Source organism: Anas platyrhynchos, chromosome 15, assembly GCF_047663525.1.
Source record: "Anas platyrhynchos isolate ZD024472 breed Pekin duck chromosome 15, IASCAAS_PekinDuck_T2T, whole genome shotgun sequence".
Lineage (NCBI taxonomy): Eukaryota > Metazoa > Chordata > Aves > Anseriformes > Anatidae > Anas > Anas platyrhynchos.
In genome coordinates, this window is record NC_092601.1 from 16,678,114 (window position 1) to 16,808,577 (window position 130,464).

General features: G+C 54.6%; 5 protein-coding genes across 15 annotated transcripts; 2 read left to right on the top strand and 3 right to left on the bottom strand.

The window, feature by feature from the left end:
• Window positions 1-235: 235 nt before the first annotated feature.
• On the bottom strand, window positions 236-28,320 carry LOC101803171 (ATP-sensitive inward rectifier potassium channel 12). Of its 4 annotated transcripts, none has more exons than XM_013098325.5 (2): window positions 27,237-28,320; window positions 236-2,758 (listed from the first exon to the last, which is right to left on the bottom strand). In XM_013098325.5, the coding sequence occupies exon 2, from the start codon at window positions 2,598-2,600 to the stop codon at window positions 1,311-1,313; it is 1,290 nt and encodes a 429-aa protein (XP_012953779.1). In that variant the 5' UTR covers window positions 2,601-2,758; window positions 27,237-28,320; the 3' UTR covers window positions 236-1,310. The 4 variants fall into 4 exon arrangements, with proteins under 4 accessions (XP_012953779.1, XP_071879806.1, XP_071879807.1 ...); XM_072023705.1 differs by lacking the exon at window positions 27,237-28,320 and adding an exon at window positions 9,868-10,587; XM_072023706.1 differs by lacking the exon at window positions 27,237-28,320 and adding an exon at window positions 7,739-8,014.
• Window positions 28,321-53,293: 24,973 nt separating this feature from the next.
• Window positions 53,294-80,459, bottom strand: MAP2K3 (mitogen-activated protein kinase kinase 3). Of its 5 annotated transcripts, none has more exons than XM_072023846.1 (13): window positions 80,381-80,459; window positions 65,639-65,671; window positions 65,316-65,385; window positions 64,043-64,091; window positions 61,768-61,881; window positions 61,328-61,447; window positions 60,785-60,901; window positions 60,501-60,552; window positions 59,606-59,733; window positions 58,924-59,001; window positions 56,969-57,108; window positions 56,174-56,219; window positions 53,294-55,734 (listed from the first exon to the last, which is right to left on the bottom strand). In XM_072023846.1, the coding sequence occupies exons 1-13, from the start codon at window positions 80,442-80,444 to the stop codon at window positions 55,651-55,653; spliced, it is 1,095 nt and encodes a 364-aa protein (XP_071879947.1). In that variant the 5' UTR covers window positions 80,445-80,459; the 3' UTR covers window positions 53,294-55,650. The 5 variants fall into 5 exon arrangements, with proteins under 5 accessions (XP_071879947.1, XP_071879948.1, XP_071879949.1 ...); XM_072023847.1 differs by lacking the exon at window positions 80,381-80,459 and adding an exon at window positions 79,588-79,711; XM_072023848.1 differs by lacking the exon at window positions 80,381-80,459 and adding an exon at window positions 78,289-78,460.
• Window positions 80,460-82,907: 2,448 nt separating this feature from the next.
• On the top strand, window positions 82,908-90,616 carry NATD1 (N-acetyltransferase domain containing 1). The gene is made up of 3 exons (XM_038186833.2): window positions 82,908-83,163; window positions 86,721-86,839; window positions 87,549-90,616. Exons 1-3 carry the CDS (start codon window positions 83,067-83,069, stop codon window positions 87,663-87,665), a joined length of 333 nt encoding a protein of 110 aa, XP_038042761.1. The 5' UTR covers window positions 82,908-83,066; the 3' UTR covers window positions 87,666-90,616.
• Window positions 90,617-92,798: 2,182 nt separating this feature from the next.
• Window positions 92,799-101,170, top strand: TMEM11 (transmembrane protein 11). The gene is made up of 2 exons (XM_027469154.3): window positions 92,799-92,957; window positions 100,255-101,170. Exons 1-2 carry the CDS (start codon window positions 92,890-92,892, stop codon window positions 100,769-100,771), a joined length of 585 nt encoding a protein of 194 aa, XP_027324955.1. The 5' UTR covers window positions 92,799-92,889; the 3' UTR covers window positions 100,772-101,170.
• Window positions 101,171-103,543: 2,373 nt separating this feature from the next.
• On the bottom strand, window positions 103,544-115,697 carry DHRS7B (dehydrogenase/reductase 7B). Of its 4 annotated transcripts, none has more exons than XM_027469151.3 (7): window positions 115,549-115,697; window positions 109,374-109,549; window positions 108,560-108,675; window positions 107,682-107,892; window positions 107,041-107,133; window positions 105,526-105,678; window positions 103,544-105,085 (listed from the first exon to the last, which is right to left on the bottom strand). In XM_027469151.3, the coding sequence occupies exons 1-7, from the start codon at window positions 115,566-115,568 to the stop codon at window positions 104,880-104,882; spliced, it is 975 nt and encodes a 324-aa protein (XP_027324952.3). In that variant the 5' UTR covers window positions 115,569-115,697; the 3' UTR covers window positions 103,544-104,879. The 4 variants fall into 4 exon arrangements, with proteins under 4 accessions (XP_027324952.3, XP_038042760.2, XP_071879951.1 ...); XM_038186832.2 differs by lacking the exon at window positions 115,549-115,697 and adding an exon at window positions 114,646-114,696; XM_072023850.1 differs by lacking the exon at window positions 115,549-115,697 and adding an exon at window positions 113,845-114,155.
• Between the last annotated feature and the right edge of the window lie 14,767 nt (window positions 115,698-130,464).

Here is a 130,464-nt window from a genome sequence, read left to right on the forward strand (position 1 = left end):
TTGGGAAAGCATCTGCCTCCGAACCAGGACTCTCCAGCGAATGGGGAATTCATAAATCCCAGCCCAGCAGAGGCGGCACAGGCGCTGCTGTGCCCGGACAGGGCAGAGTTCTCCTCCTGCTTCTGGGCTCGAAGAAATGCAGCCCAGCAAGACGAATTTCACCTGGATTTCCACATTTCAAATGAGTTTTCTAAGGAGAAGATACCAATTTATTTTTATTTTTTTTTGGGTGAAGTGGGGAAATACCTGAATTTGAGAGCTTTCGAGTCTGCCCTTTGTGCTTTTCATTATTTCATCCCAGTTATGGTGAAAGTTATGAATTCCCCGCCAGAGACACAGCACTTCAGCAGCTGATGCCCCAGACCCAATTTCCACCCTGAAGATCAATATTTCCAGAAATTGGCTAATTATTGTGTTTACAAAGATCCTTTCTATAGCAGTCTGGCTTTTCCCTATTAGCTACTTTGCCAGTAATTATGCTACTCGCTTTCGCTGCCACGGACCTGCAGCCACTTACGTCTATTTTCTGTCTAGGAAGCCGTGCCAGTGGAAAAAAAGCACACCCGAAAATCGGATGCCATCTTGGCTTCAAGCTCCTGCATCTGCCCAGCAAGTCACCCCTCAAAAGACCTCGGTGACTTATTCGTTCCCTTGCTCACTTTTAAAAAATACCGAATCACTCCTTTCAGATTTATTCATATTATTATTATTATTATTGTTATTGTCATTATTATTTTGGTAAACAGTCTCCCAAATGTTACGTTGAAAAAATTAAAAACCCTCTCACCTCCCTCCCCTCCCTTTTCCCCAAATTAAAAAGAAGTACGTTAACGTTGCATGTTATTTCAAGTGTTGATCTTGTGCAACTGAATCATACTGCCTGCCGGAAGGAGCAATTTTTTTGTTGTTGCTGCTCAGTTTAAAAAAAATTAAAAAAAAAAAAAAAAGGAAAAGGAAAAGAAAGAAAGACAGATTTGTTTCCTGATATTTCCTCTTTTTGGATCTCGGCTCCAAGAAAACGCTCGCGCTTTCCCCGCGGGGAGAGCCCAGCCCTGCAGCTGGTGCGGGGCACGCACACGCCCGGGGCCCCTCCGCGTCCCCAGGGTGCGGGGAGCGCCCGTGCCCGCCCCGTCCCCTCCTGCAGACCGCTCAGTGGTTATTGCGATGAAACTGAAAACTAGGAACAATACTAATTTCTCAAGCATTCCTATGGCACTTGCATTGTTCTGCATAATTTGAGCGGGTTGTAGGGGAAGAGATTAGAGGAGGAAAAAAAATACCCTCGGAAAAGTCAGTGAGAGGACCAAGAGTCATATTTCCGACTCCCTCCGGTACGACCTCTGATCCAGCGCTATCGTCGCTTGAAGCCGGTCGAACTCGTGCCTGTTGTCCGGGCTCAGGTCATCCAAACCCCTGCTGTCATCGTCCTCCTCATCCTCGTCGCGGCTCATGAAGGCCAGCTCGTTCTCGTAGCAGAAGGAGTTGGTGCTCGGCAGGAGGAACTTGTTCTCCACCAAGTCCTTGGCGCTGCAGCGGGGGGTGGACGGGACCTCGTAGGTTTTGTGGAAGTGGGAATAGTCTACTTTGTACTGGTTTTTCTCCTCGAACAAGACGGGCTCGAAGCGGTGGCCCCACAGGATCTCGCTGGCCAGGTAGGAGCTCCGAGCTTGCGTCGTCATCGCGGTGGCTTCCACCATGCCTTCCAGGATGACCACGATCTCAAAGTCGTCCGTCTCTAAGTCCTGGCGGCTGATCCCAAACAGGGGGCTGTCTTCGTTGATCTCGTGGAGAATGGTGATGGGGGACACCAAGAAGATACGGTCCAAGCCTTTATCAAAGCCCACGTCGATGTCTATTTGGTCGAGGGGTATGTACTCCCCTTCTTCCGTGATCCTGGGCTTAATTAACTGAGCTCGTACGTGGGCTTCTACTATGTGGCTTTTACGGAGGTTCCCAACTCTCCACATCAGGCAGAGTTTCCCATCTCTCATCGCCACTACCGCGTTATGGCTGAAAAGTAATGTCTGGGCCCGTTTTTTGGGCCTGGCCATCTTTGCCATTATTGCACCAATCATGAAAGAGTCGATTATACACCCCACGATGGACTGAACCACCACCATGAAGACGGCAAGCGGGCACTCCTCCGTCACGCAGCGGAAGCCGTAACCAATAGTCGTTTGGGTCTCGATGGAGAACAGAAAAGCAGCCACAAAGCCATTGACCTGCAGAACGCAAGGCTTGAAGGTATCGTCTCCACCTGGGTTTTCTAGGTCTCCATGAATGAGTGCAATTAGCCAGAAAATCAGCCCAAACAACAACCAGGACACCAGAAAGGCCAGGGAGAAGAGCAAGAGCATATACCTCCAACGGATGTCGACGCACGTGGTGAACATGTCAGCGATGTACCTCTGCGGCTTGTCATCCATGTTGGTGAACTCCACGTTGCACTGGCCGTTCTTCTTTACGAACCTGTTCCTGCATTTCCTCCGGGTGTGGATTTTCCCATTGCCAAAGCCGTTGATTCCTGGCATGGTGGTCAACCTCAGCCCGTCTTCCTCGGAGGACACGATGCTGTAGGGGTTGACTCTGCCCGCAGTCATCCCTGAGCCAAGCCCACAGTGAAGGTGAAGGGTCTCGCGACTCCTGGCGTCCCCCTGGCCCACCCCTGCCCACCCCCCAAATTCTGTTGCGGTGGAAGAGAAGTCCCAAGCTTCCACGTCTTGGCGGCCACGTCACCACGCGGATCCCGTGAGAGGCTCTGAAATGAAAAAACAAAGACAGGGCCGTTACCTCCCTGGGCAAAGGGACTGGAGGGCACCCCCTGAGTGCTGGCTGCAGGACCTCCCTGATCCCATTTCTCTTGCCTCTGTGGCAAGGCTGTTCCCAAAAACCACACAGGGGGAAGGAAGAGGCCTCAAAGTTTGTTCTTTCATGCTGCAAACCTTGCTGGGGAGACGTTGGCATTTCTGGGAACCCCAAAGAAACCAGCGGATGAAAAACCTTGGATTGCACCGGAGTCTTTTAAGACGTCTCTGCTTCTCATTCCTCACGAGCTCTCCTGTTGGAGCGGGGTCAGGTTGCTGGAGGGGAGAGCAGAGAGGCCAAGCTGCTCTCCTTCCTCATGCAGAGATATTAATAAAGGTACGCCTGAAAGCAGCTCCGGCAGTTCACATTGCCCGTGCCAGATGGATGGCTGCCCAGCAGCGGTCACCCGACCTCCCGAGCACCAGCTCTTTTGGGGTCGAGGGAAACCACAGGGAGATGTGGATTTAACCTCCCTTCCCTTGCCCGGGGGTGGGAGAGGACACGGCCAACGTGCAGCTGGTTGGAGACGGCCCCGGGAAGGCACTCGCTCTGGGCAGATGTCCTGAGGAGCAGCGTTCCCAACAGGTCCACTGGGACACGGAGCCATCTACGGTCACGGGTGGGTTACGGTGGCCAAGTCTCATGGAGGAACAAGTGCTGCTGGGGAAGGGGGGGCTGTTTTGATCCCATTTGTTTGGCTCAGCTCATCCCATGGTGAGGGGCACCCAAACACATCCTGCTGCCCCTTCCCCAGCACGCCAGGCTGTAGGAGGGATTGCAGAGAAGCCAAATCCCAAGCACCCCAAACAGATTGCGCTCCCCAACCCCTCTGCCACAGCTCGCGCTGTTATTTAACAACACGGGATGTGTCTGGGGATGAAACCCCCGTCCCCCCCAGCCCAGAGGTGCCCGGCTCATGGCTGCACACCCTGCTCCGTACCCGCGGTGCCGATCGATGCGCTCGATCCCTGCAATCAGCGCGAGCCCTGGGGACACGCAGGGACAAGCACACCCTTTCCATTGCACGCAGCCCGGGCTGGGCGGCCGGCCCAGCGTCATCGCCAGCACCGGGGAGCATTGCCAGGCACTGCCTGCCTCAGGCTGCATCATCCCGGCTTGCAGAGATCTGCTAGATTTCCTTTTACATAAATTCTCCCCAAATCCAGCCTGGGTCTTGGGGATCCCTGCAGAAGCCTTATATTTGAAGCAGAAGCACTAAGAAACTGCCCAAACCTCCCAGATGCTGGAAGAAGACCACGTGTGCCACCATCTGATGCACCAAATCTCATATTTCCACCTGCTGCTATCCAGACTCCAGCATTTTTATCCCCAAAGCTGATTTTTCAAGCACCGCAGTCACTCTTTGGGGTGTCAGCACAGCGAGAAATTGCTTCTGGGGGCACTCAGCATGACTGCTGCTGGAGATGCTCTCCTTCCTTACAGCCACGAGAAGAGAAAAATAGGCGCTGACAGTTACTAGTGAGGTTACTACTAGCAATTACCACTGACACTTAATATTTACCACCTGGTGCTCGCTGTAAGCCTGAAGGACCCAGCAGGTTGCTCACGGAGCTGATGTTTAGGACTGGCTGCAGGCTCAGCCAGCCAAACCCAGCCTGGTCACCCAGTCCACGTCCTCCTCCCCACCACGCTGCCTACATCCATTTAGGCTTTCTCTCCTCCTTTTTAATGAAAGATGAGCATTTGGAGACACAATAGGCTGCCTGTCCCTCCATCACGCCCTCTGGCCCGCCCCAGAGGAGCACCCAGAGGACCGCACCACATGCTTTTGCCACGGGATGAATTCACTGTGGCTGGTTTTTAATTAATTCTAGATGCATTTGGGAAGTGGACGAAACGCAATGAGCTCCCAGTGACCTGTGGGAGGATTAGCTGAGGCTGGATTAGTGGTGCTGGGAGGGAGAAGTGCCCAGGTGGCTGCAGGGGCAGCGGCGCTGCCCTCGCCTCGGTGACGTTCAGGGGACCCTGGGGCTCCCCATCTCTGCCACCGCCCCCTGCCTTTCCCCTTTCTTGCTTCGTCTTGCTGTTCCTTCCCTTCAGCTTTCCTTCATGTCCTCACTTTTCCTTTTTCTTTTTCTTTTCCTTTTTCTTTTTCTTTTTCTTTTTCTTTTTCTTTTTCTTTTTCTTTTTCTTTTTCTTTTTCTTTTTCTTTTTCTTTTTCTTTTTCTTTTCCTATTCCTATTCCTATTCCTATTCCTATTCCTATTCCTATTCCTATTCCTATTCCTATTCCTATTCCTATTCCTATTCTTTCTTTCTTTCTTTCTTTCTTTCTTTCTTTCTTTCTTTCTTTCTTTTTCTTCTTTCTCTTCTTCTTTCTTGTTCTCTATCTCTTTTTCTTACTTTCCTTTTTGCTCTTTTCCTTCCTTCCTTCCTTCCTTCCTTCCTTCCTTCCTTCCTTCCTTCCTTCCCTCCTTCCTTCCTTCCTTCCTTCCTTCCTTCCTTCCTTCCTTCCTTCCTTCCTTCCTTCCTTCCTTCCTTCCTTCCTTCCTTCCTTCCTTCCTTCCTTCCTTCCTTCCTTTTCCTCTCTTTCTCTTTTTTCTCTCTTTCTCCCTCTTCTTCTCCCTTTCTCTCTCTCCCCACCCTTCCTCCCTTCCTTCCCTCTCCTCCACCCCACCATGTCCCACAAGGTTTCACCCCAGGGATGCAATGGGGATCCCCCTGCTGCCATGACATCCATCTGTTTTGGGGCCCTGCTCCTTCCCCCTTCCCTCCCCTGGGACCTGCCTTCACCGTGGCCAGAGATCAGAGCCCTGTGGGGCACAAAACCCACTGTCGGGAGCAGCTCCAGCCGGGGACAGCAGCGGCAGCCCTGGGAGACCGCAGCTGAATAAAGGAGCGTGGTGGGGCTGTGCCGGAGCACGCGCCCGCCTGCAGCTCTCTCTTTATTTAGCACGGCTTTGTTTTGAAACACAGCCTCTTGAATTCGCTGAAAGCTGAGTTTGGTTTTAATTTCAGCACTGGAGCCCCACGCTGCCGCCACGGGAGGCTCGGGCTGGGAGAGAGCTGGTGCGACCGTGCCGAAATCCAGCCCTGGAGCATCCCAGCTCTGGACCAAAGCACAAAAAACGTAACCGGTGCCCACCAGCCCCACCGCCATCCCCGGCACGTGCTGCTCATTGCACAGCATAACAGCATTAACGAACAGCATTAAGGAACCCAAACAGTAAGAAAGGGGCAGCCCCCAGCTCCCTGGAGGGCTCTGAGGCCAGCTCGTGGCTGCCTTCAGAGGCAACGACGCCTGCCCCGAAACTGCAGCAGCCGCAGAGCAGCTTCCCGCTGAGAACCCGAGCGTCTCAAGCAATCTGCTGACTGCTCTGCTGATTTTATTTATTATATTTTTTAAAGGGGCTTAAATGTTACGACAATATTCGGAACAGCTCGTCGGGCGCAGGGAAGGGCGTTAGTTACAGGCGGCCGGGCACGCCGACGTGATTTAGCATCACACCTTGCTCCTGAGGAGAGGAGCCGGGGCACGTGGGTCCCCTTGGCACAGGAGAGGTGACAATGTGAGAGGGGACGGCACGAGGAGGTCACGCCGGGCGGCCCTGCAGCAGGAGATAACGTCCCTATCTCCCGCAGCGATGCCCTTCATGCCCCGGCAGCGGGACGGCAATGTCAGCGCCGAGCGGGGAGCAGGGGGGCTGTGCCCACACCCCGTCCCGATGGAGAGGGACCCAGCCCCGGGCTGAAATGGGCACCCACAGAACTAGGGAGGGGGGTGACGGAGCCGGGGGCTCCCCCTCGGTGTTTAGGGGGGAGCAGCAGAATTATTCTGCCTGGAGTTTTTGTGCCGCCACCGCCCCGTCTCTGCGCACTTCCAGTCAATTAAGGGCCGACACGAGGCGGGCCAGGCCCTGACAAAATCCAGCAGATAAATGGCCCCCCGCTTCCTCCCCGCTGCCAGGGAGGATGGGCGAGTCTCCCACGACAGTATGAGAAAAAAACTGCTCGGTTTTTGGGAGAAAAACCGGTGCAAAAACCGGTGCACGGGTGAAAAAGCACCATGGGCAGGCACCTCGCCACGCGGCTCCTGCGCACCCCGCTAGTGACAGTGAGCAGCCGAGATGTCACTGTCTGTGAGCCTCGGTGGGGCACATCAGAGGGAAACTGAGGCACGGGAACAAGGTGGATTCAGAGCAGAGAGGCTCTGGCTCATCCCTGACCAGCCTGGGCTGTGCACGGTGCCACCACAGGCACTGGAAGAGAAAAGGGGACACGCGCGGTGCAGGGTCCGGGTGGCCTCTGCGGGTGATGGGTTTGCATTTAAGCACCCTCAAAGCCCTGCTAAATGTGCTCTGAGTTAGTGGGGACCCTGGGGAAGGTCCCCCCACCTCCACCGTGTGATGGGGGCACCGAGCATCCCTGTTCAGCCACCTTGGTCCCAGCACTGGCAGCACCGATACCTACAGCGTGGGGTCCTGGGGGTGCACGTCCACCCCACTGCCCCCCTGGCTGGTCCTAGGGCTGTTCCCCCTGCCCCACTGCAGCACGAGGGGGGGGTCAGGAAGCACCACAGCACCTGCGGTTCCCCCTCAGCTTGCAGCCACCCCGCTGGGTCTGGAATCCCATGGCCCTGGATACTCCGGCTGTTTGTCTGTCTGCTCACATCCGCACAGCCGGACGGGGAGGGACACGGCGGGGGGGTGAGGAAGAGGGCAAGGGGGGGGCCCAAGGCTTTGGCAGGGTCAGCCTGCACTGAGGGACACCCAAAACCCCGTAGGATGCAGCCAGCCAGCCCTTAACCCCGCAGCACCCACGCCCAAATCCTTGGGGTCCCACAGCCCCGTCCCACAGCCCCCCGCCCCCAAACCCTGGGGTTAATCCCCACGGCAAATCCCCCAGGGAGGGGCAGAGCCGTGGGCAGGGGGGGGGCCACAACCAGGCCATGGGATGAGGGGTCAGCCCTTACCTGGCTCGAGCCCGGGGGGGTCTCCCCAGCGCTCCCCGGCCATGGCTGCGGGGCGCAGGGTGCCCCGTGGCCCTGCTGCAGCCCAGGAGAGAGACAGAGAGTTTTAATTGAATTTCTAGATTATCCTGGGGGAGAAGTTGTAATCTCCTTAAATCCAACCTCTGCTCGAGTCCCGTAACCTACTGTCCTGTGCTGGGGAAGGGATTTAGCCAGGGGGAGGGGAGGTTTCCCAGCCTGCTCATGCCCGCCAAGCACCCGGTCCCACTCCTCTCCCTTATCCCGCAGGATTTGTCCTGAAAAATGGGCTCAGCCATGTCAGACATCCGATCCTGGCAGCGAGGAGCCAGGCAGGGCAATGTGTCCCCTTCCCTGTCCCCATGTCCTGCAGTGGTGGCACTCCAGGGGTGTCCCCAGAGCCCCCAGAGCTGGGATGGTGGTGGCGGAGGAAGGCAGCTGGCTACGGGTTCAGTAGGGTTTAGGGGGGAAAATAGGAGCCCCTTTGGGTGGGTCATGGCTGGAAGGACCCTGGGGCTTTGAAATGCTTTAGCATCCAGCCGGGGGGCTTGGGCAACCAGTGGGATGTGCAGGGCCCCAAGCACGCCAGGTTCCAGCTTCCCAAAAAGCCCCTGGGCACCAGAGGGTGTTTTCGGATGGGTGACCTTGGGGTGTCTCCATGCCCGCCCCATCCACTCCCCTCCACGGTCCCTCCCACGTGCCCGGCGCGTGCCCCTGTCCCCAAATCCCGATACGTGTCCGGCTCCTTGCCACGGCCCCGCGTGAGCCAGCCCCTGCCCCAAACCCATGGCGCTGGGACCGGGGGCAGATGGTGGCGGAGCTGAAATCATCCGGCCACGTTCCTGTCCCTGCCTGGGGACACGACGGTGACGTGGGTTCCATCAGGGGATGGCGTGTTCCCATCCAGCCCATGCCAAGGGGCTCAGGGGGACAGCAGTGACCCCAGCCCTGCCCCGACCCCGGGCGGGGGGGTGGGGGTTGGATGGCCCGGCTGCTAAAAAGCACCGTGGGAAGGCAGGGAAAAGAGGGACCAAAAGGGCAAATGTCTTCCAGAGGATTTTATCACCGAGCAGGAGGAGATGGGCTGCAGTGCTGGTGGCTCCTGCACCACGGGGAAAGCCCGGCCAGCACTCTGCAGCATCCCAGGGTGGCACAGGAGCCTCTGGCACCATCAACCCAGGCTAACATGGGCACGAATTATTTTAAAACCCATCACACGGAGCGATGCTGCCCGTGCCTTGGGGTTAGAGGCAGAGAGGGGCTGGTCTGGAGCCCCTTCAGCCCCAGCTTGCAGCACCTGCACCTCCCACCACCTTCACCCATCCTGCCTTGTCCTGCGCCCGGCTCACCCAGCCCAGGCTCCCATTGAGGTCTCGTTCCCAAATCCCATTAATGGGAAGCCCAAAGTGGGTTTTCCCATGTCTCACCCAACGCAACCCTCCCCAGGAGCCGTGTCTCCAGCTCAAGGGAAATCTCATGTGTGGGCAGAGCTGGCGCCCAGGAAATGTTTATCCTGGGCAGAGAGTGTCGGGGAAGGTGGCACGGGAAGGTGGCACGGGAAGGTGACACGGTGCCAGGCTGTGCGCAACGGGGCTCCCAGCTGGAGCAGGTGGAGCTGCTGCCACCACAAAGGGAGCACTGCTGAGCTGCTCAGCACCAGCTTCCCGTTGGGAAATCCGCACCTTTCCGTGCTGGAGAAGAGCAGGATGAGCGCAAGAGGCAGCTGGGGACATTCGGGTCCCTCCAGCAAGAGGACAGAGGACGCGAGCAAGGCTGCACCACGAACCACCACAGACCAGGCACTGCCACTCTCCTGTAAGCATCCTGTTTTTTTTTTGAGCTTTCCAAACCCAACCATTCACGCTCCAGCCAAGCACCAGCAAATCCTCAACACTTGGTTAGAGGCACAGTCCATCCCCACTCTCCCAAATCATTTCCCAGCTCCTTCACCTTTGCCATGCCAGGACAAAACCACCACTTCCACCCTAGAAGCAGCTGCGTTTCCAGCTCCCTTTGGCATCAGAGCCCAAACCACATTCCTCAAGCCCAGGAGGATGGGGACAGGGGACAGACAAGCCACGCTCAGGCAGAGCCACCCTCTGAGCCCTACTTACCCCGCGTTGGAGGCAGCGCGAGCGGCCGAGCCGGGGACGAGGCAGATGCTGAGCCCGACGCCGCGGCCGGCGGGGACTTCGCCGCGCTCCCGGCTAATTGCTGCAGGCTCAGATTTCAGCCACTCCTTTTCCCTACATGTCCAGGATCTGGCACCTCGGCTGCGGCCGTGGGGAGCCAGCAGCAGCGAGGGGGGACGCTCGCCCCCGGTGCGATCGCTAAAGGCAGGGAGCGAAGCGGCGGCGGTGGTGGAAAGGCTGAGATAGTTCAGTGGGAACGTGCTCAGGATATGGCCGGTCTCAGGGGAATGGAAGAGGAGCAGCTTGAAAGGGATTGCAGAGGGTTTCAGGAGGCGAAGGAGCAGCCTGGAGGATGCAACAGATTCAAACACAGGGGATCGGACACCAGGCAGGGGCAAGGCAAGCGGTGGCCCAAGGCAGGACTTTGGTTCTTTGAACTTGCAATTTAATGCCGGCCATGATCCAAAAGACATCTTCAAGCCTTGCCCAGGGGAAGAAGAAAAACCACCTTCCTTTCCTGCTGGGGCTGATAAACATGCACAATGCCTGGCATCTCCAAGACGAAAGGGGCCTTGGCACAGCTTTGCTGCTCCCGTCCTTCCCCCAGCTCAGGGCTCTGCCCACAAGAATTTCCCTGCCCTTCACATCCTCCCAGGGCTCCCTGTCAGGGTGCCATTCCCCATCGGAGGAGTTTCCTTCCCGGGGACACCCATCACGATGCTGGGCTGGGGAGCACTGGGTTTCTGCCCTCCCCACCCCGCTGTACCATCACTGGGCAGCCAGGCACCCCCAAACTACAAAAACCACCCCAAAACCCCAATATCCGCGCAGGACAGGGTATTTGGGGCACAAGACGACATCTTTATCTGATGCAGGGAAGATTTAGTGCAGGAGTTGTGTAACGCCGGGGGGGGCTCGCTGCTCCCCGGCCCCCCGCGCCATCAGGGATCAGCAGCTCCATTAATCCCCCTCGTTCCCTGCCCGCGGGTACCAGCCCCAGGGACCCGATGGGGAGACATCAAATCCTGCCCAATTTGGGCATCTGCCAGGCTGGGAGCGCGCAAGCCCAGGCACCCACCTCGTTTGGGAAGCCCTGCTCTAAAAGGGATCGCCACAAAGGCAGATGTAGGAGTCCCTAAAACAACCCAGTTCTCGTTATTTCTGTGCCCCAGCCTCGGATGCTTCCATGCATCATTTGGTTAAGGGGCCTTGCAGCTGCAGAAGGGTGAGCAGAGAGATTGGGGTATTAAAAATGTCAATTTTAAGCCAGCGAGGGTCAGTGCACACCCAGCTGCTTCGCTCCTCCACCCGTTTGCACAACCCGGGTCAGTATTCGGGTGGCTCGCACAGGTGCACTCTGCAGGATCAGAAAAGCACTGAAGTATTTGCCAGGAATACCTTCTTTTTGGCCAGCCCTACAAAAAAAACAACTTCCATGTGTGCTCCTGGGTGACCCCACAACAAAACAGGGCAAGCGCAAAGCTCGGTGTTGTGAGCCCACGCACCACTGTGCGCGCGCACACGGCACTGCGAGACACGAGGCATCCTTCCCCCAGCAGCCAAAAACCAGAACGGGAAGATTTGGGGGACAAAGACAACAGCACGCTGCTGGCTATCAAACCCCAAAGGTCCTGGACATGATTCCCATCACCTTTTGGAGATGCAGAGCTGGATGTTGGGCAGCTCCCCGGCACGGCCGGGTGGCCACGGTGGCATCGGGTGGCCACGGAGCGCAGGAGCCTGGTGCTGGGGCTGGGGGCAGCCTGGTGGGATGGGGTGAGGTGCCCCCAGCGAGCAGCCACGTGCAGTTACACAACGCTGCCCTGTGCTGCGTGCATGGGCTCGTATCGATGTGGCCCCGGCCGCCCTCCAACACCCCCTGGGGAGGTAATTTGGGAGCGGTGTAAATGCAGGCGCCTGGGAGCAGGGGGCCCTGACCTCCCGTGGTGGGTGCCAGTGATATTCGGGGCTCAGTGTGCCCTGGTTGGGCACAGGACATGGGGGGGCTGAGTTAATTCTGGTCAATATGCAGCACGGACCCAGCCCAGGGGGTTGGGGGATGTGTAGGGGCAGCCTGGGGGGTGCAACAAATTCAGGTCCGGGGGATGTGGCACGGCACAAGGCAGGTGGTGGCAGCAGGCAGGACCTTGGATCTCTGAGCCTGCGGTTTGCTGATGCCCAAAAAGCATCTTCAAGCTTTTCCCCAGGGATGGAAGAAAAATCAACCTGCTGGGGGTGAGAAACAGCGCTCCCCCCTGCGCTCACACCAGCAACAAGGAGTCCTCCGCTGGCACCCAGCAGGGGGGAGCAGGGATGCTCCTGTCCATAGGCAAGGGGAAACTGAGGCATAGCCTGGGACCGGCTGCAGCCCGTGCCACCGCCTCCCCCCAGCCTGGCCGGGCCGAGCTGGAGGTATTTATAAAGCTGATAAGGGAGCAGAGAGAATTTTCCAAACGCCGAAGTTACGTAACCCCCCCCTTGCCCTCCGCTTCTGTCATTTATAATTAGAGGCTTGGCAGGGTGGGGGGGACTCTGGCATGGGTACCGGGACCGGTATCACCCCAAAAGCCTTCATCCTCCTCTCCCTTGCTGCAGCAGGTCCCCAGGGTCGTGCCACCACCGTGACCCTGCTGGTCCCCCAGTGCTCATGGCATTGTGGTTTGTTGGGACTGGGGGAGCCCGGATTTTTGGTTGGGATCAGGGTGGCCAAATCCTGCATGTGCACGGCTTCTGGGGTGCGCACACCCCTCCTGTCCCATCCCAGCACACGTCGGGTATCGGGACTGGTGACAGCCCAAGCACAGGTGACATTGCCCCGGTGACTTGAACGCTGCTGTTTGGAGGACTCAGGGGGAGATGCTGCACCAGGACGTGCCCCAAAAACACTCTACCCCCCCACAACACCTATGGGTACCCCCAGCCCTCCACCATCCCCATTTCCACCGTTTCTTCCCCCATTTCAGCCCATAGGCAGCTTCCAAAAACCTCCTCCATCACCTCGCCGCCTCCCCCGGCCGTGCCTCAGTTTCCCCAGCCCCGCTGCCGGCGGGGTCCCCATCCCAGGGGTGTTTTTCTCTCGCCCAACTTGGGCCAAGCCGGCGGAGTCGGAGGGATGCTGAGCCAAGGCTCCGTCGCTGTGGCAACCCGCCGCGCTGTCTCCAGGCGACCGCCCGAGCGCAGGGATGCTGCAGAGCTGCTCCCAAGGCACAGCAAGAAGGACCGGGGCGGGGGAGGTTGCCACGGGGCTGCACCCCGCTAACACCCTTTTATCCAAGCTGGATTTTTGGTTAAAAAAAAAAAAATGTATGGAGAGGTCAGATTTCCACCGTTTCCTCTCCGGGTGGCCAAGCTGAGCACCGACAAGCTCGCAGCACCCCGGGCTGGCTGGCAGCAGGATGCTGCGGCCGTGGGGCCCTGCTGTTCTCAGGGACACCTGCAGGGCTATGGAAATAATTGCTGGTAATAAGCCCGTTAGCCTCTTAACCCTCATTAAGCTGCTTAGGGGGGACACGCAGCGTTCTACGCAAACCCGCCGGCGGAGGAGGCCCTTGGCAGGGCAAAGGGGCGTTAGGGCTGGGGACGGGATTGAGGAGGGTGCCATGGGGTGGTGCAGGGGGATCCGGCCCCCTCACCCCCCCCAGTGAGCTCCCATCCCATCTCCAGCCCCCCTCCCCAGTGCTTTTTATCAGCCGGGAGAGCGGGCAGGGGTGGTGAGGATGGGTGGCACGTGGGTGTGATGAGCAGGGTAGGGCTCAGCCCCAGTCCTGGCCAGGGGCGCCGCGCAGCCAGCACCGTGCACCACGGGTGGGAGAGGAGCAGGACTCTTCTAATCACGCCGGTTGGAAAAGGTCCCATTTTTGCATTTGCTAAATTAAAGGATGTCATCATCTGATGCCGAGCACAGGCTCCCTTGGAAATTCAAGCTAATGACAGCAAAGAAAATGAGTTGAAACCAGAGCACAGGCGTTCCCACGTTACCCAGCCACGCCAGCGCTGCCCAGCCAGGACCGGGGCAGGGTTTGGATGACAGCTTGCACAGCGCCAGCCAGCAGAAATATCTCCGTGTTCTGCCCCAAAATGCCACCTTGCCCACTCACTCTCCATCAGAAAGCGCATTGCTGGCACCCGCCAGGCTGGCGAGACCCCCACAGGGTGCAGATGTCCCTTGTGCACAGATGCAGTGCCCCGGGCAGGGGGTTTGGAGCAGCCCAGGGGGACAGGGGATGCCCCACGGTGCCTTCAGAGCGGGATAATGAGTGAAACGTCGGGATTTCTGCAGCTTTGAGGATGGCCACGGGCAGCTCCTCGGCACCCAGCACCCTGCAGGTGGGCAGCGGGTCCCAGCAGGAGTGGGGACACCACTGGCACACCGGGCACCCCGTTCCCCGACAGAAATACCTGCGTCAGGCGAGGGCCTCGGTCCCCGCCGCTCTCCAGGATCCGCTGGGGCGTTTCGTGCTGCAGCTGAGCAAAACCACAGGGTGGTTGGTTGGTTGTTTCTTTTTTTTTTTTTTTCCTTTTATAATTTTCTCTGCGAGATAAAATTAAACAAACAAGCCCTTCTGGGAGCACTGCAAGGAAGGGAGCCTGCTTTCCTACAGATGTGCGTGTCCTCAGCAATTACAACCACCGAATTAATCTCTGCTCGTGGCTGGGACATTTGCAAGATCTCCCCCCGCTGCCTCCTGCGGTTTCGCTGCTCGCAGTGGCTCGCTCTGCAGCCTCCTCTCCATGAGGTCATCACCCAAACACCGATTTTTCACAAAAGCAGGGAGAATTGGCTTCTCCCTGACCTCACCGCCTCTCTGTCACAGCCGAGCGGCCTCAAGCTCCGGGCTTTCTCCCGGGGGACAGGGCTGCAGAGCGAGGGGTGCAGGGGATGCTGCGGGCCAAAAGTGGGGAGCGGGCCCACGGCTGCCCCCTGGACCCCCAACCAAAGAGGAACGGCCACGGCACGAGACTTGCAAACACCCTCCAACTTCGCGGCTCGGCACGATTCAGGAGCCACCGCAGCGCCGTTGCCATAGCTTTGCCGACCACCGGTGGGTTTGGCAGCGCAATCTGGACCACGGATCTATGCAAATCCCCAAGGCAGAAGTCTTTATGGAGGCATATGACAACCGAAAAAGAATAGCGCTCAGTGCTCTACTCCCACACGCCACCCCCCAACTTCACCATCATTTAAATCAGGCTTAAGTTGGAAGAATTCAAATCAACACTGTCGTCACAGAGCCAAGCGGAGAGGTGACACAACTTGGATGCTGCCAGGGAGATTGCCCCCCTGAGACTCAAAACCATCAGCCCATCATTTTTTGAAGCCCCACCAGGGAAAACAAACCAACTGGCATCCTGCTGCCCCCAGCCCTCCGTCCCCTCCGGCCAGGGCTGCGGGGCAGATTCCCGACCAACCTCTCCCCACCGGGACCAGCGGGAGGGGGGGACCGCGGGGAGAAAAATATCCAAGACACGCTTCTAGGGCTGGAGAGCCACAGTTGGAAAAGAAATCAAAGCTTCCAAAGAAAGAGATGCCCGGCAGATACGGCGTTCCCAGGAGAAGCAGGACATTCCTCCCCGAGGATGAGCAAGGGGGGAGGAAGGCTCGTGGCACCCATTTTAGCTCTCCGCCGAGGTGCTCGGAGGGCTGTGAGCACGGCAGCCTGCTCGGGCTGCTCCCCCCGCTGTGCGATGCTGCAGACACAGATGGCATCACAGCAACTGACTTTTGTTGTTGTTTTTACTTTCTTTCTCTAAAAACACGCTTCCAGTTTTGGGGGAAAGGTTGCTGGGTCCTGCCGGCAGCTGAGCAGCTGCAAAGCCGTGCTCCAGGCTCCCGGACACCTCCCTGGCTTCATGCGCCATGCGCCCAGACCCTCGGGGGCTCTCATCAGTCATCTGGGGAAGGAGCTGGTGGAAAACGATACTTGGCTACTGCCAGAAAGTCCAAAATCAGGTCCCAGTCCAGTCCAGGGAATAAAGGATCAGCAGTTTAGGTTCTCCTCATGAATCGTTTTTGGGTTGCTCAAGCATCTGGGAGCAAGCAGGGTGGATCTTCACGGTGCTCTCACTGTTGCTCCCCCAAAACCAAGCAATTCGTCCAGCTCAGCGATATTTCCACGGCAAGCTGCTCCTTCAGGAAGTTTTCTGCCTGTGCTCGGGAGGTTTGAACGCCCTCGGGCAAAGTGCTGACAGCTTCCTTCGCTGGGAGCGAGCTATCTGCCTCCCCAAAACACAGGGAGGAGGCTCCTGGGGAGGCTGGAGGGAGAGGAGGACGGGGAGCCACAGCCATAAATTACCCCAAAGTAAGGAAAAACAGCAAACAGACACCAGGACATGAGAAAAAAATGGGATCCTTCAAGGTGCAAGCAAGCAGAATCCAGCCCAGCCATCACCTTGCTGTGAGCAGCACAGACCCAGAGCCCTGGGCAGGGTGGGCAGCGTGTAAGGTGTGGTGCACGGCAAAACCTCAGCCACTCTGCTTGGATAAAAAGGCAAAAAGAAGGGGAAGAGTTAAATGAATGTGCCCGATGGACCGTGCCAACGCAGGGCTGGCCTGGCTCATGGTGTCACAGCCCCAAACGCGCAGCGATCCCATCCCAAAGCACCAGCAGGCTGTGAAATAGCCCGTGTTTAAGGCTGTCATTATTTGCAATCTGCAGTCCTGGAGAAAAAAAAAAAAAAAAAAAAAAGGCCGAAAAAGCAACTTCTCATTTTTCCCAATAAACGGGGAATTGCAGACGCTCAGCAAGCAGAGTGGCCAGCAGGTCACAACCGGCTGTGCTGGAGTGATTCATCCTAAACAAGCTCGATTTAGTCAAACCAGCCTGGAATAGCTCAGGAGAGGCAGCCCAGAGCTTTCCCTGCTGCTGCCCCAAGCGCCGGGGCCAGCAGAGAGACGAGCAAGCGGGACTGGCCCCGCAGCCACTTTTTCCCCTCCATCTCTAGAAAAATGAATGAAAAGCTTCAACCCCAGCTCCTGCATCCGCTCTGTTTCAGGTTACCATATTTGAGCAGCCAAAACACATTGAAGAGGATTTATTTCCTCCTCTCTCCCCAGCTCATCCTCCCTGGAGCGCACCGGTCCCCGTCCCCAAAGGCTCTCAGCGGAGCTGGGTACCGCTCTGCAGCATCCCCTTGGCAGGTTTTCCTCCAGCAAGTCAGCGAGAGCCGCCTCAGCTTTGCTGGTGTGTAACTTATTATTAAAGCTGAGCAAATAATTCAGGGCGAAAACTCCAGGAACGCTGTTTCGCCTTTTCATTTTCTGCTCTCGAGCTGTCTGCGATTTCCCCGGTGCTTGCGGATGATTTAAAGACCTGTCTCCAGACGGGAGCGCCGTGCTGCGACGGTGCCTGCGAGTGGTTGATGGCCCAAATTTCACGTGGGCAGATGAGGACAAGCTGGACACCTCAGGATGGATGAGTCTTTCCTGGCACCCTAATTAGACGGGCAGGATTTGCAAGTGGGCTGCTGGGTGTCTTTCTGCGTCCGAGCCCTGCTTTATGTGAGCAGCGGTGCTCGAGCCCGTGACAAATCCTTCCTTAGAGGGTTTGGTGGGGGTGTAACCCGAAAAGATGCTAAAGCCAGAGAAAACAAGGCAGCGAAATGCAAGCACTGGGGCAGGCGCTAACGATTGCTGGTTCATTAGTCAACGAGTGCTCTGCTCTGCGTTAGGGCTGATCGATTTCCAGCCGAAGCTCTGCTCCCGAGCACAAGATTTCCAGGCAGCACCTTGCTGCCCGCGGACACAGCGCCCAGCCCCTGGCCTCTTTGCCCCCTCTCGGCACCACTAAGGGCAGGGGAAGGACGTGAGCAGGATGCAACCACGGGTGGCTCCAAGCTCCCAGCGCCGCAGCCAGCCCAGGCGCTCGCTTCCTCGTTAGCGGAAAGGTTGGGGAGAAAGGAGCCGCTCTCTGCAAGCTCCCCATGGGGCTCGCATGATGCAGGCTGGCAAGGGCAGCCCCTGCAGATGCTCAGGCAAGCACCAGCCAAAGTAAAGTAAAATAAAATAAGCGCAGAGAGCCTGGCTGCTGATGGCAGGTGTGCTCTCCAGGCACTTGGGGCTGGGGGCAGGATGCAGCCCCTCGAGGAGCCCTTAAAGCACACCGTCCCCAGATCCCTGCTGCCATCCGGTTTGTGTGTTTTTGGGATGGAGCAGAAGGATCTTTTCCCCTCCTGCTGAAAAGAGCCCACCAGAGCAGCTCATGGGTGGGATGGAGAGGGGATATTTCATGCCCCACAGCATCCGACAGGGGACAGGGACATTTTGGGGCCATTCCAGGTGGCTGAGCCCGGGGCTCCATTAGTCCCTGCTGCAAACTCCCCAAAGTCTCCGCTGAGCCGGACGGCTTTCTCCTCCCGTTGTGTAATTGCACTTTGTCAAGCGAACCCAGCCGATGGCGATGCATTTTCTCCAGCCTCGCTGCTGCTCTGCCACGTTTGCCTTATTCCTTTGCCTCCACCCGGCCAGCTGCCGAAGCACCCAGGAAGGGAAAGGAGAGGAAAACACAGTTCTTGTCCCACCCGTAGAGCAAAACCCGGGATTAAAAAAGGGGGAAGAAAAGCCCAGGCTGGTGTCAGGTGCCTCTCCCCAACCCGTCCCCTCCCGGTTTGCCTGTGGGGGTTTGACAAAAGTGCTTTTCGGCTGACAAAATGATTACAGGGTGCCGAGACAGTAAGTTGCACATGGATTTCTTCCTGCATTTCAAGCAGGGCAAGGACACGGCTGCGAAAACAGCTGCACTTCTGGAGGGGTCGCAGTAGTAGGGGAGAGAGGGGGTGGCAGAAAGGGGGGATTTGGGGAGAAGAGGAAGGAGGGATGATTTCTGCTTGGGGAAAGGCAAGGAGTGAGCAGGTGGGAGCGCGCACGAATGTGCAAAGGCAAAGAGAAATGGAGACGCGTGTCCCTGTTGGAGCAGGGACATGTCTGGGGGGTGCTGGCGCTGCTGCCTGGGCCAGCCCGAAGTGGGAAGGGGGCAAGCAGGAGCTGCTGCCCCCAGCAGGGTCAGATCCATCATCCTTGCTGCAATTCTTGGGCAGCAGCAGCGCTAGGAGAGCTCCTGGCAGGAACAACGAGCAAATGGCCCGTAGCGGGGTGCCCGGCACGCACTTGGACTCCCCGTGCCTGCAGGCAGTGGGTGCTGGGCAGGGGGGAGGAGGAGAGGAGGATTTCAGATCCAAACTCAATCTGTTGGAGAACTTGGCCTGCTCCCCGTCAAGCTGAAAATAGCACATATGTAAGTACGTGCATGCAGTGCTGGCTGTGTCCTCGCCGAGCGCTTCCTTCCTGCTGTGCTCCGCTGCCGCGTCCTAGCCCCCGGCCCCGCTCACGGGCACCAGCTTTTGGCTCGAGGCGAAGAGCATCCTCCTTTTGGTGGAGCATGAGGTGTTTTGGCACAGCCAAGGGGTGCTGGGCACCCTTTGCAGTCCCATTTCTCCGGTGATGCTCAGAGCTGCGGCTCGGTCCTTTCACCTCTGCAAGCCCCCAGCAGTGCCGGGATGTTGGTCACGGTGCAGAGCAGAGCTTGGGCAAAGCCTCTCCTTGCCCGGCTTTGAATCCCCCCCACTATTAAATATCCAGGACAAGCAGCCCCGGCTGGAGGAAATAGAGAATTTCTATCAGCAAGGCTTATGGGGCGATTCCTGGGGATCTCAACACCACCAGGGGCTGGGGAGGGACAGAAAGGCAACCCACACGGACACTGAATGTATGGCACAAGACAATTTGCTTTCAGTTTTATAAGCACATCTTTTGGGATCAGCGCATTGGGGTACTTTATGGCCACTGCATGATCATCTCCTAGTTAAACAGAGGGAGGGCAGCCCCCAGCATTTCAGGCATGGCCCTCTTGCCAAAGCAGCGCCCAGCAGGAGGGGAATGGCTGTGCAGAAGTGCATTTATCCCCCCAAAATCTCCACTCCTCTGGGACACTGCGTTGCGGCAGTGGTTGATGCGCTGCGGCGCGGCAGAGCCTGGCTGGGACCTGCAGCCGGGTGCAGGGGGTGGCACCGGCTGGGGCAGAAACCAAGCAGAGCTCTAAAATGCGCTCATATCCACCAAAAATGCTCCTGAGCATCGCCCAAACCCCACTTCTTTCCGAAGGCCTCTGAGGACTGGCATTAGAGAGCGTGTGGTATCAGCTCTCCTGAAACAAAGCCATTGTGGTTGAGCCAGGATCCTTATTAATTCTTTCCTCTCTTTAATTTCCAATCTTTCTTGGTTCCCTTTGCAATTGCTCAGGCAGGCGTTGGGTGGGGGCCCCGCCACCGCCAGCCCGTGTCCCTGTGGCACGGGGCCACCCGTGGGATCGCTCGGTGACACCGGGATGTGGCAGCGCCAGCCCCAAAACGACATCCTGGGGCTCAGGTGGCCTGGCAGCACGGCCACCCCCCAGCCGGGACAGGACGCAATTTGCTAAAAACATCCATTTTTTCCCCAAACAGTGCCCTCAGGGACAGACCACGGGGCTGGGACAGGAGCTGCAAGACCTGCGGGTGCCACAAAGCCCACCCCAGCCGTCACCTTGTCCCCCTCCGCCTGCAGCACCCACCTCACCCGACACATTTCCCTCTCCACCTTTGGGTACCCCATCTCCCCTCTCCCCCAGGCCCCCAAAAATCACCGATTTCCCCATTTCATCCTGCACAAGGTGCCCCTGCCATCCCCTCCAGCACCAGCCCAGCAGCGCCCATGCCACCAACGTGTCCCCAAATCCTGGGGGGCGCCCGGGGTGCCCACCCAGCAGCAATTACATAACCCAGAGCCCGGGGCTGTTTTCATTCGTGCTGCCTCCAGCGCCGCGCTCTTCAACTTTATTTGCATAACAAATAATTAATAATAATTAATGGCTGGGAGAGCGGTGCGCCTCGCCAGATTGTGCTAATTAGCGAAGAGGCGCAATTGCAAGAGCGAAGGCAGGAGTCCCACGGCCCTGCCAGGGAGGAGGAGGAGGAGGATGGTGGTGATGGTGGGTGGGATGGGCAGCGATGCTCGCAGCGTTTTGGGGGGATTTGGGTGCCTCAAGGTGGGTGCGTGGAGCCCCCCCCTGCCCCGATACGTCCCCTTTCCTTGCCGCATGCGTGCCACCGTGCTGCGTCCTGCTCCTGGCTTTCTCCCTGCCCTTATTAGAGCCCGGGACAACACTGCCTGCTTGTCCGGTGGTGGCACCGCTCCATGCAATTAACGAGAAGAAAGACAACAGCTCCTCGCTCAAAAGCCTTTGCTCCAGCCGCAGCGAGGGGAAGAAGGGGGCAGAGGGCACGGGGCTCGTGCCTCCCCATGCGTGAGGCATGGGACGCTCTGGGGACAGGGGATTTGGGGGGTGAGGGATTTTTGGGGCTCGTGGATGAGCCTCTGTGGGGCACCAGCAGTCTCTCATCCCCTCAATCCCCATCTGCCCCCCCTGTCCCAGGAAGGGGTTGTCACCTCTGATGTCATTTCAGCTGCTCATGGGTCTGCGCCGCTGTATTTTGAGGTGTTGGTGACATGGTGGTGGCTCCCTCTGCTCTGTGTCCCCTGGGGAGGGGAAGCTCTGGCAATTGGGGTGAGGAAGGGAAAGGAAAGGAAAGGAAAGGAAAGGAAAGGAAAGGAAAGGAAAGGAAAGGAAAGGAAAGGAAAGGAAAGGAAAGGAAAGGAAAGGAAAGGAAAGGAAAGGAAAGGAAAGGAAAGGAAAGGAAAGGAAAGGAAAGGAAAGGAAAGGAAAGGAAAGGAAAGGAAAGGAAAGGAAAGGAAAGGAAAGGAAAGGAAAGGAAAGGAAAGGAAAGGAAAGGAAAGGAAAGGAAAGGAAAGGAAAGGAAAGGAAAGGAAAGGAAAGGAAAGGAAAGGAAAGGAAAGGAAAGGAAAGGAAAGGAAAGGAAAGGAAAGGGGGACTCAGAGTCTCATCTTTCAGCTGCTCAAGCACTGGCTGCTGACTGCTGTACCACACAGGAGCATCGATGTGCATGCACAGAGCAGTGGGGTGCCAGGACAAGCAGCCCCCAGCCCCTTGCTGACCTGTGCCAGCCCGTGGGCAGCGGGGTCTCCTCCTCCTGGGGCGAAAAGGAGAAGAGGGGACGGAGCCCAGCCCAGCACGATCCCCTCCAGCCCTTTTTTGGCTCCCTGGGGCCAGCCTGCCTCCCTTAACCCTGCAGCTGGGACAAGCCCTCGGTGCCGGCACTCGCCCCGCAGCAGCCCTGGCGGCACAGCACCAGGAGAGCGGAGCTGCACCCAGTTCACCCAGTTCCCCTCCAGTGCCTCTCCCCTCTGACTGCAATTCCTTCTCCTCACCGAACTGCTTCCCCTCCAGCACCGCACATAATCCATCGCGCTGTAATTATACGGGAATCTGATGCGTTCATAAGATGCACTTAATTCATCAGCCCCTTTAAGCGCGTTGTCACTGCAGCCTGCGGCGCGGTGGGCAGGATGACTCGCTGTCAGATGGAGATTAGCTGGCCCCCGGGTGTGATGAGTTGGAGGGCGTTCTCAGCCCGGCACGCTGAGCACCGGTGGGGGTCTTTTGGGGCCCCCCCGGGATGAGAGCCCTCCGTTTGGGAAGGCCGAAACTGGCACGAGAAGAGTAGCCGCTACCCAAGGCTTATTTTTCCTGGCATTTCTTTCGGTGGCTCACTTCCAGACGTGTCCCAAAAGGGAACCAAAGGCCTTTGAGCCTTTTGCAGCGAGGACAAAGCCATGATTTTCCCGGCCCAGGCGGGAGGGATTCGATCAGAGGAGCCCTTGTTCCCCCTGCTTCGGGGCGCGGGGTCCCTGTGCCATGCAGCTGGGAGGGGACAGCGGGGAGGGTGGGTGGCTCTGGAGGGTGCCTGGGCACCTCCCACCCCAAAAATGCTGCCACGGGCTGAGCCTCAGCATGGGAGGGGACAGGGGACGGTCACCACACAGGCTCTGTCACCGTGGGGCACCACATTTTTTTGCCACTTTCGGGTTTTCCAGCCCGGAGGGACGCCCTGTGCTGCCCTGCCGGGTGTCCCCAAGGGTGTCAGCCGTGGGAGGTGGCATCCTGCTAAACCATGGGGGTGGGAGAAGGATCCCAGCGTGCTGGGTGACCCCAAACCATCAGGACAGAGCTGGGGGGGGGGCCCTGCACACCTCCCTGCCCAAACCCTGCTCCTGCTTGCCCCAAGTTGAGCTGGAGGGGGACACCGGGCGAGTGCCACCACGAGCACCGGGGCCACCTGCGGCTCCTGTCCCCAGGGCAGCTCCTGGGTGTGCATTTCTCAGTCCCAATTACGTGCTGGCCCCCAGCCAGACCACAGCATGGCACCAAGGCCTTTCCTCCGGGTGCCCCGTGCCCCATGTGCTCGCACCCTGCCTCAGTTTCTCTCCGAAGGAGATTTCTCTCCGAGGAGGGCAGAGAAGTGAGCGCGGATGCCGGCGGGGTCCCTATGCACCCTCCCCACCCAGACACCCCAAAATTGTGACCGGAGCAGGGCTCCCTTCTCTGCCCCTGTCCCCATCCTCTCCTTCCCCAGGGTGGCAGCACCCAGGGGATATTTCAGCTCCCAGGGTGGCAGGAGGAAGCTCCCCAAGGCAGCACCACTGACCACCCCCTGCCAGCTGCCACCACCCTCCAGGGCACACCTGCCCCCGGAGCATCCCCCCCTTGTCCCCAAAAAGCAAAAACCCAGGGATATGGGGGACACAGGGACATAGGGACATGGGAACATGGGGACATGGGGACATGGGGACACGGTCTCGGCACCGCAGCTCAGCCGGTGGCAGTGGCAGCAGAGCAGACTGCAGCACGGCCGTTACGTAAGCCCGAGCTGGCTCCGGGGATGTAGGACACCGGGGCTGTCCCCCAGCCCACCCGGGGGTGTCCCCCCCCACCCCACCTCTGTCCCCGAGGCTCTCGGAGCACCATGGGGATCCCCAACCCCTCAGCCTATGCTGCGGGGGGCTTGGGGTGGCCTTAGGGTTGCTGTGGCCCTACAGAAGCTCATGGCAAGGGGCAGCAGCAGGGGGATGTGTGGGGGCACAAGGGGGGTGGTGCTGTGGGGTGGGAGCATCCTGGGGTCAGCATCCATAGGGACAGGATACCTGGAGTCTGCTCCCCTGGGGACAGCACCCCTGGGGACAGCACCCCCCCAAGATAACCTCCTTGGGGACAGCACCCTTGGGGACAGCACCCTTGGGGACAGGACCCTTGGCATTGGCATCCCAGGGAGCAGCATCCCTGGTGCCCCCAGCACCAGCTGGGGAGCCAGGATCAGGCCTCTCCAGAGCTAACGAGGAAACCTTTCCCCTGCCCCAATGCCACCTGCCCTGAAGGATGGGGACAGGGACCCCACGGTCCCCCAGCCGTGTGGCCTCCCCCATCTTTCCCCCAGGCATAGCCTGGACCCATCCGTTTCCATCTTGGGGGGGGAGGGAGAATAAAAAAGAAATAAATAAATAAAATCCCAGGCTAAGGCTCCTGGCAATAGGAGATACCAGAACAGGGAATTAATGTTAATTAATTCATAATGACGCCGAGATAGTGATACCAGATGCTTCAAAAGTCCAACGGGGGAATCTGAAAGAGCTCGGCAAAAAAAAAAAAATCCCTCGCCCACCGGCAGCCCTGCCTCGCTGCAAGCTGGGAGCGAGGGAGGGAGCTGGGAACCGGGGATGGGGCCGGGAGCACGAGAGGAACGGGGACAGAGGGGCACGTCCCCGCGAGGTGATGGGCACACGGCCAGCCAGAGCTGTGGGGGCAGCACCGGGAACCCCCGAGCGCCCTACAGCCCCCCAAATCCCACCCTTGTGCCCCATAGCCCAGCTGAGATGCTGCAGCGGGGCCGTGTTCAGCTCCCCGTGTTCTCAGCAGGCTGTAGGATGCGTTTGCGTGCTCTGTGCCTGTGGGGTGGATGGAGGGACAGGCTCGTGATCCGGGGCAGGGACACAGGTCCTTCAGCAGCTGGTGTCCCCAAGCTCGGGGGACAAACCCCAGGTCCCGCAGCGGGTCGGCAGCACAAGGAATAGGCACAAATCGGGCTGTTTTCTCCCTTCCCAAAAGCGCCAGCCCTCACCCTGGCCATGGCCTTTGGGTACAGAACCCAAAATGGGCTGGGTGCAAGCCAAGAGGTGCAGAAGAGCCTAGAAATGGGCTGCAGCCCCTGTGCCCCTGCCAGGCAAAGCTGCACGCACCCACCCTGCAGAAATCCCAGCAGAGCCCCGTGCCCACCGCCTCTGGTCCCCCTGGTCCCCCCCCGGACAACACCAGGAGGGATTTTGCTGCCCTCACGGTGACGCAGCAGCACCCACATCCATCAGGACCCCCCCCAAAAAGGAGGTTTGGCAGGGCCAGCAGCAGGGCTACAGGAGGTGCCTGGTGCTTACATAAGGTGTCTGCGTGCCACGCACCCCAGCACAACGGGGAGGGGGCCAAACCCGTGTGTCCCCCCCTCGGTGACAGCCCTCCTGGCCCTTCCAGAGGCAGCATCCTCAGGGAGCACCTTCCCCATCCAATTCCCTACCCAGCAGAGCTTGGGTGAGGCTCCCAAATTTTTTTTTGGTTTAGACCCCAAATCCTGTCTCCCACCGGGGAGAAAACGCCGGTTTTAAGCTCATTTAAGTGCCATTGCCTGGAGAGCTCCTGCGAAGTTTCTCTGCAGAGGGGCCGGGTCCCTCCCCTGCTGCCCCCCAGGAGGGAGCTCACCTCCAGCTGCGGCCGTGCCACTGCCTGGGGACCGCCACCACCCTGCTGGGGTCACCTCAGGGCTCCAAAAAAATCCACTTGGAACTCGTAGGCGAAGCGGCTCTTTGGGATAAAAACCCAACAGAGACAACGAGGGATTTTAAAGCATGTCGTAGACCGGAGGCAAGAGGTAAAGTGGCCTTTGGGGTGCCTGCCCCAGCAGAGCCGGTGTTTTCCTGAGCTCCTTCGGCGCGTATGGGAATGCTCAGCGCTATTCCGGGCCTGGAAGGAGCCGTCGGGGATTTTTATTTTTGTTTTTTTAACCTTGTTTTCCTTATTTTCTGCCTTCACGGCTTTGTGCTCACACAAAGGGAATTTCACCTGCTGTTCAGAACAAAAGGACACGGAAAGTTTTCCAAGCACAGAGAAGAGGGATGAGGGGAAGGAGCTCTCCGGGAGCAAAACGAGTTGTTGCTGTTTGTTTGCAGCCAGCTGTAAAACATCCCCGGCCTTCAGTGCCTGCCAGAGCCACACAAGTTCCCTGTCCCCATCGGGCCACCCCAGCGAGATCCCCCAGATGCTGACAATGGGGGCTGCTCCGATTTGGGGTGCAGGGGGGGTGTGGGACAGCGGCAGGGTCACTTTCGGAGAGCAACACGCTGCTAAGTGCTTGCCACAGGCCCTATGAACACAGACGGATCAACCCCCTGGGTAAAAGCCATCCCCAAAATTTCCTGGCCCGGGCCATTTCTGCCAGAGCTTTCCCAACACCAGAGGTAAACAGCGCTAGGAAACGAAGTCATCGGCACGCTTTCTAAGAACAGGAATACAAAAACCCAGACCTGGTTCCCACCGCCAAACAGGTGGCTCGAAACCACCAGGGTACGGGGCAGGGGGGGGGAGAAGAACCCCGATTTGGTGCTGCTGTGCTCACATTCACTGCAAAACCCCCCCGGGGCTGAATCCTGCTAAGCACACACCATTTTCTCTCTTCCACGCTTTGCTCTATAATTAAGAGAGCCTGCTAAAAATACAAACAGCCTTCATGCACCCAGAGAAGGCGTGCAGGTGCTGCTAACTGGAGGCACTTTAGCACAGCTCATTTTCTGGACGATTTTTACTCGCCTGGCTCGCGCTCAGCGCCGATACTATTACAGTGATGCAATTATGCTGCTGCTGCTGCTGCTGTCGGCGGCGGCTCGCTTCGCTTTTTTTTTTTCCCCTGCGCTTTGCAGTTTGCATTTAAGCACCCCCCAAGCTCCCGGCTCGCCCCTCTCCAGCCTCACGGGAGCGGGCATCGCGCACGGGCATGTGCGTGCTCGGGGGCACAACCCCGCACGGGCATCTCCAAAAAAAACCACCTTGTGCAAAAGTTTTGGCTGAGAAGGCGAGCACGGCACCAAAGCTCCCCGAAAGGCAGCAGGAATCCTCGCCATCCAGGCAGGGAGGGGACCCGAGGCATTGGTTTGGTCTTGGGTTTTGTTTTTTTTTTGGCAAAGTCAAACCCACCCTGGCATTTAGGGCACGGTCACCAACAGGGAAAGGGGGAGTGAGGGTAGGAACTTCACCGGCGAGGCTGCTGCCACGAAACTTCCCCGTGTTATTCCTACGGTAGGGCTGCAAGAGGTGGAAGTGATTGACTCACTATGAGACTGCTGTTTTTGCCTCCGACCTGGGATCAGGCAGAGCTACAGGAGCGGGGGGAGCCGTGGCGCTGCCGCCCCAGGAGCAGGCACTTACCTCTCACTGCATCGAGCCCCCCGGCCCCGGGTCCTGCGGAGTTAGCTGGCGAGGGACCCCGCGTCCGCGCCGGTTTCTCCCAGGACCAGCATTCGGCTGCTGCTTCGTAGGCACAGACCCAAGCCCTCCATTGCAACCACACGAAAAAAAATAAAAATAAAAAAAAAAAAGATCTTCTTCCAAAAGAAAAAAAAAAAAAAAAAGAGCTTAAAAACAAACAAACAACAAAACACGTTTTTTTTTTTGTTTGGTTGGTTTCCCTGGAGAAAAATAAAAATAGATAGATAGAGATAAATCCCAGCGGCCAAGAGATCCAGACTCAGGTGAATTTAGCTTCAAACTCCCTCTGCGCTTTCAGAGGCTTCACCCTCAAATGGGCTCTGGAAGATGCTGGGGGCCCCATCGCTGCAAAAGTGTCATCAAATATCCTTCGGGCTCAACTCCGCTCCTGCCCGGGGAGGGAAGACTTCTTCGCTGCTGGATGCGTGCTGTGTAGTTGGCAGGGACCTGCCTGCTTCAGTCTCAGCGTGGAGGGTGGGTTGCTTGCTTGCTCGGTGGTTTGTTGTTTCTTTTTTTTTTTTTTTCTTTCTCTCTTTTTTTTTTTTGGTTCCCTCCGCTATTGGTTTCCTCGCTATCTGATCCTGAGCGAGCGCTGCAGCTCGGCGCTTCCCTGCTTTTCCCCAGCCGCTTGACAGGGAATGAAACGCAGACACCCAGCGAGACAGGCTCCGGCTTCTACAAAGCTCCACTCCCTCCTACCGCCTTTGTCCGCGAACAGCAACTCCTCCAACTCTGCCCGTAGACACAAGTGAACCTCTGCATCAGCACTTTCCTAATGGCTGCTTCGCCCGAGCCCTTCGGCCCTTCTTCTTCCTCTCCTCCACCTCGATTTTCCTCCTCCCTTGGATTTTTCTGGCCGAGCAGAGCCCCAACCAGCAGCGATGCTCCCCCCGGCTCCGGTTCAGCTCCCCGCTGCCGGCTGCTGGGGCCGGGGGCTCGCGGCCCCGTGCTCCATCACCGCCCTTTCTGGGCTCCTTCCACGAAAAATCGATGGTGGGCACGGCCACCCCGCAGCCTTCGCTCCCTTTTCGGCTCGTTTAGGGGCAGGAAAAAAAAAAAAAGCAGGGGGCAGGGGGAGGGCGGGGAAGTAAAGCCGCTTCTTTTTATTGCGGGCAGGGATTTTTTTTATTTTTTTTTTTAAGGTTGGTTGGAGTCCAAGTTTATTTCTTGGTGGTGAATATTATTTTAAGCTCTTTGGGAGGCTTTGGGTGTCTCCAGGTCACCCTGTCCTTACAAAAGTGAGGCCTTTTTGGAGAGGGTCGGAGCAAAGTCCTGCTCCGGCAGCCTCTTCCCCCAACGGTGGGCTCCCAACCCAAGCTGGCCCCCAGCCAGCAGGAGACACAAACCAGCCCCCGGCTGTAATATTTGCTGTGTTTTGCCTTCCCGGCACCATTTCTCCCTCTCTCCAACACCTCCAAGCTCCAGAACATCCCCAAGGCGAGGCCAGACCTTGCCGTCCTGCCCCAGCCTCACCCTATTGCTTGCACTAACCCCACAACGCTGACTTTTTACCAGCGCTTTGATATCCCTGGCTGGAAAACCCAAACCCCAGGGGATGCTCAGGGGGTCCGCAGCCCTCGGGGCCGGCTCGGAGGGTGACAAGCACCAGAGGTGCCGGAGATGAGGCCAGGGGTCAGAATCTGGCCTGATCCTACAGCCAGATCCTGATCCCATAGCCTGATCCCCAGTGCCCTGGGGGGGTCCCTGCAGCCCCCTGTCCCCCAGGAGCCCCATCCCACCGCCCAGGAGCACCACGGCTGCGCGGGGAGGCGAGCGAGTCAGCGCAGAGCCATTAGGGCTAATTTAATCAAGACGGATGGGCCGGTTGGAGGGCTGCCGCCCATAAATCCCGCGCTTGCACTGCATTAGTGTCAGGGCTCCTGGAGGAAGAGGCTTTGGGGGGGGGGGGGGGCAGCGGGGACCAAGAAACATGCTAAGTCACCCGTCCTGCCCCATGGCACGGGGTCACGGGGCAGTGGATGGGGCCGGGGGGCTCCCAAGAACAGGATGAAGAGGACCCGAGGACCCTGGATGCAGGATCCATCCCAGAGCCAGGCTGAGACTCCTCCAGCTCACCCCGTGCCAGCGCACTGTGGGGCTGTGGGATGTCCCCAAAGTGAGACGCTGCTCCTAGAAGGGCCTGGGTGCACAAAAGGAGTCTCCTACCCAAATTAAATACAGCTGTTCCCACGCTGTTAACGTGCCCTGGTGCTCCATGGGCACCCCTGCGGTGCTCGGAGCTGGTCCCAGTGCAGGATGTGGCCCCAGACGGTGCCGGGGAGCTGGGCCTTCTGCTCTGGGTTGGGATGGCAGAGCCATGGGACACGTCCTGCCCCAGGAACACTCAGCCAGGGGCTGTCATTAGCGCCCTGCCCCACGAGGAGCCACGCACCAAACAAGCCGTTTCTCCCCCAAAACATCCAGCGCAGGGAAGGAGACGTTGGCCTTGCTGCCAGCCAACAAACGGGGCTGCTTGCAGCCAGTGAAACTCTGCAGATTTTGCTAATAAAGGATTGCTCCGTCCAGCTGGATTTGTCCCCAGCTGCAACGCCGACGTTAGCAGCATCGTCACCGCATGCAAGCGCTGGCATCCCCCCGGGGGCTGGCCCCGTGCCGCGGGCTCAGGCTCCCTGCAGACTCAGGCACTGGGGTCTCCCCCTCTCCATCCCCTCATCTGCCGTGGGGTCGTGCAGCTGGGATCACGCCGCAGCCCTCGGGAGGCTCCAATTTTACTCAGCCTCATCTCACACAGCAGAGCTCATTCCAGCAGGGTCCCTGCAGAGAGACCCAGGCCACGTCGGTGGGACAAATGATCAAGGAGACCCTGCCCGCAGCTGGGGAGCAGGAAAAGAGACAGTTTGGGAAAAACCACCCCGAGATCTGCCCTGGGACCATGTCCCGCTGGGATCCTGCCCAGCAAATATAGGACGGAGCAGGAGGCAAGAAGCTTATCTGCTGCTATCGTGACCTGCCGTGTTTGGGGGGGAGGATTTGGGGCAGCAGCTGTGATTTCCCAGACCTCGTGCATAAGCCCGGTGCTAGCTCGTGCCCTGGACCAGCAGGGATAAGCACAACTTTGCCTCTCTGCCATGGGATGCTCCCAAAAGAGCTGCTCAGAGCAGTGGGGTGAAGCCCCCCGTCCCCTTGCTGCTCCCCATGCTCCACCACCAGTGCTCAGCTTCCTTTCACTTGCCCATGGGGCAGGTTATTTTAACACAGGGAAGAGGAAAGAGCTGTGATGACCGATGGATGCTCATCACAAGGAGATGAGCACCCCAGGGGCGAGGCAGCCAAAAAACAACCCCCCAAAATAACCCCCAAGCGCTCTCTGCAGCCGGTTCCTTACATAAACAGCCTCTGGGCAGCAGCTCGAGGACCACCAGCTGCTGCGAGGACAAAATCCACCCCGTCCCGGGCAGACGTCACCTAATCAGTACGTTGGCTTCCACCCAACACGGTCTTGGGGCACACAGTAAGTATTTTATGTAACCATCTCTGACCCAGGGTCAGAGCCAGCTCAGCCACAGCGTTGTCCTACGTGGAGGCACAAAGGACCGGGCAGCAATGCCACTGTCCCCATAGAACCCCACTCTTGGGGTCCTATGGTCCCCAAGAGGGCCATAGGACCTTTTGGGGACCCAACTCTGCTGCAGGAGAAACCCTGGTGTATGAAGAAATGCCATCCAGCCCCAATGGCTAGAAAGGAGAGAATAGAGGGGTCACGATGACGAGCCACTTCCACCTCCCGGTTATTTGCCCTCCAGGAACTGATGGCTGGGTGAGCACCTCTCTGGAGCAAGCCCAAGCACAGCTTTCTGGCAGGACCTTAGGCTCTGGCTGTGATGGAGACATCACACGGGGTCGTGAGACCTCTGCCAGCACTCAGCTCTCCCCACCTGGGAAGTTTTGGATCCCGCTCTGCGCTTCCAGTTTTATTACAAAATAAAAACTCCCCACATGGGGCGTTTGGGCTGTTCTTGAAACAAAATATTTTATTCCCAAAGTCAAAGTGAAGCACCGTGATCTCCTCATTTGTTCCACTCCCCCATTTCGCACATTTTCCCAACCCCACGTGAATTTGGGAACCGCACCAGATCCACAGCACCGGTGCTGAGTGCCCACAGCTGCCAGCAAACACCAAATCCAAGCTAAAGGGGCAGAGCAGCCCCACAAACCAAGGGCAGGGGGCTCATAAAGGGATGGAGGAAGGCTCTTCCCATTTTCCGAGGACATCCATCTCTCCTGGAAGGGTCAGGCCGTACCCTCCTGCACTGCATGGGTGGCACATGCACGGGGACAGCAAGAGTGCAAAGCGAGGAGCTCAGAGAGGAGGTGCAGTGCTTGGAGAGGTACAATCAAGCTCCGTGGGAGAAGAAAAAGAGCCGTGCCTCTGCTACAGCAGCCTGTGCCTTAAATTCAGCCCCGCTGGGCTGGTAATTTGGCTGCCAGTGGGTATATTGATGCACACACAAGAGGAGAAATGTCTGTGTGCTCCTCTCCAAGGACCGCAGCCAGCACTCTGGGGCTGCCACTGCGCCAGCACTCCACACTTCTCAGCTAAGGTGCTTCACCAAAACTGGGCTTTTTCCCCCTATTTTTCCTCCATTCTGGATGTTGGATAATGAAAGAGAAAGCAGCAAAGGGTTCCCTAGACCCAGGTGCCCCGAGCATCCTTGCAAGAAGTGGCAGCTTCCTACAGTGCATCCCTCTCTCCCCCACGGTAAGGGAGCTGCCAGAGCAAAATCGTGGGTTTGTTTGTCAGGGAGCAAACTGTGCCTCTCCCTGGGGGTCTTCCACCTCTGCTCCATTAAAGAAAAGATGAAAAAAAAGCATTTTAAAAAGCCAACACTTAACAAGACAGCTGCGGGGAGGCTACTTGACTGATTGAGTTTTTACCTGTCCCTTACAGGCAAGCTAAGGTACTTAACATAGAAATGAGGTTTAGTCACAGCAAGGCATTTGGGATTAGAGTTGGCTGGAGAAACTCTGATGGAACTACGTTCCTCCAAAATATGTACTCCTGTCAAAACTGAAATGCTTTGTGAGATTGAATAGGTTTAGCCAGAAGTTCATTTTCTAAAGAAAACCGGGGAGCGGGCGCAGGAAAACGTTGAATGAGAAATTGTGCTTTTTCTTTGGAGCCAGGCTGTTGTGTCTGCTGGGTATTTGGAAGTTGTGCATTACCCTGGGAAGAACCTGTAGAATTTGTTTTCTCTGTAATGAAAAATTTACCCAAACTCAGCAATTCCCCGCTCCCTGCTGGCTGGCAAGCTGGTAGCCCTGAAGACATTTCTGTCTCCGCAGGAGGTGCTTGCTGTTGGACTCCAAGGCCAATGAAACTTGACAAAAGTGAGCTATCAAAACCCACCTGGAGCAAGCCTGGGAAGGCAAGGGCAGCCCAGCAGGACCCAAACAGAGAGCAAAATTGCAGAGGAGTGATGAACTTTGTGAAGGTAAGTCTGCAGCAGTGACCTGTGATTCCTCACCGCAGCTTTTTGGGAAGCATCATCCCACCGGCAAGCAGCAGAAGTGATGGGGGAGCCCCTCAAAATAGAGGTGATGGGAAAGTGACTTTCCACCCACCCTGGATGACAGAGCCTGGGGTTTTGGGGAGCCTGTTGGCTTCTCTTTTCAAACATCTCCCCTGCCAAAACCCAACATCATTCCCGCTGGGTAAATCTGCTACTTGAGCCCTGGCAAACGCTCGTGCTCCTGGATCTGAAGGGTGAAACTTTAGGGTCAGGTCTTTGTCAGGAGCTGTGATCTCCACTCAGGAGAGACTCACACCAGGTTCTCAGGCTCCAGTTTGAGCACTGGTAAGAATGAGGATGGGCTGGGCTTCACCTCCCTGAGACAGCTCCCTGGAGCCTGGTGGCAGAGAAAGGGATTTTGGGGTGCTGGAGCTGCCAGCAGCCCCCTGCCTGCCCAGCTGGGTGCATCTTACACAATCATAAAATCATTTAGTGTGGAAAAGGCCTTCAAGATCATCAAAATCAGGGATGCAGGGCACATGGATGCCTAGGAACAGGGGTCGAAGCTGCCTCTGCACTTACCTAGAGGATGCCAACAGCCTCCCTCACTCTGCCTCAGGAGGCAGCGGCTCCAAATCCCCCCAAAATCAGATTTCCCACCGGACTGATATTTTAGCAGCCCTGCCCAAGAGAGACACTTGTCCAAGAGCAGGAACCACAGCCTGAGCCCCAACACCCAGCCACACCACAAACTAAAGCCCAGTTTGCCACAAATGCCCTATTTAAACCGTGGGGGTCCACCAGCTACAGGAGCAGATTTGGGGGAAACCACCAGCAATCTGTGGCCCCAGGGGAGCGAATCTGAAATTATTCTCCAGCACCAAAAGGCGCTCGCTGCTGCTGCTGGAAACCAAGGAGGCTTTGTGCGAGCAGATCTGGGGCTGGGGTGTCCATGAGCTCTTGGACCGCTGTCCCTGTAACCCCAGCTGCACGCCCGGCCATCCAAACCAAACAGTGCTCTGGGTTGTGGGTGGTTTTTTTTTCATTTTTGTTCTCCCACCCCCCTCCTGCTTTGGGATGAGAAGCCCTTTATAAATGACTTCCGCTTAATCTCATTGCCAAGCAGACATCGCTGCGCTCTGCCATTGCATCATGCTCTGAAGACAGTTTTCTGCCTGGGCTTAAAAGAACATTGTTTGTAGAACAGAGCGAACAACACGTGAAAAGGAGAGGAGGAAAAAAAAAAAAAAAAAAGAGATCAGTGATGTTTGTTGGAAGAAAAACCCGTCCGTTTGTTCAGACGAGGATTCTCAGCACGTACAATCTCTGCTCAGAACAAAAGGAGTTGCTTGTTCCCTTCTGTGTTTGCAGGAAGAGTCCTGCAAATATTCAGGGGTGTTTGTGCTGCAGATGAGCTCGCCCACCTGAGCATCCCAGCACCCCAAAAATCACGGATGGGGGCCCAGCCCTCACCCAGCCCCACGGCTCCAGACCCTGAGCCTTTCCTTTCCTACTCCGTGGGAAACAAGCAGCCTATCCAAAACGAAATAACCACGCCACTAAAATTCCTCTGGGCACAAGTTGGGGAAGAAACACAGCCCCAAATGACCTTGCCGGTGCCCATCAAGATGTAGGTCAAATATTTTCCTTGCCGAGTCACTAATCCCCCACGTGCAGCCTTTCGATATTTGTATTGCTTCGTACTTCTTCCCCGCCGAAGCAGCAGGGGAGGGGAGGAAAGAAATAGCTGCCTGGATTGATGGGCTGGTAATTTCTGCCAAAATCCAGCCCTGGCTACAACCGCTCAGGATGAATGGTTGTAGCTGCAGGGAGGAGCAGGGGGGGAGCCGCTGCTTTGCCAGCTGCATTTCTGCTCGGATTCACAGCTTTTGCCACCTTCCCGAAACAGCTGCATCCCCCAGCAGCCGAGCACAGCCACCCCGATGCACGCAGACAGGGTGCTGGGGTCCGAGCACACCCTTCAGACCTCCCCGCTCCTGTCAGCAGCCAGGAATTCGGAGCAAAGCGCCTGTTTCGTGGCGCAAAGCTCTTGTTTCGTGGCGCAACGCTGAGCAAAGCGGCGCGAGCATCGCCAGGGCTGGGGCGCCTGCAATGCGGCCACCTCCGGGCTGCAGCACCTCGGCGGGGAGGGGAGCAGAGAATTGCATCGCTGCCCCCCCCCCCGAGCCAGGGAATTTGTAGAGACGGGAGAGTAATTAGCCGTGATGAAATTTGGCTCGCACAGAAAAATACTACAGCGGGAGGCGAGGCTCCTGGGTCACACAGGGACAGGCAGGAGGGAAGAGGGGGCCTCAAATCACCAGCTCCAGACCCCTGCCATCGCCGGCAACCGAGCCGCGTAATCCAATTCGGAAATCTATCATGGAAATCTTAAAATTAGCTCAATTTGCTGCCTTCCCCCCCTGCCACCGCTGGCTTCCTGCTCTGCAGCTGCCTCCTTCCGACAGCGCTGAGGATGCTCTGCTCCCGGCACGCCCACCCCTGGGTGGCTGTCCCCACGTTTTGGGACACGCAGAGGTCCCCACGTGGACGTGCACGGCCTCGGGGCTGGCTTCCCCCGGCTGGCTCGGTGACGGCATCTCCAGAGAGGAACGAAACCGGAGGAGAAACTGCGGCACGGAGAGCATCGCGTTGTCAGGCCAGAATTAAAAGGCCAATTACTTTATAATCTCCCGGGTACGGGGATGGTCTCGTTGGTTCAAACAGGGCTTAACGAGACACGGTCCTTGCCCAGAAAAGAGATGTTTCTGCCGACCAGATAGCCTATAATAAATTCAGATGAAGGCAGAGGTTGCGTCAGTGAAAACGAAGCGCAGGCTGCTTTCTGCCCTCCTATCTACCCCTGTAAATCCCAGCCAAAGGATTTTCTAGGTTCTGCACACACATTCCTCTCCCCACTGCTTCCTTAAATAATGCTCCGTGCCCTTTTCCCGGCATAGGCTGGAGCAGTCACCCCAGGGGTGCAACAAGGAGCCAGCAGCCTCGAGGCTCTCCTGGGCAGAAGATCCCTGGGGATAGAAAAATAACATTTGGATTTTTTTTTTTCCTCCTTTTTCTGCAGTTGTTAGGGAAGGATATACCTTGGCTTTCTTGCAACGGTCTGATGGCTGGAGCAGCGTTTGGAGGAACCTCGTTTCCAGCCTCACGTTTGCAAACAGGAAGAAAAACATTGATTTTTCTCCCCTTAGGCTGATTCATGGAAAGCTGCTCTTTGGGCACCTGATAGCAGGGGATGCGCTGGGTGCAGGAGGATGGAAGAGGCTGTGCCTGCTGGGGTGCACGGCTTGTACCCCCACCTCTACACCTGGTGCTGCAATAAGGAGCACAGAGCAGGTTTTGGCAGGGCACACAGCCCTGTTCAGCACACCAAGGCTCACCTCTGCCTCCCGAGGATGGTTATCACTTCGGAGAGTTAGTCATCCCGACCCAAAGCCATTAGTTACAAAACAGGGAAGAGGGCTTAAATGCTTGAACATGTTAGCTCAGCCCTTCAGGGAACTCCTGATGTGCCAGAGCATCTAATCTCTGCAAATCACTTTTCTTCTGCCATGCTCTGGGTTTTCCTTTTTAATCAACTTAATCTTTATTCATGAGGTGTGTTGCTGCATTACAGAAGCACCCGGATCCTAAGCATCAGGCTCGGGGAAGAGAAATTAAGGAAAACTTGGTGCTTGTTCCAGCCGGGGCTTAAGGTCTTGAGCCATTTATCTGGGTGGGTGGGAGGCCCCAGCACCCCCCCAGTTCACATCAGGGATGGGTGCAGGGGAAGGAAGAGGTGGGAAAGGGCCCAAGGGTGCAGGGGCTGAGCGATGCACCCCGAGGCTGGCGTGCTTTGATCAGCACATCTCCCTGCTATATTTAATCAGCCAGGTCCACGCTCACCTCACCTTGCCAGCGGAGCCTTTTTTTTTTAAAAAAAAAAAAAAAAAAAAAAAAAAAAAATCTTTGAAATAAAAATAATAAATTAAAAGGATCAAAGAATTGAGTGACAGCAATGAGAATAGAGAATAAAGGAAGTGCTAATAAGATTGAGGGGAGAAGTGGGGCAGAAGGCAGCCTCTGCTCCCAGAGGGAGCAAAGAGCAAGGACACCAGGACCTGCCCTGTGTGGACTCAGCCCGTTCCCCTCATCCATCCACACCCACAGGGGATTTTCGTGAACCTGCTCCAAGAAGGGACCTAGAGAAAGGCAGGATGGAACGTGGTTTAACACCCCGGTGTGCTGGGAAATGTCAGTGCTTCTGTTCTGGGAAGACTGCTTCCAGGAAGGCATAAGTGGAAATTGATGCTAAGGGCCGTCATTTAGGGGATCCCAAGAGGGGCTGCCAGAGCATGACCCCATTTCTGGGAGCCAGCCCCGCAGCACCCCAGGTTCCCCCATGCAAACAGTGCTGCTCAGCAGCCCACATCCTCCCAGCATCAGCTTCCCCCTCCCAGCCATCATCCAGAGGTACTAATGGGATTGTAATTCTGCTAATGAGCTGTAATTAATTCATTAGCCTGTTAGCACAGGAGTTTTACATTTTTGGCAAACACATCTTGTAGCTAGGGAGGAGGCTCTTCCCCAGCACGATCGGGCACTACTGGTGGCAGGGGACAAGCCCCATCCCTGCACCCAGCACACACCTCTCTGCTGGCCCCACTGGGCACCAGTTTTACCGTAGGGACAGGACCCTGGAAAAGCCACAGATGTTCCCTGGATTGCAGACAGCATCACAAACCTTAATTCCGAGGCTTCAGACATCTCCATCAGCCCCCTCGGGAACATCAATCCCTTCTAGCAAATTTAACAAGGAAAACACAGCCCAGGCAGAGAGCAAGAGATGCCGGGACGCTGCTCGGTCCCTGCAGAGCAGGAACAAGCTGGAGGAAATTCCCCAAAGCACCGAGGAGGCAGCCAAAGCAGGCTGGGGGCCAAGCAGCGTCTGAGCTGCAGCGAGCAGCCCTGCGATGCTCAGAGCTGTGCTGCTGCCTCCTGTGTGCCCCCGGAGCCTGAGCCCAGCCCGGCTTCTCCATTACCACGGTGGTTAATAATTGAAGCGCCGGTGTAGAGGCATTAAAGTTTCAGGGCTGACACGTTTGGAGTGAAGCAGAAGGATTGGAGACGGGTGCTGCTAATTAACCCAGCTCAGCGCAGGCAGCACCGTGCGGGTCCCTGCCCGCCTGACCCCACAGACAAACCCTTTCCTCCCCGCAATCCCTGCCCCTCAGACCTGCTTTCCAAAAGCATCCATCCCATACCATTTATTGGGATACTGGGATTTTGTCTCAATATCAGGGATCTGGATAAAACAGGAGGATTTCTCCCCAGGGAGAGTGGTTTTCAATAGGGCACGTGGCTTTGCACAGAGCCAGCCCCGAATAAAGGTTATGAGCTACCTTTGCTGGACTTGGAGGCCGAACAGGAGGGCTCTGCTGCAGGAGCAGATGGAGCCGTTGTGCCTGGGAGCCAGCCCAGCCCCGCTGCGGTGACAGACTGTCCCACGCCACCTCCTCCGCAGCCCCCGAGGGGCACAACTCACCCCCAAAAGGAGCCACAGGCCAGCTCTGCCCCTCACAGCCCTCCCCCAGCACCCCTCTCACCCCCCTTGTTCCTCCTCTTTATAAGCCACCAGCCCAAGAGGCTGGGGAGCAGGGTGCTTCTGCTCTCATTAGTCCCAGCTGGGCAGAGCTCACCATCTTCCCACCAGTGCTCTCAGCAATTAAGCTAATTACATCCCCCCTGGGTAGCCGATGCTGCTATGCTGCTTCCCTGATGGCACAGGCTTTGGGTTTCTTTGCGCTTTAGGGGATGGGAGGTTGTTGCGTGCAGGATGGGATCCCCTGGATAAAAAAAAAAAATAAAATAAAAATAAAAATAAAAATAAAAATAAAAATAAAAATAAAAATAAAAATAAAAATTTTAGACCCATTATTGCTCTTGGCTCCATGGAGCACCCTTGCAGCTTGAACCCTCCTAAGCCCTGCACTGAAATCCCATGGAAAACTTGGGATTTTCAGCACTCCCATTTGAATTCCCTTTTTTTTTTGGCTGAATCCCCGGGGGAAATGGAGCGCCGAGGGGAGGCGGGCAGCGGGGCTGTCTGAGCAGAGCCCGGCGCTGCGCTCAGGTTTTGGAGCACGGCGGCTCGGCGATTAATCTTCCCCCCGACACCGCCTGGGCCGAGGCGCAAGGGAGCATTACCTTGATTAAAAGGGAGGTGTTAACGAAGCCTGCTGGCCCCAGGGTCGCAGCCAGCTCCCCGAATTGCAGGGAGCCCACCAGGTGCCCAGGACACCGCTGAGCACCGCGGGCGGCCGCTACCCAACGCTCCTGGGCACCGTCCCTCCTTGCTGGGCAGCCAGCGGATGCTTCCCTCATTAATTTCTTGCTCCTTGGAGGCTGCTCCTGCCCTTTCAAAGCATCAGACACCGCAGGCACAAAGGAAGCTTTTCCCCATGGAGTGCCACCAGCCGGGTGCCTGGCCTGGGAGCACAGCAGCACCCCTGGGTGCAGCGCTGGAGCTGAGCTAACGATGCCACCGTCACCTCTACTTCCAGCCCAGGTGCTTGTCCCACTTCCCAGCCTTCTTTCACCACTTTCATCTCACAAAATAAGATATATTTTTGGAGAAGCTTCTTCCATGGCAATATTATTAATGTGGCTTTCTGGCTGTGTATTTGGGCTGTTCCTTGCCGCCTCCCCTGAGGACCGTTCCCAAGTCCCTCTCCCCCCTTGTGCTGTCCCTGCACCTGTTCTTGTTTGCTCAATACCAGATATTTTATTACCTCCCTGGAAAGTTACTGGGGACATTTCCTAGCACAGCAAACACTCGGAGCTGCGTGCTGCTCCTGGGGTCACGCCGAGTCCAGGGAGGCTGCAGCCACCCTTGCCCCACACAACTTTGGGAGCCCAGGGGGCATCCTGGCCCCGTGTCCCCCCCTGCTGCCCCCGTTCCTGGTGCTGGGTGTCAGGATGACAAAGCCGAGCAGGCGCAGCACCCAGCAGCTCCCTTAATTAATGGCATCGCGAGCACTTCCCTGCCGGGCCATGAATAAAACATCCCTTCTCAGGACCCAAACTTTGAAAAATCTTGTCTTTTTTTTTTTTCTGTTAATTATATTTGACGGGATGCTGTGCTTTTATTATTTTCTCCTGATAAATCGGGGGGTGAAAGCTGGTTTGGGGCCCCAGTTTCCTGGAGGGATGGTGTAACCACGAGGGAGGCTCCCCCCAGCCCAATCCCACCCCTGGGAACGCAGCCACCCCTGCGGTGTCACAGCCCACGAGCCTGTCCGCCCGGATTTGCTCCATCCATCACACTTTTTGGCATTTCTGCACCCTTCATCACCTAAGACCCGGAACCCAGCCTCTCCAGACCCCTTCCAACTCACAAACATTTGTCCCAGACCCCCTCAATCTGCAGAGGGAAGGAGAAGGAATGGGATAACAGAAGCCAAGCGGCTCTAGACCCTCGGGATGAGCTCCTGGCCCACAGGCTGCCCCCACCCAGCAGCTTCTGCTGGGCAAGCAGTTCCCACTGCCGCTTGGCTTGGGGAACCAAAGCAATTTCTAAGCAGGAGAGAGCCTCTGCCTGCACGCATCCAAGTCTCGGAGCATCTCCCTCTATGGAGAAAGGTGAAATTCCACCCACAGCTCCCCTGGCTCTGATCCAGAGGAGCTGCATTAGCAGAGCTTTGCCAGGCCGGGATCAGCCCCAAATCCAAGCCCTGCTGTTGCACAAGCAAGAGTCTCAGCCACCCGAAATGCTTCTGCCTGGCCACAACGGGTGCCAACCAGCAAGGGAGGATGGATGCTGCCCCACCACGAGCTCCACGGCACGGTGCTTTTATGGATGGAAATGACCAGGACTTGGTTTTCCCAGTGTTTTTGTGGGCTGTGGTTCCTTGGGCTCCATCAGGCACTGTGGGCAGCATAGCCCTGGCTGAGGGTTCAGCTGCCCCTGCACCCGCAGCCTCTACTGGAGACGCAGGTTTGGGGGGAGATGGTAATTTCCTGCCTGAGCAACAAGCGCTTTACTTCTCGCTGCTTCCTCTGCCAGGCAATTTTCTCTCTCTGCTGAAAGCCCTGGGCTCCGTCCAGCTCCGCCGTCCAGCCTCCAGCGCAGCACAGGGGCTGCAGCCAGCAGTCAGCACGTCAGATGGGCGCGCACAGGCTCACCCTGAGCAGCACCTCTCCATCACTTCTGCCCTCCTGAAGGTCCTAAAATACTCAGCTCCCAGCGAGGCCCATGCTGTGACCCTAAGAGCTGGAGCGTAAGTGCTACAAGTGCTCTCCCAGGCGAGAACTGGCACCTTTGCTGCGAGGAAATGCGGTTGCATCCACTCACACGAGCTGAGGATGCTTCACTTGGTTGTTAAGAGGGTGGCCTGCAGGGCAAAAGGATCTGCTAGCAGCTTTGTCACTGCAGTGCAAGCATGGAGCTAATAAAGGAGATGCACTCTGCCAAGGTAGAGAGGAGCTAAGGAGAGGAAAATGAATGAGTAATCTAAGCACAGCCACTAAAAATCCCCCGGTGCTCTTCAATAAAGCAGAGATTAGGAGGAGGATTTTCAGCCCCGCTGCAGGCTGGGGCTCGGCTCTGCCACGGAGGTTTTGCACGGGGCTGAACAGCTTCATCGCGTCCTGGTTGCCCATCTGGGAAGCAGAGACCTCCTCGATTCCCCATTAAAAGCTTGATTTGGTGCTGGCTGTGCAGCACTCCAAGATCTCCAGGAGAGGGGAGAAGCTGGAGGAAAGCAGAGCACGGCACGGCCGGGTGGCAGGGAACAGCAGGTACGAGCTGTGCTCATTTCCACGAGCAAAGTCTTCCCTCAGATGCATTCATCAGCCCCAGCTAATTGCTCACTTGCTGTCACCGGGATCTGGGTGCTGCAGAACAGCCTCGGCCACCCCAAAATGGCTTTGGGAGGCTCCTGGTGCCTGTAACCCCGTACTGACCACCACCAAAAGCAGCTTCATGCCCATGTGCTGACCGATTCCCTGCTGAGCAGGGTTTATAAAGGTGGCAGGGTCGAGACCTCGAGGTGCAGGGCATGGAAGAGATGAGGCTGTGCAAGACTGGACTGCACGATGGCCAGGGTCTCACCTCCAGAGATGCCACCACCTGCCTGCATGCCCAAAACACCTCCCCTCATCTCCTGAGATGGACACAGCCTTCCCACAAGGGTGCCGGGAGGCAGAAGCCTTCCCGAGACCACCAGGCACGTCCTCAGGACAAATAATGAAGAGGAATTTGCATGGGCCAACAGAAAAGGAACCAAAGCAATCCCAGTGGGAGCATATTTTTGTAAGCCAGGGCTGTAAGAGAAAGGGCAGGAAACCTGACACATCGCAAATCACTCTCCTGCCACTCGCTGCAGCCTCGAAATGCTCTGTTCAAAATAAGAAAATGATAAAGCTGCCGGCAGCAAAGCAGAACCAAGGCCAGGGCCGAGGGCAGCTCAGGTTCGGGGCTGGGTTCCAGGTGGATGGAAAAGCCTCTGAGGTTTGCAGCTGATAAGCTCTGGTGTGATTTATCAGCACAGAGCTGCTCAGCTCTGTGGCGTTCGTCACCCGCAGCAGCACACGTGGCAGGGGACACGATGCCATGGGGGGGCTCGGCCGGACCTGCAGCAGGGAGCAGGGAGGGGGAATCAGCTCAAACACAGCCCCCTGCAGCCCAAGGCTGAGCCCAGAGCCGTGCAAAACCTCAGCTAACAGTGATCTGGCTGAAAAATGAGGGCAAAGGGGAGCTCTGCAAGTTCAGTGCAAAGCAAACAAATAATTAAAGTGTGGGGGAGGCAAAAAAAATCAAAGGTGTTGAAGCATTTCAGTGCTTCCAAAAGAAGTACTCGGGTTTTCTCAGGAAGCGCAGACACCTGTTTGCTTTGACATTCTCCAGGTGAGACCTCCGGCAGCATTTACCCTTCCATTTTCAAACCTGGCTGCTCTGATCGTGGAGGCACAAAACCCTGGGGAAGAGCAGGAACCTCCCCGCTTCCCCAGCTCCAGCGGGGTTCCCACCACCCCCAGGCCCATTTTCCCAAATCAGAGCCAAACCTTTGGACATCCTTGGCCCCAGGCACGGGTTGGGAGATCCTGGAGTGCCAGGTGCCCCCTGGCCATGGGGTGAGCCCATGGCAGGGCTGGGCAAGGTGCCCCCACCCCAGCACCCCACCGCGCAGCGCACACCAGCTTGTTCAAATAAATCCCCATCTGTGCGCTTTATTTACAGGAGGATGTTTGCTCTGCTGCAGAAACTGATTTGGCCATGAAAGTTTAAACAGGATGGAAAAGGGCCACGGAGCTGGGGGTGTCCTGGAGACGGGACGCGGCCCGGATCCCTGCAGCAGCGCCCCTCCACCCGGGCTCCCCGACACCGCCAGCACCTCAGTGGCGTTGACGCAGAAGTTGGGATCCGCAGAGAGCCACCAGCCCTGGGACAACCTGCCCTGCAGGTTAGAGGAGACGCAAAGTGGCTTGCCCACACACGGAGCAAAAATCCCTGCTGGCCACTGAAAGCCCAGGGCGCCCCGTCAGAGATAACCCCACGCGCTGTGAACAGCCCTGGGAGGGGGCACGGCAAAGCCGCTCGCAGCCTAGGGAAGGAAGAGCGGAGCAAGGGAAACCTTTTGTAAAAATATTTCCCCCCAAAGCAGGTGTCTTGTTGGCCAGCCAGGAATAAAATCCCTGCTTTCCATGTTGCTGCACCCCAAGGTAGACCAGAAAACCACCCCGAGTCCCTACAGACACCAGGACAACCCCCAGGCCACCACATCCATGCCTCCTTCCCCGCCGGGGGCAGATGGGGAGCCCAGCCCTGGAGAAAATTTTCCTCCCAGCCCTTCCAAGTCCTATCAGGATGCTCCAGGCTGGTGACCACCCCTTTGCACATCCAAATACCCCCTCCTGGCAGGCAGGGAGCTCACCCATCCCACCTGGACTCACCCTGTGGACTCACGCTCATTCAGCTCCGTCTTTCCTTCCACGGACAGCTCCTGGAGCCAAGGAGCTGGTGGAGAAAAATCTCAAAGGTCTCACCTCTCAGAGCCAGCCCTCACCGTCCTCCGACACCGCTCCTCCCGAGGAGCCGGGCGGTGCAAGCAGCTCGCCCGTGGATAGATCGAGAGCGGGGAAAGGGCTGGGGAAGTGGGAAAACCTGCACTCGAGCCAGCAGCGCTCGCCCGACCGCTGGTTAGTGGCCTCACAGGAAACACCTCGCCGTGCTCACCCAGACAGACGTGTTCCCAGCAAGGCTGGTGGTGGCCAGGAGGAGACAGAGGTCCTCACAGCCAGGTGATGGAGGCAACCGATGTGTTTTGGGGTGCCAGCACCCACACGGTGCACCCTGCAGCCTCCCCAAAGAGCCTGGGGTGCAGCACAAGGCTCCCCTCTCTGGTTAGGAGAAGGTTACTCAGGCTAAAGACACGTCCGTGCGTGTGTGTGTGTGTCATAAAACCAGACTCTGCTTCCTCCTGCCGCCACCCTCACCGCCGAGCCGGGCGGTATGGCCGGTGCTCGCCACAGGGCTTCAGCCACGCTGCTGGCAGTGCCAGGAGCTCCTTCCCTGCCACAGCAGAGCCCCCAGCACCCAGCCTTGTGACGAGGAACATGTCGTCCTTTCCCCTCTGCCACAACAGGGGGAAACGCTGGTTTCGCAAGGAGCTCTGACAGGAGAAGCCAAACCCTAGCTGGGAGATCCGCAGCTCAAACCGAGCCAGGAAGCGTTTCTTGCCAGCCACGAGCGAAAAAAGGGAAAGAGGAGGACCAGGACCAGGTGAGGCCGGGCTCGAAGCACCATCTGCCGCCTGTCTTTGCAGGACGCCAGCCAGATCGCGGCCTACAAGCGGAGTCCTCTCGCCCGCACGGACACGGCGCTGTCTGATGAATTCAAGGGGCTGAAACGCTCCTGGGGAGCCGTGGGTCGGCCTGGAGCACTGCTACGGACTGGAGGTCTGTGAGTCGTGGGCTGCAGCTCGGAGGTGACCGCTGAGCATCGCTGTTATCGAAAGATGAGATGCTCAGGAGGCAGGAGGGCCCTGTGCTCCTGTCCCGGATTCCCAACCTGGATCACTGCCTCAGATGGGTTCCCGGTGTGCTGGATGTGTCCCCTTCATCCCGGTGCCACACTCCACCCAGCAGCTGGTCTCAGTGCTAAATCCAACATCACCACTCGCCTAAATACTGCATTCCCCAAGGCTCTCTCCCCATGGGTACCACCTGAAAACAAACGCCATGAAGGAACAAACAGATCCTGCAGAGGGACTTCTAACAGGATTTTTCTGTCATTCAAGAGGCACTAAGGCTGGCACAGAAACACTTGCATGGATCCATCCTTACACCTTAAAGACTCAATTTCCCCAGCTTTGCCCACACGACCCCACCGCAGTGGCCCAGGACCTTCCTCCCCACCTCATCCTCCAGCCTCCTCCACACCCTCGTGTGGAGGCATTTGGGCTGTGCTGTGTCCAACCCTCGTTTCGAGGCATTTGGGCTGAAAGGAGCAGCTGCGAGCACAGCACGCAGCGCTGCGAGGCCAGGAGCAAGGCTTGCCAAGAGGTTTGAGGGAAAAAGGCCGGTGAGGAGTGGCTGGCCTTTGCAGGCTGCTTTGCTTCATGCCTCCCTTCCGACCGCACGGTGCCCTCAGCCAAATGTTTGTAAAGGTTTACCCGCACACAGATTATACCCTGTTTGTCTTCAAAGCTGGACTGAGACCTCTCTCCTCACCGAGAGGCAGTAGCTGCTGTCACACCGCCACCTTCAAAGGTTGTGCATGGCCCTGCTGAGCATCACTTGGCTGCAGGAACTGGTCAGAAGGAAGTGGCTGGTGCCTTCAAAGTGGAGCACGGGTGGATAAGTGGGGAGGGAGATGGAGATTTTAGCTCCTACCGGGTAATTATCACCTGCAGAAAGCTGGTGGGGGGGAATTATCAACTAGAATAAAACCAATCTCTCTCCCAGATCCACAGTCTCGGTGTTTGGTTGGGCTCCAATGCTCAGCATCTGAAGGGGATGGAGAGGTCTCACGACACCTTCGCCAAGGGTCTGCACCCTTTTGTCCGGTGGTGTGGTGGCAGGAGGCTGCTGCCAAAAGAACTGCTTCGTTCGGGAGAGACGAGAAGTGACTTAATTACAGTAAGTCCCTTCCCAGCAAAACTGCCAGGTGCTAAAAGACTTTTTAATTTAGCAGAGAAAGGCAGATCACCGCCAAGCATCTGGAAGCTGAACCCAGAGAAAAATCCAATTAAAAATCAAGCGGTGCTGCAAGGTGATGGATTATTCATTTCGGGATGTCTCGAAACCAAGGCAAGGGGGAAGCTACTGGATGCTTCCAGCACCGTACCTGCTGGCGAGCAGCACTTCTCCCCAGCTCCTGGGCACGTGCTGACTTCGTGGCAGAGGCGAGGCCAGAGCTTGGCCGAACACAAGGTTCCCGTGCATGTGATGGAGGACGAGCCCTGAGCCCTGAGCCCTGCTCGGTAAATCGCTCTGCTTCGTGCTCGGAGGCATTAATAACCCAGAACTAGCAGCCAACGCCATGGAAACCAACTGGTAGTCGGTGACAAGTTCTCCTGTTGCTATAGGAACCGGGCCCAAACAAATAAAAATTACCTATAATTTTTTTTTTTTCCTCCCCAAAGTTCTCCCACATTGCATTTCCATAGCAACTAATTAGCTCATTAGTGATCTGAACCACACCAGTGGATGGGCAGAAGGGCCCCGCTGCCCGGCCTGGCTCCGTCCCCTCTCAGCCCCTCGGTGGCAGCTCCAAGGGCAGTGACACCTCCGGCACAAAGACACCTCTCTACATTACACTCTGGTTTCTCAGCCTCGTCCTTTCCTTCCCAGGCTGCCCACGTTTCCTCCAGCCTTGGTGCCAGTCTGCTTGAAGGCCTCTGGCTTGGCAGAGCTCTCTCCTCCATCCTTCTGGCCACGGCATTCAGAGCTCCTGGTTTTTTGCTGCCTCCTGCACCAGGCTAGAATATTTCATCTGCAGGGCCCGTGCAGGAGGCTCTCTCTTCTCTTTTATGTTCCTTTCTTATAAGCACGTCCCTCCCTCTGGCAGCTCAGTGGCATGGGGCTCCTCCAGCTCCAAGCCCCTCTGGAGCATTGCTCAGACACTTCCACCCACATCCCACCATAAGGAGACCTGGGGGAACCACTGCTCATCCCCACCAGGCCAAATCAGAGCCAAGGCTCAGGTCTGGAACCCTCTGATGCCTTGTTGGAAGTAGCAATGGGTGGCCAAGAAAAGCTGGTGGCTTTGCAGGTTGAGAAGGAAGCATCAGATCCCCTCCCTCAATCACAAGCCGTCCTGGGTGCAGCAGGATCCTCCCTGAGGCCGTTCTGCTGGCCCAGAGCTGGGTCCTGCCACAGGAGATGGCTGAAGCCAGAGCAATCAGGTGTTAAAAATTGACCAGGAAAAAGCAATGTTTAGGAAAAAAAAAAAAAAGAAAAAAAAAAAAAAAAAAAGAGCAAAGTGGCAGAATTGCTGTTGACAAGTGTTGGTGTAATTAACACAAGCAAGCACATTCAAGGAGATTAGATGTATTAAACCACAGTTGCAAACCCACAGAGAAGAGATGGCACCCTCAATTAGTGTCAGAAACTGGAAAACAGAGAGCAGGCTGGATTGCCTTCATGGTGGTGGAAATCCGCCGCAACCTGAAATCCCCTGACTGCAGCCACACGGAAACCCAGGGCTTCTTGGTTTGCTGTCTGTGATTCCCGTATTTTGGCACTTCTCAAGGAGTAAGTTATGAAAATAAGATATACAAGGAAAAAGGAAACAATCAGCAATAAAAATAAAAAAGTGACTGAAAGCTTTTGAAACTAGCAATCCTGAGCCTCAGTCCAGGGCCTTAAATACAAAATGAGATTAAAAGAAAAAAAAATAAAATGAAAATAAAAAAGATGAATTCAAGAGAGAAGAGCATTCCCCCAGCCCTTCGGACAGACAGACCTTCTCCTTGGCACCGCAGATCCCCACTGAGCTACAGGAGGGGAGCAAATGCCTCAGGGCCGCTGAGCCCTGCAGAAGCAGAGCTCTTTTTTCCCATTCCCTTTGTATTTTGCTATTCCTCTGTTCCTTGGAGTCTCCGTTATTCACAGAGAGAATAGCTGAGTATTCCTCACTCAGGAGCTGCATCTCCTGCCCCCCCTGGGAACCACACAAAGCTGCCACGTATCAGCACGACGATTAGCAAACTGCTCCCGAGGAGAACATAAATAGGAGTCCTTTGGGACCAGCTGGATGCTCAGGGGCTGGGTACTTGGTTAAAGTCCTTTCCTGAGACTTCAGGTAGAGTTGACTGCGTTGAACGTTCCTCCCAAGCCCCTCACATGAAACGTTGATAAGAATGAGTCAGTGGAAACAAGAGATCTGAGTGCTGGTTTTCATCAGAGGCAAAAAAAAATCACCCAAATTTTTGTGGGTTGGGTATCGCCAGCTGGGAAGGAATCTGCTGCAGAGACCACTGATGCTGCCTGGAAGCCTGCCCACCTGCACATCCTCAGCTCGCCACTTTCTGGTCCAGAAGCCTGGGTCAGGGTGGAGGGGTATTGATTTTCCCCCAACCTGAGGAGTGCCACAGTGCTGGGGCTGCTCCCATCAGCCTTCAGCAAGATGGAGCCACATTGGGATTTTGCAAATCGGCCTTTTTTTGGCCAAAACCAGCCCAGCCCACTTAGTTAAGTTCCTATTGAGACATGCACTAAATTTGGCCAGCCCCAAAAGATGGAGCCAGGTTCCCATGTAGCTTCTCCAGTGTCTCGTAGGGACCAAGCAGCACCAGCACGGGTGTGTGAGCCCCCAGCCCCATCTCTGTGCCACCCCTGGGAATCTGCTGATCATCATCAGACGTGATCAAAGCAGCAACTCAATTAGCTTTGATTGGATTGAAAGGCGAGGGTTTCGAGGACACAGGCACGTAGACCTGAGCAGGACACTGCTCCCCAAGACAGCGGGCTGAGCTCCGTGGTGTGGTCACCTACGGGTGATGGAAATGGGTGAACGCCTGCCCTTGGGGCCAGGCATCGCTGGCAGCTCACGCACCCCCCTTCTGCAGGGTCCCAGGTAGGGTAATGTGAGCCCAGCCTTCCCTGAGATGCTTTTAATTCTTTCTCATCTTCTGAAATCAAATCAAAATCCGAAGGAGAAACTTTGTCATCCGAGCAACGGTAAGGAAAAAAAAAAAAAAAAATGCCTGGAGATGAAAGAGAATTGTAGATGGATGTTTCATCTCCTGCTCTTGTAACGAACGTGAAAACAAAAAAGAAACAAACAAACCAAAAATCCCAGACACTGTTAATGAGCTTTGCATTTCAATGTGGCACCCATGTCGCCGCCGCTCCGCCAGGCTCCCGTGGACCCGCTCGCATCGGGCACGGGCAGCGGGGCAGAGCAAGTTATATCAGGTTAAATATCACCAGCACTTACTAAACCAAACATGTGGCTTGAGAAGTCAAGAAAAAGTTTGTTAAATATTTTAGTACATCTGGTCTCCTCTTCCCCGCCCGTATACGGACTTATAAGATGCTTTGCATATTTATTTTAGCGTGCACTAGATTTATTTAAAAATAGCATCACCAGCACTGGAAACAGCCCACTTGCTTTTCATCTAGATCTTTGCATTGAATCAATGAATCCAAAATTAAACAAGGTTAGGTGAACCAAATCTATACAAGGACCTATTTGCTGATCAATACGGGAATGGATGCCTGGGACCTCTTTTCTGCATGAAATATGAGGACGCGTGAGAGAGAGATTGCTTTTGTTATTATATTAAAAAATTGGATTTAATCTCCCCACATAAAAAAATTATTTGTCAGAGAGATGCTGTCCTAAATAATTGATGCTGGTTGCATAGTACCCAGAAGAGAGAAGACTCCCTTCTTCCATTCCTAATGAGAGGGAACAAGACCTCAGATATTTTTCATCGGTGCACGGAGCTGAAACTCCACCTGGCTTCGGGAGTTTGGCTCCCCCCAGCACAGCAAAAAACGTGCAGCACATGAGGGAAAAGGAGCTTCAGACACATCTGGAGGCCAAATTCAGACCTGTAAGGGTCACCTGGCTTTGGCCTTGAGGTTCAAGGGGTGATGGTGGTGGCCAGGGAGCCAGAGAGGGAAGGAGGGTCTCCTGGAGAAGCCACCTCGATGCACCCACAACGGTCTGGGAAAAGATGATCCGCCTTTCAGCCCATCGTGGGGACAGCATTTGGGGTTTGCTTTGGGAACAGCAATGCACTCAGCCAGGTGCCTTTCTCCCAAGTGTGCCACCAGAATTGATCCCTCAAGCGCTGAACCTGCTCTGCCCTGAATACATCTGCATATCAGACGCTTCCATGAATGAAAAATGCATGCAGCGGTAAATTGGAGGTGAAATAATACATCTGTTGTCAGCACTTTTTTTTTTTTTTCCACGGATTTCATTAAAAAAGACGTATCGCCTGATGAAGTTAATGCCACCAGCTCACTAATTGTCCCCGAGGTGTCCCAGTTGCTCCGATGATGGATGGCTGCAGCAGCACCAGCCCTGGGCAGGAGGGGAGTGAGGAAGTCACCTCCCGAGGCTGTGCCCCCCTTTTGAGGGCTGGGGACGGTGGGTGGCAGAGCTGTTCCAGCCCCCTGCGAGGTGCCAGGGCTGGATTGGGATCCTGCAGTGCTGCAGCTGGCTTCCTCTGAATGAGCAAGTGGGAGCATCAATGAAAGGAGGAACGAGAAAGCTGACCCCGTCCACACACGTCACGAAGCCCCGGTGATATTCCGAGCTCAGGGGACACTCCCAGCCCCAGTTTCCATTTTCATCTTCATCCACCGGCACCCTTCAGCCCTCCTCCAGGCCAGGAGCTCTGCAGACCCTCAGTGACAATTTTGGGGGGCAGGTGCCTGGGGTGATTTCAGCTCCTGCTGGCAAAACGAGGGCAATCCTCACAGCCATCTCCACTCAGCACCACCTCCACAGGGCGTCTCATCTCTCCTCGGGGGTCCTGCACCCACCTGGAGCCTGCATCCCTTGTGGGGATGGAGGAGCCAAGCAGGACAGTGACGTTCCCTGCCTCCCCGCAGGGTCCCTGTGCTGTCCCCTGTCCTGTCCCCGCAGGGCCACCAGCCGGGTTAGCAGCTCACGGCGCACACGAGCACGCAGCAAAGAGCCAACAGCTGCTCCCCGCTGGCCCAGATTGGGATTTTAATTAAGGACAAGATTTGGGGGAATAAAGGGGAAGATCATTCCGAAAGCTTTAATTAAAGGAACGCAGGGCGAGGCAGGAGGATGGGAAAGGGCGCATCCTGCTGCCAGCTGGGCTCGGGGAGCACAGACACTCGCTAAGATGCTCGGTGCCAAGGGGAGCGCAGGACACTGCCCCTTGCCTGTCCCCAAATTGGGTCCGGGCTCCTCCGGTGCACGCAGAGAAGGCTCAGTGGACTCCAGGCATGGTGGGGTGGTGCGATCTGAATAAGAAGAGCTCCTATTACTGCCTTTTTTAAGCCATCTTCCTTTTTCCTGGCACGTTTTCCATCGCACAGCCACAGCGTGGGGTCCCCCCGGCTCATTCATCAGCTGCTCGTCACTGAGGCCGTGTGGGATGCTCTGCAGGGCGTTTGCAGAGGGTCAGCATGACCCAGGGAACTCCAAGAGATCGCCTCGCTCCTCCACGCACTGCACACAATGCACGTTTTGGGGCGGCTTCAGACCCAAGCTAGAGCTTTTTGCCTCAAAACCCTGCACCGTAGGCGAGCATTTCTGAAATCCTGGCTTCCAGAAGGAGCACGCCGCTCTGGAAGTGACCCCAGGGTCCCTGAGCTGATATCGAGGTAACCACTTCAGTTCATCAGCGTTCCCATCTTCCGCACCCCGAGCAGCTCCAAGATGCAAATCAAGTGCAAAAGCCACCCCGGCTCGCCGGGCTCCTCCGCAGCCCTCTTCCCACGTGCCTGCAGCGTCTGGAAATCAGCCGCCTGCTCCAGCACCCTCGGTATTTTGGGAAAGGTTAACGAAGCCTGCGACGGCCCAGGGCCACCACGCGTGGGGCTGGGGAGCCTCCTGGCAAAGCTGCAGCAGCCCCGGGGCTCCCACGCGGGAGGTGACCCCCGTGGGGACCCCAGCGCCTCCCCGACCTGTGATATTTTCAGGTTTTGCACCGTGAAGGTTTCCTTCGCTCGCCCCCGTGCTTCCCCGCCGGCGTTGCCACCTCTGAAAAAAGCAGCAGGGATGTGAAGGGAAAGGAGGGCTGCGCCCGCTGGGCAAGCCGGGGGCTTTTACCCAACCTCTTCTGCTCGTTTGTTTTGGGGTCCTGTGTAAGGTAGCACGGGGTCACCCTGTTTTTCCAGCACCCCACCTGTGGCCCCATTGCTGGATTTACGAACCGGGCTGCTAGGACGGGCAGAAAGGGCTCAGAGATTGCCCAAGGCAGTGGTGAAAACAGAGCAAAACTTGGAAACTCACCCCTAGGGATGGCCAGTTATCAGGAAGGGCACCAAAGCACCGGGATGCCCATGGTTAAACCAGAGCCTGGGCTCTCCTCACCCCAAAACGCAGCCTCTGATGGGCTGCCCCGGTCACTCCAGGTGCCCCCAAAATGATTTTCAGGCCCCCCAGCAGCCTGGCTGGGCCTGGAAAGGCCACTCCATACAGCGGAGGTCTCGTTGGGCCACCCAAAGCAAAAAGAAACCCTCCCTAAATCCAGCCTCAGCCGCTTTCGGGTAAAAAAAAAGAAGAAAATTTAAGCAAAATTAAAAAACCCGCAGCCCCAGAAAGCTGCCCACATCATCACACCCCCTGCTAATTGCTATCAGCCGGCCTCCCCCACAAACACTCTTGAGGAATGGTGTGAGCTCCAGCTCCCGGGAGCCCCACCAGCTCCCAGTATGACCAGTGAGGGTGCCCCCAGCGCACTGGGGGAGCCCATTTGGGGACACCGTGCTAAGAGAGCTCCAAGTGATGGATTTTCTGCTTCTGCTGAAGTTCTCTTCTCGGAGGCACTGATTCATTTTTAATAAGTCTCGCTGTAGTTATTAAGTAATTAATTGAAACAAGAGCCCTCGAGCTTGGCCCCACAGCAGGCAGAGCCCCCCGAGCCCCCTCCCCGTGCCGCAATTTGGGGTCACTGCACCTCGGGCACCCCCCTCCCAATGCATCCCCGTGTCCCCGCTGCTCCTGGCCTCATCCTGCCCGACCCCATACCGGGTGGGGGACAGCTCCTAGGGCAGATATTTTGGGATGAAGCCCCCCTTTCCCCCCCTTTCCCCCTCTTTTCCCCATCCCATTGCGCAGTGGCCACGCGAGGCGCAGCCCCACGGGAGCCCACGGGCGGCCGCTGGCCGCTGCCTCCCCCTCGCGGCGGCCCGGGGACGGTGCCCCCGGTCCCGGTGCCTGCTCCAGCCCTAAAAAGGACCAGGGGAAAAAAAAAAAAACACTGCCACCACCCCCCTCTGCTGTCCTGCGCTGCGCCCACCCATCCCCGGCGGCTGGAGCGATGAGGATGCTCCAAGGATTTAAAAAAAAAAAAAGGCACAAAGAGGTGGTTTGAGGGGTGATTTTATTGAAAAGGATGGGGTTGGATGGGTACAGACCGTTCTTAGACATATAGGGCTGGGGGGGCTTTCGCTGTGGTTAAAAACCTCTCCCACCTTGAAGCCAAGGTGGTGGCTCCCGGCCCCAGCCGAGGGACACGGAGCTGCTGCGTTCGTCTCCTCCACAGCTCCCAGCTTCATCAGCAGGGTCCCAAGCCCACCCTCCAGGCATGGCCCAGTATCCGTAAGGGCAGATGTTCCCCTTCCCCAAAACACAGGAGTCAGGAGCGTGTCCGAGAGGAGAAAGGCAGCCAAAAATAAAAACATGCAAAAAAAAAAAAAAAATAGTCGCCATTCCCCCAAGCACCAAAAAAGGGTGAGGTAAGGAAAGGGATGGAAACAAGGAGAAAGGGGAAAACAGAAGCTCAACATCCAAACAAAAACAATCCAAAGTAAACATCTAAAAAAAAAAATTACAATTGTACAAATTTGTACAGAAGCTGCAAAGCTGTCCTACCAAGCCAGCATCGGGGCGCTCAGCGAGTGCCGGGTGGTTTGCAGAGTGGGACCGAGGGGGGGGCGTGGAGAACATCAATCAGCGTATATTATACAAAGAGGTGGGGTGGGGGTCAGGGTCAGCCCAAAGCTGAACAGGGTTTGTCCATCTCAATACCCCTGATGGTTTTTTTCAGGGCTGATCCCTCTCCCTGGGTGGACAAGACACTGGGGGAGAAGCTTTTCAGCAGGTGGAGGACCCCAAAAAGGAGGGAAATGCACCCTAAAATCCAGGCCTCCAGGGCAGGGATTTTAGGAAAAACGTTTTTTAAAAGAGTCGCTTAAAAAATAGATGCATTTCTTTAAAAAAAAAAAAAAAATCTTAGGCCGGGGTCTCTTCTAGAAGTCTTCCCCACCACCCCAAATTTAGCCAGAAAATCGCTAGCCATTTCACCAAAACTGCTAGCCACACAGACATTCACACATTCGTCACTGATTTTTAAAAATATATAATATATAGAGCACGCGCACATACACCCACACAAATATATATTAGAAAAGGAAAAAAATCCCTCTGAAAACTCAATCTATCAAAAAAAAAAAAAAAAATCCACAGCCGGTGCGTTTGTCCTGTGACCACGTACAGTAGAAGACAGAAATCCCTTTTGCTCCCGTAGCTCCTCGCAGGCTGCTGAGGCTGGGGGAGCAGGGAAACACATCAGGTTTTCACAGTGGATTTGCTAGCGGAGAAGAAACCGCTCCTCCCTCCTCCCCCACAGAAGGGCTTTTTTTTTTTAATTTATAGCAAGTTAGGTTAAAACTAGGAAACACGTTACGAAGTCCATCATCTATAGACAGAAAATGTACAACTGGCAGCAGCCCCCATGCAAGTCGTTGGGTTTCGGGTTTTGGCTGACATCCCAGTGGGCAGCCACGGGGCTCGAAGGCAGCTCGGGATGCATGGGTGGCAGCAGGGCCTCCAAAACGAGGGGTGTCACAGTGCGAGGTCTTACACGAGCCCGGGCTGGGAAGGGAGATGGAGCAGCATCCTCTCCGGATGAGGAGCTGGGGAAGGCAGAGGCAGTGGCTGCGGGTGGTGTTGGATGGTTTCTGTCCCCACATCCTCCAAAAATGAGGCTGGAGGTGGCCACCAGGGTCCCACTCATCCACCCCGTCCCCTGGGGACGCAGAGCGCGGCGTGGCTCATCCAAAAAATGTTTCCCCCTCCACCTTCAAGGGGCCGCTGGATGGAGGCGGTGAGGGGGTGGGAAGGGGGTGCCAGGTCTGGTGCTGCACTGAAGGGTCGAACCAGGCATTAAAACGGCTTCTTGTGGGAACAGCGGTGTACCCAGGGAGCTGTGGAGCCTCCTAAAAAGCTGCCCAGGAGCCTTGGGGCAGAGAGGCAGGCACAGAAGGGACACAGTTTGGGGACGGGGCTTGGGGCAGGGCAGACGAGGAGTGCAAAAGCACAGCAGAATGTTTTCTCCCTGCCCTCCCCAGTCAGCAAAAGGGAAGAAAAAGGTAAAAATTCTGTGCCTGTTGTGCCAGGAGTGATGACAGACGGTGCCTGGCCCCGCTCAGGTACCATGGGCACCATCCCCTCGTGGTGGGGGACGTGCCTGGCACCCCAAGGATGCTCCCCAGCCTTCGGTTGTGGTGGCTTAGTTGGGAAGGTGTCGGCTTCAGAAGGCTCCTCCTGGGGGATTTCAGTTACGGGGCAAAGAGAAAAGAGACTGCAAGGGCGGCCAGGCCCGGAGACGCCCGTGGGTGGGGGAAATGTGATCTGTGCAAACCACCACTGACTCGAGTCCTCGTCGGCTGTGCTGCAGGGATGCCGGGTGGAGGGGACTGCAGAAGCCGTGAGCTTTGAGTTAGGAGTCTTCCCCGAGGATCTCTGTCACGAAGGAGGCCATGTCAGTCTCTTTGGTGTCGTGCAAGGTAAAGAAGGGGTGTTCCTGCCGACGAGAACCGAGACAACGTCAGTCACATCCCAGGATGGACCAGCCCAAAAGCAGCCCCCAGGGGATGTCACACAAATGGCCAGGGGGACACCAGCGTCCTCCCCAGGCTCCCGTGGGCACCATCCCTCAGCTCAAAGCTTAACGCTTCCAGGTTTGGCATTTCTGGGTTTAACCCCACCCAGGCAAGCAATTTTTGAGGTTGTTTGCCTAAAGCCACCGAGAGCAGATAGGAGAGAGGGAGAAAGCACTTAGAAACTGACCTTAACACCCCTGAATTCAGCACAGCCTTCCACTTCAGCCATGCTACACCCACCCCACCATGTGCCTGAAAATCACCCCCACCCACCCCCTGTTGTTCCATTTTGCTAGGGCCCTTTATCCCAAAATGTTTCAGAAGTGGGACCAATGCCAGCAGAAACAGCTCCGCACTTACCATAAGTTCTAAATAGTTCATTCGCTCAGCAGGGTTCTTCCTTAAGCTGGAAAGAAAAAAAATAAAAACACAAGAGAAAGGCTGTAGGATCTTTTTTCTCTTTTTTTTTTTTTCTTCCCCTCGCACCCTCGCCTCTGTATGGGGTCAATGGGATGGGACTTCCCAGGCACCACAACTCCTTCCCAAGCAGCTCTGAACCATGCAGCCCTACAGAGCGGCCAGGGAGGGAACTGCAAAAAAATGAGTGAGGGTTTTGCCACAGAGGGGACAAGCCAAGCAGCACGCAGCCTTGCTCTTGTCCCCAAGACCAGGGAAGGAGGGGAGAGGCTTCCCTGCAGCCGGCAGGCTGGGCAGAGCACCTCAAGGCTCGCTGGAGCCCTGGCACCTCTCCGAGGGGCTCAGAGCACGCCAGGAGCAGGGGATACCCCGAGGGGAGCAGCTCTCCAGCTGCGGTGCCCGCAAAACCACGGGTCAGCTCTCACCCGGAGGCACCCAGACAGTGCCTGGGGGTTTGTTCTCGTTTCATTGCCGCTTCGCCAGAAACCACCACGATTTCAGCAGCGCCAATGGTAAAAGGGGAAGAGAAACCTCTGCACCTTCCAGCAGCCGGGGTGAGTCAGGACGAGAGCAAAACCCGCTGGGGCTGAGCTTCCTGCCGTGGCCGAATGCCAGCTTGGTGCAGGGAGGGAGAACCGGGCTCCAAAGCTGGACAAACCCAGCCCCACGCCTCGCTCCAGCCCCTGCAGACCCTTTCGGGCAGGTCGGGGGAAGCCACAAACCCTGCTGGAGACTCACCACTGCGCCGTGAAGTCCACAAACTCCTTGGAGAAGTGGTCGGCAGGCAGCTGGGGCGACGGCTCCTCCACCACTTGCTTGAGCTGCTGGAAGGGGGTGCCCCAGGACTCGTACGGGAAGCGGAGAATGGCCAGCTCGATCTGGGGACAGGGACAGGCCGACGTGAGACATCGGGGTCACCTCCACCCCACGCAGCCCGCCGCCTCAGAGGCTGCAGCGGGCTCAGATTCAGAATGAAAACCCTCTTTCCTTACCAACAGTTCTCAATTTGGGTCATGCTACCTTTTTTTTTTTTCCTCCTTTTTAAATACAAAAACCCAGAGGCCAAAAATACTTCCTTTTGAGGCCCGCTCAGCAAATTAATGCATTTACAGGAAGCAGACAAAAGATATGTAAAATGGGATTAGTTTAAAAGATAGCAGCAGCGCGCACACCATTTCTGCACTGGCTTCTCACCAGAAACTGGCCTCTGGGCTTCAGGCTGGTGCTGCATGAGCACAAAAAATATCCACAAACCCAAAAAAAAAGTGCTAGGACATCATTTAGGAAGACTGCTGCCAAACCACTTCAGCTACTGGGTCCTTGGTGCAAGTCAGCCCTGCTCCATCACCCACTCCAGCAGGAAAAAAGCCCTTCACAGCTCCTGGGCATCTCCTGCCAAGGGTCAGCTCCTGTCTGGAGATGGACAGCAAAGCCTGGCAGGGCGGGATGGGATGGGAGGGATGAGAAATGTGCGGGGATGTGGGACAGAGCCAGGGGCCCCCATCTGGGGAACTCAGCTGCTGGAGAGCTGAATGAAGCCAGCAGCCCGGAAAGGCCTGGATTAGCCCCGCACCTCAACGGCCCTAAATTTGGCCAGTCTGAAATCAATCACACCCCTCCAGAAATAAAATAACAGGAAGCCAGCCCAGGAGGAAGACATTAAAGGGAATCAGGTCAGGGCTCCTTTCAGCTGCAGGCTGGCAGGCTTTCAGCAAGGTCCCCTCTCCCATCCAGCACTGGAAAGGTTCAGAGATGTCGTCATTGACACAATCTCCCATCCCACAGCTTCCTGCATCTCGGAGGAAAGCCGGAGCTGATTACATTCCCAGCCTGCTTCACAGCTGGCCAGCCAGCCCAGCTCTGCATGGCACGGGGGTACCAAGAAGAAGGGGCTCGGGTTTGGCACCCCGGACAAGACCAGCCAGGGAAGAGAGAATATTTGCCAAAATATCTGTGCAGCACACCCAAATGCCTGGATGCAGCGCCCAAAACAGAGGTCGCAGCTAAGAGGGTGCAAGAAAAATTCATGAAAATAATCTAGCCCCAGAGAGAGAATCTCCTGGAAAGCATGAGAAGCGTTCTCGGGCAGCATCCCCTTAGAGCCAACAGCTGGGATTTCCTTCGCCTTCCAGTGCCAGACGATTTCAGCTGTTTTGGAGGTAGATCCACCATCCTGTGCAGCTGCGATTTTGGAACTCAAAGCATTTCCCCTTTCTGTGGGCTGCTGCAAGCTACCCCGGAGGCGGGACTGCTGCAGGCCATGCACATCACCCCTTGGGGGGGCAGGCAAATTCATCGTGATCCTCCTACCAGGCACGGCTAATACAGGAGGGGTGTGCTTGCAGGGAGGCTGCGACCCAGCCACAGAGAACCCTGCTCCTTGTAACCAGCTCTGCCAAGCACCTCTCCAGCCAGCGTGTGGGGAACTGCAAAGCAAAGCCTTGCAGGTGGCTTTAAAAGCCAGGCTTGGGGATGCCCACGAAAGCACAGTGGCCCTGAGTGCACAGGGAACCACAACCCCTCTGTGCCCTGGTTATCTGCTCGTGCCCTGAGCTGTTACACTCAAAAATCAGCCCCATTTAGCAGGGGTGAAAGCCTCAGACCCCACAGCCTGCAGCAGGGTGGGAGCCCCCCAGCACAGACCCCATCCCACACCCGCATCGCAGGGCGCTGGCCTCAGCCTGCTGCCTTACCATGGTGATCCCCAGACTCCAGACATCCGACTTCACGTTGTAGCCCTTCTGGTTCAGCTCAGGATTTATTCTTTCTGGCTGTAAGAGCAAAATGGAAGATATTACGACTCTGTCTCGTTTTCCCAGTGCAAACCACACGCAGCAGAGCTCTGGCTCCAAAACCCAGGCTGGGTGGATTCCCCTGGGTCACGTCCCCACGAAGGCAGGGCTTGAGGTTAAATCTATGAGCACCGATGAAAGCCACGTCTTGTTCCACACAAACCCCACAAATGCTCCCCTCCAGCTCCTGAGCGTGACTCCTACCCCAGGAGCACAAGCTACCCACACACACCACGGATGGCAGTGGGAAATTCACACTGACTTGAGAGCAAGGAATGAAATGACCCTGCCAAGAAAAGCCTCAGCATTTTCTAACCAAGAAGAGCAGCCCGTCCAACCACCACAACCAGCACCAGCCAGGCTTTCACCCTTCTGGGAAGGGAAGGTGGCAAAGGGAGAGCCTGCTGCAGGATTAACACAAACAGGAAGGTTTACAGGGAGGGTAATCCCTTCCTTGGAGGATCCTGCTGCATCAGGAAGCCCAGAGCGCTCCGTAATGGTTTATATCTCAGGACAGAGGGGAACACAGACTGATTTTTAAGAGCAGCCTCTTTGAGCCGAGGCTGGACGGCTCCCCACTTACAGCCATGTACGGTTTGCAGCCGGCATCCATGGTCTTTGCGACTGAATCCACCAAGTAGCCGCTGATCCCAAAATCACACATCTTCACGTGTCCCTCCTTGTTGATGAGCACGTTGGAAGGTTTCACGTCTAAAAGAGAGAGAACACGAGAGAGCAGATGGGGCCTCTGCAGAGGTAGCGCAGAGCCTGGGACAACACAGGGAGAGAAGGGACCAGGGAATGGAGACAAAACCCCACGATGCTTTTATCAAAGTAAATGTTCACAGGCAGGCCCATAACCCTGCCCTCCAGGCAGAGCAGGCCTGGAGATCAAAAGATCCTTACACAGATGAAATAAAATGCTGAGGAGCTAATACCCTGCTCCTTAGGGGGCATTTATACACCCAGCACAGCCTTGAAAGTTCAACCCCTATCAAGTTCTCAGGACAGCTTGTCTCATGCTCATCATGAGCTGTCCACAAGGAGCTACATGAAGATGAAGAACAGGGCCTGGGTGTTATGATTGTGTTACGATTCCCATCCATGATTTGCAAGGTCTCCTTCAGCTCTCACCTTGCCAGAACTACTCAGCCAGGAAGGGTATGGGATTTTGTCCCCAAGAGCTGCCTGCAACGCATCTCTGTGCTCGGAGAGGGCCAGAGATGTCCACACAAGTACAGGCAGTGAGGAAGTCGGTCATTATATTCAACCTTTCATCCAGAAAGGATGAAGAAAACAACATCATGCAAGGAGACGCATGAAAAACACATCTCAGGAACAGGCCTTGGGCATCCAGGTCTGCCCACCACATTCCCAAGTGCCACCAAACACCCCTGCAGGGGACCCTGAGGCACAATCCATGTAATTTATAAGGTTAGCACTCCAACCACACCACACGAATCCCAGCCAGCACCTACCTCTATGGATTACGGACAGCTTACTGTGCAGATGCTCCAGAGCCCGTACAATCTGGTGACAAACAGAGCAGGAGAGAACTGTTAGACACACGCAGCACCAGCATTTCACTGTGAACACACCACCCATTTCTAAACGCTGTGTGTCTGAGCAGAGACCTCCAACAGGCTGCATTCAACCCCCGTGAGTGCAAAACCCAGCACAGAGTTACACGTGAGGGGTGCCATGCATCACTGCAAGGCCTGGGGGGAGCACAAAACCACGTATGAACCCAAAAGGCACTCACAGACACGGCCATTTTCCCCAAAATGTCTTCAGGGATGGTTTTCTTCTTCTCTAGTACTTTCTTGTAGAATTTATCTAGGGAGGTGTCCATGAGCTCCATGCAGATCCACACGTCGCCCTGCAGATAAAAGAGAAAGCAGCTGAGTAGGAATTCCCTAGAAAACCCCAGGAGCTGAAGGGAGTGGTGGGGACAGACAAACAGTCCCTGCCCCTTCCACCTGGGACAGACTGAGCTCCCCAGGCACCAGCACGCTGCCTCCACACCAGGCACGATGGGCACAGACGTTCAGGTACCACCAAAAGTGCCTGCAACAGCCTCCCTAGGAGGGACTCCCTGAAATCCAGCTCAACCAAGGACAACGTGGGGACAAAAGGGACCTGCTGCACGCTGCCTGGAGGAGGCAGGAGTTCAATTTTGCTGCATCTCAAAGAGACCAGCTTGGCTAAAGAAAGCCAAGGTGGCTTGAGACAGTTTTGTGCCTTTGGAGATCTCGCCCGGCCCCAAGGTGCTGTGCAGCCCAGCAGCTCCCCACCAGCCCAGTACCTCTCGGAAGAGGGCTCCGTAGAAGGTGACGGTGTAGAAGCAGTCGACCGTCCTCATGGAGATATCCAAGTCCATCAACAGCCTCTTCTGCTCCTGCGTGTTCACAGTCGCTCGAATCCTCTGAGACAAACATATAACAAAGAGAAAAACAGGGGTTTAATGAAGGTGGAGTTTTGCAGCCAGTAGCACCCTCAGGAGATGCCCAGATTCCCTCTCCCAGGCAGCTCCTTAAGGGATGACACCACCTAAGCCCAGGGCTCCATACTTGGATTTCAAAACCTGCTTTGAAGGAGCCGCACCGAGCTGCACAGGGACACCGGAGGCTGCCAAAATCAGCATCCCTCTAACCTCCCGCACCTCTCTGCCCCCAGCAGAGCCTCTCTGCTGCCCTGGAGCTGCACGTCCCAACCTCCAGCCCTCTGGCAGGCAGCTGGGCTCACCTTCACGGCCATGATGGTGCCGCTCTGCGCGTGCCGGACTTTCTCCACCACTCCGTAAGCCCCACGGCCCAGCTCCGAAATCGTCACCAGGTCATCAGCTTCCACCTCAAAGTTCTACAGGGAGAGAAGTAAAAAAAAAAAAAGAAATCAGACATGGGTATGCTCATCACCAAAGGCAAAATTCCAAGCTTGCATCTCTTCTATGCAGAGCGCTCCCAAACGATGGTGCCTACAGGATTCCAGCAGCTCTAGGCACCAGGCTCGGAGGAGATGGATGCGTTTTTCACTCTGTTGAGCCCCAAACTCACCAGGGCTCACTGAATTCTCCCTCTGAAGCTAGAGATCAGGAGTTTCATCCTTTCAGCCAGGGCACACTATTTCTGTGGTGAACAACCCGCAGGGTTTCAGCAGCTCCCCTGCCAGCACGGGCAGCTATTGGGATTCAGGATTGGCACCAGATCCCAGTGCCCAGCGGGGCATCACTGCCTGCCCCCGTGTGACCACAAGCACACCCACGTGCCCGAGAGCACCCTGCTTGTGCAAAGCTGCTCTTAGACAGGGTGGCACACACCACAACCCAATTCCCAGCATTGGGCAGCTCAGGTTGTGCCTGCTTTCAGCACCTCGCCCCATCATCATAGCCAGCAAGGCACAGCATGAGCTAGCACCAAGAAAAGAGCTCAGGCAGTGCAGTGACATGAACTTCATTTCCAGCTGGAAAAAGACAAACCCCCAGTGTTCAGGCAGCAGGCAGCGAGCGAGGCTGTGCGCAACCCCCAGACAAGTTTCCCTAACCACGCGTTACCCTGTAATTGCCTGCGCCGCTGGGCAGGGCATAAACTGCTCGAGTGAGCCACGGGCTATTTTGGGAGGCTGCATTCATCGCTCCTAATAAGTTACAGACCTCCTTTCAACCAGGAGGAACTTCAGCCAGCCTGCGAGTCTTCCTCCGGTCCCGGGGAAGAAAAATAATACCAGGATGCCCAAGTGACCCAGCAGCCACAAAGGGTGGGAAAAGCGCACGCCACGTCGGAAACACCGCCCGCGAGCTACACCCCGGGCAGAAAGGAGGCAGAAAACGCTGCTGGGGGGCCAAAATGGGAGCTGGGGCTGCCGGGCTGGTGGCTAGCCAGCTCCCCCGCCACGCTGGCCACGGGGCGGCCGGCAGCAAGCAGCATTTATGCGAGCCAGATGTGGCTGGCAGGCGGCCGAGGCAGGGAGCAGGAGAGGTCTGGGGTTGAGCTCAGCGGTGAGATATGCGCTGCCTGGCACGGGAAGGTGCCAGCTCTGTCCCGGGCAGGACGGTGGGTACAGGGATGTGGGGACCCTACAATCTCCCCCCAGTATCCCGCTGGCCTGGGCAGAGGCATGGTACAGGCTCACTGCTCCTGCAGCAGCCTCCAGGAAGGATCTCGTGGTGCTTTTCAGGACACGCGTTGTGCAGTTGTTCCAGGTTATTGTTGTGGGCTTTTTTTTTCCTGGCATTTACCCACAGAAGCTGGCAGTTCCCAACACACTCCAGGAACCAGGACGGCCCTGCCCAGGGGCAGAGGCGATGCTCCAACACCATCAGCATCCCCCTTACAGCATCCCTCACCCCCTGCCCTGCAGAGACGCAGGACACCACCTGCACAGATCAGATGGACCTGAGCTCATCCTCCACCCCATCACCCAAACCTTCCTCCATCCTACATCGTGTCACTCCAGTGCCCAGATCAGACCCCTCCTGCAAACACCAGAGCAGGCAGAGCACAGCTGCTGAATCCCTTGGAGAAAGGCACGGCAGGGACAGCAGCCAGCACGGAGAGCTGTCCCCACGCTGCACCACGCTCCCAGCGCACACGCTGTGCCCAGGCTGCCACACGGAGCCTCTCTCCCCGAGCTATTAATACACAACAGCTAGAAAACAACAAGGGCTGTGGGGCTGTGCCCTGGATCTAACCCAAGCTGCCTCCTCAATCCCTTTCCCCTCTGTCCCAGCTCTCCCCAAACCCTAAAGCCTTGCACTGATGGTGCCCACGGAGCGAGCTGCTCAGCCTGGGAGGGAAGCAGCAAGGCGCAGGGCTGCTCAAGGCACCACCCCGAAATTTTTAGCTCACTCACAAACAGCCTTCTGCAGCCCCAGGAGAGCCCGTAACAAGAGGATGAAATAAAAGAGCAGCAGTGGCTGTTTCTAGCAGCTCTTTCTTTTTTTTTTTTTCTTTTTTTTTTTTTTTTTTTTAAGATCAGGTCTCTCAAATTGCAAGAAGCAAAAAGAAACCGCGCTAGCACGTACCTTATCTCCGATGGTGATGAACGTCCTGGAGTCCAGGTTCCTCGGGGGCCTGCGAGGAAAAAGAGAGAGAAAGTCAGAGGAAAGCACAGCTCCGTGCTCCCCATTCTGCAGGGCCAGGTTTTGTGTTCCTTCCAGCACTTTCATCCCCTGCTTTCCACCATGCCTTGTTGTTACAGGCTCAGATCAGCCCCCTCCAAACGCTCACAAACGCTTTCATCGTGCAAACACCACCCACAAAGCATTTGCTAAACGCAGCCAGCGAGAACCCCAGGCAGCCAGCGAGGTGAGGCATGCATCGAACCAGCAGGCTTTGAAACCATCCCCGCTCGGGATGCGAGCCCACGGAACCCCGACCGATCCCACGAGCTGTTCCCGTGGCACAGCGGCTCGGCTGTCATGTTTTGACAGGCAGGTGTTGTAACAGGACAGCCACGTCGCCCGAAACACACGCCTAGGGAACAACAGGTAATTCCTCAGCAGTGAGTCATTTGTGTACACTCCACGGCCTGTTCCAGGCAGCCTGGCACGCGGAGCAGCCAGCATTTCACAGGGTCACGCTTTGCACAACAGCACGCTGGCAAAAATAATAAAAAAAAAAAAGTCTTCCCTTACGGCTTTTTCCCCCCCATCGTTGCCTGCTTCCCACTACTGGTAGCAGGGTGCTTTTGGAGCAGATTTTAGCCTTTTGTCCCTCGTGCTTCGCTTCCGTGCTTTCCCCAGCTGTGAGCTTGTCGGATTGGAAATTGAGCAATTTGTTTTAGCCTCCTGTTTAGCTCCCGTCAGAGCCATGCAGCGAGCTCCAGCTTCAAGGAAGTGCTCGGGCTCATGAAAAAAGCCTTGCACTGAGCAAATATTTGCATTGCACCTCGAGAAGTGCAGAGAAAAGGGATCGCAGGCACCTGGCAGCAGCCTCTACCGGAGTGCTCCAGGCATGCAAGCACCCTGCAGGCTCCAGGCGGACACCTTCGCCAGGGGAAATTCAGAGAGATGAAGCCACAAGGGAAGGAGGTGGCTGCTGCGTGCATGCCAGGCCGCACGGCACTAACGGGGGACTTCCCCAGCTCCCCAGCTCACAGATCTGCCTTATCTGGGCTTTTAGGGAGTGTAATTTCCCCTCTGAGGATTTCACTGCTCTCCCAGAGCTGCCGAGGGTCTCTGGAAAGGGCTCCTGGTACAAGCAGGGCTGAGCGGCGGAGGCGCAGCCCGTGGTGTTTGGGAAGAGCATCACAGAGCAGGAATTTCAGCTGCCTGCTTTTCGTCAAACCCCACTTACGTTGTGTTGGCAACGGGCTGCTTGATGGGGACACATGTTATCCTCAGCTCCCGCTTCTTCTTGCTTTTCACTGGAAGAGAAGACGCACACGTGAGCAACTGGCATTTTTCTTTCTCTGCCTTCAAGCATCCTCCTACCCACAGGCCCCCGGCCCGGGGGTGCACAGAAACCCTCTTCCTGGCCTCACACCTTGCACTGCTCCTCAGCCACCCCAAAAGCGCCTGTTAACCCCCTGTGGCCATTAAGGGTTCCTCCTCTTTGGGGATTTTAATTGCAGGTGTTTAGGGGATGGGCTGAAGCTGCTGTTCCTGCTGGGCACTCACCTGGTTTGTGCGGCTCCAAGGATCCCTTGGAATCTGGAAGAGAGCAGAGAGACACGGGGTCAGTTTTGGTGCTCCAGAGCAGCAGGCACAAAGCACGCACCCCTCACGGCCCCGGGTACCATCCGAAAAACACGCCAGGAGGACAGAGGGGTGCTGGCACCCGGCCCCATCCCGGCTTGACCAGCCACAAGAGGTCCCCACGCCACCAGCCGTGCACAGGGCCCTGACCCGAGCCCTGCTGCCCCAGCTCCTGTGCTCCCCGCCAGGCCAGTTTGGGATGCACAAACCCATTTCTCAGGGTGGTCACAGCCCCGCAGAGCCTGCTGCATATGGGATGGGATGGGACAGATCCATCACGGCCACAGAAGCAGGCAGGGAAGTGGCCAGGCCTTCTCCGCTCCACACCTACAGCAGGTTGGAGGCCACCAGACCACAAGCAAGCCGAGCAGTAACTAACCCCCACCCCAAATGGGGACACCCCCACGTGTCACCAAGGGAAAATAGCACAAAACCAGGCAGGAGCTGGCTGCCTTTGTGCTGCCAGACACAAATCAAGGCCTGGTCTGCATGGGCTGAGAGCTGGGAGAAGGCCAGGCCTGTCAGGAGCAGCCCTCAGGATGCTCTCCTGCCCAGCTCCAAACAGCACAAGGAGATGGGTCTGAAATGAGAATTGAGCCCAAAATAGGATGGCCAGAGCCCTGCTTTGCTGCCCTGATCCCCTGCAGGGACAAGGGGCCTGGGGAGCTGCGTGAGAAGCAGCCCCACGAGCTGGCCTCCGAGCACGGTGTGAGCTTGTGGCCGGCTCCTTGTGGCCTCGTGCAGGCTCCCTGCCATGAGGAACGGCTCCTGGGACAAAGTCCAGCGCTTCCAACGCTGCTGGGAAAGGGAGGGGAGAGGCGAGGAGCTGGGAGCTGGGCAGGAAGGAGGGGAGATGTTCCTGGATGCATCCTGCCCTGCTGGGGGGGCACCACGGGTGGGCAGCTTCAGCCTGGCTGCTCCACACCAAACCCATCCTGCTGGGCTGGAAATGGGTCCCGGAAAGCTGACCCTGTCCTGGCAGTTGTGGGGTTTGATCACTGGTTCACAAACCTGCGAGGTTTCCTTTCCCAACCCCGCACCCGGCCGGGCTGGCAGAGGGAGCTATAAATATCCCCGTGCACCCACTGAGGACACTGCAAAAATACCTGGTTGAGCAACGCCGGGAGCAAACACAGAACGGAGCCAAAGGAAAGCTGACATCCCCGTCTTCAGGCACCGCCTTCCCTCCCTGCAGCCAGCCCCAGAGCCAAAACCCGGGGGCTGCAGCATCCTCCTGCAGCCAGGGGGTGGGAGAGCCCAGGGGGCACACGCTCCCATCCCACCCAGCGTGCTGCATTTAGCACGTGGCTCAGGGATGCAGGCAGCAATCCAGGGATGCTGAGCTGCTGCACACCCACCCGGCCAACCCTGCACCTCCTGCTCAGCCAAAAAAAAAAAGAAAAAACCAGGACAGGGTGAACCAAACGCCTGCAATCCCATGACAGCCCCCCCAGCCACCTTCTGCCTGGCAGAGGGCGCAGCCACCAGCCAGAGCTTTGCACGAAGCCCTGAAACAACCCCCATACACACACACACACACATCCCATCCCGGCTGGTATTTTGCTTAATCTGTTTGCTCTCCTTCTCCCCAATTGCCATAGTAACCCCAGCAGGAGCACAATGCTCCCTCTGTGCTGCCCGCTCCCCCGAGCGGCGCTGACTCACGCGGGGTCACCAACGCAGCGGCCCCGAGGCTGCGGTGTCAGCCCTGCCGGAGCCCCAGGAGCTGCCAGGAGGCGTCTTGGGGTCGGGAATCGATGCAGAGCCTCGTGCCCGTAGCGGGATTTGAGAGCACGGTTGGAAGGGTCAGCACGGGATGGGGAGATCCCCGCTGCAAAGTCCCCGTGCGCCGTGCTGGAAAATCACATCGCGTCTCCATGCATCGATTGTACCCCGTGAGACAGAATTAGGTTTGCCTCTTCCTGCTCTCCCCGTGTTTGCCACGGGGCCAAACTCCCCAGCATCCTGCAAACCTCCTCCAAAAAGCGCTGGCAGCATTTCTCCTGCTGCTCGCAGCCACAGAAGCAGCACGGGTCCGGCCGTGCAGGGGTGGAGCGGGCAGGAGCCACTTCCTCTTGAGCACAGCCCAGAAATAATTAAATTTCTTTTACAAATGAATAAAATAAATAATAAGAAAGAGGCAAACGGTGCTGTCCTGAAGCTCTGCACACCCACAGCCTGCTCAGGGCAGGCAGATGGTGGCCGTGGGGGACCAGAGCCCAGCACCGCTGTCCCCAGCACGCTGCCCAGTGTCACCCCCAAAGCTGGTGGCAGCCCCAGAGCAGGACACCCGGTGCCAGAGGAACAAACAGGCGGTGGGACGAGCACGGCACGACCTTGCAATTCAATCCCTTCTGCCCTGAGCAGGTCCCGGGGCAGCATCTGCTGTCAGCCCCCGCAGGCGGCTGCTCTCAGCTCCCTGGCACCTGCCAGGCTCTCAGCAGCTCGCCCCCAAATTTGGGACCCCACGGGAGAGCTGCTGGGGACAGGGGGACGCTTTCTGTCACCTGCAAGTCCTGGGGATGCGCCAGCTTGTACCAGGGCACGGGGCTCTTGCAAGAGTCACCCACTGCTCGCGGTGACCTCAGATCGCTTCCACAGCAGCCAAATGGGGACGGGGCAACCTGGGGGCACGGCCCCATTAATCCCAGCCCCGTCACCCCCAGCCCAAGCCGAAAGCATGTCCAAAAAGCCGAAAGCACGGGTCACACAGCACTGTGCATGCACCCGGGCTGGGGAAAATGAGCTGACCGAAGTTCCTAGCGCAGCCGAGCTCGTAGCCCACGTGATGCCGCAGGCACGTAACTGCATCCTTTATGCTAAGAAAGGCACCATTTCCTCCTAAAGAAAGAAAAAAAAAGGCTTTTTTTCCCCCTCCCCTCATGCCACAGCCCGCACCAGCTAAGACCGGACACATTCGTTTCCTGGAACTGCTCAATTCAACGCTGAAATCCTCCTCCTCCTCCTCCCCAACCTCAGCCCCGTCCCGCTGCACCTCTCCCCGGGAGGTTTGGCCTTCCCACTCCGCCGGCGTGGGTGGAGAGAAGCGAACAGGACAACGTAAAGAACTGCAAATAAAGCTATTTGCCTGAGCTGACCTTTGAAATCAAACCTCTCCGAGCCTCCCCTGCGCTCCAGGTGAAGTCCTGGAACATGGACCTGCAGGGTGCAGGGGCTGCTGCAGGGGTTGCACGGTGGGGTTAGTGCTGGGGAAAGAGTTTGGGGGCCCCCAAATTCCCCTCGACCTGCAAATAGGAGTCAAACACTGCTGGGGAAGACGTTTTGGGGAATCGAGGGGCACCCTCGACCTGCAGACGGGAGCCAAACGCTGCAGAAAAGGCGCAGGGCTGCAGGGTGGGTCCCAGCCTGGCTGCAAAGGAAGGGCCAAAAGAAAAAAAAAAAAAAAAAAGGATCCCCAAAAGGAAATAAAAAATAAAAAATACAGGCAGGGTGCAACAAAGCAGAGAGGGGAATTTGGCCGCTTGGGTCACGGGAGTGGAAAAAGCTCCCTGTGTAAGCGGAAAAGCGGCGCTCAACCTGCCGAGAGCCATCACTCATCAGCCTGCAGAGGGGCTGCTGCAAGCCACCGCCGCCCTGCGCCCGGCACTTCTGCAAAAAGAGAAAGAGAAAAACCCGAGCGGGCTGGACGAGAAGCCCCCGCCGGCTGCAACGGGTGTGCAAGGGCTGCTGGAAAGCCCTGGGAACACCACCAGAAGAGGGACAGGCTCCTTCCCGGAGCTCTGCTGGATTTCTGCTAAGATGCCAGCGCTCCAACCCCGTGCAAAACATGCAAGTTTCCAGAGCTTTAAAAATAGATCCCGAGCTGCACATGCAGAACCCCCCCTTCCCGAGCGAGCAGAGGGGAGAAAAACTCCGTGGAGGGACCCCAAAAAAGTTCCACCGTCCCCCTTTTTGGCACCGCAAGCAGCCGTTTGGTCGCCCCCCCCTCCGGCACGTGCTTTGGAAATTGCAACACCTACCTTGCCTCTTGTCCATGGCTTCCCAGAAATGAAGAACAGAAACGGGCACGCCTGGCGGAAGGGAGGGATGGGGGAGCCGGAGGAGGGAGGGAAAAAAAACAGCCCGTGGGATCCGCTGCAGGGCCCTTCTGGTGAGCACCACGGCTTACCCTCGGTAGGGCTGCATGCTCGGAAGGTGCCAGCAGCCCCCTTTTTGGGGTCCCCGCTGCGTGCCGGGGGTGCGCGAGCCAGCGAGCGGCTGGGGAAGGCTGGGGGGGAAGGCGCCAGCAGCACCGCGTCCCCGCATGGGCAGCTGCTGAGGTTGGCCGGTCTCAGCTCGGGTTACACTTGAAAGCTCAACAGTTGTAGAAAAAAAAAAAAAAAAAAAATGCAGCGGGCGAAATAACCGCTGACGTCAACAGGAAGCTGGGGGGGAGCCAGCGCCGGGAGCCATCGAGGCGCAGGGCTCCCGCGGCGCATCCCCCGGGGGACGCCTTTGCCGCTGGAGGGTTCGACCCTCGGAGCACAGCTCCCCCTCTGCCATCTCGATCCCACTCCCCAGGATAAAATCCCAACGGTGGGAGGCTCCCAAAGGTGCTGCCGTGGGCTGGGTGGGTTCCACGGGGGAGCAGCAGTGCTCGTGCCATCCTGAGCCCCCCACCGGTGCAGAGCTTTGCACGGTGATGGCTGCAGCTCCATGCAGGAGCACAAAACACCAGGGTACAGGGGATGTAAGCGCTTGGGGGGGCTCAAACACACGGCCCCGAGCACCCACGCTCAGCCCTTTGGCACCCAGGGAGCGCCAGGCAGCACGAGGTCGGATTTCTTGGCGCTGCAGGTGCCCGGCTAATTGCTTTGCCACTGACAACCATTCCCACAACAAATAGTGCAAAGCTTGTTCCATCACAATGCCGGCTCCCAGCTCGGCAGCTATTCCAGGGTGACAACTGAGACGGCATCTCCGCTGGCCAAGTCCAAGCTGCCACCCGGATTCTGCTGGGAAATAGCAAAGGAGGAGGACGGAGGCGTGGAAAAAATCACCCCCGGCTCCGCCACCACGTGCGAGAATCGTGGCCGAGCCTCGCTGCTCTCCCCTCTTCTGCCCGGGTGGGGTTTGGAGAAGCCAGCACCGACGTCCCTGACCAAATCCGAACAGGTTGCAGCTTTGTTTTCAGCTTCCCTGGCAGCCTGGAGGGCAGATGCTGCAGCAGCTCCTTCACCTTCCCCTAATTATAGCAAACATGCCTCCGCCGCGCGGGCTGCGCCGCCCCGCGCACGTTTGCAGGCAGAAAAGTCAGAGGTCGAGGTAAAGGCGCATACCGACCTAATGAGCGCCTCCGATTTTAAATAGTGTTTATACAAGCCCCAGAAGGACTGCGGAAGATATTTTCCTCGGCAGCATTTCCACTCCCCGGGTATGGTTTCAAGCCGAGCTCATCGGCGCAGAAGGGATGCTGGCACAAGAGCTGCCCCCCAGCCCTACAGCAGCGTCCCCGTCCCATACAGGGGATGCTCCAAGGATCCCTACAACCCCTCGTGGAGCCCATGCTGCCTCGGCACATCCCAAATGCTAATAAATGCCATTTTTTTTTTGAGCCAGACCCATCTTTTTGCAGGTCCTGGGGCCACCAGCACCACTGCTGCTGGGTTCTGAGCAGCCGAACCTCGTGCGCCGGGCAGCTGCCGCCGCTCCCTGCCAGGCTTCAATGAGGGGAAGAGCACGCCCTGAAAAACAGCAATGAGCTCAAGCAGCAGCCTGCCAGCACCAGGCCCTCTCCCCACCCTTCCCCTGCCCACCCGCGGCCTCTCCGAGGGCTGGATGAGGCCGGGGGCACCGGGGGGGGGATGCACCGGGCTGGCAGCGGGGACCCAGGACCCTGCAAAACCCCATGGGCAGGACCACAGCCCCGATCCCAACCTGGAAGCTCTGTGACAGCTCTGCTTTTAAGCAAAACCTTGGAATAAAATCTAATAGGAAAGGGATCAGGGGCATCTTTCTGCTCCCATCACTCCAGCTGGGCAATGATGCCAAGAGCAATGCAAGGAGAGCACTGCGAGCGCCCAGTACCCCAAAACAGGGAAGGATTTGGGGACGGGGACACCAGCTGAAGCCACCACGGCGGTGACATCCCAGCTGCCAGCCCTGGGCTGCCAGGCACACCCCAGCTCCGTGCAGCAGCCAGATAACAGCCCGGCCAGCCCGCTTGCTCTGCTGCAGCTTCGGGAGGATGTCACCGCCCAGTTACGCTCCAGTTGGATTTTTAAGGTTACCTGCATTACCGTAACGGATGGGGGAAAGCAAAAAAACAGCCACATTTCACTCTGTGCTTTGTTCCCTGATGTTCTGCAACAGGGGGGCTCTGCAGACAGGCTCCACGCTGGGAAACCCACAGGAGCAGAGCCCAGGCTGCCCTCGGGGAGCGTCGGAGCAGCGGCCAGCTGGCACGGCACCGTGGCGTTATCGGACACGCTGCCCCATGCCAAAAACTGCACAGCTGTGCAGCAGGACCTGGGCAAAAAACCTCTGCCCACCTCTTCGGAGCAGGCACGGGGCCGGGCAGAGCATCCTGCAGGGCTGCAGGCTCACATCCATCGCTCAGGATCGATTTTTTTCCCCCAAAAAAAGCAGTGGCAGAGGCTACACCTGCTCGGAGCTCGCCGTGCAGGCAACCACGAGCCACCTCCTGGAGCAGCACAGTGCTGGCGTGCTGCCACGAGACAAAGGGCTGGGAGCAACCCCAACCCCAGAGACTTCATGGGCAAGAGGAGAGGAAAAAGGAGATGGTGCTTCAAGAAAAGCCAGGAGGGAGAGGCGAAACTGCTGCCACCAGCTCTGCTCCTGCTCTGGTTCCTGAGCCCGTCCTACCCGGCTCGGTGCAATTTCAAGTACCTCCAGTTGGCCACAAAACCCTGTAAAGTTGGTAAAAGGGCAAAGTATTGCCTCTTTCTGCTTTTAATGCAGAGTCTCAATGACTAAAAATAAATAAATAGAAATAAAAATTACTTCTTTAGCTTCCTGCCATCCTCCCCCCAATTTATTTCGGGTGGGGAAAGAGGAACTTCATCCCGGCAAATGACACGGGTACCTGGGCTGAAAGTGGAATTTGTGGGGGGAAAAAGTAATAATTAATAATAATTAGGAAGTGCTCAATGTCTGCAGCTGCCTGCTCCGGGAGGGGGACAGAAGGAAAGGGAGCAGCGGGAGCGATGCCACCCGCGGGGACTGCGGTTCACAGCTCCCCGCTGAGTCAGGCCCAGGTGCACCACGAGGGCTGTGAGCTGGCTGCAGGTGCTGCAAACTCAGCTCGGGGTCCGTGAGTCAGAACAGGTCTGTCTGTCCGTCTGTCACCACCAGCAGCTCGACGGAGACAGGGCTGGGAGCACCACAACACCCAGATTCGGCTCTCCGGTGCCCAAACCTCTCCGGTGCCCAAAACTGCGCTCACGTCTGAAGACGCACAGGGGATTTCTGCCTCACCACCCTCACCTGCTGCCTTTAACCACGTTTCTCCCCTGATTACATCCATGCATGCGCTTTTCCAAGCTGAGAGGGAGGAAAGGAGCAAATTGGGGTGCTGCAAAGAGGCAAAACCCACCCCGTGATGGGGGAACTGGGTGAGATCCTCGGTCTTCGGCGAGGCGAGAGGGTGGAAACCGCCGCAGACAGCAGGACCCGCAGCCACCACCTCGCAGCCTCTGCCCCAGCCCTACGGACACCACCGGGGACAGACTGACGTCTGCATCCCAACCCATGTCCAGCTGCTGCCTGCGGCCAGCCCCAGCCGCTCAGCGGCTCAGGAAGTTAAGATTTTATATTAAAAAAAAAGCGCAGCACGCTTGCTAAGCCCCACATTTTTGCAGAAGTCGCCCGCAACCATTTCTCCTTCGCTCCTCCAAACTCCCCCACTGCAAAGCATCGCCCCCGTGGGCTCTCGGCAGCTCCACACCACAAAAAAACCCTTCCACGTGCCCTGCACCCACAGGGCATCTCTGCCTGGTGCCCGGCTCGGGCAGCGTTTCCCCACCGCAGCCCCACGTGGCAGCCCCGGCGCAGGAAGGGCACAGCCTCGCTCGCCTGCTTCCGTTTCGCTGGGGTTTATTTATTTTTTTTTTTTGCTGTGCCCTCCTCGCCCCTTGCTCAGGAATCACTGCGAGGTTTTTGAGGCTGGGTGGAAATGAGCCCAGCAGGTTTTTGCTCTTGGAGCTGGTTTGAGACGTCCCGGGAAGGCAGCAGGCTCCGCAGAGGCTGTCCCGACACATCCGGCTCACGTCCCGGGGCAGGAGCAGGCAGTGACTCAGTGCCGCTCAGCCTGCAGCTCGCAGCTTTTCCTGGGGCACGCTGGAGGTTTCCAAGAATCATTTCCATTTACAAAACAACGAGAAAAAGAAAAAAGAAAAATCCCCTTTTAGCCCCAAAAGGGCAAGGCTCAAATCAGTGCTTTTTTTTGGGGGGAAAAGGTGGCGCGCTGCAGGGCAGAGCATGAAAAGGAGCAGAAAGGAGCTGGAAGGAGAGGTGCAAGAGGTGAAACCTGCTCGAGATAAGGGGAACGCACGCGCTTGGTGCCGGCCCCGTGGCTGCCGCTCGCGGCTTCCCCCGGCGAGCTGTGCCTGTAAAACCCCCACGGGGAAACCCACGATTACCGAAGGCGAAATTCTTTGGGGATCCAGAAATGAAGGGCGAAGCGTTGCAGCAGCCTGGAATGTACACGGAGAGATCTCACGGACGGGAGAGGTGCCGGAGGAAAAGCTGAGTGGCCCCCTGGTTCCTCAGCAAAGCTCATGCGAGGCTGATAAAGGACTTGGATTAAAATGCACCCGCAATTTCCAGAGGTGCCTCCTCCAGACACCACTTTGCTCGTTGCCCAGGCATCCTCCACCAAGCCAGGCAGTGGCAGGGTGAATTAATACCTGCAAAAAGCTTCTGGTGGGCAAGAAATCAGCCTCTGCAGAGCCCAGGAGGGCAACCCCAGCCGTCCACCAGCTCCTGCTGCTCACCATCAGCCCCCTGGTGCGCAGAGCTAAAGGTGCTCGAAGCCGAGCGACCGCAGGGATCGACCAAAAAACGCAGATAGAACAGGTTGCAGAGGCTTTTCTGGGTTTAAACACCGGGTTTTACAGCCAGGTGTGGAGCGTGGCTGGGTCTGCCACCTCGCTGCTCCTTTACCAGGTGCTCGGGAGGAGGCAGAGAGCAGCCCTGGCACCGTGTCCATTCATTTTCACCCCAAGCTCAATTTGGCAGCATTTCAGGAGAGAAACCAAGCCGTCCGCGGCGGCAGGGGATTTTTAACTCTGCAGAGCAGCTTTCTTAAAAAGCCTCGCGGCCGAACACATCCGGCTCTTGCAGAAAGAGCCACGTCACTTTTGGGGACGAGCTGCACCGTGGGCAGGGGACAGCCCTCACCCGTCCGCTCCTTTCCAAGCAGGGCCAAGCCTCCCCTTCCCCAGCGCAGCAAGATCTCTGTCCTACAGCAGGGAATGCCTCCCCCACACACTATATTTGTTCTTTGCTACCTTTAATAGGGAAAAAAAACAGTGCTACTGAGCTGTGGGCAGCAGGAGGTGGCACCGGCTCGGGCTGCAGGTGCCTCCAGCTGCAAAGAGCAGGACGGGTGGCCGAGGCAGGGGGGCTTTCCTGCAAGATTTGGGCTAAGAGGGAATTTTTATGCACAGGACCGTGGTACCTAACCAATCTGCAAGCACAGGCACGCCAAACCTTCCTAGATAATCCCATGTTCCCCTAAAGCAGGCTCCCTGCTTCCAGACCCGGCCGTGCTGGTTGCAAACCATTTTCCGAGCACACGTCCGCCCGCGGCCCCAGCAGGAAGCGGCGCCGGTGTCACAACCACCCCGGGGCAGAAGCACTCGGCTGTTGCCCTTGCCAAGCTCTCCCGACCTGCAAATGCAGCTGCAGCACTTGGAGAAGGAAAAGGGGGCACAGCCCGAGCTGGAGAAGTGGTGCCCCCACCCAATTGCGCCCAACATTTCGCCCTCTCGCCGCTCAGCGCCTCTGGAGAGGCACCGGCAGGACCCAACGCCAGCTGCAGGTTTTGTTTGCTGGAAATCTGAGACCTCCGGCTGAACAAAAAGCAGTAATTAAAAAGCTTTACCTTTCCTAAAATACACCAAAATGTCCGGCACCACCACGGCAGGGGAGCTGCCCGCAGCCAGGGTCAAACCGTGCGGCTCCCGGCGCGGATGGATGCGGGACACAGGCACCAGGCTCAGCCCCACGCAGCGTTTTTGGGCACGTCAACCCCACCAAACCACAGCACAGGTTTAGCAGCCTCTGCTGGAAAGTGTTTGTACCAAAAAGAGGCTTCCTCCTTTCCAAAAGGAGTTTTTTTTTTGTTTTTTAATTATTTTTCGTGGCGCTGTAGGGGGCAGGAAGGGTGGATGCTCTGCAAACAATTTCTGGTTAAGTTTTGTCTCCTCCTCATCCTGCCTCCTCTCCCACTCGTGGGATGTTTTTAAAGGAAATTTATCCCTTAAAAAAAAATAAAAATGAGCATTTCACTTGAGAGGATGCAAACCTGGCTTAGAGCACGGGACAGACCCCCCTTGGCAGTGACCCTGCTGCAGCCTGGAGGGGACCAACCCCCCCCCCAGCTCCTCCTTTTCCATGCTGAGAGCTCCCAAAGGAGCTGTGCTGGTGTTGTACCCACCTGTTTTGGGGACAGACACTCAGATGGGGATGAAAAGGCCATGGGGAGATGCAGCATCTCCCAAGCTGGGAAAAAAAAGACCACGAATTTCCAGTTTCCATCATAAAAAATCCTCTCTGCTGTCTCAAAATCCCTGGCTAGGACTCGACCTGCACTGCAGAGTTTTGTCAGCAAGCAGCTGTGGGTAAATGGAGCTCCGTGCGCACCCACAAGCAGTCCTGAGTCACGTCCGTAAAACCCCAAAGTTTTTGTTGGGCGAGTAAAATTACCCCCAGACAACACAAGTTCCTCTCCCAGCTCTCCCCCCAGCGAGCGGCCCCGCCACCGTTAGCCCAGTGAAAGCAAGCCTCTGACAAAAAACCCCACGTCCTCGGCCCCAAAATCACCGGGACCCGACACCTGGGCACTAATGGAGAAGCCCCACAGTGCACGCACGGATTCTCTACAGCAGAAACCAGCTTTGGGGCCAGGTTTGTGCTCAAAGCAACCCCTGGCTCAGCCCCACACTGCAGCCAGGGCCTGGGGAACAAAAGCAGCGGGTGACAAGCAGGAGAGCAGCCTTTGGGGCTGCCAAAGCACAGCTCAATATTTATTTATCCTGTGTGATGTTCTACAGGTGCAAAGCAAAACCCTGGCTCTGTGGGTTCAGAGCTGAGAGCCCCCACACTGGCCATGCACCGAGGGCACCGGTCGCGCTGCCAGCCCCAAAAAAACACAACCAGGTGGTGGTGACGGGCAGCAGATCCCATCCAGGCACCTGCCAAACCCTCCTGGAGGAAAATCTCTTGGCTAAGGGGAAGGACGCGCTCTCAAAGGGTGCCCACGTGCCCCTCTCAGAGCTCACCAAATGGGCACAGCTCCACGCATAATTCCTTCCCATCCTGACACCAAGCTGGGAAAATGGAGCTGGACGGAGCGCTGGGGGCCTGAGGCAACCCGAAAATCTATCGATAAACAGGCAACCAAAGATGCAAAATAAGATTTTGCATATTCGGGCAACCCTCAGGCTCGACGGCGCGCAGAACCAGCGAGCGAGGGTTTCCCACACTCACACACACAGCCCTCACCCCGCGAGATAATTCGGATCAAGGCGGCAGCGGGAAGAGGAAGAAAGGCGAAATCCTTCCTGAGCTTCCCTAATCCCCGCCAGGTGTTTATCTCGGAAGCTATGTTTAGCACCGCGCGGGGAAAAAGGCTCCTGCCCGGCACCATTCCTATCCCCGCGTGTCACGGGTGGCCACGCGCATCCCCAAAAACTCCGGAGGCAGGAGACAGCCCCGTGACTAAGCCGAGGTGACGGCAGCCGAGTTTTTGCACGCATCGGTCACGGGCACGGCCAACCTGCGAGCCACGAGGCAGCCGTCTCCATTCATTGCTCCCATCACCTCCAGCGGGAGCACGAAGCCACCCGAATCTCCCGGGATAAATCCTAGGCTACATCCAGCCGGAGAGAGTAAAGCCACCTGAATTTCCCAAGTTAAATTTCAGCAGGAGTCTAAAGCCACCCCGAATCACCCAGGTTAAATTCTGGGCTACATCCAGCAGCAGCCCAAAGCCACCTAAATTTCCCCGAGTTAAATTCCAAGTTTCAGCCAGCGGGAGCCCGAAGCCACTTGAATCTCCTGCGTTAAATTTTGGGCTACATCCAGCAGGAGCCCAAAAACCACCTGATTTTTTTCCATATATTAAATTCTGGGCTGCATCCAGCAGGACCCCAAAGCCACCTGAGTTTCCCAGGATAAATTTCAAGCTGCAGCTCGCTCTCAGCCTACCAACACCCCCAAAAGAGCAACACACAACCAACAAACCCTCCCCGGGAGCCAGCACGTTTCAGGCAAAACCCAAACCGAGCCAAATCTCAGCAGCCAGCAGGGCACGAGGAGGAGAACACACGCACAACACCACGACCCCACGAGCAAAGCAGCCCCCCAAAAACCCTCCCCGAGCTCACCTCGGCTCTCCATCCAGGCAGACAGACCCCAGGTAAGGTGTGGGCACGTTGGGGCTCCCCGCAGCCTTTTTATGAACCCCGTTGCAGCCCCGCAGCCGGGGCAGGCGGGCGGGAGGCATGCGCCCGTACCCGTGAGTCAGCAGCTCCGCTCGGCGCACCGTAAATCGCCGCTGATTCACACCCCGCTTACACAGCAAACAGGAAACTCAGGTCCACATTCCCTCCGTTTAAGACACGGAGCGTTCAGAGGAGGAGGAAAAAAAAAAAAAAAAAAAAAAAAAAAAGCCCCCCCCCCCCAAAAAAAAATCCAAAGTCACGCCGAGGTGCGCTCATCTGCTCACATGGCTCCTGACTTCGAGTTTCCAGCGCATCACCGCTGCCGAGAGGAAAGCCCCGCGACTTCCACGCCGGCGGCACGAGCTCCACGGACGGGTCCCTGCTGCCCTCGGGGACGCGGTGGCACCGCCGGGTCCCATGGGTGGCACCGTCACCCACGGGTGGCACCCACGGACACAGCCCCCCTGCATGGGGGGCTCCCCAGGGACCCCCTTGGGTTGCCCCCAGCCACGCACAGCGCTCACCGAACCACCCCAACCAGCGTTGAACGAGAGGCGATTTGGGGCCGTTTCGTCCAGAATAGGGTCAGCTTGTTGCTTTTTTTTTTTTTTGCTATTTCCCAGCTCTACCAAACTCACTTTTTTTTTTTTTAATTTATCGCCGTGCTGCACACACAGAGCCATTCACCCCTTACCTCCCCCCCCCATCCCATTATGACCCCACGACCCCCTAACCCCCTTTTTTGGGGTTTGGGGATTTTTTTTTTCCCCAGCTGGACCAAAATCACCCTTTTTTTAAAAAAAAATTATCAACATGCTGCAAGCACAGAACCCTTCACCTTTTAACCCCCTGGCTGCCCCCTTACGACCCCACGACCCCTTAATACCCCTTTTTAGGGTTTGGGGATTTTCTTTTTCCTAGCTGGACCAAAATCACCATTTTTTTCCCAAAAAAAATATCAACGTGCTGCACACCCACGGCGCTTCACCAATGGTCCCCACGGTCCTCCCCTACACCCCAAACCCCCCCTACACCCCCCTACACCCCAAAACCCCCCTAACACCCCTTTTACACCTTATTTACACCCCTTTACACCCCCTGACCCCACGCCCCCCAGCCGGGCTGTGCCCGCAAAACGGCGTGGGCTGCCTACAGCCCGGGAACGGAGGGAAAGAGAAGGGGGTCCCGGGGTCCCTATATCGGTCCTGGGGTCCCCAGATCCCCTCCTGTCCCCGCTCCTACCTCTGGGCACGGACATGGCTGGCGACGGCCCCGCAGCGCCCGGGCAGAGCGCGGCGCCCGGCGGAGTCCGGCCCAGCGAGGCGGGCGGCGGAGGAAAAACAGCGAAAGGCGGGGCCCGGCGCCGGCCGGCGGAGCCCCGCCCACTCGCCTGCTGAAACCCCGTTCCGATTGGTTGACAGCGGGGAGGGGGCGGGGTTATCTCACCGCCCACCCTCGCGGGGGGAGTTTTATGGTTCACGAGCACGGTGGGCGGGGAGCGGTGACGCGGGCGGGGGGGGGGAAGAACGTGGCTGCCCGGGGGTGCGGTGACTCACGGCATCCCCGCGGCCTCTCCGCGCGTTTTGCCCCTTTCCACGTCTCCCCCTTCCCCGCACGACCCCCCCCGTGCTCGGGGCTGAGCACACGCCACCCCCACGGCAAGGGGAAGCAGGGCAAGCCACCCGCCTGGGCTCCCCAAAAATCCTGCTTGCCCCCCCCCAGGGCTCCCTGCTGGGGCAGGAGGGGTGCAGGGATGCAGGGATGCAGGACTCAGCCCGGCCAGGAGCTGAAAAAAAACCACAGACACACCCCATGAAGCTGCCACCATGCTGGGGGGGTGCCCTGCTGCAGGACATTCAGCAGCACCCCCAGCCTTGCACCCACACCCTGGCACCCTTGCTCCATCCTCGGCGGCGCGGGGCACCCAGGGCTCTCCCCAAGCCTTGGAAGGGGCTCCCAAGGCTCTCCCCAACCCCCCGTCGCACCCCGGAGGAGAATCACCCACATATCTGCAGCCCTGATGCATCAGGCTCACCTGCCTGCACGTGCCTCCTGCCCCGGGGCGATGCAAGGGTCCCCTCCCCATGCTGCAGCCCCATGGGCACCTGGCCCAAGCGTGGGGACCCTCAATGGTGATGCCACCGTGTCCTCCGTGGGTCCTGCTCGGGGTCACCCATGTCCCACCAGCCAGCCATGAGTTGTCCCAGCAGCGTCCCCACCATCCAGAGCCTGCTGTGAGTGCAATTTTTTGGAGAAAACACCTAGAATATCTCAGGGGGGTACAAGGGAGGGGTGGTAGTCGAGCACAGTCACTCATGGTTCTGATCTGGGCTTTGCAGCATGTTTTGGAGAGGTTCAAGAGCTGGAAAACCTGCCTGGAATACAGAAAAGAAGGGGCTGGGGGCTGCGTCTACAGGGGGCCAGATGCCTCGGCTGGACCTTTAACCCAGCAGCCGCAGCGTAACAGCCAGCAGCTGGAAATGGAAGCAAGAAAAGTTCAAATGAGAAATAAATTACAGGTTTTTAACAGCGAGCAATTATCTCCCCGAGAGAGAGAGAGACGTAGCAGATTCCCCGCCTTTCAAGTCTTCCAACACACGCGAGGAGCCTTCCTAAAAAAAAAAAAAAACAAAAAAACTCGACCGCAGGGTTATTAGCGGTGACGCACAAGGGCTGCCGGCTGCCCGTGTCATCCCCCAGGCCGGGCGAGTAGGCGGTGGGATCGGGATGGACTTTTCTGGCTTTTTGCCATCCCGATTTCTGAATCAGCAGCGGGGCTGATAGCTCCGGAGTGGCTGATGCGAGTGGGTTTGGGCTCGGTGGCTGCCAGCGTTATTTCTCCTGGCTGGAGCCATGCACGGGGCAGAGCAGGGGCAATCGGCCCAGGTTATGTCAGCTGTGTCCCAGTGTCCCAGTGTCCCAGTGTCCCAGCATCCCAGTTCGAGGAGTCCCAGAAATGTCTGTGGACTGTCAGCACTCCTGGAGGAACACAAACACCACCTCTCCGTCCTCCTCTCTCCTCAGGTTTCCCAAATTGACTCCCTCCAATATCGCTGTGTGCTCAGGGGCATCGCCAGCCCCTCACGGCCCCAAGCCGGGTGCAGGATTTGGCCCCTCTCTCCCTTCCCTGCTGCTGCTGGACGGTGACAAGTAGCAGCACCGGTACCAAAATCAGCACCAGTAGCAGCACCAGCACTGGTACCAGTACCAGCACCAGTAGCAGCACCAGTACAGCTGCTCTGCTAATCACCACAGAGCAGGCCGCATGGGCAGCACCAGTCCAGCAGGGTTGTGTCCCAGTGTGGCACCAGTAAGCTGGGCCGGAGAGCCCTGTGTGCCAGCACAGGGCCTGCACAGGACCAACACAGGACATGAAATGACAGAACGTGAGGGATTGGAAGCGGCCTTGACGGATCAGCCGGCCCCATCCCCGTGCTGGAGCAGGAACACCGCCATCAGGTCACGCAGGAACAAGGCCAGGAGGGTTCCAGAGAGGAGCCCACAGCCCCTGGCAGCCTGTCCCATGCTCTGTCACCTCGCCCTGACCATGTTTTGTCTCATTGAAGCAGAACCTCCCCTGTTCCAGCTTGCCCCCATTGCCCCTCGTCCTGTTATTGGGTGTCACCAAGAAGAGCCTGGCTCTGTCCTCCTGACAGTCACCCTCGGTGTGTTGAAACACGCACAGGACCAGAACAGGACCAGTACAGGATCAGTGCAGGACATGCACAGGACCAGCACAGGACCAGTGCAGGACCAGGACAGGACAGGCACAGGACCAGTATAGAACCAGTACAGGACATGAATAGGACCACTACGGAACCAGTACAGGATGCGCACAGGATGAGTAGAGGATGTGCACAGGACCAGCACAGGACCAGTACAGGAGCAATATAGAACCAGTACAGGACCAATATGAGACATGAGCAGGGCCAATGCAGGACCAGTACAGGACCAATATAAGACCAGTACAGGACCAATTCAGAACCAGTACAGGACAAGTATAAGACCAGTACAGGATCAATATAGGGCACACACAGGACCAATACAGAACTAGTATGGGACACGCACAGGACCAATATGGGACACGCACAGGACCAGTACAGGACCAATATAAGACCAATACAGGACCAATATAGGACCAATACAGGACCAATACAGGACCAGTACAGGACCAATATGGGACACGCACAGGACTGGTACAGGAATGATATACAACCAGTACAGGACTGACATAGGACCGATACAAGACCGGTACAGGACCAGTACAGGACCAGTACAGGACCAATATAGAACCAGCACAGGACATGAATAGGAGCAGTACAGGACCAGTATGGGACATACACAGAACCAATACGGGACACACACAGGACCAGCACAGGACCAATATGGAACACACACAGGACCAACACAGGACCAGTATAGCACCATATAGCACCAATATAGCACCAGTGCAGCCCCCCCCAGCCCCCCCTTTGCGGTGCCGCTGCCCCTTTAAGCGCCGTGCGGCCGCACCAAAACAAAACGGCGCCGCGCCCATTGGCTGCCGCGCGGGCACGTGGCGCCCCGGCTGCCTTCCTGCGGCCGCGCGCCGCCGGCGGCCCCGGCGCTGCTGCCCCGGCCCGGCCCCGAGCGCGGCTCCCGCTGCTGCTGGGGAGGGGGGGGGCGGGCGGGCGTCATATCGCGACTTATCGCCGCCCTATCGCGGCGTATCTCTCCCGGCTATGGCCCATTCGGCTCCTCTCGGCCTCCTGGAGCAGGGCTGCCCCATCCAGGTGGAGCACGATCGCAAGCGGCGGCAGTTCACCGTGCGGCTCAACGGTAAGGGGGCGCAGCGGGCACTGGGATGGGCACCGGCACCCCCCCGATCCCCCATATCCCCTCCCCGATCCCCCATATCCCCTCCCCGATCCCCCATATCCCCTCCCCGCAGTGCCCCCTGTGCTGCCCACAGGCCCTTCTCCAACCCCCCTGACCCTAAAAGCTGCCCCCCCTCCCCCAGCACCCACCCATGGGTGCCCCCCACCCGTGGGCACCCCAATAGGGTCGGTTATAGGGTGGGGGGCACGCATTTGGGGTGCTGGCGCGCCTTTCCGGCACGCTGAGGCTCCCCCAGGCACCGTCCCCTTGAAAAAATCCAAATATTTGGGGAGTTTGGCCCCCCTGGGGTTGTCACCCTAAAAAAGGCTTTGCCACCCCGCAGAAGTTCTGAGGGATTTGGGGTTAAAAAATAATAATATTAAAAAAAAAGTGTAGGAACTTAAAGGAAAAAAAGCACAGAAATCCTACACGCTGGGAGGTGTTCTCGGTAAAACAACAGGAGCCGGCTGGGGTTATTTTGGGCTTTTCTCCCTCTTTTTTTTTTTTTTTTTTTTTTTCTCCTTCCCTTCTTTAATTTCAACCGCTAATTACAAAGCGCAGGCTGGAGGCTCGGCGGCGGCGGGGTACGCAAGGAGGAGACGGGAGGCGTGCGTGCTGGGTGCGGAGAGGGCGATTTCCCCGGGTGCTCCTTGCAAAGAGACAGAGATCAAACGAGGGCCCCGGCACCGCCAGGGCTGCGGCTGCCCCAGGAGCTCACAGGGACCTGGAGAAAAAAAAAAAAGTTATAGGGGAAAATGATCCCCTCTGTTGGGGTTTGCCAGGTTGCCAGCCTGTGGGTCAGGTAGGATTTGGGGGGTGAGGATCCAATGTGGGTTTCCCCAGGTGCTTGGATGGGTTTTGTGTTGTTTTTTTTTTTTTTCAAATTTTTCCTTTTATTTTTTTTTTCCATTATTTGGGGGAATTTGGTGCTGGGCAGCACCATGGAGCTGTGGTGTGGAGGTGTTCCTGCCCTGGGCTGACTGAAGGCAGGGTAGGTGATGGTCCTGAGCTGCGGGACTGCACTTTTGGGGCTCGTTGCCCTCATAGCCCTGCTCCTGGCGGGATGAGGATCAGCAGAGCTGAGTGGATTCCTCTATAGGATTTTGGATTTTGGGTTCCCTGTGACCCATGTGGCCCTCCTAGAGCACGTTTGCCACTTGCCATGCCCCGTGCCGCGGGTGAGCAGCGGCCCTTGGGGCGAACCCAGAGCTCGCTGCGGTGGCACAGCCCCGACTCGAGGAGGTGCTGGTTGGGATCTCGCAGTGGTGCTGTGCTCGAGGCAGTCCCTGTGACAACAACAGGCCCGAGACACCACGAGAGCCGTGACGTAGCCGTGGAAGTGCCGCGTTTCAGCGTCGCCTCCTCCTCTTCCCCTCCGCGCCCTCGTGCAGCCTCCTGGCGGGATTCCCTGCTCGTAGGCAAGAAACACGGGCTTCGTTCGGGTGCTTTCTCCCTTGCCCCGTCACCCCCTCCCTCCGAGCCCTCGGTGCCCCGTGTGGTTTCCCAAGCTGACAGTCAGCTGTGCCGCGGTGACACCTTCCCCTCTGCCTTCGCAAGCCAACTGCAGAAGCGTTGGGGAGCTGCAAGAAAAGCAGAGCGTAACCAGACCTCGCCGAGCTTCGCTGTCCCCTCGGAGAGGAGGAGGGCAGAGAGGAGCCCAGCTGGATCTGTCATCAGCTGCGATGTGACTAACGGCACGAGCTGGCTAACGAGCACTTCTGGGCAAAACAAGAAACTCAGAGAGATTCCTGCCCCGAAGTAGCCGCGGGTCGGGCTACCTGCTGGTGGGGCAGGGGCGCAGCGCTTTGGGCAGAGCCCTCCTTGATTTCTGAGCATCCCTCGAACACCGCGCTCTCTGCCAAGTGCCTCAGTCTCCTCCGGGATGCTCGGGCTTCACGTGCGTGGTCCCCATCTTTGGGCACGTGGGTGCAGCGAGCCGTGCTTCCAAACCTCCCTTTCCTTCCCCAGCTGCCGACTTTGGGCAGGATCCAGCTGCTGGGAGCTTTGCCTGGCTCGGGCTCGTTGAGGAAACCCGGAGCCGGTCGTGCCGTGGTGCTCTCCTCCCTGCCGCGGGGTGGAAGGGAACTGGCTGAGCTCTGCATCAAGATGGCACCGCGCTTTTTCCCCGTGCCACGGACCTCGAGAAAGCTCCTAAACAGGAAACTGCAGCACAGCAGCCGGGGCCCCCCCTGCGCCGCTCTGGCAGCGGGGCCCATCGGGGACGGCTGCGCTGTCTCCGCTCGGCGCCGCCTGCTGAGGTCTGTTGGGTTCCCTCCCGGCAGCGCCGTGCCAGTCGCTCCGTGGGGAGCGAGGCCGAGTCGGGGAGCTGTCCTGGATGGGGCTGCGTGTGTTCTTTAGGATGTCTTGTCCTTGGGGATCACCCCACAGGCAGCTTTTGGCAGCGGAGGAGCCGAGCTGCCGGCCCTCTCCTGGCCCCTGCTCTGCGCCTGCTGCGTCCCTTCCCTGGTTTGGGGCTGGGGCCAGGCTTGCTGCCTCTTCCCCCTCATCCCCCTGTGATTTGCAGCTGTGAAATGGGGTTGTAGGATGGCATCTGCTCCTCTCTGACCAGCAGGGAAGAGGTGACTGCTCCTTCAGCCCCTTCCCATCCTGCCCGTCCCAGCGGCTCACCCCAAACCCTCTGAGATGGAGGGGAGGCAGGGAAGGGTCCCCAGCAGGGACGTGGGGTTGGCTTTGCATTGGCCACAGGGGTCTGGGGCTGTAGAGGCGCTTTAAAAGAGCTTTTTGGTGAATTAAAAGCTGAGAGGGGCAGGGCTGCTGCCTGTAAATACTCGGGGGTGGCAGGGATAGGAGGGATTTATGTCCACCCAAGGACAATGCTGGCTCAAGAACCAGTGGGTAGAGACCGGCAGGAATAAACTCGGGCTGGGAATGCCAAATCCTCCATCCCATGCAGGAGATGCCTGAAAGCTCCAAGTGCCTCTCTGTGCTGAAGTCTGGGCTCTGTGGATGAACCCGGGGGGGTATTCTTAGCTCTCCTCTCATTTACACGTGTGTGAAACTTCTTTCTTCCTGTATCTGAACCGGTGTGAGATGTGTCAGCGTGGCGACAAGAAGGGTGTGTGTGTGAATGTGCACACACCCGTGCACACCTGCCTGCACTTCCCTCTGTCTTTTTAGGATCAGTCTCTCGCAGCATCTTCCCCCTGTCCTTGCAGGGTCCTGAACACAAAACCCCAAGAATTCTTGTCCCATTTTACAGATGATGACAAAATCCTGCGGAGGGGAAGGAACCAGCTGTTACCTGGGCCGGCTTTTCCTGTTCTTTCCCTTCTTTTTGCTCCTGACCCCGTCAACGCATCTCACCCCTCTGCTGCCAGCTGCTTTCCTACCCTAAACGTGTTGTGTTGGCGTCAGCACTCGAATTAGGTTGGGTTGGGAAAGCTCACCCCTTTTCCAGGGGCTCGGGAAGCCTGAGCTGCCCCAGCTTAGGCACGGGGAGCAGCACCGTCCCCCTGGGCCACCCCAAACCTCACCTCTCTCTCTCTCGTGCCCCCCAGGTTGCCACGACAGGGCAGTGCTGCTCTACGAGTACGTGGGGAAGCGGATCGTGGACTTGCAGCACACGGAGGTCCCGGATGCCTACCGAGGAAGGGGAATAGCCAAACACCTGGCGAAGGTACGGCCGCTGCCAGCCCTGGGGGTTTGCTGTCCCTATCCGACAGCAGACGGAGGCACAGGGAGGCAAAGAGAGGTCCCAAAGGAAAAGGAACACGTTTTGGGGTGACCAAACCCCAAGAATGGATGTGTTAAGCCAGCCCTGCTGCAGCCAAGAGCTGGGATGGGGATGCTGTGATGCAGGGGGGGTGTTTTGGGGGAGCTGCTGCAGCAGGCACTCTCCCACCCCTTTAGGTTAGCTCCTTGCAAGAGGAGCCCCCCAAGCTCCAGGCACCTCTTTTTTTGGGGACACCTCGGCGGGGCAGCCGGGCTGTTTTGCCTTCCCTTCCCTGTGCCCTGGCGTGCTGGATGGAAATGGGTGGTCAGGCGTTCCTATTTCTGGCCACGAGAGGGGCTGGGTGAGTTCCAGCGCATCCGGCCGCTGCCCAGCCTCGGCCCTCTCCTCCTCCCTCGCTCCCACCCTGCTTTTTGCTCGGGGCTGGTTCAACCTCTCCCCCCTGCAGCTCACCTCAAAGCTTTTCAAGGCCCTCCTGGGTCTTTTTCCTGCCTTGGGTCCTGCTTTGGGGGCTCGCAGCTGTGCAGGGAGGGCTGAGGGGCTGCTAGCAGGATATCCGTGCTCCCCCCAGCCTTCTCTCTCGGGTGGGAGCACAGGGGGGCTGTGAGGTTTCGGGGGGTGCTGTTTGTAACCCATCTTCTCCGTTTCGTCGCAGGCAGCCTTGGACTTTGTGGTGGAGGAGGACCTGAAAGCTCACCTGACGTGCTGGTACATTCAGAAATACGTCAAGGAGAACCCGCTGCCGCAGTACCTGGAACACTTGCAGCCTTAAGGCAGGGCAGCTCCCGCCACCAGCACGCCTGTCCCTGACTGTTCAACGCGGCCTTCGCTTCTCTGCAGTCTCAGGAAACCCCCTTCCGCACTCACAATTCCCTTTTTTTGTTGTTTTTTTTTTGTTTTTAAAGCGTGCCCATGTGGCGCACGAGCGTGGGCACAACCTCCTCCTCCCTGCCCACGTGCGAGCATGGCTGCGGCCCCTGCACTCCGGGCACGTTGTGTGCCCCCCAGTGCTTTTCATCCCGAGCCAGAGGGTGGAAGAGGATGATTTTTGCCCCAAACTCCATCACGAGAGCAGGGGATGACTCTGTCTGCGCCTCGTCCTCTCTCCTCTGCTTGGCAACAGCTGTGAACTTGCTGGGGGATGTTGGTTAGGGGAGAATTGTGGGGTCCCAGCCCCCTTTCCTCCTGCAGCTGGGGGAGATGCTGTGGATTAAGCCTCGTGGAGCAGAGGGAGGTGCTGGAGGAGCCCCAGCCCCGTGGCAGGAACATCTCCTGCAGCAAGAACATCTGCTGAGCGCCGAGCTTTGCCCGAAGCCCCATGGGGTGCAGCTGAAACCGTGTGGGCAGCGGTGGTGCGGAGATGCTGAGACACTGAGACCTCTGAGCCGGGAGAGAGGAGCTGCGTGGGGACCAGGCGTCATCTGCAGAGGCTGTGGCAGTGCATTCGGAGGGAGAAACACGGCGTTGTGGTGGGTTAATGCTCTTGGAGGTGCCAGCTTTTGCCTGATCTTCTGGACACAGCCCCACACAGCATCCCGCAGGGTCCCCGGCTGTCGTTCTGTCTGTGCTGCCTGCTGGTGAGGGCACAGCCTGCCCAGAAGTGCAGCCCCAGGGTGGTTTCCTGCATAGCTGAAGAGGAAGGCTCCCCACATCTCCTTCATCTCCAGATCTCCACCTGTCTGTGCCTCGGATCCAAAGGTCTGAGCCGACACCACATCCTGAGAGCAGCGGGGCTGAGGCCTCAGGGATCTGGTCCCGTCTCCAGGGCTCGATGCTGGAGCCACCCAGCTCCGTGTGGATGCTGTTCACTCCTCACGGCCTTTGGAAAGCAGCCCTGATGCAGGGCATTGCCCCTCTGCTCACCGGCCCCCTCGCAGCCCCGTGCCCGGGGTGCTGGCAGCGTGCTGGGGTGGAACGCCCTCGCCGTGCACCGCTACCTCTGCGGGCAGTGACCCCGTGCACGGCTCAGCATTGCTGCAGTCGGACGTAGAGGTAATGCCGTGACAGCAGGGCACTGCTCAGCTCCTGTTTGCCACCTCTTCTGCTTCGTTCGGGCTTTTCTGAGCTAGACCCCAGAGGTTTTCACCCCCAGCTCTCAGGATTTCGTGAGGCACCGGGGCTGGGCTGCTCGGTCAGCAGCTGGGGGCTGCAGGCAGGCAGCAGGAGATGAAGAGCCTTTCACCCGGAGCTCAGATCCAAACTTAGCTTATCTCTCAGCAGGGACTAAAGTTTACAACCTGTGCCACGGGCTGAATGAAGCCTGGGCCAGGCAGCGGCTCAGCTCCTCTCCCAGAGCCAGAGGAGGCAAAGGAAAAAGCTCCCGCAGCTTCTGCTCCTGGGTGGGTCGGCTGGAGACGGAGACCCCGTGCCCAGTGTTAGCCAGGGAGGTCCTGATCTCTTCTGGCCACCTGCCTGTGCTCGCAGGCTGCCTGCTGCCAACATAACGCAGCTCTCCGCACGCTGGCTTGAGTCAAACCTCCTGAGCTCTGCCCCTGCCGCAGCACTGAGACCCCTGCCTGTTTTTACCACCCACCTTGGCAGGGACCTGTGCCGAAAGGCACCAGGCGCAGCGCCGCCTCTGCCCCACGTCTCTGCCCTCTAGCTGCCTCTCTCAGCCTGGCTGCAGACTTCAGGATGGCTTCGAGGGGCTGGGGAAGGGTCATGGGTAAAGAACTGAAGAAAAGCGGCCCGAGAAGACAGCCAGGCTGCTAAACACTTGCTTTTTAACATGGAAAACGCTTTGACATCTAGTTCCAGGAGCAAGGCTGTCTCTGTTACAGCCAGGCAATGACAGAACCATCCCTGCTCTGGGTCCCAAAATGAAGCTGAGTGAAGCCAAGCCACCGTTGCACCTGCGTTGCAGCAGGGCTGGGTGCTCGAAGAGATCTGTGCCTGGGTGCCTCCTAGGAGCAATAGCACGAGCCTTAGTTTTGGGTTTGCGTAGGTTCCCACTGTGTGGCAGCTCCCAGGAGCTCCCCATCTCCATGGAGGATGCACAGGCAGGGCTCAGCGTCCCTGCAGCCCTTCGTGCTGCTCCAGCAGGACCCTTGTGCTTCCCAGTGCTGGATCGTGAGCGGCAATCACTGCCTTAAATCAGGCACAGCACATGGATTTGCTGCCGCATCCCTTCGAGGTGCTACAACCCCTCCGGTGTCCGACCCGACGGAGATGTGCCGGTTTCCGTGCCAACTGTTTTACTGCTGTACCCATCCTCCTGCCCCAGCCCCGTGGCGTTTGAGGTCGGCAAAAAGCAATACCCACCGGTCACCAGCGATGCCACCAGCCCCTGCGCCGCTCATCCCTGCGGGAAGGAGCTCTCTGCGCTGCCCCTTGGTGCTGACCCAGCCTGGAAGAGCCGGGATCCTGGACTCTCTCCGGCGACAGGAGCGTGGAAGTGGTGTGGTTGAACAGTGAGGTCCCCGAGCCCGTTTGAACTACAGACTTTCATGGGTGGGGAGATACAAATCGCTGTCAAAGCCGCTTCCACCTCGCCCAACTTGAAACTCCCCCTCCCTCATCCGCTTCCCAGCGTTGTCTTCCTCTGTCCGAGGTTTCTGTTCTGTTCAATTCGGTGGTTACGATGTGCCTTTCCTTCTCAGGACCTGTTACAAACAACCTTTCTGCTTTTGTTTCTAACATTTATCTTTATCCCTCCTCTGTCATACTATAAAACCTGAACATATTGCATGGAATACAGTACAATAAAAAGTGTGGCTTAACTCAGCGGCGGAGGTTTGCTGAATGCAGGGACAGGAGGAGGTGGCCGGGGGACCTCAGGCATCCCTGTCCCTGTCCCCACTGGGCTGGGTCACCTCGGCAGAGCCAGTTGCACAGGTCTCGTCAGACAGCTCTGTCTTCCAGGCTGTGTCCAGCGTGATTGCTGCTGCCACTGATGACAATTAGTCATTTTCTACATAAATCTCTTTCTCATCTTCCTAAAAAAATGAGTCCTCTAACTCCTGCTCTCTAGGTTATTAAGTGCTGTGCATGTCTGTGTCTTGGAGAGGGGGCAGAAGGTGGCAGATGTACTCAGCAGCCACCCTCCTACTGCCTGCTCCCACCACAAATGAGCGGGGAGGCAGGAGCTGAGGCTGCTGGCTTTTATTTTGGGTCTTAAGGCTGCCTGACGGCGATAACTGCAAAGAGTTTGGGGTGAGGGGGATCACAACCGATCCTCCCCTGCTCCCACAAAGCAGTCCTGCCTCCAAACAGTCCTCAGGAACAATCCTGCAAACGCAGCCTCTCCCAGTCCGGCGCTAAACGCTTGTGTTCGTCTGCTGAAGGTGTTTGAAAACATGAAGGCACGAACCATTTAAATAGCCGGTTAGTGGAGCCCTTCCCTCGTAGGGGAGCAGGGCGGGCGGGCAGGTGACTCAGAGGAACACCAGGCGCTTCCCTGCGGGGCCCAGCACCCAGAGCTATCACCCTGGGGCTCCCAGCCAGCGTGTTTACCTCCTGAAGATGGGTTCAAGCCTCGGAGGCCAAGGCTGGACCAGCAGTAGCTGAAAATCCTAAGGGGTAGCGGTGGGCAGAAGGGGCACCACTTAGCTCCGGTTCTGATTTGCCCCAGTGTGACAAGCGACACCAGGCTGCAATTTGAGCAGGCAAGGAGTTTGGGGTTCTGCCCTGCTCCTCCCCAGAGACAGCGCGGTGGATTTGGGTTATAGCGCGGAGCCAGGCTGTTGCTAGTAACACGCTGTGTTTACATTCCACATTCCACAAAGTCCAACGCTCCGGCCTGCCCCAGCAATGCTGCCACTCGGCTGCACGCTCTGCAGGGCTGGGAGCCTTTCCCAAGCACCTCTCACTCACGTAAATGTGTTATTTACCTCCGCCGACAGAGCAGAACCCCAAATTATGGCCGAGAAAGCCGAGGTGCAGGGCAGCCCCGCAGTCTGCAAGCACAGCCTCGCCGTGCCCGGGGAGATGCAGGCAGCTTCGGGGCTGTTCTCTTCAGTCACATTACCTCACTCGGAAATAATGCTGTCAAAAAGAGGAATTTTTAAGGAAGGGGAGTTGGCAGAGACAGCGCCGTTCCTCTGAAATGCCTCGTCAGTCATTTCAGATGTACATCCCTGTGGACGTGCTCCTTTTCCCCTTCTCCTCGGGGGCTTGGGAGCTCCAGGGGAAGAAGCAGCAAGAGGAGGGCGATGGAAATGAGTGGGGAATGGAGGGGGACAGGAGGGGAACCCCACAGGGCTCAGCTGCTGGGCTGGAGGAGGGCACCCCTGTGGGCTGGGGAGCTGCAGGTTGCTGAGGGAGGACTGGGGGAGGACTGACAGAGGACAGGCTTCCTAGGAAAAGGCTCCTGGCAGGAGTTGAAGGGCTGGGAGAACCCCGGGAGGCTCTGGGGGGTCCTGTGGGAGGTTTTGGGATCACGTCGTGGCCGTGCTGTGTGCCAGGTCCCAGCTCTGCTCGGGCAGCCCGCAGGCTGAGGGGAGGCGTGTGGGGTGCCCCACACACGTGTGTGCCCAACAAATGTGTGTGAACAACAAATGTGTGTGCCCAAACGCCCGTGTGTGCCCAAACTCGTGTTCTGTTTTCCACTGAGGTGTTTATTTAGGAACTGCCGCCCCGCCTCACAGGGAACACATTGGGGGTGCTCGGCATGGCACAAACTGGCTCCATTTAGCCCCAAAACCCAATCCATTCCCTAGGGGGTTCCGCTGAGGGCTAGCACGGCTCCCCTGGCCCTTCTCTCTCCCCCCAATTTCAGCACGGGGCACACGACGCCCCCTGCCCCCTTCCCACCCCGCCACCCTCATGGCGGGGCGGCGGGCCCCTCCACCTGAGGAGAGGACTACAACTCCCAGAATCCCCCGCGCAGCCCGCCTCTCCGTGCCGCGAGGCACTGTGGGACTCGTAGTCCTCACCCATTGACCCCCGCGCTCACTGAGTGGTTCCGGCCCCCACCCCGCGGACTACATTTCCCGTCGGGCAGCGCGGCGGGCCCGCGGCCCTTTGGCGGAGACATTTGCCAGCCGAGTGTCTCCAAGATGGCGGCGTGGGGAAGGAGGCGCGGCGGCCCCGGCAGCACCAACAGCGGTGGCGGCGGCCGGGAGAGGTGAGGCCGGGGCCGGGCAGGGGCTTTAGGGGCAGCCGGGGTTTTTAGGGGATGCTCGGAGGCGGTGGGGAGCGAGCTGCGGCCCTCGGGGCTCCCCGCGACCCCGCGGCAAGGGCGGGGGCCGCGCTGAGGGGAGCGGGGCCGCGCTGAGGGGAGCGGGGCCGCGCTGAGGGGAGGCCGCGGCCTCGCTGAGGGGAGCCCGGAGATGGGGGGGGAGGGAGGGGGGCGGTTTGGTGCCCCCGGGACCGGCCCCGGGTTTTCAAGAGGAGGCTCCGAGGCTTGGGGAGGGGTAAGGGGAGCCCTAAGGAGCGGGCTCGGTAAGGGACGGCGGCGGCCGCGGCTGTTCCCGCGTGGGTAGAGCGGGACCGGGGGCCGGGGCGGAGGAGGCAGGGCCGGGCAGGGCCGGCCGGCCCCCGGGAGGCTCCTGGCGAGGCTATTTTTAAATATAAAGGCGGGGAGGGCACCGGCGGCTCCTCCAGGGTGACCTCCTGCCGGGGGTGGCCGCCCGAGGTGCGGTGTTCGCCGCTTGCCAGCTCGCGGGGTCGGTGGCTCCGTTTTTTGTGGCTCCTGCAGCACCCAGGGGGTGCCAGGACAGGCTGGGAATACCCAGGGGATATCTGTGGGGGAGCTGAGACCCTAGCTTTAAGGACTGGGGGAAAAAAGGGACGGGAGGAAACCGTGCTGAGCTGTTCTGAGGGCTGTGCGCGTGGTTCTTTACCTGCTTAAAGCGTCTGCCTAAATCCCGTGGCTCCTTACGTTGGCATTTTTCCCCATTTCGCCCTAGGGCTGACTGATGTAACTCGCAGCAGCTGCGTTTTCATTGTGAGGAGATGTTTTCTTTTGTTTTCCCGCCTTACTTAGTGACCGTGATATCCCTTTGATTTTTTTTTGTTGTTGTTTTTGTCTCGTTTTGCTCCCTTGCTGTAGTTCAAGGGGACTGTATTTGGTGGTGCTGAATCTACATAGCCGTGGGGAGTCGCAGGTAACCCTTAATGTTCTGTGAAGAGCAGAAATTCTGCCCGTGCCAAGGGGATCTGAAAGCAATTGAATCGGAAGAGCTGATGGAATCACTACATTAGCCTAGGTTGTATAAACAGCTCAGAAAGCCACAGAGCTCAGTGGCACGGTGGGAAAACGGCACCCACTGCTGGCGCCTGCCCCGGTGCTAAAGGCACGAGGCGAGGAGTTCTCACGCTGTGGTGCTGCGCTCTCAGGAGAAGTGGAGAAAAAATATGGAAAAGAGCACTCGCCTTCAGTGAAAATTAATCTGCCTGGATGAAAATTGATGCAGACTTAAAAGTGAGTTGTTACCTGTTAAGTTAGTCTGCGAGCTATGCAGTAAGCTAATTGTAGAACGTAATTGCAGTTTGTGGGGATTTTTAGGCTCTGATTACTCTTGATCTTATGATCCAAACCACTTGTTCATAAACATGAGCTGCTTTGGGAGCATTCAGCATGCATTATTCTCCTTCTATAACGAGAAGCACGTCGCTAGGCATAAGAAAGCACCAAAGTGACACAGCAGGGCAGCAGGTGATCTGCGTGACTGTTACACCACTCTTTCACAACCCTTATCAGGGGACGGCGGCTCTGTTAGGTGGCCTCCCGCGTGGCTCCTGCTGTTACCTGGTGCCGGGTGGTGTCAGCAAGGCAGCAATCCTGCCTTCTTCGCAGCTGCAGACCCGGAGATGCGCGTGACTGGGCCTCTTGATCGGTGGTTAACTCTAAATCACACCTACCAGGCTCGTTTGGCTGCTGGCAGTGCGAGGTGTGGGAACGGTGGGGCTGGCGGGCCTGATGTCATCAGCTGGTGACGTAGGCTTTTCATAAAATGAGCACAATTTTCCTACATCAGGCGGGATTCCTGCCCCAAGACGCATTCCTTTGAACTGAGTGCGCTCAGCCAGCTCTCCTCGGAAACGGGCGGCTTCAAGGTATTTTTAGAGTCGTCAGCCAGCTTGTCCAGAAAGACATCAGTGTGTTGGGAGGTGGTGTTGAGGTTTGGTAGTGAATAAAATACTGTCTGGTGTTAGACTCGACCAGCTTTCTCTTTAATAATAAAATAAAAAAGCTCAGCCACTGTCTGTGGAGACTCTCTCCCTTCATAAATGACTTCATTGATGCAGGGGAGTCTGTAGCTGGTCAAAACCTGCTTTCCTCTACAGGACTGAAATGTAGGGATGTGAATTTCAAAGGATACTGGCTGTGAACTCCAGCTGGCTCTCTGCTGGTGGAAAAAAAAATGAAGTTTAAAAAAAAAAAAAGAGAAGCAACTAAATATTTGTGTTTCTGCATTCTGGATAGACTCATTAATGGAGACTGTCTGAAGGGAATTGTTAATCTGTAGAGCAAAACAGCTTCTAATACAGAACAGACACTGAATTGTGCTTGGGGTTTCTGTATGGAATTGAGCACGGTGACCGCCAGAACACAGGACAGAATGCTGTTTGTTCCCCGGGGAGATGTTCTAACAAGCTGCAGAAAGAAGAGCTCTCGTGCCATCGCTGCTCCTTGCGTTGGCTTCTCCGCACCCCTGAAGAGATCTCTCCTCTCGCTACCTGCACTGCTCGGATTTCTGGTACTCTGTTTGCTTCCAGCAATGATTGACCCGTTTCCATTAGCCTAGCTAATCATTAGTTGACCTAAAATTGGTGTTTCTTTTTTTGCTCTGGTGGCTGGAGGGTTTTTCAGTGTGGCTTGGTGAGGTTTTCCTTCTGATTGCCTTCCCTCACCAAGGCTGCTTGAAGATCTCACCTGTCTTCCCCTGTTTTCTTTCCTGTTTGCATTTAAGGCATGTCTTTTGAGTGGAAATCTTGCTTTTCTGCTGTGTTTTTCCTATTCTTCCTCAGCTTCAGTGCAGTCACGGACAGCCTGGTAAAACAGCCTTCCTGAAGCTGTGGGCCTGGCAGCAGTAGGTCCTGCAGAGGTGTGGTACAGAGGCAGTTTTTTGGGTGACTGAGCTTGAATTTGTTGGTTCTTCCTGTATGCCATATTCCAGAGCTGTCCTGAGTAGACAAAGGCACTGATCAAACATGGTTTGAATTCCCAGAGGAAATACCCTGCCTCACAGGTAGCCCACGTCTCATTTTTAATCCTGACCTTCTCGGAAGGATTTAGGTGGGAGGAGGGAAGTTGAGTGTGTTAGCGTTTGGATTTGACTTCCTCAACTGTTTCGACTCACCCAGGCTTGGTTGGGGTGCTAATAATGACCCCAGAGGCCGTGCTTTGGCCATCCATTGGTGCTTTTTCTGCAGTTAACCCTCACAGCCACTGTTAAGGCCCTCTGAGGCATTGCTGCGCTGGGTTTTCTGTGCACTGCTTGTGACGGGTGTTATCACACAACTGCAGGCCTCTCCCCGCTTATTTTTTTAAGTACTAATCAGACTGGTTTATCTTCATTTAGAGCTCCTCTGAGTGCACGTTTGGTGCAGCGAGCAGCGCTGTTGTCAGGAACATCCTTTAAAAAAAAAACAAAAAATACTTTGCGTGGAGACTGAGATGGTTTCTGGTCCTGACCCCGGATGCTCTGCAGAACCAAAATGGCCTCGAAACCCTGGCCAAAAGTATTTGGGATGGATTGAGGAGCACCATTAGGATCAGCACGCTCCCGAGGCTCCATCGTTCTGCCCTCCAAACACACAGGGGTAGGAAGATGCTGGGATTTCTGCCAGGCCGCCGCCGTATGCCCTGTTTTTAGCACTGTTCACTTGGTCCTCTCCGTGCCAGTTGGCACCTGGCAAAACTTCAGCTCTTTGCGCAGCGAGTGGCAGGAGTGCCTCCTCCTTAGCCGGGTATTTATGGCTCCATCCTTAAAGACTCTCCAGCTGAAAGTTGCATGTAGCAGACGGGCTCTTCTCAGGAGGCAGCCAAACGGAGCTGCCCTGAGGGGAGGTGCTGCTGGAGCTGCTGCTGCTCAGCCAGCTGCAGTCCCCCTCTGCGGGCGCTCTCTGATCTTCCCATGTTAGGAAGATAATGCAGTGGAATCTGAAGCTTGCCCTATAGCTGAGACACTTGGGTCCCTCCTGCTGGTGGCAGCTCTGTTAGCAACCGATTCCTTACGGCTGACTTGGGCAATGCCAACATTTTATCAGTGATTTTAAATAAATTTCATCTTGCTGTGCTGAATCGTTCGGGGTACTGTCACCTTCCCCGTGTATGCGTGCGGTTGGCACCAGGAGTAAGGCACTTAAAATTTCTCAAGAATAGAATATATAAAGCTGCAGTAAACTATTTGGATATAGGATCCAGAACTGTTGTACAACTCTTGACTTTTTTTTAATTTTTTGAGATGGGGAGGCAGGTCCTGGAAAAGCATTTGATTGAATCAAATCATTGACTGCTTTTCTGGTCTGTCTGGTAAACAGCACGTTGGGCCCCGGAACGTGCGGCACCATTTTATGAGTTCTGGAACTAGATCCTCTCTCACACCAGTTATTTACCAATGTTTTAAGGAAATTGGAGGTCCATAGAAGTTACATTTCACAACTGGTAGGTGCCAGCTCGTAATCGATGGCGTAGTTCTGCATTTTTGTCAGTGCTTTGGAGGGTGGCATGACAAGCACCACAAGGCAAATTCTGTAGCCTCCGGTGTCTGAGCAAATCCAACAGCTTTGGTTGGATTTGTTCATGGGCAGCTGCTGTGCTCAATGGAAAGGCTGTGTCAGGAGAGGCTGCTGCTGGGCTTTGAGGTCCCTGCTCCTGCTCTGCATGCCAGCAGGGTCTCAAAGCTGCTTGGGCCCTGCTCAGCCCCTGCATCTCAGCTGCAGCGGGTTCTCAGCTTTCTCCAGAGCTAGCCAGTTCTTGCGTGGACAAAAATATGCAATTAAATTGTGCTACTTCTGTTCAAGCAGTGGAGGCTCTCTGCTTGCACTGCTGACTCTTTGTGTGTCCCATTGTTTGAGCAGCTACTCTTTCATTCTTTGTCCTTTGTTACTGGGATTGTCCAATCAGCCTGCTGCCACTGCAGCTCTGTGACAGATTTAGCCCCATATTAAGGGCCTAATTTGGAAAAACAGCGTGTTTAGGAGGGCGGACTGCTAAAACTTGGAAACTGCTCCTGTTTTGCAGAGACTTGCTGCATGTTCCTGGGTGTTACAGAGAGCTGGAGGTGCTGTGTCGCAGGAAATACTTGTTTTGTCTGGAGGGTTGTGTTAGCGCTGGATCGGCCTCCAGCTTCACAATGCCCCTTGGCCACAGCTTTTCCCTGAAGTCCTTACACCTCTCCAAGTGGTCTCACGTAGTCACTGGTGTTATTTTACAGGAGTCTCAGGGTATCTTCTGAAATGAAACTGGGATTTTTCATTGGGCTGAAGCTGCGTTCTGGTCAGGAAAAAATCCTTGGCAGAAGCCATTGCCAGCTGTGTCCTTAACGTACTGGTGCAATCCTGGTTAACTAATCCTGCTGTGCAGAAACTCTTAATGCTAGCTGATACTTCGAGATGTTGTGTGCCATTAACCTTCCTATAGGTGCTGTCCTTTAATCTTTAAATACTTGCCAATTCACTGCAGAACAGCAGAGCTTACCACATCCTGTGCTGGAAGAGTTAATCGTCTACAGAATCCAGCCTTCTCTTGAAAGGGTTGCCTTAAAAATCAGGTGAAGACTTGTAGGTAACTTCCCAAATGGTGTTGGACAAGATGATGGCTTAAAGTAGCCCCTGGCATACGCAGCATTCAGGTGGATTTTTATTTCCCCTTCTACCTGTGAACAGGCCAAGGTAGAACCAGTAACGAGCTTGTAAGAGGAGTTCTCCTTGTAGTTTTTCTAAGTACCAGCCAGAGCCTTATGGAAATCACTTCTTATTCTGCTTTGGGAGAAGAGAAGCTGGTGCGTCCCATTTCCTGCTGCTTGACGTGTTTGCCACTGTTCGCAACAGCAGCTACTTCTGGCAACAGCTTGTAATTTAACAATCTCCTTGATTACAGATGGTCACTGCGCGATCCCCTCTGCAGCACGAGCAGAGCTGCACGTCCAGGGTAACGGCTGGTAACGCGGCAGCCTGCAGATGGGTGCTTTCTCTCCCTTATTTTCCAGTGCATGCACACGAGTGCCGTTGTACTAATGGAGCAGAAAGTGCTAGATGCATTCTCCCTTTCAGCAGCCTCTTGCCTCCCAACATCAGGACGGTCTAAACACTGTTGGGATGAAGTTGTTTTGTCTTCCGTGATCAGGTCAAATATGTGCGCAGTTCATTCTGCTGCTGCTGAAGGAATCTGCTAGATATTTTTATCCTTGAGGCCACGTGCTCCGTTTTGTTCTGGTTAAGCACAAGTATGTCAAATAGTTATTTCTTCCCTGTAGAAGGGAGGATTTTGCTTTGTTCCAGTGGATCGGTTTTTACCCTTTCTCAGTGCAGGTAAACTGGCGTAATCTTACTTCTTAGCTGTCTGTTACATTAACCTAGCTGCCGCTAAGGTGATGTGCATGAAGAAGGTGGAAGAAAGAAATTGATGTGATTCTTTAGGTAGCTAGGAGCTGGTACTCACATGGAGGGGGGATGTATGAGCCTTGTGAGTCTGCTGTCAGCAGGGAGCCTGTTCCGGGGTAAAGCAAGCATCTTTCTTCTGTGTTAAAACTTACTTAGGTTTAAAGAAAGACAAATCTTTGCTTGCTTGCTGCTTCCTGTTTCATCAGAGGGAATGAATCATTCAGTGACAGAGTGACTGCGCTGCTGCCCTTTTCACCTTCGCTTCCAGCCACGTTTCTCAGCCCTTCTCATGTCTGCAGACTGGGCTTGCTGTGAAGGACTGAACAAGCTGCGTTGGTGGCAAGGAGGTGGTGGTTGTGGGGAGAAAGGCATCGTCTTCAGATGAAGATGCTGCCTCTCAAAATCTTCCAGTGCAACTCACCCTACTGATAAATGAGTTGCTGGTCTTAATTTCTTGGAAAAGCTCCGTGAGTCTGTGCGGTTTGGTCATTGATGCAGCGGGGGCACGAAGGTGTGGTATTTCCAGCATCTCTAGGAAAACCCCTGAGGTATCAGGGCAAGGAACCATTTCAGGACTGCTGTCAAGACGCCGTGTTCTCTAACTGTTCTTAGTTCCTCTGAGTTAGGAAGATGTAAGGAAAAGTAAATTGCCTCGGTTTGGGATGACTTCATGTATAAAAAGCATAATTAGCTGAGTGAAATTGATCTTGATTCGAACGAGCTGCTTGTTGTGGAGCAGGGGCAGTGACTGGGTGACCTTGAGGGGCTGCCCTGATTTCAGGCATTTTTTCCTCCAGCTCTTGCAGCCGGGTGGGTGAGAAATCCGTCTTTTAGCTCTGTAGTTTTAATCCTGTGTTTCCCGTTACCAGGGTCACCTTGTCCTCCACGGACTGCTACATCGTGCATGAGATCTACAACGGAGAGAACGCTCAGGACCAGTTTGAGTATGAGCTGGAGCAGGCCCTGGAAGCGCAGTACAAATACATAGTGATAGAGCCCACTCGCATTGGGGACGAGACGGCCCGCTGGATCACTGTGGGGAACTGCCTGCACAAGACGGCCGTGTTAGCGGGCACTACCTGCCTCTTCACCCCGCTGGCACTTCCAGTAGATTATTCTCACTACATCTCCTTGCCTGCTGGTGTGCTGAGCATGGCCTGCTGCACCCTTTATGGTATCTCCTGGCAGTTTGATCCCTGTTGCAAGTACCAAGTAGAGTACGACGCCTATAAACTTTCCCGCCTGCCCCTGCATACGCTCACCTCCTCCACTCCGGTGGTGCTGGTGAGGAAGGACGACCTGCACAGAAAGAGACTGCATAACACGATAGCACTCGCTGCCCTGGTGTACTGTGTAAAGAAGATCTATGAACTCTATGCTGTATGACTTCAGCAGGGAAGAGAGAAACCTACAAAGACAAGCGTATTAAGACTCCCACAGTAACATTTTGTTTTTCCTCTTTGAGAAGCGGTGGAGACTGGGAAGGAGGTGGTTTAATAGAGCTGTTATTTTTAAAATAACACATCACTGGTGCACCAAGGTTTTTCAGTTCTTCGTTACACTTAAGAATTTGGATGTGTGGTGAAAGGAGAGAAGTATGTTAGGCCATGGGAGTCCAATGCAGCAGTGGAGTGCTGATGAAAGAAAGCTATGGAAAGAGGGGGGTGTGAGAGCTTTTTTTTTTTTTTTTTTTTTTTGGAAACATTTAAGTATATTGTTTAATTGTATTACACAGAACCAGCCGGAAGTTATCATTGACCATTAAAGGATGAGAATTTCAAATGATTTTGCTCTCTCGTTACTGTTAACGTAGCTCCCTTTTACAGTGTGCTTCCAGGGGCTGGAAGCTTTGCTGGGAGAACTCCAGTGCTGCTAACGATGTGTGTGTGCTGACATACAGACCTGGTACTCCTCTTGTCTGTTGCATGTGGCAGCAGCATCCACATCACCTCACAGCTGCCTGCTGGAGGAAGGGCTGTAGTACTGCTTTTCCTCTTGCTTGACTAGTTGTGTTTCTTGGAAGAGGGCGTACCAGTTACCCCAGTATTTCTATGAGTTTTGGTAATTGCACAAATACTGATGCTGGGGGCTAGCAGGGCCCAAATCCTCTGCTGCCATGCCATCTTCCAACTATTACTTTGCACAAGGGAAATAATGCTGTTTCCAGCTCAAAACACTGCTCAGTTACTTCACAGTTCCTCACAATATGGATACATCCCCATTGAAATGTGCTGGAGCACGTACAGCTGAGGACTGCCAGGGTGGGAGTCGAGTCTCTTACCTTTTGCCTCCTTTACTTCCACTGGCACTTGGACAGCTGCCCTCCTACTGTGCGATTCCACTGGTCTGGCTTGGAACACAGACTTCTGGAGCTGCCTGCTGCTGCAAGGCAGCCAGGTGGTTGTGTTTTTTAGCTGTGTTACCTGAAATACAATAATTCAGCCTTCTGCGTGCATTCAACTTCTAGCTCAAAGCTGTCCAAATCTTGCTCTTTGAATGGAAAGTGTTTACTGGTTTGCAAGATCTGCCAGTTAATTGTTAAAGACGGGGCTTGCTTTCTCTAATCTCTTCCTAGCAGATGGAAAATAGGTGTGGCTTGCGTTAAGAAGGCCAGCTTGGCACAGCTTCAAGGGTTATGAGCTGGATACAGCAGCGAGGCCCTGCAATAAAACCTGCCTGCTTTCAGGTGCACTGCTCGCCTGTAAATGCCAGCTGCAGCCCGACCTCCACAGCCGAGGCGCTGACCTTGGGAGGCAGCCTCATGAGGTCAGAAACCAACTTCAGTTCTATCTTTATCTCTTCAAATTGCAACAGCAGGCAGGCAGCGCGAGCTCCCCCCGCCTCCAGGCTGCAGCAGGCTTTTCTGGCAAAGGCTCCGACGTGCGTTTTTCTGCTGATGTGGGTTTTCTGTCAGCAGGGCGTGCGTCCCGGCTGGGCACGTGCTGGGCAAGTGGCGTTTGCGAGGAGTCCTGAACAATCCTTTCACCGCCCATGCAGGCAGCCAGGTTAGAGGAATTTCTGTGGCATCAAGGCTTTTCTAGGTGGCAACGGCCCTGTTTAAAGCCTTGGCCTCTTGCTGGTACAGTGGGTGAGTTGCCTCGCTCCAAGGTTAAAAGAAGTCGGGATCCAGAGCATCTCTATTTATAGCAACAATATACAGTTGCCTTGGCAAGGCGGAGGGGAAGAAATGCAACTGCTTCATCTTTCTGTGGCGAGCCTCAGACTGCTGGGCAGCTACTTTTCGAGCCCTGACGTTGCTTGTTCCTTCAGTCCTGTCTGTCTGCTGGATGAATTTTAAACTAGTGGCAGATCTGCAGCAATAATGAATCTATTAGCTACAGCAGGAGGCCCCAAAATATCCTCGTCTAGCCACATAAGGCATTCCTGCTCTTTTTTTTTTTTTTTTTTTTTTTGACCATTGCAGAAGAACTGTCAGGGCTATTTCTTTTTTCCCCACTAAACCTCTGTGGTCCTGGATATTTTTTTTTTGTGTTAAGCTTTCCCTTGCCTGGACTGATCCCTCTGCCAGAAGTCCTAACTCCCAGTAGCCTCCTTGAGAGCATGGCTTGCATCAAAGGCTTCAGGGTTAGAGATGAGCAAGTTTCCTGCGGTCTCTTATTGCAGGAGGAAAAGCAAAGAAGTCAGCTATCACAACAGGTGGGTCTGCTTTAAAAACCTTTCACTCTTCTCAGGTAGAGAAGAAATAAATGTGGAAAGGGCTCCTTGTAAAAAAGGGGGAATTTCCTTTCAAAGGGGAGCATGTGCACCCTTGGAAATCTGACTCGGAGCTGTAGTTCTGTGCACAGTAGCTGCAGTAATTCCCTAATTTTTTTTTTCCTCAGGTCTGCTGCTTTGTGTACCCCTCAGCACCCTGGAAGATAAGGCAGAAACGCCAAGTGGCCCCTTCATCCTTTCTGGGTTGCCACGGTTTGAACCATCGGATGACAGAGCAGTTGGACAAGCCTGGCAGGAATACTGCATTTCACCAAGAAATGAAAGGCCTGAACGTGCAGCACATGAAAGGAAAAGCACACCTAACAATTAGAGAAGCTCTCCTTGTAGGGAGGGAGAGGAGGTAATGCCTTGGTTTTGTACAGGAAAAAATGATCTCTCTTCCTGCAAAGTTACAGGCTGCGAGGAGTGAAGTAGAACAAAGGATGCAGTTCATGGCAACGTAATTTATTTGTCATCAGATGGGTGCTCCCAGGCAGGACATACGCAACAGTATGCAGGGAGAATGCTGCGAGGTGCATGGAGGTGGCAGCAGGGGTCTAGGCCCAGGCCCCTACACTTAGGCTGCATTTCAGTTAATACATTTATGTATTTCTAACCTTTCTGAACTATCTTGGCCCAGACTCTCTTTTTTCCCAGTGTTGCTGGGATCAGGCAGGACAGGCCATGTCCCTCTAGGAGGAGGAAGAAGCTTTATGCTGCATGGGAACAAGGGAAGGGATGGAGAACGGGGTATGGCGCTCCCTCGGGCTGCTCGATGCCCTCGAGCCCGTGGTACCTGGTCAGGCAGATCTCCTGCCCTCGCTGGATGTGACCCAAACTGGCAGCTGTGATTGCCTTAAAACAGGTGAGAACTACGGGCTTGTCTCCTGTGTTGTCCACCCTACACACACAGATTCTTCTTTGCTTGCCAGGCATCTAAAGAATCACACCTCTGTGCTCTAGGCCTGTGGGTGAGCCAGGTGTGCTATCAGGTGCAGGGTATTTACACTCAACAACATACCTTGCCGTGCTCTTTTTTAATCTGTTTTAATGTTTTAATCTGTTTTGATGCTTCCTCTGCACGAACTTGTGCCGGGGTTAATACTGCACTGTCAGGTAGTGCGGAGTGGGATGGCTGCACCTCAGTAAGGCATGATTCAGGCAGATAACATCGTTCCCAAATAAAACTCGCATTCTACATCAGTTACTTTTTAAAAAGTGGCACTGGAATTAGTTTTAGCTTAACATATCAGATGATTTGGCACATTAGCAAGCAGAGGCTCTGAAGCTTTCCACTTCAAGCAACATGTTTTGGATAAGATTGGAAGGAGTGGGAAGGAGACATTGATCATGAGAGCTCCCAGCTGGGGACCGTATTTTACAGGGGCCATGGGGTGGGGAAAGCTAAAATCTGCCTGTATGAAGGCAAACCAGGTGGGTTTTATTTGTAGCAGGCCAGTAAAGCTGAGTGTGCCTGGGGTGAGGTAAGGTGAAGTGCTGGCCTCTCCTGCTGTGAGGTGTGTGCCTTGAGTTACCCTCCCCTGCAGCCTCAGCTCTCCTACTTTGTTCCAAGCACCCTTCTTCGGGTGAGGCTTAGGTGCTGTCTTCTGACACGTGGGCCTGCCCTGTTGTGGGGGAAACTGCTTCCCACTCTCCATGCAATGGTAAGTTGCAGCATCTTCAGAAAGGGTTTTCCTGCAGGAGCACTTCTGCTGATGTCCCTGCCAACTGCAGGGGGTTAGCCTCTCCCTACAGTTACTGCTCGAGAGCGAGCTGAGCTCTAGGAGTCCTTTGCTTTTCTCTCCTTTTTAGCTCTAGCTGCCATTAAGTCGAAGAAGAGCTTGGGAAAGAGATTTCGTAGGTAGACAGCCAGCGAGGGCATCAGGCCGGCTACGAGAACTTCCTTCTTCTTCTGCCCCACTGCACTGAGAACCACCTGAGCGACCTCTGCGGCTGTCTGGCCTTCAGCGGTGTTCTTGTCCATGACTGCCAAAACAAAGCCGAGGAAACACCAACATCAGCAGGTAAGCCCACACTTCAGCACCTTTCCTAGGAATGCACTAACTGCACGTGGTTCCTGGTCTAGTTCTTGGTTTTGCACTAGCTGTGTATGGGACCACAGGCAGGTGGAGTTCATGGCTGGGCTAGAAGTCAGCACGTGCTCCTCCTGACATCCAGGCTGCACCTACACGAGCCTCGTGGTCTATTTCTGAAGATAAGGCTCACAGTTCAATGCTTCAGTATATTTTTCTCATTTTGAGTGTCAATTGATGTTAGAGAGAAGCAGATACACCTCTCCTCAAAGTTGTCTTTTGATACTTCAGGACTAACTTGTCCCCATCAGAGGTTGTACATTGCAAGCATACTTGGGAGTAACTCAGGGAGCTGGAGATGCTTTAGATACAGGACACAAAATCACATCTCACCTCCATAGCGAGATCCATCTGCTGTTACAGCATTGAGAGAAAGGTTGGTCTGAATGTATCCAGGGCTTATAACCGTCACATCGATCTCATACTGCTCAACCTCTGCTCGCAGACAATCAAAGAAGGCCTGGGTAGCATGTTTAGAAGCAGCATCTGGAAAACAGGAAAAGGGCTAAGCCCTAAGGGGAAGGAGCAGAGCTGAGGAGTGGTTCCTTCCCCTGAATGGGTCTTTCACTGAAGCGCAGCCGCTTCTCAGCAAGAACCCAGTAGCTGTTCACCAGCTTCTAGTTGTTTTTAGTGAATGGCAGCAACAGGTAGTGGGAGTGAGAGGCAATTTAGGAAGGCAAAATGTAAATACTCAAGTTGGAAACTGGCTGGGATCCTGAGCTTAATATCTCAGCCATGCCAAAGCATTATGGAGTGAACCCAAGCTGCCTCCCACTCGTGATAAAGGAGATGTGAAGACTGTCTTGGCAAGCGTTTGATAAGACTGACTGGGGCTGGGGGAACGAGATGCCCAGGAAAGGCAGGCAGGGCTGACATTTGCTGCTGAGCACCCTGCTGGCCTGCCTGCACTAAGCACTATGGATTGAGCAGGTTCATGGCCTGGCTGCACGAAAGTCAAACCCTGATCACGCAAGCACACGGGAAGTAGCATGGCCTAGGGCAGGAGTTCCCCTTGTTCAGTGGCTGGGCAACTCCTTTTGCTCGCTCACTTTCCCTGTGTGCTTGTTGGCTACTGCTGTGACTGCTCACCACAGCTGCAGGGTTGACACCAGCAGAACTCAGCACAGGCTGCATGCCCTGTCTGAGGACCTACTGGCACGAGCTGAGGCCCTGCTGTCCGATCCACGGGGCTCTGGTCATGGTGTAAGCACTCCGGCAGCTCTTCAGAACACGCTTCTTGGTGCAATCATACCCACACCATCAGCAAGCCCTGACGGCCATTCCATTTTCCTGTTTATTTTTAATGATTACAGATGCTTTTATGCCAAATATACTTCTATCTTTTGTAAGGCTTCTTCCAGTAATCTCACCAGTATTATTTCTGGATACATCTGATTCGAGCTTTTATTTTGGTATTGGTTGTACCATGGCACTTTGCTACTTATTAAACCAAAAAGTTCCTACTTACAGAATATTAATCAGACAAACAGCAAGCATAAAAAGAAATAAAATTAGGGAGCAAATCAGTCCTAAGGGCTAGGAAGTTTACTGGGACTCTCAAGTATTAAGATAGGAATGTCACACAGAAGACCAAAATTCTAAGCAAGGATCACATTCCTTATTCTCCTTCTCCGTCCTGAAACAACTTCAGGACAGGGCTAAGATTTTGTATTTGAGCATGTCTTCCTCAACAGCTGTCAGAGGTTTCTTAGTGTGATAACCACACTAAGGATAATTTACAGCCCTGCCTTTCCTGCATGCAGCCAGCTCTTTGGAGAGCTAAATGTGGAGTTATTCCTTCAGTCAGGTCCCCCAAATATCTTCCCCACCTTGTGTGGAGGTACTTACATGCTGATCGGAAGGGAATGCTTATTTTGCCTTGAACACTGCTGATGGCCACAATGTGGCCTTGTCTCCTCTTGATCATGGAGGGGAGAAGTGCTAGCAAGAGAGAAAAGAATAACAATAACAGTTCTACCATTGCTGCTGTTGAGAATCAGTGCATTTGTGCAAGCTATGAGGCTGCACGAAGCCCTTGCAGTCGCTGTTGTCTCCCACAGGCATAGTCAGCAGGACTTACTCTTTTCTGCCACCAGTGCATCTTTCCAGTTCCTGCAGCTCACACCCTCCAGGATGAACTTTATGTATAAGCAGAGAGCCTGCCTCAGGAAGCTCACAGCCTTGCCTAGAGCCCAGACTTAGTTCCCCCAGGTTTTATCAGAGCAGACAGGCTAGCCACATCTCTCTTCAGAAGTTCGTGGCAGACTAGAGTCAGGAGGTGTTTTAAACGAGGCATCATCTCTCATCGGGTACCTCCCGTGCACTCATGCCCAATAACCAACTTTAGGCCTGCCCATAAAACAAAACTCTCCTTCCCTCGTATTGTTCTGTGCCAAATACAGTTACAAACAGGATGTGAGCTGTGCTTAGCTGTGGTGGCCTGCAGAAGGTACCAGCCACTGTCCCCCTGTACCGTGAATCCCAAGTACCTTTGGTGAGGGCTATAGGACCGAAGTAATTTGTTTCCATCACTTTCTTGTCCACATCCAGCCCCGTGTCTATGATTGTGCCCCGGTAACTGATGCCTGCGTTGTTGATCAGGATGTCCACGTGGCCCGAGTGCTTCAGGATCAATTCTGCAGCGTTTAGGATGCTTTTAGTGTCCGAAAGATCAAATACCACGGTGTGGGGTTCGTGTAGCTGAGTAAACAAAAGTTAGCAAAAAGATGTTCAGGGGGTGCTGAACGTGCTTAGGTTCATGCTCCTGACTTTGAGGAGAGGAGGAGCCAGCCAAACCTTCTGCAGTCAGAGTGCAGCAGGTACTTGATAGGAATACGTGACAGAAGCAGCTTGTACTCGGGTGTTTTTCTGTTCCTGTAGCCTGTTCCTCAAACCAAGTGAGATCTTCCTTGAGTGCTAAAGTTTGCTATCGTGTTACTAAAGAAAATGCATCTGATGTAGTCAAAAGCAAACTCATATCTTTCCTCAGAAGCCAGAAATACCTTTGCTATCCATTTCCAGCAGAACTAGACGTCGAAACTAAAAGCCCAGACAAAGAAAGTCTCTTCTCCACATTCAGTCCATGGTATAAGGGTGCAGGGGGGCCTGGGGACTCTGCACTCGGTTACGTGTTCACCCCCACTACAAGGGAACAGAAGTCTTTCAGCTGGCTTATTTTTGTCAGGTTTTTACAAGATATGACATGTCAGCTCCGTGCACTCCTCTAGCAATATCTATCCCTAACCACAGAGTTGCATTTTTCCTATTGCTCAACACAACAACCCACAAGCAGCTCTAACTTTTGTAGCAGCCTGAACAGAAATCCCAGCCGCATGGGACGAGCAGCCTTTCCTTCTCCCACACTTACGTTCTTTCGGTGATTGGTCATGGTAGTAAGCTCCTGAGCCAGGTCTTTGAGTTTCTTGCTGTCTCTGCCGCACAGCACCAGCCTAGAGCCAGCTGCGTGGAAGGCTTTTGCGCATTCTTTGGAGGAAAGAAGGAAAAGAAAAGATCTGAATGCCAGAGACAAACAGCACGTGATGTTTGATGGCAGGCTAGAACTTTTAGCTAGCAAGGGTCTGGGGTGGCTTTGGTATTCCTGAGCAGGAAAACTGTGGGAAGGAACAGCCAGGAATATACAGCGCTCCATCTGCCCAGAGTATCTCAGCTGGAAGGTCTCTCCTGAAACACTCCTATCATCTCTTCTTGAGGAGAAATACAAGGCTGCTTTAAATTAAAGCAGAATTAGAAAACATACCACTCAAAAATATATATTTGGAGAAAAAATGGCTTATATTAGGAAGAAAAGTTATATTAATACTGCCGAGAGTTTTAATGTCAATAGATGGACTTGTAGCACAAGAGAAAAGGTACTTGGGGTTGGAGGGGCAGGGAGAAGGAGGGGAAAGGATGGCAGAGCACCAGAAATACACCAACCAAAGTAAATGCAGAACAATTGACGTGGGAAGTTTTACAGAAACAATTTGACTTCCTGGCTTTCTAAAGATTTAGAGAGAAGAGCCCTCAGAGCACAGGAAGGCCCAGCGTGTTCCTTGCCTTGATGAGCTCCAGATTATACCGACTGGAGGGCGGATAAAATTTCCCTCTACAAATGTTGAGACTTTTCGCACCAAAATTTGAACTCCTTATCCTGCCTTTGGCACCCTTCTGTCAGTACCTACCTTTTCCCAGGCCAGAGGTGGCCCCGGTGACCACCACCACCGCTCCCTGCAGGTAAGTTCGCATCCGCATCCACTGCAGCAGCCGAAAAAGGGCGAAGAGCCCCAAGCTGCCAAAGAGCAGTGGGATGATGACGGTGGATGTGAGATCCATGAGTCTTCCTTTCTCAGCAGTCTTCCTAGAGCCACAAGATGAAAGGAAACAGACCGCTTTACTGATAAGAAAATTAGCAGAGGCTTGAAAACTTGGGAAATGCTTTTTCCTACCCCTGCCTTAGACCACCAGTAAACCAAACACCATACAGAAGTATCTTCAATAAATTTTCCTGAATCCTTCATCTGGGCTTCCAAAAGTTGACATCTGTACCCAATTTTAAGCATGTAAATGCTAACCTGACCATCCCAGCAGGACGCTTGGATCTTATAAGCACCACATAACAAATGTGGGCTGCGGGATGCTGTTCCCGTGTGCTTTTCCATTTTGCTCTAAATTCTGTCCCTTGTACAAACTGTTTAGAATGAAAGCTCTGCAGGGCTGGGATATGTCTCTGCATGCTTCTAATTGTAACAAAACCTCTTGGATTTCTCTAGAACAGCCCGTGCTACGGTGTCTACATGCCAGAGACCCGTTACTGTGCGTTATCCCAGATGGATATAACCCCCTCTACATTCAGGAGACGCAGAATAAAGCTTTCCCTCCGAGCACATTATTTGCTCAATGCCCTGAAATCTGTGGCTCCATCTCCCGTGTCTTTCAGAACCTGCTGGGACAGAGCAGTCACCTGAGTGAAATGAGCCCCATGTCCAATCTAGCAGCTGAAGCCTACATTCGTGCTCTTTAATGCCAACATTAATCGTGCAGTTTGTTAGCAGCATGAGCCCATGTTCCGATGCCCTGAAACTAAACCTGTGTGAATGAAACCCAAGCTGAAGGTATCCTCAGGACCAAGCTCAGCCTGGAATTGGGTTCTGAGGTCAATGCCTAGCCCCAATCTCCTTGCTAAGCCATCGCCTTTAGGCGAGGAGTTTATGTTACAGCTTCCTAGGTGGCCAAAGGGTAAGTGATATCTTTGCTGGGAAAAAGGTCACTAAGTTTCCCACTGTGTGTACCCCCAAGCTTTGAGGCTTTTTTTTCAGAGGAAATGCAAGCCAGTTACAACCCCTTCTTCGAGTTTGCACATCTTTCGGGTTGCATGTACAGCCTAAGCCAAGTATTAGCATATTTTCCCTGTTTTGCAGATAGTTTGAGCGCTGCAGGACAGTTCTCCACCAGGAAGATACTGGCAGGGATTGGGCAGACAACTTATGCAGTACTTCAAACACAAGAGCATGAGAAGTAGAAAATGACAGGTGTGTAATAATAATAAGCCATAATCGGGGTCGTTAAGTAGTACTGAGCTTGGATGGGGCTGTAGGGATGGCAGAGGCTGTACTAGTCGTGGGACACAGCTGATGTGGAAAAGGCCGTGCTCGCCTGGATTTCCATCAGGGGTTTGAACAGGATTCCTCAGGTAGCTGGTCAGCGAGCAGGCCAGCTTGCTCAACCTGTAACGAGCTGTATAAAGTAGTTGTGGAGGTACAGCTAGGACAAAATCACACACAGAGAGCTCATCTAGCGCTAAATAAGTGTGACAAGATCTAAAAGCGAAGCTGTCGAGCTGGCACACAGCTCTTCTCCAGCTACTGTGGAGCTTCCTGAGCTAACTCGTGGATCTTTACAGAGTGCCTCGTTGTGTAACGCGCTGCAGAGAGGCAGCCAGGGCACAGGCTCCCCTGGGGCACGGGGAGTGTGCCTGCAGTGAGAAATCAGAGAGCCAGGAGGAGGATTGAACTCATTCCGTCGCGAAGCAGCGCACAAGCACAGCGCCCAGCTGTTCAGTGTCTTATTCCTCCACCTCTCAGTGCTGAGTGTGCAGAAACGGTGTGGGTTGTGCTGATTTACAAAGCAGCCTGGTGAAGTTTTTTAAAGTGAGGAGAGTGCAGAACACCCCTCCTCAAAAAATAAATCCCGGGAAAGAGCTGTTTAGATACGGGGCTGCTGGCTCCCTTTTGGAAGCAGGAGGTGCTTCTGCTGTCTCATTTAAAGCAGCTGCCTCTTTGTTGTCCTTCTTTGCTCCTAAGGCTCTCATGAGATTCAGAAGACAAGAGGTGGGCAGGGACGACAGGTGCTGACATCGACCAGCGTGGCTTTCAGGGCAGTTTGGAATCAAAAATACCCAGCTCCCATTTAGGGCCTTTGATTATTTCCAAAGCGGGATCAGACAGGTGGAGTGGCACTTCTCTCACAAGCCTGCGTTGAAGCTGACACGTTTCAGAAATCTGGTTTTGCTTCTGGTTTTGGTAAAATGCAGAGGCACAGAGCTGGTAAGAGGGAGCTCTTCTGACCCCTTTTCCTAATTAAACCACACCAGGTGATGGGAGGCATTCCCACGTTTGTTTAGGGCATGGGTTTTTCGTGTTCTTTAGCAAAATGAAGGTTGAGTTTGCAAGGACTGAATCCTGCCCCAGGGGCTGGTGGAGAAGAGCCCCCAAGCCCACCAACACAGCCAGCTGTGTTCTGGTCCTGCAGCACCCGTTGCTCACCAGCGTGAACCAGTTACACCTGCTCAACTTACTCCTTAATCGCGTCGTTTGTTATTCATCTACCTTATAAACAAAGGTCTGCCTTTAATCCTTTCTGTTTGAAAAGCTTTCCAAGCCCTTTTATTGGTTTTCTTTCTCTTCTTTCTCTCCGTGTTAGGTCCAGGAACATGGCAAACTGGCTGATCTCTGCCTGCCTGAAGGCTGCAGCAAGCCCTGAACCCACTCAGCAGCTGCAACCCGCTTCTGCAGCTTCCAGGCTGGAGTCTGAATCAACAGGTAATTAACTCCTGATATAGGGGAAGGGAAATAGGGGATGGCAATGAGAAAGACTGCACAGAAGAGGGGAGCAAGGGTGAGAAGGAATAGCCAAGCAAAGGTGTAGATCTTTTTTAATTAGGTCGTCCAGTTGCAGGTATTTTCCATGGAAGGGACTCAAATGGTGCCTTAAAAAGAGCCCCAGAACAAAGAAAATCCCAGCTCAGCCAGGTTTCAGAAAGACAAATGCCTGGCTGAGCTGAGCTGTTTTGGAAAGATGAAAGAATTCTTGCAGCTCTTCAGCCCTAAGGCAATATTTTTTTCTTTATTTTCCTGTCCCAGCTTACTTCACGAAACCACAAGCCCTTACTGGAGTTTGTAATATCGAACATAAAGGAATCATAAAATGAGAATCAGCGGAACAAAAAGCCGTAGAAATCAGCTCAAGGCATGCTGCAGTGTGTTCAACAGCATCCATGGGATTGAACCCACTGCTAGGCTGCTGACGTAACAGGGCAGCTCTGACATTTTCAGGAATATTTGGGGGAAAAGGACAAAGGAAAAACAAAATGCTGCAAGCTGAAGGAGTAATTATTTTCTGTTCAGTATTGGGATTATTTGACGTGAAAAAACTGCTGCAAAGGTGAATGTGATCACAAATGTGATCTGAAGGTGAATGAGATCACAAATTAAAAAAAAATAAGACTTGGTTCCCATCAACAGAAATGCTAATTTGCAAAACAAACGCTGGGAGAAGAGGAGAAGCATAAAACCCAAATTAAGCAGATAAAACTCTGAAGTAGCTCAAAGCACCTCAGGGCAGGTAAGGCTGAGTGGCAGTAAAAACAAGAGGTTTGGCAGGGAGGGCATCGGTTTCACTGCCTTATTTGAGGTGAACAGGATCAGCTCAGAGCTCTTGCTCCAAGGTGTGAGATCCCCCTCTCACCTGTGTTCAAAAATGTGGGGGCTCACATTGGAAAAAGCAGGGACTTCTTAATTTTTCTTGGCATTTAACATTTATGACATCAAATTACCTGCAGGAGAGAAGCCACTGCTCTTTACAGGTCGAAATAAAAACCTGAAATTCTCAGTTCTCCCTCCAAAATGCAGGATTGGAACCAGGAGGTTATCGAGAGCAGAAATAAGAGCACTGATAATGAAAGCAAGTACAAGCAACTGCAAACTTTCTGAAAGGCTTAGCATAAAATAAATCACACACATCCATTAAGAAGAGCTTTCCCCCTGTAACAAAAACTGGATGCTACCCCATGACAGCCAGGATAATGATTTCAGAAGGAACACGGAGCTCAGTTAATAAGGTCAAGAGTGCACTGAGGGCAGCAAAGATGAGATCGAGTCCTAAAAGCAACCAAAACCGCGCTAAGTTTCTCGAAACAAGCCCTATTCTCCTTTAGCTTCGGCCACCTAGAATCACATTGTCCCTTAAATGACAAATGGCAGCAACTGGGCGGCTATTTTCAGAAATGAAAAGGTGGCATTTAAAGGGGGGGCAGGGGGCACCAAGGAAAAACTCGTTTTTTTTCCCTAAGGAGCAGCAAGTGGCTCCGGGCTTTGTCAGCTCCCACCTTTAGTCCGAAGAAAGCACAAATCCTACCTGGGAAAGGGGCTCGCTTGCCTGGGACTGCGAGGTTCTGTCTCCCTCTGGGCTCTCAGGGGGACCCAGCTGACTTAAATTACCCGCTGGCAGCGGGCCAGGCAGCGCGCTGGGCTCCGTCCAATGCTCGCACAGCCTCTGAAAGCAAAGCTTGGGAAGACGGCGGCGTGCGGCCTCCGAGATGTGGGGTGGTTTAACCCCCGGATTGAAAAGATGGAGGCAAATGCAAAATGGTAGAGGTTTTGGTGAGAGTCTGCTTAGATCTAGGGCTGAAAAATAATTTCCTGTACTTCATGCAGAGCATCCCCAAGTCCAACGGTGTTTTTTATGCTCTCTTGGTAAAAGGAAAAAAAAAAGGCAAAGTTTGTGAATTGGTTGCAACTCTGTTATTTTAATTGGTTTTGGGATGTACTCTGGTTTTATAGCGCACACTGAAGTGTCTATCTCATTAATTAAAAGGGAAAAAAATTAATTTTCATTTCTTTCCTTAGGATTCTTGAGAACTTTGAGCAGAACTGGACTGAGAGATGAGCTGCTCATCACACTCGGCAGCAGCACGTGGTATCTGCCAGGGAAATGGGCATTCCTTCAAGCAGACCACATTCGCTAAATCCTTTTCAAGCCGTGTTTGACAGGGAAGAAGAGTGAGCATTGCTTGCGTTTAACACCAGCTAAATGTTCTTGGTGATCCAACTGCTTCAGAAAGAAATTGACGTGAAATGTGTAGACTTTGAGGTCAGGGGACAAAGGAAGGCAGCATTGTCTATTCAATCAGTGATTTAATAGAAGCAAACAGGAAATTTGACAATTTCTCTGACTCACCAGGTCCCCAAACAATGGTAAGTGAAGGTTCAAAAAGCTCACTGAAGACCTAATGAGAAAAATAAAGTGACTACGCTCATTGAAACAGCTGAATTAACAAAATGCTTGTGTGCACTTACATTATCTGCTTTCACTCCAGACTTCATGAGCAGAAAATGATGTGCGAGATACCCTGAGGGCATTAGAAATCAGCAAAAGGCCTAAGAAGGAACTCAGTGCCTGGACAGAACTCCTCAGTAAAAGGTAATTGTTCAGAGAAGAAAGGGAGGAGGGGTTTGGGAGAAGGAATCCAAGACCCCAGCTGGATTTCTGAACAGAAATGATGGGAAGTGTGACGGTGAGGACTGCCCCAGGCAACAGGAGCAGGCGGACACCAGGTCTGTAAGTGGATGGCAACAAAGATCGGTCGTCTGGGGGCTGCTGAGGTGGGAAGGCTCAGTTATAACAGTCTGAATTAACTTCTTAAGGTGCAATTCGAAAACCCTGCTATCTCCCCGCTATCACTTGGAGCAGTGCCTGAGGAGACGATCCGCTGTGTTTTGGGAGTCGCTTAATGCCATTTATTTATGCTTTTACCCCAAAAAGATCTCAGTATAGCCCCTGGGATTATCAACGTAACCCCTCGGGATTATCAATACAACCCCCGGGATTACCAATACAACCCCTGGGATTGTCAATACACCCCCTTGGGATTATCAATACAACCCTTGGGATTACCAAAATAACCCCCGGGATTGTCAATACACCCCCTCAGGATTATCAATACACCTCCCTGGATTACCAATCCAACCCCTCAGGATTATCAATGTAACCCCCAAGATTACCAGCCCAGCCCCTCACGGCCCCCCCCCAGCCGCCCTTTGCCGCCCCCGTCCCCTCAGGGCCCCCCCGGCCGGGCCCTACCTGCCCGCCGCCGTCACCATGGCCACCGCCGGAAGTGCGGCGGGGGGAGGCGGGGCTTCCGGCGGCGCGCCCAATAGCAGGCCGCTTCTGCCGGAAGGCCTGGGAGCCGGCCCGCGGCGTTGCCCTTCGTGGGTCCGGCCGTGGGTTGGGTCCGGTCGGGAAACAGCGCCCCCGGTGGGAGGTTCCGGCCTCACTTTGTTCCGAGCTGGGCCTGCGGGTCTATTAGGGCAGTGGTTCAATTAATAATAATAATATTAATAATATTAATAATAAAACAATTAATAATTCAGCCTCCCAGAAGGATCCCTGAGGAGCCAGCTCGTTGCCAGCCCTGCTTGAAAGGGCAGGGGAGCTGCATACAGCGTACCCAGAGCTGGCAGTGCATGGCTACAGGGGCAGGGATGGCGAAATCCTGTGATAAAAGAGGAGGAGGTGGCGTTCTGCAGGGCCCTGATCGCGGTCCCGGAGTGTGGGCAGCAAGACCAGGGGCAGTGTGGTTCCCTGGTTCTTAAACGGGCTCCCCGCAGCAGTGCTCGCAGGCAGCACCCGCAGTCCAAGAGCTTTTCCCTTTGAGGTGAAATGGGGCTGAAGTGTTGCAGCCTCAGCTCCTGTAAAGGCCGTGGAGCTGATAACGGGCAACGGGGTGCTGCAGGGTTACAGCACAAATCCGAGCAGGCCTTTGGAAAACAAGGTTCCTGTGATGCCCAAATCCCAAAGCCTGGATGGACTCAGTGGTGTGAGGAGCTCCTGCACCAAGGGCTTCGTCCTGGCACAAGGAGCTTCTCTTCCTATTCCCTACAGCGTGCGTGAGCAGGAGATACATCTACAAAGGCATTATCCAGCGACAAAGGGAGTTAATCCCAGGTGTCTTTCCCTTTGAGCAGCAGTGAGGTGAGCAGTTGTGTTTGTGTGTTTTTTTATGACAGTTACTTGAAGCAGTTTACATATGGTAACGGCATTTTGTTCCTCTCTAATAAGGAAAACACACTGGGGCCGTGAGTTTGCATCAGTATGTTTGTTTGTCATTAGTAAGGGATCAATACTGAAGGAAAAAATAGAAAAGGATTCAAGATCTTCCTAAAAATCACATTCTGATAGGTCTGACAGTAACACGCTTTTCTGGCTTTAGGGCCAATGTGAATCAAAAGGAAAGAATCAATAATTATACTTATCCAAATTAAAATGAAAAACAAGAAGTTCATTTGTGTAATGGCAGCCTTACTGGAAGCTGCAGTCTGCTCGGTCTTCTGAAAATCAGAGCTAGAAAAAGCCCTTTCAGACCATCCTTCTCAGCAAAGCAGGACAGGATGAGCCAGAGCCTAATGCACTGACTTTCTCACAGGACCATGGCTGCCTGAGAGCTACATCCAAGCTCCTGTGGTAATTTACCTGGTATCTGACAGCCTATTTAATTTAATAGGGAACAGTCAGCGTCACAAGACTGCAGGTGCTGGCAAAGTTGATTGAAACCAAGTGTCCCGTGTTGCCTGTGTGAGAGGCGAGTCCTACAGCAAAGGGTTAGTCAGACTGGAGCTGCAATTAGAGAATGAATGCACTGAAATAAGGCTTGATTTTGTTGCTTTGACTGGAATCTTTTATCTTAGATTAAACTAGTGCAGTTAATTAGCAACAAACTTTGATTTAAACCTCCTTGTTCCCAAATTGCATGTTGGTTTTGTGGCCTAGAACACCAAAAGGCATTCGGGTGATTTGTGTCAACATGTCTTTGTTCTCAGCAGCATTAGAGAGGAGTCTGGCCTGAATCTAGGACTTTTGTTTTGGAGGCCACGCAGCCTGGCGGGTAAATGTTGGTGTAGACTTTTAAAACCACGACTGCTGCTTTTATTAGCACTCAGTCTCTCCTCTTTTTCTTTCTCTTTGTCTCAGCCCAGAACTGCAAAGGACTGGAATCCTTTTAGCGTTTAACACTTCCTTGGCAAACATCCTGCTGCTCTATTGTTGCCCTCCTGAAGTGCAGGAGTTCCTTTCTGAGGAGGAAAAGCTCTCCAAACTCAGGGAAGTATTTGCACTTGTGGTTGGTGACATCTGCTTTGCTGCAAGCATCACCGAGTGCACATCCACACAGCCTTTTAACCCTGTTCTCTAGGGCAACAATTTTGTGCTCTAGTTCTTCCCAGCTCTTACTTATCACCTATTTTCAGGGAATATAGGAAGTGGTTTCTCTTTTAAGAAAAGCTTAGGTTGCTTACCCTAAGAGCAAAGATCTGTGCAGAAATCCCCATAAGGAAACAAAACCTTCCCCGGGGAAACCATCCTTGAACTGGTTTGCACTGAAAGCTCACAATTTCACCGTGCCTTTGGCTGGGAGGTATTCAAAGGGTTGTGGCACGCTTGAAGATTTTCTTGTTGCAATCTCTGGTGCAAGAGTGCAGTCTCTTCTCCTTCACTCCCTGCACAGATTGGCTTTATAGGAGTGACTGAAAACAGCCCAGGATGTCTGTCCCTTCCAGGCAATAGACCCAAGGAGGTAGCCTTGATTTTTTGCCCATTTTTCTGATTTGGAACTGGGCTCTGACTTAAGGACACCAAACTCCTTTCAGACAGGGTCTGTAGCTTCTCACCCCTTCTCCCTGGGAGAGTCTTGCTCTAGGTCCATTTCAGCGTGCTCACATGTTTTTGCACAACCTGAGTCTTTGATTTTCCTCAAGTTACTTTCTGCGTGGTTTAGTTGCAGTTGTTCATAACTCCTGTCTTTTCCAGACCCTGCACTGCAGCATTTCCAGACTCAATGTGAAAAAAAAAAAGAACAGACTTAGTGAGACTGCATTTTTGTTGTACGGTTGTGCTGCACACCCCTGACTTTTGCAGCTAAACCAAAAATGGGAAGAGGGAACAATGTCACCTCCTTCAGCTAAAGATCCTCAACCATACCAGAACCATTTTAACAGAGCTGAATGCTTCCAGGGGACCTAGTGATGTTTTGTTGCTCACAGAAGTGGAGCCATGTCAAAGCCGAGGGACTGTTCTGTAAAAAGACTGATTGTGCTTGCTGTAATTGCTGAAGGGACAGCCCGGGCCTGCTCCGTGGAAGCGTCACCTCCCTGAAGCCTTGCTGATGTGAGGATATCCAGCCCTGGCTTTCCCTGCTGCCTCACCTCTTCGTCTTGGTGTGATAAAAGCAGGTGAGGTTCGAGAACTGGAAGGCAACAGAGAGAAGAATATAACCAACCTCTTCTGCTCTTTGGTGGGGTAGGAAAGAGTTAAAGGCCAACAGAGGGCGAGCGGCTGCTCCATTGTTCAGGCACTGCTCGACCCAGGGTTGCTGCTCTCTATTCCCGGATCTGCCTCTGGCTTCCTGCATGACCTTGGGCTGGTCACCTACCTTTTCTTTTCTTTGGTTCCCAAACTGTAACATGGAAATAATTCTCTTCCTGTGGTGCCTCAGCCCCTGCTGCCTTTAGGGTGGCCGAGATTCACTGCTGGGAGGAAGACAGCACGTTCCCACTGGACAAATACTTACCCAGAGCACGGTAATTTGGGCACGTGCTGGTGTTCACTCGGGTACAGCACTTTGCGTGGTGCTGCTTGTGTTTTTTAACAGGCAAAAACCTGGGGTGAAAGTCAAATGGCATTTATTGGTGGTGGATGCAGAGCAACGCCAGCTGCAGCCTTGCCTTTCCTCACTAGGTGGTGCTTTTGGTCAAAGATTTGAGTAACTGCAGCTCTTTTTCTGCACTGAATTTCCTCATTTTTCTTCCCCGGTCTCCATTCCTTCTCCTCTTTCTGTGCCTTAACGCTGTGGGGGACCCTTGCTGATGCTGGGCGTTGAGCAAGGCCAACCTGGCAGCACAGCTCCGGCCACCCGCGCCCAGCAGCGAGCTCAGCTCCTGGGCTTTGCCCTTCCAAGCGAGCATCGGTGCCGCTGGGCTGTGGCGGAGGACTGAATTCTTTCCGTGTTTTCTATTCCCATAAGGAAAAGGCTTCAAAGAGCAGGTCCCCTCCCCCTCTCTGCTGGTGAAGGGCATTTAGGGAAGCTGGGAAAAAAAAAAAAATCCAGCTCTGACAGACGAGTTTATTTAGCAAACCGCTGCCCTTCCCTACCTTAGCGGAAGGTTTTATTATTTTTTTTAAAGAAATTGCTGCCTTTTATCCATCTTTGTATTCAGGAGATGGTTACCTAGCCAAGGTCACTGCTGCTGCATGCCCGTATCACGCAGCGAGCCAGCCTCCTCTTCTTTCCACAGGCACTGCTCTCAGCGAGGCTTCCCCAAGTGAAGAATGGGAGTGAGAAGGACAGAAGCAGCCAGCGCAAGGTCCCACGCCGCTGCTGGGTAGGGAGAGCCCCAAGAACAGCCCTCCCTTTTGTACAGGCAGCAGAGAAGGTGAATGAAATCGTAACCAAACGCTTCCTGCGCAGACATGCACAGGGCTGCGTTATTCGCTCGTACAGCACGAGGCACGGCAGGGTGCGTGGTGGTGTGCTGCCACCATCCGTGACCGTGCGGGGCAAATCAGCTCCTCGCCTGCCCTCAGCACGCCAAATTCATCCTGTGCTGGCCCTTTCCGAGCCCACCTCGAGCTCCTCACCCACAGCAGCAACATTTGTTGAGGCAGCGATGCTCCCACCGCTGCCTGCAGGCTGCCTTTGGGCTGACTTGCACCCGGCTGCGCCCACGGGGAGGCTGCGAGGCTGCATCAGGGAGGCTGCGGGCTTGCATCACGTCCAGCTCCCTCCCCGGGGAATTTTACAAACGTTAATGAATGGGGCTGGAGCTCTGCCGTGACGCCAGCCAGCCGTGCACGGGTTTATAGACCGAGGCCAGCAGAGATCATGCTCCTGCCTCTGGCGCTGCACCGCTGGGGGCAATTTCGTGTGGGTGCCAACGCGCCCACGGCAGCCCCGTGCTCACGTGCTGGATGTTGTGTTCACGGCAGTGACGTCCCCACAGCAGGGACACGAGCCATGCAGATTTGCAGGGTGACACAAAACTCCTCTCGGGACCGGGAGCTGACAGTGATTTCTTTGTCATCCCCCTGTTGTCGTCTCCCCGCTGCACGTCCATTTGTTCACGGTTAGGAGGAGATTGCTGATGACTAAACCCCGGGTCTGCAGCACAGTGTTTGAAGGAGCAACCCAGAACTGCAGGGTTCAAGCTCGTAAGAAGAGTAAGAAGTGGGGACAGTGCATTTCCTCACATCTGTGAGATCCGGAGAGCAAGCCACTCTCCCACTCCATCCTGGCTGGGAGGGAATTGCATCACTGCCTTGTACAGATATTTATTTTTCTCCAAAATGCGCTTGTTTTATTGTTTTCTTCCGATGGAATTTGCCAGCGGGTCCCGAATTGTGTGGCTCTGAAATTTAGAAGCAACATACCTGTGTGGGGGAGAGAGAATGAGTGGTTTTCACTCTGCAATCTGGCTCTTCCCTCCCTCCTCCCCGTTCCCCACATCCCCATGTGTTACAGAGCCAGCTGCTCCCGGAATAGTTTGGGAATGAAATGTCACCGTTTGAAACTGGTGAGTCACACTTTTTGAAGCCGGGAGGGGGGGGAGGGAGGGAGGGAATATGAAATCTTGTGGTGTGGCAGAGCGTCTCCTGGTGAGTACAGAGAGATTCGGAAAACCACAGGCTCCCCGACGATGGAGTCGAGGGGCTTGGAATAAAGGCTGCTGGGTGTGTCCGTGCTGCTTTCTGCAGGAGGATCTCGAAACCCGCTGCAAACTTCAATTGTCTTACTTAACATGCCCGCTGCAGCTGGATCCCAGCGCCTTCTCCGACAGGACTAGGTCGGATCTGTCTGACAACGCACCTACAGTGACTCTCTTAATTAAGTCTCCCTGCACTGCTGTGAGGTGTGTAATTACAGTGAGACCTGACTCAAGCAACCACTCGAGGGACTAACAACAAAAAAATCTTTACCAGAGGAGGGAGGAACAGAATTTTAGTGTTCTTTTTTATTATTATTATTTTATTATTATATTTTAGGGGAAGTTTATTAATCAAAGGGGATTAATTAATCTGGTTTCCTCTCAGTTTATCCCACTATTTGGGTGATGCCTTTAATCTACTGCATTGTAATATAAGTGGTCTGTTTCCTTCCAAAAAGATCCTTGAGATCTCTTGTCTTTGAACAGAAATTACTGCAAAAAATGTTAATTAGTAGAAGTGGTAGCAACAGTCTTGTGAAATGAACTATTGTTTATCAGAAGCTGAGGAGTTGTTCCTCCCTTCCCAACCCCTGTCCAGTGGTAAAAATAAAAAAATAATTTTTTTAATCACAGGGCAGCATTCTGTGTTCCTGTGGCTGCCCCAGCCCGCTGCAAGAAGGTTTGTGTCCAGTACCAGAGGTGACAGGCTGGGCTGTGTGGCACCACTCACAGCTTTAACCTCAGTCACACCTCAGAGAAGACATGCCGCCCATTCTGCAGCCTCTGCTTTGATGGTCGTGCGCTGAAGGGCAGGTGGAAGCTGGAAATGTTGATACCGTGAACAGTCCCAGGATGGGCTGGCAGCAATCTGCCCGAGTCCCGTCTTCGGTGGGATTCTGGAAACGTGCTGTGAGTAAAACTTCCCAGTTTTAAGCCAAACTATGCAGCTAGCTTGGTGAGGGTTTTGCAAGAGTAAACCCTAAGGGGCTCGATGCCATCTCTCACTATTTTATTTGGACGACTGAGCTGTTAACATGGTTTTATGAAGTGTGCATTTATATATCAAATTTTAGATAGCATTAATTAGAAACCCACATACTCTGTCGTCACTAGGTTTGACACAAAATAAACTCTGGATGCAGAAGTTTGCCGCAGACCCTAAGATTTTGTTTAAGACAAAATAGAACAAATCCCGTACATCATGGCCCCAGAGACAACCTTGGGAAGTTAAATCTGGGTGGCATTCCATGTGCAGTAAAGCCTGCTTATCTGCCCCACTCTTACCTCTTTTCTTCATCATTGTTGCCTTTTTCTCCTAACACAGACCATTTCAGTGATTTGTTTTACGCTGCAGGTCTGCAGAGAATTGAACCAGCAGCACTGCGGGGGCTGTAAGTTGCAGCAGGGACACAGGAGTGAGCCAAGGAGCCAGGTAAGAAAAAGGTGCCCCTACAGGTACCCGGGACACCATCACATCAGACATTTCAGTTACTGCCAACCAGTAACGAGATGGGAATCAGTTCTGAAACATAATGACAGTGTTTTAGGGCTTGGTACTGTCTTTTTTACCCTCCTTTTTCTAGGATAGGTTTGCCTCCCCAGATCCCTAGTGGGGATTCTCTTTAGCTTACAGTTTCTGGCAGATAACTCCCAGGATAATGTTGGGCACGATCAGTACAAATGGAGCTTATTTCTCAGAATGAAGTTAGCATCACTTCAAATTGAGTAACAAAAGATGAATTTTCTGAGTATACAACTCAAATACTGAGTTCAGTAAGCATTTGGAGTTTCAAAGTTAGGTGATACTTTCATTAAAACTTAGTGGATTTTTGCCCAAATCAAAGGATTTTGTCTGATCACTTACTGTGGGATTTTCCAGACTGTCTGAGACCACACATCCTCAGCCTCGTAGGCCTTGGCAAAACTCATACCTAACGTGTGGAACTCTTCCTAACATGAACAAGCACTTCAGTTCATTCTGAAAGGCCAGCACTACTACTGATTTGTTTTGGGGAAAAAAAAAAAAAAAGGAAAGAAAAGACAACCAAAATGACGTTGGACATTCATTAGCAAAGCATTGTCAGAAAACAATAGAAGAACAGACAAAAGCCAGTCCAGATTCTGTGGTATTTCCTAAAGGGCTCCCTCTGGCACATGGCTATTCCCTGCCAATCCTTTTGTATTGTTTTTGATAATGAATAGAAGCTGAACAGATGATTGTTGTATTGTCCACTAAGTGATTCATTTACATTAAATACTGCTCCAAAAGTAGGCTTTGGGTGGACTTTTTTAGTCACTACAGTTATTTATTTGTACAGTTTAATTACCATCTTTTAATTCTCCACTGTACATAATTATTTCCTGATTGCTTCAGCTAAATTACATGGGTTGTAACTCCTCAGAAGTCAGTGGTCCAACAAGCCTTGACAGAAGAAGCAGCATCTCTGAGGCTGAAGTTTGAAAGGCCATCTATAGGAAACTGCTCTGGTTTTGGGCAGGTGCTGAGGTTCTTCAGCATCTGTCTGCAGGTCTCGTGTCCTTGGTGCCTATCTCTGAGTCAGGCAAAGTTCAGTCAAGCACAAATTTTGCTGCATAAATCATCACGGTTTCATTGATTTTCCTCGTTAAGCTCTCAGCTCCTTCTTCATATCTGCACCAAAATTTCTTTATTAACACAAGGCTTCTGTTGCAATTTCAGGTTTTTCTTACAGAGGTCAAAAGTTTGGGTTTGTTTCATTTCATTTGGAAAGGTGTGACAGAAGTTAGATGTTGCAGGGCTTGTTCACACTACTGCAGTTAGAAGAACTTCACCGTAAGAAGCCATTTCATCCCAAATCCACGTGTAGAACTGCAGGTCCTCTGTTCCACTGATCTGTATGTACTAATGGGTAGGGAGGAGTGACACAACCCGAAGGGATTTTTGGTGGTGAAGGCTCTAAAGAAATCATCACTCCAGGCCTCTCCATCCATCTCCTGGTGTGTGAGGAGTTGCATGACTTTGCACTTGTTGAGTAGCTGGAGTTACACCTCAGAAGCCCTGATTTCCTTGTCATTCTCTGTTCCTCATTCCATGTACCACATAGAGGGGGTCAGCGTGGACTTTTGGTTCTGTGTGAAACAGGTTGTACAGTCTGAGGCCAGGCAGCAAAATTGTTATGCAGAGGGGGGAAAGGAACAGTCCTAATAGCACCGAGTTGTTTGTGTAATATGGCCTAAGGTTTAAATCTGCCAGAACAGAGCAGAGCAGCCCTTTCTGACATTTTTTTCAGTCCCTTCTCCATCCAGTTACAGAAAAGTAAATCACCAATTCTGTGCCAAGGTATAAAAGGAACAGGATTTCGTTTGGAAAGGTTTCTGTGTCTGTACCTGCCAAGGTGAGACAAGAAAAATAATGACTCTTTGCAATCAGCTTCCCTAAACTCATCGGCCAAATGAGCAGGGGGGATAAGCGTGTTCTAGTATCCCCGTAGCCTTCCAGCTGAAGCTGCACTGAAGTTTTTTGCCGTTCTTTGCTGCTGGAGCTACTGAACTGGGGCAGCAGCTGCCAAATGGCTACCTAAGGTGTACATGTAGGCTTCTTCATGTGTTTTGTCACCCTGCTTCAGAAACCGCCTTTGACTGGTCTGTGGTTAAAACAAACCGTCCACCCCTTATGATGTCCTTGAGCTTTGGTCTTCTTTTGGGTGATACGGCATCTTCAGAAACCTAGATAAAGCTCGGCGGACACACAGACAAAGCCAGCCCTCCTCCTGCATAAAACCACAAAGGCCTGCACTGCCAGGGTTTCCCCTGCTGCCTTCTTCTTTAACCCTCCAGCATTGCTCTCCTCGTGTTGTTGCTCTCCCAGGAGCCCACGTTGCTCTGTGCTTAGTGGCAGGCGATGAAATCAAACCGTGCATTAGCAGCTCCATAATAGCTTTGCTCAGTGGAACCCAGCTTCCTTCATTAATCCAGAAAATGAGAGTTGTTTTCGTACATTTGAGAAGCTAATTATTTAAGTGCTGGGAATTAAGGCTCATCAGATACTGGAGACTGACTTTGCTTTTGTTTCCCAGGGGATGGAACAAGATGGAAGGAAGCTGCTTTTACACAGGTGTGCGGCGGTAACTCACCAGTACCTGGGGCAGGGAGCAGCAGTGAGTGGATCCCTTTCCTCAAACGTAAAAGTCTCTCTTTATGTCTTCTTTCCCCCAGACATCGTGTGATGATTCTTCCCATTCAAATAGACTTTTTAAGTCTCCTTTGATCAAATAACTCTATACATTTATTTATTTTTTCTACCATTAAATGATGGGCCCTGCTTGTGTTTGACCTAACCTGAATATTTTGCGGTAAAATAACGCCTTGTCATGGCTGAGATTTTAGAGAAGGAAATAGCTCACATCAGTTGGCCTCCTGTAGCCAGTTACCCTTCAGGCTTACCTACAATCACCTCGCTCAGAGAGGGGCTGAGGCTGAGTGACTGCTATCGAACCCAGCAAGGGACCTTCCAGCGGCTCGGAAACCAGGAGATGAGCTGGGTGAAAACCCCCCATGTCTGTGGGAAACCACAGACGAGGACCGATCTGTTGTTATAAACAAAGTTTTCACAGCACAATGAATTTTAACAGTAGATGGGTGCTTTTGACATTCTTCCCAGAAAATGACAGAGAATCCATTGATGCAATCGCCAATGGCCGTGTGCTAAAGAGCAGGGACTTCGTTCCGATAGTGTCACTGGATGGATCCGCTGTTTTCTTACAAGCGGCTCGCCAAGAACAAATTTCTCGTTTTTAATGAGATAGCCAATGTCCTGTGTGTTGTCTTCAGAGACCAAGGAAGTGAACTTTTCTGTGGGTTCGGTTGAAGCCAGATGTTACAGTATTGTCTGGATGTAATTGACTTGACAAATAGCAGGGGTGACATTTTAGCTCCATTTAAGTCAGTGGCAAAATGCCCACTGAGTTCAACTGGGGCCAAGATTTCATCTTACGACAGTGATCCTCCGAAAAATAAGTACAGGCCTTCTGTTTTTTTCTAGGACTCTTTTTAACCTGTGGGCTATGAATCCTTGGAATTCCGCGCACTGCTTTGAAGAGGTCTGCAAAAGATCACAAAGACAAGCAAGTGTATTGTCAGTAGGTTTAAATTAGCTATGCAGAGGGCCGTGATGCCAGTGGCAAACTGCAGGAGTCGATGACAAAATTTGAAGGCAGCTTAATCCACAGAAATCCACCTGTCCTTTGTGCTCTGACAAGCATCCTTCTGGCAGGATCTGTGCAGCTGAACTCTGTCACTGAATGTTGTGGATTCAAGCAGCTGCTCTGACCCCTCTGCAAGGACTGAGGCAGGTGGAAACCTCTAATCTGGCATCTGTCGGATGCTCTTACCAGTGGACTGGACTGAAAACAAAATCTTTGTTTTAGAGAAGATGGTGTAGCTGGGGCTATAGGACCAGTTTTGCAGCAAGGTCAGTACTTTGTCCATGAAATAAGTGAGCAGGTACACACACAGCATGCTTCCTGCAGGCTGAAAGGTGCTTGAAGTATCTCAGGTGAACTTTATTAGGAACTAAAGGCAATCACCTTCTGGCAAAATCATGCAACAGAGGTTTCAGCCCTGTGGTCAGACACACAACCTGATGGGCTTTTAAGTAATGGAAGTTCATAATGCTTTGATGAAAAGAGGCTTGAACTAGGAAAAAGATCACTAAAGATTTAAAAAGAGTCCTTTTAAAGTGTTAAAAGTGTTCAGTTTAGGGCTTCACATTTTTTTCTCTGTGCTGTTCTGCAAGTTCTTTCCTGGTAGACTGTGAGAGAATTTGTCTTTTTTTACAGTGCCTGGAAAAATGCAGGAGAGACACTGAGGAACCTTCATGTATTTTGTGTTGGTTATTAGCATGGATGGTCCTTGTGCTTGTAGGAGCAAATGGACTCTTTGTGACGAGAACAAGATGCCATAACTGGATGTAGTATTTTAGCCATATGCACACATAGACTAACTTTTTTGCGTCTCTTACCAGAAGTCAAAATGGGGTTCTCATTTGGAGACCTGGGCCCAGGGGAAGCAAAAAGACCTCAGGGTGAATGCCAAAGTCCTGCATCTTCCAGAGAATACCCAAGAAGTGTTCCTCTCCTTTTCCTGTTGAGGAGTACCTGTGGAGGAGTCTCCTCTGATTGCTCTACCAGAAGCAGGATGACACTTAAGGAGTGCTACTTCATGGCAACCTATTCCTGAGTACCTTTCTCTATACTGCCAAGCATATACAGAATTGAGAACTTTTCAAGCTATTCAGTCCCTGAGTTTCAAACCAGCAAGCAGTGCGGGCTCCTGCATGGCCCCCTTGAAATCTGTTTTTGGAGCCGCGATCTTCAGTCTTACAGGTTAAATCCTGATAAAGCTTCACTTGCAATTCAAGTTTTTGTGAGGAATCCTGGCTAAATCCTTTGGTATTGCTCATAAATCAGATTTAAGGAAAACATTCGTGTTTACCTGAGAACTAAACTGGACATTTTTAGTACATGTTATGCGGAGAAGCATGTCCAAGTGATAAAGTAACAACTGATTGTTGACTATCCAGCAAAGTCGAGAAGTGCCACCTTGGGATGACGTGGATTGAGGATACACTTGCTGTGCTTTTCCATGTGGAGGAACTCTGCGTCTTCCCAGCTGAGCTATCATGTAATACAGATGACTCTCTGGAGGGAAGGTTTGCAGCACATTTGCAGTATGTTTTAGCTACAGTCAACATTTATATTCCATTGTCATTTGGGGGTAAGAACTAATTGGCATAATCATCAATGCTTTAAAATTAAAAATTCCTCCAAGAGACACAGGAGAGATTGAAACAGTTTCCAGCCCCCAGAGGCAAATCCTTTCCCAAGCTATCTGCTGCACCAAAAGGCTTTGTTCTAGAAACATTCCTAAGCTGTGCCCAAGAGTAAATTAAACTATAGCAAACTTACAAACGCTCATGTGCGTGTGTGTAGCAAGCAGGCCTTGTTTTAACAATTACTACGTGACAAAATGGTGTCACTATTTTCTGCTCCTGCTTTGTTTTGACTAATGTTCCGTGCTGCTATGCCACCTTTACTGTGTGGGCTGGCACAGTCAAGAAGTTTTTGTAGTGTCTGAAGGGTTTTTTCTTCATAGGAAAGATTCTGGTGTCTTCACAGGATGGAAAACAAAGGGCTTAATGACACTGAGCCTTCCACAGCTTGGTTCAAACTCCTCAAGTCAGGAGTTGGCCTCAAAAATTTTTGAGAGCCATTCTTTTCTGCTCTATTTTAGAATGTCAGTGAATCATTTGGGGACCAAAGTAAAAATCCAAAGTGAACCTCAATCAAGACTTCTGGTTCAAAAAGCCTTCTCTTTCCGGAGAGTGAGATGCCAGAAAAACCTTGGTGAGCCTTTAAGTTTGAAAAGTAACAGCTGTACCCATGGAGGTGTCCCCTAAGGGCCAATCTTTAAATTTCCACATTTGTGCCTTTGGGATGTGACAGAGGCCTCAGCTCCCATTGACAGCAGCTTAAGAATGGGTGTTACACCTGTGAATTCGTTATTTCTCAGAGAATGCTCCCCAAATCCTCAGCAGCTCTCCAAGTAATGTGCCAGGAAACTTTGGGAAGCAGGAATGGTTAAATGTTGTAATTGTTCCTGAGCCGGGCAGACAGAAAAATTAATATTTTTCTAAAGGAAAAATTGAGAGAAGAACAAATACAGGTTCTCCTTGCTAAAAAGGAAACAACCGTGTTTTATAAACGCACAATCCTTGTTATTTCTGAATAAGACAAATGCCACTGCACCTTACATTGGGTAAACACGATGACTCTGCAAGAAAGAAAGAGCGGCACAGAAATCTCCGTGAAAATTTCAGAATCTGCGGGGCACTGAACATATGCATTGTCTTTTTGGTATCCTGTTTCTTCAGAGAGATGGACTTAAATTTCATAGACAGAAATTCTCCCTTTTATCTTTATCTCCAGTTTTGATGTGGTAGCCATGGAGAAAAGCTCAAGATTAGTAACAGTAGGTTGTTGCAGAATAAGAATAACTCTCTGCTTGGATTTCGTCTGTAGTAATATTGGGGTTTGTGTTTAACTGGAAGATACTAAGATACATTAGAATAACTACTAGATGCTATTAGGACATTAATAACCTATCCCGTTCATTCCTATACAACTTGCTGGTTATCTTTAAATTCCCTCTGTTCTGAGGGATGGTTAAGTGGCTTTCACAGCGTATGGGGTGGGTCTCTGTGCCTGTAGCTTTTGAAACAGTGGCTAGTTGTGATGGTCAATGTGTTCATATTCTTGCCCTGCTACAGACATGAGAGCACCCAGACCCTTGGAACCCTTGGAATTTGACTCAGGTTGGAGAATAATGAATGAAATGGGCCACATGGAAGGTGAGATGCCCCTAGCTCCACAAGAAGCCAAATTCAAAAATAACTCCTTTAACTCCTTAGGAGTCCTGTTATGGCTCAGTAATCTCTCTCACGTGTTAGGATGAGCAGGGTGTGTCAGAGGATGCTGCAGTCACAGGGAAATGTCTCTGAGGGTGCGAGGTTAGTACATGGGAGCTGTATGCAGCTCCTGTTCTTGTTACCTTTTCCAGAAGAGGTACAGGTTGCACACGTGCTGTGATGGCTTAATAGGTGTAATGATTATCTAGGGTCAAAGAGAGGATGTAGCCTAACTCCAGATTTCACAGGTAATCTTCTGAAACACTGAGTGCAATTAGCAACCTCTACCAGTGTGTGTACAAAGCGGGATAAGCAGGCCCTTTCCTGCTGAACACAAAGGTCTCTTGGCACCCCGTTTTTCCCCTCTGGGGCAATCCTCGGTACAGTGTGGAGCTGTAATCCCCAAACTGCATGGAAGAGGGATTTCAGAGCGAGGCTGAGGAGCTGTACGAGGCAGGTACGTTACAGGAGGTGATTAAATAGCACAGAGCTGTGCTGCGGGGTGGCATGGCCTGGTGCTGCCACTTCACCATCAGAGGGAATAAACCCAGGTCTTGCCTTAGCCCTACATCCCCTAGTTCCTTTGCCACTAAACCTTATAGTTACGCACAAATCATGAACATGTTTCATGCTAGCAGATACTTTGCTTTCTTGTAGAAACGGCAGCACCTCTAAGGCAAACAGATAGCTGTAGCTGTCTATTGATTTCTGGAAGTTCAGCAACAGGCCAGGAGACCGGACAGGCCTTTACTCCCATCTGCCTGGTGGCCTTCAAGGTGATAGCTCCTGAGGAGGGATGTAAGTGAAAAAAGGATTGATAAAATAACGTGGTGGCACTTAAACATCCCCTTCCTTACCACA

What these genes read in the sequence shown, in the direction of transcription:
- LOC101803171 (XM_013098325.5), bottom strand. Translation starts at nt 2,600, where the DNA reads ATGACTGCGGGCAGAGTCAACCCCTACAGCATCGTGTCCTCCGAGGAA.
- MAP2K3 (XM_072023846.1), bottom strand. Translation starts at nt 80,444, where the DNA reads ATGGGGCTGCAGCATGGGGAGGGGACCCTTGCATCGCCCCGGGGCAGG. An exon ending in CAGGAGGCACGTGCAGGCAG is followed by an intron (nt 65,672 to 80,380) that starts GTGAGCCTGATG and finishes GCTCTCTTCCAG; the next exon opens with ATTCCAAGGGATCCTTGGAG. An exon ending in TGGGGAAAATGGCCGTGTCT is followed by an intron (nt 60,553 to 60,784) that starts GTGAGTGCCTTT and finishes GTTTGTCACCAG; the next exon opens with ATTGTACGGGCTCTGGAGCA.
- NATD1 (XM_038186833.2), top strand. Translation starts at nt 83,067, where the DNA reads ATGGCCCATTCGGCTCCTCTCGGCCTCCTGGAGCAGGGCTGCCCCATC. An exon ending in GTTCACCGTGCGGCTCAACG is followed by an intron (nt 83,164 to 86,720) that starts GTAAGGGGGCGC and finishes CGTGCCCCCCAG; the next exon opens with GTTGCCACGACAGGGCAGTG. An exon ending in TAGCCAAACACCTGGCGAAG is followed by an intron (nt 86,840 to 87,548) that starts GTACGGCCGCTG and finishes GTTTCGTCGCAG; the next exon opens with GCAGCCTTGGACTTTGTGGT.
- TMEM11 (XM_027469154.3), top strand. Translation starts at nt 92,890, where the DNA reads ATGGCGGCGTGGGGAAGGAGGCGCGGCGGCCCCGGCAGCACCAACAGC. An exon ending in GGTGGCGGCGGCCGGGAGAG is followed by an intron (nt 92,958 to 100,254) that starts GTGAGGCCGGGG and finishes TCCCGTTACCAG; the next exon opens with GGTCACCTTGTCCTCCACGG.
- DHRS7B (XM_027469151.3), bottom strand. Translation starts at nt 115,568, where the DNA reads ATGGTGACGGCGGCGGGCAG. An exon ending in ATGGTGACGGCGGCGGGCAG is followed by an intron (nt 109,550 to 115,548) that starts GTAGGGCCCGGC and finishes TTGTGGCTCTAG; the next exon opens with GAAGACTGCTGAGAAAGGAA. An exon ending in AGATGGATCTCGCTATGGAG is followed by an intron (nt 105,086 to 105,525) that starts GTGAGATGTGAT and finishes TTGTTTTGGCAG; the next exon opens with TCATGGACAAGAACACCGCT.